The 139,380-nt window shown below is 39.8% G+C and overlaps 9 protein-coding genes across 38 annotated transcripts; 6 read left to right on the plus strand and 3 right to left on the minus strand.

Annotated features, from left to right (window-relative positions):
- Positions 1–40,591: 40,591 nt before the first annotated feature.
- On the plus strand, positions 40,592–63,454 carry LOC112561730. Of its 10 annotated transcripts, none has more exons than XM_025234367.1 (4): positions 40,592–40,729; positions 43,662–43,753; positions 59,920–59,951; positions 61,007–63,454. In XM_025234367.1, exons 3-4 carry the CDS (start codon positions 59,931–59,933, stop codon positions 62,162–62,164), a joined length of 1,179 nt encoding a protein of 392 aa, XP_025090152.1. In that variant the 5' UTR covers positions 40,592–40,729; positions 43,662–43,753; positions 59,920–59,930; the 3' UTR covers positions 62,165–63,454. The 10 variants fall into 10 exon arrangements, with proteins under 10 accessions (XP_025090152.1, XP_025090151.1, XP_025090157.1 ...); XM_025234366.1 differs by lacking the exon at positions 40,592–40,729 and adding an exon at positions 41,958–42,238; XM_025234372.1 differs by lacking the exons at positions 40,592–40,729; positions 43,662–43,753 and adding an exon at positions 44,827–44,844.
- A 1,321-nt stretch (positions 63,455–64,775) lies between these two features.
- LOC112561731 lies at positions 64,776–80,240 on the plus strand. 6 transcript variants are annotated; one of them, XM_025234378.1, is made up of 4 exons: positions 75,682–76,085; positions 76,652–76,850; positions 77,869–77,911; positions 78,341–80,240. In XM_025234378.1, the coding sequence occupies exons 3-4, from the start codon at positions 77,879–77,881 to the stop codon at positions 79,445–79,447; spliced, it is 1,140 nt and encodes a 379-aa protein (XP_025090163.1). In that variant the 5' UTR covers positions 75,682–76,085; positions 76,652–76,850; positions 77,869–77,878; the 3' UTR covers positions 79,448–80,240. The 6 variants fall into 6 exon arrangements, with proteins under 6 accessions (XP_025090160.1, XP_025090162.1, XP_025090158.1 ...); XM_025234375.1 differs by lacking the exons at positions 75,682–76,085; positions 76,652–76,850 and adding an exon at positions 64,776–65,073; XM_025234377.1 differs by lacking the exons at positions 75,682–76,085; positions 76,652–76,850 and adding an exon at positions 67,658–68,142.
- Positions 80,241–82,653: 2,413 nt separating this feature from the next.
- LOC112562213 lies at positions 82,654–88,026 on the plus strand. The gene is made up of 5 exons (XM_025235308.1): positions 82,654–82,787; positions 85,167–85,227; positions 85,503–85,646; positions 85,862–86,149; positions 86,337–88,026. The coding sequence occupies exons 2-5, from the start codon at positions 85,167–85,169 to the stop codon at positions 86,531–86,533; spliced, it is 690 nt and encodes a 229-aa protein (XP_025091093.1). The 5' UTR covers positions 82,654–82,787; the 3' UTR covers positions 86,534–88,026.
- Positions 88,027–88,163: 137 nt separating this feature from the next.
- LOC112562212 lies at positions 88,164–92,122 on the minus strand. 2 transcript variants are annotated; one of them, XM_025235307.1, is made up of 5 exons: positions 91,735–92,122; positions 91,205–91,272; positions 90,138–90,737; positions 89,380–89,532; positions 88,164–88,345 (listed from the first exon to the last, which is right to left on the minus strand). In XM_025235307.1, exons 2-4 carry the CDS (start codon positions 91,260–91,262, stop codon positions 89,405–89,407), a joined length of 786 nt encoding a protein of 261 aa, XP_025091092.1. In that variant the 5' UTR covers positions 91,263–91,272; positions 91,735–92,122; the 3' UTR covers positions 88,164–88,345; positions 89,380–89,404. The 2 variants fall into 2 exon arrangements, with proteins under 2 accessions (XP_025091092.1, XP_025091091.1); XM_025235306.1 differs by having other exon boundaries at positions 89,388–89,532; positions 91,735–92,119.
- An 861-nt stretch (positions 92,123–92,983) lies between these two features.
- On the plus strand, positions 92,984–101,333 carry LOC112561829 (general transcription factor II-I repeat domain-containing protein 1-like). Of its 8 annotated transcripts, none has more exons than XM_025234586.1 (18): positions 92,988–93,382; positions 95,321–95,402; positions 95,579–95,739; positions 95,903–96,092; positions 96,513–96,702; positions 96,920–96,958; positions 97,256–97,312; positions 97,532–97,591; positions 97,792–97,848; positions 97,999–98,055; positions 98,245–98,301; positions 98,494–98,550; positions 98,742–98,798; positions 99,044–99,075; positions 99,538–99,597; positions 99,741–99,800; positions 100,025–100,196; positions 100,644–101,333. In XM_025234586.1, the coding sequence occupies exons 1-18, from the start codon at positions 93,143–93,145 to the stop codon at positions 100,669–100,671; spliced, it is 1,656 nt and encodes a 551-aa protein (XP_025090371.1). In that variant the 5' UTR covers positions 92,988–93,142; the 3' UTR covers positions 100,672–101,333. The 8 variants fall into 8 exon arrangements, with proteins under 8 accessions (XP_025090377.1, XP_025090378.1, XP_025090376.1 ...); XM_025234587.1 differs by lacking the exon at positions 92,988–93,382 and adding an exon at positions 94,187–94,499; XM_025234589.1 differs by lacking the exon at positions 98,245–98,301 and having other exon boundaries at positions 92,986–93,382.
- A 2,066-nt stretch (positions 101,334–103,399) lies between these two features.
- Positions 103,400–108,609, plus strand: LOC112561830. 2 transcript variants are annotated; one of them, XM_025234595.1, is made up of 9 exons: positions 103,400–104,491; positions 104,753–104,830; positions 105,174–105,422; positions 105,571–105,713; positions 105,958–106,204; positions 106,486–106,665; positions 106,846–106,923; positions 107,608–107,697; positions 108,135–108,609. In XM_025234595.1, exons 1-9 carry the CDS (start codon positions 104,437–104,439, stop codon positions 108,338–108,340), a joined length of 1,326 nt encoding a protein of 441 aa, XP_025090380.1. In that variant the 5' UTR covers positions 103,400–104,436; the 3' UTR covers positions 108,341–108,609. The 2 variants fall into 2 exon arrangements, with proteins under 2 accessions (XP_025090380.1, XP_025090379.1); XM_025234594.1 differs by having other exon boundaries at positions 103,401–104,491; positions 108,102–108,609.
- A 970-nt stretch (positions 108,610–109,579) lies between these two features.
- LOC112561828 lies at positions 109,580–116,799 on the minus strand. 4 transcript variants are annotated; one of them, XM_025234583.1, is made up of 12 exons: positions 116,511–116,799; positions 116,158–116,248; positions 115,459–115,646; positions 114,980–115,109; positions 114,727–114,854; positions 114,176–114,371; positions 113,450–113,746; positions 112,927–113,093; positions 112,473–112,623; positions 111,861–112,163; positions 110,900–110,988; positions 109,580–110,561 (listed from the first exon to the last, which is right to left on the minus strand). In XM_025234583.1, exons 2-12 carry the CDS (start codon positions 116,246–116,248, stop codon positions 110,559–110,561), a joined length of 1,743 nt encoding a protein of 580 aa, XP_025090368.1. In that variant the 5' UTR covers positions 116,511–116,799; the 3' UTR covers positions 109,580–110,558. The 4 variants fall into 4 exon arrangements, with proteins under 4 accessions (XP_025090368.1, XP_025090366.1, XP_025090369.1 ...); XM_025234581.1 differs by having other exon boundaries at positions 109,580–110,571; XM_025234584.1 differs by lacking the exon at positions 111,861–112,163 and having other exon boundaries at positions 109,580–110,571.
- Positions 116,800–120,220: 3,421 nt separating this feature from the next.
- LOC112561825 lies at positions 120,221–127,525 on the minus strand. 3 transcript variants are annotated; one of them, XM_025234577.1, is made up of 11 exons: positions 126,999–127,525; positions 126,324–126,470; positions 125,893–126,060; positions 125,204–125,325; positions 124,391–124,595; positions 123,942–124,217; positions 123,399–123,680; positions 123,037–123,192; positions 122,627–122,991; positions 121,003–121,079; positions 120,221–120,744 (listed from the first exon to the last, which is right to left on the minus strand). In XM_025234577.1, exons 1-11 carry the CDS (start codon positions 127,087–127,089, stop codon positions 120,510–120,512), a joined length of 2,124 nt encoding a protein of 707 aa, XP_025090362.1. In that variant the 5' UTR covers positions 127,090–127,525; the 3' UTR covers positions 120,221–120,509. The 3 variants fall into 3 exon arrangements, with proteins under 3 accessions (XP_025090362.1, XP_025090361.1, XP_025090363.1); XM_025234576.1 differs by having other exon boundaries at positions 122,627–123,192; XM_025234578.1 differs by lacking the exon at positions 126,999–127,525 and adding an exon at positions 126,679–126,992 and having other exon boundaries at positions 122,627–123,192.
- An 89-nt stretch (positions 127,526–127,614) lies between these two features.
- On the plus strand, positions 127,615–136,590 carry LOC112561826. Of its 2 annotated transcripts, none has more exons than XM_025234579.1 (17): positions 127,615–127,869; positions 129,511–129,574; positions 130,208–130,359; positions 130,764–130,947; positions 131,262–131,324; positions 131,631–131,790; positions 132,313–132,699; positions 132,910–132,966; positions 133,164–133,223; positions 133,415–133,468; positions 133,619–133,675; positions 133,865–133,921; positions 134,186–134,217; positions 134,669–134,728; positions 134,870–134,929; positions 135,154–135,325; positions 135,773–136,590. In XM_025234579.1, exons 1-17 carry the CDS (start codon positions 127,681–127,683, stop codon positions 135,798–135,800), a joined length of 1,836 nt encoding a protein of 611 aa, XP_025090364.1. In that variant the 5' UTR covers positions 127,615–127,680; the 3' UTR covers positions 135,801–136,590. The 2 variants fall into 2 exon arrangements, with proteins under 2 accessions (XP_025090364.1, XP_025090365.1); XM_025234580.1 differs by having other exon boundaries at positions 127,665–127,869; positions 130,231–130,359.
- The last annotated feature ends 2,790 nt before the right edge of the window (positions 136,591–139,380 follow it).

Below are 139,380 nucleotides of genomic sequence, written 5' to 3' on the forward strand. Positions count from 1 at the left end.
GGGCAAACGTCGTAACTGACCAAGTTTCACGAAACTATGTAAAGGTCTCAGGGGGCGAACGTGCTGAACTTTGGAACTTCGATCAAAATACTGCACGGTGCAAATTTGTTTCCTAAGATATTTGCCAACACAATGGCACTTTAGGGCACTTCAGAGTTTTCACGCTTCGGCACTAAACGGAACTAACGCGAAGCAGTCCGCTTGATAATTGACCCTTTCAAAAGGTTCAAGAGGTATCGTGCATCTGGCCCCACTTGTCTTCCAGTCTTCTCCTTCTCAGACGAGTCATTAACACTCTGTGGACACATCGCCGATAAGGCAAAGTTGGCCATCAGTTTCAAGATGTAACATTAAACCAGATTTTTACACAACACAAATCTATAGTTTCGAAAGATACTAAGCGTGGATATGGTCAAACTCGGTTAAGACGAAAAAGCTCTGAGGAATTCAGTTGCAAAAGCTTTCTTGCATGATGTATACATTTGAACTCAAGTAACCCGTTAAATAAGTCTCTGATGGGTTAGTGTTATTTTTATTCATGCATACCATCTGGAGAGACCTACGACACCATTTAAGAAGAAAAAGCAAGAAATAAATATATTACCGTGCTACGGAGAAAGAGGAGGGGAAAACGAATAAACTGGGGAAGAACGCAGAAAAACCGACAGAGCAAAGAGAGAGAATGTATGTTGGGTTGTGGGGGACATAATCCCCCATAAAAAAAATCAAACTACATAATAAAGCGGGATCTGAAAGTAACACCAAACAATAACGCATACTACTCTCAGACGTAAATAATATTCGCACAAACGATATCAACTTTTCAAAAGTTAATTAAGAGTACACTTTAAAACTTTGATGCATTCTGTAATTTAATTAGTTCTGAGAAGTTTGAAAATAAGAACTAATGCAGTTATTTAGCGAGGTAAATAATTTACGATCTGGGGTTGAGCAGAGCTGCGCAGGTAAGGGCTGATGCAGAAAAACGATTCCAGACAGAAGAGACCTCAAAAACGACAGAGACAGAGAGGAGGCAGGTGGCGCTAGGTGTTTGGAGGTAGGAGGATGTGGGGAAACCTAAGACCTAATTTGGCCGCAGCTTTGTACGGCTTTCTTTCATATATGCAATGGCAGATTTAGCTGGCAATTTAGCGCTGGAATTAGCTGCGCGTGAGTCTGCGTTGACGCCATTTCTGTTGCGAATGCTGTGTGTGTGTGTGTGCGTGCGCGTGCGTGCGTGTATATTTTTGTATGTAAATGTTTGGATGTACGGGTGCATGCAAGACTACTCAACATCACCTCCATCTTCGTCGTTTTCATCTTAACGCAGCCATTGAAACAACCACCAGCTTTGATGTTATTTGATCGTCAGGGGGAAGACTACTCAACTTTTTTGCTTTATCTTTGCTTTGTTAATTCAGTATTTATTCTCGTTCATACAGGACTTTCTGCGTGAATTTCCTCTGGCCAGTCCCTCTTTTTCACTGAATATTAAAATATCCTAACGGCGTAAGGCCTTTGATTTTATTTCTTTATTTTGAATGAATGGAAGGTCTTGTCTTCTCCGTCATTGAGGATTAACTGGTTGAATATTTTATTTGAAAATCTCAAACAGTTGAGCTGATGCTTTAGGTTAATTTTTATTCATTTTGTATTTTCTTCTTATGATGCATATGATACAAGGAGAAAGGGAAAGTTTGTGGTCTCAACTGAAGTAAACCTTTGGACGTGCAATGAACTATGGACCGCATGTAAATCAGGAAGGATTTTTGGCAATAAACAATACTGACATTATCTACTCGAGAAAAAAGGCAATTTTGAAAATATGACAGAGCGGTCTATCCATAAATTTATAAGAAACAATTTAATTCAAAGAAAATATATTCATTTTATATCTATGCAGTTGTTACAGCTGGGATTCGAGCAGCATTGAGCAGATGTGCCAAAAACAAACGAGTTCGGACTCACACTGTAGCTTGCTGGATCACGTGATCTGAGTTACGAGATAGACATTTGTCCACGAATAAAACAGTGGCTCTGGTTTTCATCTGTCATCTACATTTGCTGCAGGTCCTTTGACAGAGGTTATTATTACACATCAATGTGAAGTATTTCAAACCTACACAGGTGAAGAATACAGGTCGGTGGGTCTGGCCAAGCAATCATTTGACCATCGGACCGTGACTTTTTGACCCTGCGACGCATGCACATAACGACATAAATAACGAAATAAAGCATTTTTTTTATTTTTCCAGGAGCTATTTCCCATAAGGTTGTCTGCTAATTAATGCCCCTCGCACGGTTTTTCTTCTCATTTTAAAGGAGGATGACGTCAGTAACGGAGGTTAAAAATGGCCGGGCTGTATGAAAAAAAAATTCAACCATGTTAAATCACACAAAAAATAAAGCTACGGACGTGAGTGAAAACTTTTAACATTATTTCTCTTACTGAAGAGGAAGGGCAGGCGGGAGCAACTAGTTACTGAACTTCCCGCTGGTTATCTCCCCCTTCTCCCGTCTGCATGTCTCTTTCTATTTGTCGGTCTGTGGCCCTAGTTATGACGTGAGAGTAATTCGTTTTCCTACACCAAAATTGGAAACTCAAGTAAAAGCATCTTATTTCCTTAGTTACAATGGGATGCCCAGACCCCGCAGAGAGAACTTCATGTTTCTTTACCCCCAGGGCATCTCTGCCACCGCTTTATAACTTCTGTTCCAGCGTGCGAGGTAGGAAGCGAGAATACGTCGTTTCTCCGGGGCAAAATGGAAAACTTAAGAAAAAGCGTCCACGATAATTATAAAGAGATGTTTAGACCCTGCAGGCGTTCCTTTATGTTTGTTTACCCCAGAGCACATTTGAAACCGCTTTTTGACAACAGATCCAGGAGTAAAACAACTACGGGGTCTGGACACCGCTTTATAACTATGGAGACAAGGCGCTTGTCTTTGAGTTCTCTGTGTTGTCCCCAGGACAACGACTTACCCTCGCTTCATAAATACAGCCCCCTGTTGACTAACTCTGGCTCAGTGATGTTATGTGAGTGAGTGAGAGAGAGAGAAGGGGGACAAAGAGAGAAAGAAATGAGAGTTAGAGAAATAGGGTATTAAAAAGAAAACCAGCAGAGCAAACATTCAACTACTGGCCATCCCCCAGAGTCCACATCTGCAAAGACTAATGAACATAAAAGCACCTTGCTGTGGGAGTGGTTTCACAATCCCTTGCAGCTGCTGTATCTGCAGATGTGTTCCTTTGAACTTAATGTTCATCCACATTACAAAATCCTTCTCCTAGCTGAATTGTGCTCTGTAGTAGCTTCATAACCTTCAGAACAGAAGGTTGGTGGTTGAATTCTCGCGTAATGACTTTGTAACGGTGCGGGTCTTCGAACTCATTCTTGGACAGACGTGATGTTTCTGTAAGACCCGGATGTCACCGAGCTGCTCGAGCCGCGTCAACAGAGACTGAGTGACTGCATCCTCGCGAGGACCTGTGAACTTGAGGATAATTCTGCTTCGATTTTTTGTTTTTTGGCGGTCTTCGTTCAGAAGTCTTCTTTTTGCCAAAGAAGAAGAAGCAGTGGTCTTTTCTGGCGATTTTAATTATTTTGTTGCTAATGGTAACTTGTGAATATTGACATTTTCATTTTTGTGAGTGTATTTCCTTTCTGAAGAACTTTCTGTCTAGCATCATCACTCGTGTTGTCCATCACTAACGGCGTAGCTTAATTTTCCTGAAGATTTCTAATTCTTTGTCACTGAAGACTTTAGATACGATTTCTGCATGTGCTTGGATCAAAATTTCTCTGTCACTATTTCTATAGAACCATTAAAGCTTCTTTTGTTTCGGAGGAACAATACGTTTCTACACAAACACATATTAGAACCAAATGTTAAGCAGATATAACATCCTAAGAAAGTTTCGTAAAAGAGCGCATATTTTAGTTTTAGCAGAAGAACCACCAACTTTTGTCACTTTTACGGACTGTGGCGTGTAGTTAAGTAAACGGAAGTTCAAAGGTCAACAATAACTCCAGGACACACATATTGCAAAGTAAAAATTATGATCACAGCCTTACCGAACAGTCGGTATTCTGCATGCCTAGCAACGAATAAAAGGTTTCGATCCCTCTGTCAATGTCCTTAGCCTCCATCTTAAAGACACGCATACATTAACAAAAGAGGTTTCGCTTCTTTGTAGAATGAACAAACGGAAATGGCCTCTCAGCTATCATTTTTTTTTTTTGCTTCCAGCCAAACGACATTACCACGATAGTGGCTTTGTTATTTTGTTGCTTTTCCCTGAAATGTTGTTTATGGCCAGCGAGAGTATGTCCTGGTTGCTAACTTTTTATTTTGCTGTCTCAGCCAGTCAACGTATTGCCCATTTTTTTCAGAATGGTAAGTCACCTTCCACTAAGAGAAATGAAATCACCCAGACAGGAACATCATAAAGGGGATGAGATTACTTCAACAAAAGAAACATCGTCATTGGTGTAGGAAAATTGTCATTCTGATGTGTGCCTTGTTCTCCTGGCCAGACTTGAAAAGAGACTCTTTTTTCCACGACTGAATCCCCAATGACATTAGCAGTCAGTCGGTGGAGGCTCGTTAGAGGCGGCAGCAGGGTGTGCTTGCACTGCCACGTGCTCTTGACATCAGCAGCCTGCTCCCAAGTGGTGGAAACTAGGCAACAGGTCTGGTCTGGCATCTAACTCTCCCTGTCAAACACGATGAAACTACGCAGACACGCAGACAGGCACACGCACACGCACATCCACACATAACACACGCACACGCACACGCACACGCACACGCTCACCTTCTCCTCTCGGCTTCATGTACTCACATCGAGATGAACCAGATTCAAAGAATCCACGCGGCGAATTGTAGACATTACTTCCACCCCGACCTCTCTTCCATCTCCGACATCTCCCAACTGGATCGATCTTCCCCAGGTATCTGATGGAGGCAACGACAGATTATGCAGAGGAAGCAAAATTATTTTGTTTACGCCGGATGCACTGAAAACAACGCAAAGAATAAAACAACAGAAGGCGGGCCATCGTCACGCTTATTACATTTTGGTTACAAACTTTTCTAAGCAAAAGTACAATGCAAATCATTGTGGAAGGAATATCTTTTTGCTTTTATTCTATCAAGTTGACTGATGAACGATACTGAAATCAAGCAGAAACAAAATACGTTTTAGAAGAAACATATAAGAAAACTCTACGCGATATATAAACAAAGTGACTAACTTAAAACGACTGACAAGTTGTATCAAGAAGTGATAAACACTAGCACGATATATCCAAAGAGTAATACTTTTAGATTTGTGCTGTTCCAGAGTGCAAATTATGTTTATGACAGATTTTTTTCATAATGTAACATCGAAATATAATAAATATAATTACTTATAGAAACAGTCAGCTTATAAAGTACATGGCAGAGAAACTGTAATAAATTAACCCATCTAATATAGTTTTTTTTCCTGTAAAGCCAGAAATACCCAGTAAAGCAGAACTGATGTAAAATAAAGTTGTCAGGCCCAAAAGCAAAAAAAGTCAAGATTGGAACCGAAAACTGATAGCTACATTGTTAACGAAGTTCTAAAGGACATTAAATACGACGGACAGACAAGACATTGAAAACTTGAGATTCCACGAAGATTCTTATTAGCCTCTCCTGAACTAGACGAATGTCAATTACTGACCAGCTGTCTCCTGGCCTCGTGCTGAGCTTCCCTTGGTAACTGGACAGAACCTGAGGTGACAAGAAATATCTACGTCCTACCTTCCGTTACCCAATCCTCAGTCCTCCAGTCCTGTCTGTTGAATTCAGTTTCATGAGCAACAGGCTGAGCATCTCTTTGGTAGGCCTGTATCTTGTCCACCCTGTATTACTTTATTACTTAAATTGTTGCTTACTCTATTGTTTACATCGCTGCTTAAATCTCTAGCTTTAAATTAATACTTAAATTGCCGAAATGCAGCCAAGGGGAGAAAGCGACAGCCGGAGGTGAAGACCTTTCGATGCTTTTTACAAACATCAATCTTACTAGAAATTCTCTAAGTAGCCTTCCGAAATATCAGTATAGTGTCTGCAAAATCAAAACAAAATCACATTCAGTTATTATTAATAACAGTGTTTAAACGCGCGTTCACATCAGGGCTGATGCCAACGGATAAACAACCATCAATGACTAACGATTCTCTGACATCAAGACGGAAGACAATGGTTTCTCATTAGTTTGAAGACAATAGCTAAGCATGTTTATAAATCGAGTCTAAAGATGATGCCTAACATGCTCTAACATCAGGCTAACATGTTATAACATCGATGCAAAAGACTACAACAACAATGTAATAATAATAACATTTATATTGCGCATTTCTCCAGCAACAGCAGGACTCCAATCGCTTTACAGTAATAATAATGCACTTGGATAGCCTGCCTCCCTATCAAAAAGACAAAAAGTACACTGCATTGGAAGATCAAATAACTTTCTAATGAAGAAATAAAACATGAAGATGAAGGCGGTGATGTGACACAGCAGCACATGATGTGGCGATAGACAGTTTCTCGTTGGAAGAAGATAGTAAGAAGGCCGAACCAGGAGGAGATCAGCGCGAATAATACGAAGTAGAAAAAATACAATCTGTAACCATTTAGTCAGATTTGCTCTAACATTAAAGTTAATGACAGCGGATAAATACATTCTAACATCGAGTCTAATGACAATGGCTAAACATGTTCTAGCTATGGAGTCGTAGTAGACCTTGTCAAGATACACAGTTTTTAGTCCCTGATTTGGCTTTAAAAATAAATGTTTTTACGAGTTTTATATAATACTTAAAATGTAACAAGAAGTAAAAATGGTTGAGAAAAAAAAAAGAGGTGTTAGTCAGCAATACAAGAAGCTGAAGCAGATGAAAGGGGGAAAAAAAGAGCGAAGGAAAGAAAGAAAGAGTCAGAAAGACACAAAACAAAAGAAATAAAGAATCCAAAACAAAGTTAGCTGTGAAGGCAATCGTTCCTCGCTTTCTAGCGACACTTAAAGCCAGCTTATTCCCCACTAACTCAGTTTCTTCATCGAGTATGGCAAGTTTTATTTCTCTGACCACCAAGGCTTGCCTCTTGCACCGTGAGGTCTTCGTGTGTAACGACGATGAACTTCAACTACGGACCTCAAACAAGGCGATTCTGATCTCAAGAAAGAAACCTGTAAAAGTTACAAGTGTTTGTTTTTTCTTCATTGACGCTAACTTATGGGTTCTAAAATTATACTGAGGCCACCATTTAGAACTATCATTTAAAAATATTTATAATTTGTGTTTCTCTTCCATGAAAGTTTTATTCAAACTTCCTTATTTCACACGAAAACCCATCAAAACACGACCAAACTGAATTATCTTCCTAAAAATAAAACGCAAATATAGTTATAAGGAGACGTTTTCCATCATTTGTTCATTCTCAGAGTTCAACCTTAAGATCACTGTATAATCTCATGGAGAAACGATTTTGTTATCGAAATTATAATATATAATACTCGGGCATCTAACATCAAGGGACAATTTCTAACATTCCAGGGTACTTTCAAGATTTCATTTTAAGAAAACCATTGAAATAGATACACACTTGAGACTAGAGGATATTCAGACTTCTATAATCAGTTGCCTTCGCGTTAAAAAAGAAGTAAGGATACTCAGGTGACAAAGCGATAAGGATACTTCATCAGATGACAACGACAAAGTACGATAAATAATCGTCAGAAAATTGTTTAAAATACTCAGTGATAACGATATGTATTGAACTTATAATCATTAGGGTTAGATACATGATCAGATACACGAGCTTTTCAAGAAAAAAACTTGATCATGCTGAGACAACATTTCTTACTAAAATTAATTTCAAATGCTTTGGTGGACAAAATTATTTTATAGAGAGGTTGGTTCTTTATGCCTAAATTGCATCGACCGAATATTGAACACTATCATTTAATCCATGCTTATAAAATACAGGTTCAAAAGGCTTTTCCCTCTAAAATTAGTTTAAAATAAATAATTTATTGCCACGACAGTATGGATCATGCTGACCCTTGTATTATCTTTGATCCCTATATTATCTCTCCCATTGTCTGCTCCCTTGCCCTCGCGTATCGTTTGAGGTCTAGAAATACTTAATTCTTCTTAACTTTTATTTTCTGCAATGATGATTGAAGCATTCTGAAATGAAATAGTATTTATCTAAAATATAATGGAATGTGTGCGTGTTGGAACCTGTTTGCTTGTCTGGATGCTGTTTCTTTTTTTCTTCCTTTTTATTTTCAGGTCTAGAAAATCAAGTTTGTTTCTGCAATCGTTTCGAGGAAATTTAATGCCAGAAATGCACTATGCATGAGAAAAAGAAACTTTAGAATGCTGCTGTTGTCAATATATTTACATAAAAAGAAAACTTTGCAAACTTCTGTCATATTCCGTTACTGTATACTTTTTTATACTTCGCTCTAAATGTAAGACGTTCGCTGTTTCTCATCATTGAGCAGCATGAGCCTGTCTTGGACCAGTCGACATATCTTTCAATATTAATAGGCAAAAAATTAAGAGTGAGATACATTTTATGTTAAAAGACAAAAGTGCGAGTGTGAGGAAATGAGATTTTGCCAGGAGAATTCTGAGTGCATGTAGTTGAGGCTGACTTTGGTGGAATTTTTTATGTGCGTGTGATATTCAAGAATACAACCTTATCCTGATTCCAGTCTAGGAACAGCTCATGTTCCATGAGTCAGTCGTAATTTTTTGCGTTATTTTTATTTTCTTGGTCAGATTTGTTTTTACAATTCTTTCTCTGTTCTCATTTCCCGTCATGTCACTCTTCTTCTTGCATCCAATTTTTCCTGTTCTGTTCTGTTCTGTTCTGTTCTGTTCTGTTCACCTGCACCTTCTCACTCTTGCTTACCAGATAGTATCGGTATATTTCATGCCGTATTTGACTATTATTATATTCTAATAAATAATGATTTTATAGCTCGCGACTAATTGATAAACCCTCTGATGCAGAAATTATCCTCTTCATAACACCCTTTGAGGATGAATACAATAAAGGAAATGTGAAGCTGCCAGTCGAGGGAATGGGTATGCCGCATCTCCTTTCTATCCTCCTGATAATATCTCTCGTCTTCAGCTTTTTTTTTTTTCTTCTTTTTTTCCCCTCCCCATCCGTCCTTAGCTCGCTTTGTTTATGGCTCGTTATCTTCCTACTCATCCCCTCTTTCCCTCATTCAGTCAAGAGCCTGTGGTTTATAACCAGCAGAGTTCAGACAACAACAACAAAAAAATCCTTTCGTTCTTAAAAAAAAGTGTTGCACTTTGTTTTTAGTTTGAGAGATTTAAAAAAATATACACATAGTGAATAAAAAACAGGCCATCACAAAAATCTGACTTTAATAAGACATTTCTCGGTTACTTTCATTGCGATGTTCCTTAGAAATCCATCACTGTAGCCTAGTCACTGACTGCACCTGTAGGACTTCTCCACCTCATTTGTCATCTGGTTTTCAAAGACAGAAATGCTCTACTTTGACTCTACTTGAATATATAGATGACGCAAGTATGTGAAATGTTATAAGTTTTTAAACGATAGTAGACACTGTAAAGTTTTATACAAACTTATTATTAAAACAAAATTATTCGTAAAGATCTGATATGCATTATTGTGAGATATTTATATTCAATCCAAAACCTTTGGAAGTCACAGTTCTCACTTGCATTTTGAAAAGATGTCAAGATGTCAACTCCCTCAACATTACGAAAATAGGTTGACTGATTGGGCAACTCTGAATAGCAAATGTTCAAAGTTCTCTTTTATTCAAAACACGTTGATATAGTCGCCTACCAGCACCAAAAAATAGATTACCAAACCACTAATAATCATCATCGTCGTCGTCGTCGTCATCGTCGTCGTCGTCATCATCGTCATCATCTTCATCTTCATCAATCATCATCGTCATCATCATCATCATCATCATCATCGAATTTATCTAGCTCGGAGGCACGGAGGCACGGAGGCACGGAGGCACGGAGGCACGATTGCAGTTTCCGTCTGTAAATGATTACTCATTACTCCGTTTTCTAATTGAAGTTCATGTCTCCTACCGTGGAGATAAAATACAACGCACTGCCTTTCAATGCCAATGATGCAGATTTTAGGTCACTGCATCGCACATAAATAATCAGCTTTACCAGATGGAGTTTGTTGTTATGAAGGTGAAGAGATAGGTCTCTTCCGTTTTGAAATAATTGAGTAATGTCAGAATATATAATGCTCTGTAAAGGTCACAACATGCAAAGCTTTATAATCCCTACGGCAGGTCTTCTGTTGCCAGAGGCAAGCAGTCACTAGATGTCATAATAATAATTATCCTGAGGTGATGGTAAGAAGAGGTGAAAAAAGTGATCTGGAGTAAAGTAACATGGAGTAGTTCCCACAGGATTTCAATATCTTTTTTAACTTAACAAGACGTTTGTTTTTCATTTTTCTCCAGGACATCAACTTACCCTTGCTTCATAACTACCGCCCCTGAACTGTGAGTCTGATTAAATAATAATAAACACAAAATGTTTATAGCGCATACTCACACTCTTAAGGACCATGCTCTTAGCGGTTAAGAACAAGAACGAGACATGGGCAACAAGCGATGGACAGAAGAACAACATGTGAAGGACAAAAGCCATGGTCGTCGGGAAACAACCGTTGATTTTTGTGTTCGTACGAAAATAGATCCGTCTCGTAAGCGAAACATGAGCGAGTATTGTCTGACTTCAGACTGACCACAGTTACTGACGTCTACCACATACCATGAAAGAGATCGAGTTTACTCTTCTGTCTGCTGTTCTTTAGAGCCGACTTTCCGTCGAAAGGAGGCCGGCTGGATACGATGGGCAACACACCTTGGAAGTGTATCAGTTCCACGAAGAGCACACACATAAATCCCACACATAAATCTCACACACACACACACACACCACAAACAAACAACACACACACACACACACACACACACACACACACACACACACACACACACACACACACAACAAACAAACAAACACACAAACACACACACACACACACCCCACAAACAAACAGGCACACAAACACACAAACACACACACACTGCTTCTTTGGGGTAAAAAAAACAAAGAACGCTTCTCCTCTCCTTCCCAGATGGTGTTGCCTCCCCGTGCCGTCAAGAACTGGGTTAGCCACGTGGTCATTAGCCACGTGATCACTGACAGGTGACTTGTAAATCATGTCGAGATAGCAACAGTGAGCCCAGCTCAATGGCTTCAAGAGACTTCTGCAAATGTCATGGGTTGGTCAAGCTCAGCTGTAGTGTCTAGAATTACCAACTAATGTTTCCTTTAGTTTAAAAAAACGAAGAATTTAAAAATATTACTTAAATACTTTTCCTTCTTTTTTCTCAACTTAAAAGTACCATTATATCTACCGAAATATGAATGAAACTCTTAGATTATTAATAAATTGTAAAATGTGATTAAGAAAAATGAAATTTTTATAAAATATTCACTGTGTAAAATGGATCAAAGGAAAAAAAATCATGGATCAAATAATTATTATCTAAACATTCATTCAACAAAACTAATATGTCTATTTTGTGTAGAACTCCATAAATACATCTACACATTTTCTGAGATACAAGCATTTCAGATGGAGTGAGATAATAAATAACAGTGCCACGTCTAAATAACATGAAATGTTTCACTTGAAGAAGTCCAGTCAGGAAAACTATTCAGTGTGAGCCGAAAAAACTATCAGACTTCTAAAGAAACTTTGTTAATTAAGATACATTTAGGGTTCTCACCACCTTGGGGAAACCGAAGCTGATTGTTAGCAGATGTCAAGGGACCAATGTTCTATAAACATTTAACAGAATAAACTATTTTTGCAAAACTCTATAAAATCACTCCAGAAATTTTCTAAACTTTTCAATTAAAAAATGTTTTAGCAGTTATTGAAGTTCCAAAAAAAGATATTCTAGAAAGTTCTAAATTTTTCAAAAGAATACGCGAAGAAAGTTTTAGTGTTTATAGATAGGTAAAGTCATTAGAAAGTTGTTGATAGACATGATTCAAGTCGTTCGCTCTCTGAAGTCCAATCATCTCTTTTTCTTTCAAAAGAAGACACACGAAGTGATCTTAGTGTGATCAAAGTACGCGAAGAAAACTTTCGTGTCTCTGTGTACTTTCTAAACACACTTCAAAGGTTTTTATGTCCAAAGCAATTCACGCCATTTCCTTGCTTTGAACAACTGTACTTTTAGTCTCTGTATCTCACGTGCAAGATATTTTACAGGACTGAAGTCAGTCTCGGATTACCTTTTCAAAGGAAAACCTAACAGACGCGCGATTTGTAAAGAAAAAAAGGAGAAAAAAAATTACAGCAGACATGAACGACAGGATTGCACTGCTGAGCATCATTTGTTTGTTCATAAGGATAGTAAATGCTTTTCTCTTTCTTTTACCAAACATCTTATTTATTGTTAATACCAGCCATCAGCTTTCCTTGACTTTGTACGCTAGCCCTTGAGTTTCTGAGCTTACCTTTGTTTTACAGACCTCGTCTCTAACATCAAAGACTTCCACTTTTTAAAAGACTATTTCAGTGTTCCTAAAGGGTTTGTAGTTCTGAAGAGAGTGCGCTGAAATTTGTACTGACCAAAGAGCAGGTGACAATCATAAAAAACATACTTATACACACAGAGATAAAATAAAGTTCTCCTGTGACAGAGCTAAGACTGGACGACCGAAATACAAGGACCACACAAATCCAGGTAAATTTATGCGTTACAGCTTCGTCTTTTTAAAGAACAAGATGAGAATAATTTTTGCGCCAAGCTCTCATTTTCCCTAGTTGTTCATCTATCCGAGAAACTAGAAACTGGTATAAAAAAATGTTTATATTGTCATCAAGTGTCAGTAACAACTCATGCATGTTCTTGTAATGTCATCTTAGCTTCTTTCTCTGACCTCATGAAGTTTTTAATGCAAACACCTGCTTTCCTGTTCCTATCTCACACTGCTTCACTGGTCACACGGTGGTCTTTGCGTAGAATATATAGAACTATACTCTCATGGAAGAGCACACACATACAGTAGAACGCGCAGATGCAGAGGACTAGATTGCCTCTAACCCTGGTTAAAAAAAATGTTTCGAAGGTTATTTGTAGACCAAACGTGGCACATCTTCTAAAATTGCAACAAAAGCGGAACCAGTTCTAGAAAATTAGATGTGGTCTAAGATAACCACACAGGACCTTACAATAAGGCAGCAAATCTCATCACGATTTGGAAAAAAACCACTAGAATTCAAACAAAAAGTTAAGCCTTATATTTTTCCCCTACTTGAATGTCCATGGGCAGTAACTCTGGTGATGGTGACGTCAGTAAGGTTTATTGTCCACAGGGTAACAGAGTTTCCAAGGCAGATTAGAGTTTTCTGTCAGTTCACAGTCATGCAGGTGTTCCTTTTCGTCTGAGACCAGACAGTCTGACAGCAACAAAGGCGGTGGCCGTGCAATGGCAGACGACAGCATCTCTTTCATGGTATTCTGGTCGCACGGAGCTTCGCAAAAGGATGGAAGAATGATCGGCCATGATTGTGAAACCCAGTTCATTTGGCTGAAGTGTTTCATTTTATTTCTTTCTCTGGTTTTTTCAGTCACGGCACGCCCATTTCTCTGTTGTCTAGTTGATTATTGCCGTGCAAAAGCCTTTGTACCCGTTTAATAGCAGCGAATCAGAGCTCGGGGACTTGCTGCTGCGCAAAGCCATGAAGTCGTTTCTTTGCAACCGATGGCAGCAAAAAAAGATGTGGAGTATAGTTACAGAAATTCTTTAAATGTAGTGGTTCCTTCTCTGAAATGTCTGGTTCCTGCCACTTTCTGTTCTAAGACCTTCTGCCTCCACCTCAACCTTCCCATCAGCTTTCACACCCTCATCTCCTTTCCCACTCCCCATCCTCGCCGTCCCTCCAGCTGCTGCGCTGGAGGGCTACGTCACCTGGTTACCATGGCATTTCATTCTACACTGAGTAGGTGCTGAAAGTTCACTCCGGTTGTCTTGATGCCACTTTACGACCAGCGCCAACGATTAGAAATTATCCAAGGCCGTTTGAAAGACTTATTAGCAGCTGAGAAACCTCATTAGAAACAGGAGATGAATAATCAAGTCTTCTGTGACTCCGAAACGAGACAAAAAGTAATCGAGCTTACACCGAGCAAAGTAAATGATCTGGTCTGACCGATAGTTTCCTCAATTCGCTCATGTCAGGGGAAAAACTATTTTTTGCCACCTGAAGACAACACGTCCATTGGTGAGCGCGCACGTGACTACCCGGGTGTTGGCTCTCTTCCAGATGTATGACGTCACGCGGCAGCCTTGTTTAAAAGTTCTGTCCACGTTATATCAACACACGGCGGCTGCTCCTTTCCAGCTTGATAAGAAACAGCGTCTTTTGAAATCTGCGCGTCTGAGCAAGGAATTATAAACGAAAGATTTTTCAGGGCCAGATGCACTGACAGCAAGGACCGAGCATTGTACGCGAGGGACAACAAGAAAAAGCGCTTAGTGCCTGAAAGAACGTTCTGGAATGGAAAATAATTCATGGGATGAGAAAAGGAAATGTCGACTAACTCGTTTTTTTCTTGACTACAAAAAGAAAATCTGGGATCCTCTCAGCCCTTACTAGGTCCAAGTGTTTCTCAAAGTCCTAGTCTTAATGTTCATCAAAGTATTCCACGAAGGGTTGTCTATGCATTAACTTCACTTTCCTTATCTGGTTTTTCTTTTTGTACCTCCTCCTCCCTCCATTCCTATGTCCCTTCCCCCAAAACTGTACTGCATTAAAATGGAGAGAGGATGCAGGACTTCCACAGAGACAGATCACAGACGCCTTTAGAGGTTCCTCCAACTTCAAATAGTTGAGCGTTGACAGCCAAGAAGCAAGTCAGTCCCGACTTTCGACCACATTTGTAAAAGATGTTACAGTTGTTGTCTGCCAATCTGTTCTCTTCTAGATCAGATGATTTTCCTCTTCCGGTATTACTTTCTTTAAATCCTTTCTTCCATGTATCATTGGTTATCTCCACTTTTATTTCCCCACTAGAGATTAAGTAATGGATGTAATAGAGCAGAGTCTCAAGAGACAGCACGTCTCCTGGATTTAGACGCTGTCATTACCCGTTAGCTAACGAATTTTTTAGAGTATGCAGGAGTGTATAAGGGAAGAGAGATGAATAAAAGAATTTATTTTCTTGTTGATTTTCAGCTTCTTTTCGTGACAGGAAAAAGTGAATTATGACAGTCTTCAAGGGGACGTAAATACTGATGTGGGGAACTTCATGACGTCTTCCGGAGATCTGATGGTTATCTCCCGACCTCACAGGTCTCAAGCCTCTGGAGAGAAAGATCCAGCTAATGGATAAGAGGGATCCCACTCTGGAGATTAAGATCCATCTTATGGAGAGGAAGAATCGTGCTCTTGAGAGCGACATCGTAAGGTTTTTCTTCCTCTTCTTCCTGGCTACCCACCTGAACTCAAGATTGTTTTGTACGAAACCTTTGCCTTATCTACCCGCTGGCGCCTATTCATGTTGTTTATATGCACTTCCCTTATTTGTCCTCACTGCTATCTTCATTAAAAATTTAAGATTTCTATAGCGTATCAATAAATAATTGTCCGTGAGGAAGTGAGATACATAGATAAAGTAAATTTCTTTTTCAAGTTGACTCAGTACGTCATGGATAGTCCTGTGTCAGGGACTTTTAAAGACATGTCTACAATTTTAAAAAAAATTAGAGGATGGTGTATTGTATCATCTGTCTTTTGATTTAATCTTGAATCTACATCCTTAAACAACAGGAACACTAACACAGATGTTTGCATTAATAAATTATAACAGCTCGCGACAAATTGCAGGTTCATTACATCTTTGTCATGTTAACGTCAATAAACAACCGTCGACATGGGGATGGTGATTCCATTGTACACTTCACGCATGCGCAATCATGTCACTTCCTTCTTCATTTAAAAATGTCCGTCATCTCCAAAATCGCGACCAACATGTTTCACTAAAACGATTCAAACTAGCAACGCTGTATTTTATAATAAATCACAATTACCCGATTTGACATTTCAAAACTACATTTTTCCTGCCTGTCCCGAAAATAATAAATAGCCCGCAACAATTTGCACTCGAGAAACCGGAAATTATTTTGAAAATGGAGATTAAACCCTTGACAACTGCTAAATATCGCAATCAAAACTAATTTGCCTTTCACTTCTCTTACACTTACAAATGAATCAATGCACTACCCTGGTCTTCCTCTTTCTAAGCACACACACACACAAACACACAAACACACAAACACACAAACACACGCAACGCACTCATTTAAACCCACCCAGTCGGCTAATTAAAGTAAATTGCATCAAGCGCAACTTTGAAAACTTTTCGATCACATGACATTTTTTTATTTTTAGTTTGAGTATCGGATGTCGGGGAAAGTGTCTTGTACATGAAGTAGCAGGCGTGCAGACAGATGCTTCAGTCATAATCTCACTCACCCTTCGATCATTTTCTCAGCTACAACATCTACCTGTAACTGCTGATGGAAACAACCTTGTTATGTTCTGTACACGTCTGCTTTCCTGCTTCAACTGAACTCACATGATGCAGCTGTGGGTTGTTTTTTTTTTTTTAATCAAGACAGATGGCGTCAGGTTTTCTTTCGTCACGTGCAAGAAGCTGTGTTCAAAGTCTCAAAAGTCTGTACCAGAAAGAGATGTTGTGACAAAATCTACCAAATAGCGACTAAAATTCGCAGTCTGTGTGATAAGACGAACGTACACTTACCTTGCATGCGCATGACGTATCACACACACAACACAACGCTCGACGAGGCACCGTAGATGACGATGAAGATGAAGAGATGTGTCGGTGAATCGAGTGGAAGAGGCACAAGTTCAGAGGAATGTCACTGAGAAAGTCATAGAGAAGATGGCGGACGAAGAAATTGTTTCCCGCTCACTCGGCCATTAGAGAGACATTGCTTTTATTATACATGACGTCTTTTTTTTCTTTTTTTTCTTGCTTCAAGTGACGTAGAACGAATGACGCACACAAGACGTCAGACACAAGACACCGTTCGTGCACGAGACAATACGAGACCTACGAGAACTCATTACAGTCTGTATCTAGCGAAGACTTTTTTTAAAAAATCACACAGACAGATTGCTAGAGAAAAAGATGGCATAGCTTCGGACTCTCTTTCAGTCATTGTTGCTGTCTTCTGAGTTATTTTCAAAAGTTTGGAATGCCATCAGAAAAATAAAAGAAATTATGAACAAAATATGAGCGAAACGAATATGAAACACGAAGAAAGAAAGAAAAAGGAAGAAAGAATAAAGATTAAAAAGACAGAACGATTATAAACCCACTTCGGTATGACGTAGGTCCCTCCACTTAATCGAAGTGTTTCTTCTTCAACTCCTTTGGAGATCGAAGAGGGTTGAATGTCTGCTAACCAGGTCCAACGCCCACAAACCTCACAACTACAACCACATCTACACCCTCATCTGTGGGGTTGTCACAAACCATTTGGTGTTTTCTCGTGAACTCTTATCACCAAGTCATCTTCCCTGTTATTAAACACAAAATGGATTTCGACGTAATGTCTGAACAATTTGTAACAATACTGGCATCCGAGAAAGCTGAAAGGTTTCCTTTAGAAGATATTTTTAGTTCACCACCTTCCCTTTGCAAGGTGAAAATAATTTATCAAGCGGTGCATCATTGGTCGGAAAAATGTATACAATAAGATGGAGAGTATCCAGCGATGTTGGAAACGATAAGCAATGGGGAAGAGAGTGAGTCGCGAGTTTAATGAAAATGTATACAGTGCCGGAATAATGTCCACAGACACTCAGGTAGCTGTACACACCTTTCAAACACAGGCATGCCAAGGAGAGGAAAATACACCTGGCTTATTTTTTTTTTTTTAAAGTTTACAAAAGTGACAAACGAGGGTGTAAACGGTTTGTCTTTAAAAATAAATGAAGATTTTAGATACTAACAAATTTATTTTGATTATACTGACATGCCTGGCAGTCTGTCTGTGTGTCTGTCCGTCCGTATACATAGCTTTCAAATTGCTTAGCGGTGTTTGTTTTTAATTGAAAGCAGAACAGAAAAAATAGTGAGTTCAATAAACCAATACATGGGAAATATATGTTATTTTGGTTGTATGTTTTTTTTTTTAATTTTTTTTTTTTTTTTTGAAAGAGAGAAGAGACTGAATCTGAATAACCACTAACACCTTGATGTCAAGTTCTCTAGTTTTCCCGTCTTTCAATATTTCTTTCTGCGCTTGCTTCAATTATCTTTCTCCCTTTCATGATCCTGGGGGTAACCAAGATGAGGCAATAGTGCCTTCAGGATAATGTATTATTGCATTGAGAGCAGCTACAGATATTTTAGAAATTTGTGCTTTGATATGGCAGCACTTTGTGGAGTACAATTACTCTCTGTGGAAAGATCAGACTGGTGACTAGGTTTATATTGTATTTTATCGTGTGATACAATGTTTCCAAAGCCCCATGGCATTTCAAATGGAAATAAAAGTCTGACATTGCAGAGATATTTTTCTGTCCAAAATTCATCTAGTTTCCACAGCAATATCCTGCTGACTGACAAACACATGATCTCTGCTGGCTTTAATGACTTTTGAATTTTTTTCTTAACGCCGGACATGAAGAGAAATATTATCTTGCTCGAAATTAATTAAAGTAGGAGCACTTAATGTAATGTGTGTGGAGGGGAGGGGAGGGTGGATAGCAAACTTTTCCTGAAAGATGCCAAGGACATTTCTTGAAGCCTTTTTATTTTCTTGTGCCGGTCTCCTAGTTGAGTGAACAGTTCTTTTGTTCATATCAAAAGAATTTTCTCTCCAAACCTATTTAAAGAGAAATTATTTTTTTATTTATTTTGTATTTCCGTTCTTCGGGAGTTTGTTTTGGCCATGAAAGATCAATGCCTTTCCCTTCCTATTAAAGAAGAAGAAGGACAAGTTGCAGAAAAGAGGAGATAATGATAACGCCTACAGTTATTCTGGGACAAGAGGACAGCACTATGTTGGATTACATCAATGATAATGTTTAGTAAAGAAAAAAAGAAATTTGTTGATATAATAATAATTGTGACAGATGCAGTATTCGATGGCACGCCATCAGCTGCTGTGACATTCAAGGGACACCATGGAAATGTTCTTAAATGTTTTGATGGTGATGATAAGGATGAGAATGATGATGATGAGGAGGAGGAGGAGGAGGAGGATGAAACGGAACCAAGAAGATAACCTAAGGACAAACAACAACATAAAGAAAACACAAGGACAAATATCGAGAAAGAAATGGAGGAATGAGTGGCTTGGGCCACCGAATATTTACAGGAGTGTCAAACGCTTAGTTGCATGGGATGGTTGGCAACGGCTTGCGTCAACAGCTCGATTGAACAAACGCAACCTCCTCCAAGATTCTAGGTCAGCCACTCACTGCTCTTAAGACCCAAGGCCAATCATCTGTTCTTTCTCTCTTTTTCTCTTTCTCTCTCTCTTCGCAACACAAAAAATAAATGAAGAAAACATCAGACATCGAAATAAAAATAGAAATAGCGGCAATATAAAAGAATGGTCATCGTTTAGAAAACAGTGATATTTAAGACAATGTTTTATATGCAAAGGAAAACGCGGAGACTTTTATTGGATGGAAAGCCCTATACTCGAATCTGCCAGCATTCAATTCAGGATTTTGTAGTAAATCCGTTCGTCTTGCCACAAGCGAAATGATGCTTGCAAGCTTGCAAGATGTCCCTCAGCCTGGCCACCCATCCTCGACTCCCAGTATCGGCTCGAGAAGTGCAGTTTATGTTCAAGTTATTCAACCTGAGTAGCAGAATGAGAATCATATTAAAATGAAATTTAATGAAAAATTAATTACAAATAGATTTTACACTTCATCGAACGCTCTGAAGTTATTTTACTTTTTTTAAACTTACAACTCTGTCCTGACTCCTTCGGCTTCTGAAACTAAATAGAAGGTTTTGTGACTGTCCGTGAAGAAGGAAGTTGCGTTAATCAGGTTTGTTGGAGGCCTGAGGGCACAGAATGTTTGCAGACACTGTCAGGATGAATACAGACTTTTCAAGGACAGTGTTGTCAACAGGAATGTCCTCGTTCAGCCCCGTGGCTTGATGGGATCAGTCCAACAGAAATCCTTCTTTGTAACATTGGTACCTTTACAATGGTGTGTGTGTGGATAGATCTTTCAAGAGAGAACTTATAACAAATAAAAAATATTGCAAGTTTTTTTTTTAATCCTTCAAAAAATTCCCAAACAAATCATGTTCACAAGAAACAGAATACAAGCTACAACCTCTGAACGATCTGAATCATTTGAAGTCATCATTGTCGTTACAACGCGAAGAAAAATCCGTAACCGATATAAAGCTTGTGTACTCAAACCTTTCTTTTGTCTTAGCTTGAATTTTGTTGATTGCGCAATGCGCATGACTGACAGATCAAAGTGTGTGCGCAAGTCCATTCCTGGTTCACTCGGTGGTTTGGCGCTGATGACGTCAGAGGTGTGTTTACGTCTGACGCGAATAAGGCGGATGGCACGTTCGACAACTCGTGAAGGTAAACAAGATGAGCGGCAGCTAGAGGGTGAATTCTTGAATTTTTCTTTCTTTCTGCATGTGTGAGTGAGAGAGAGAGAAGGGGGGAAGAGTTACTGAAAGGGAGTGAAAGACGCAATAACTGTCATGGGAGTATTCCAGTGATCATCCCCGTAAACCGTGGTTTAAAACCACCCACACGGCAGTTGACCCTGTTTAAAGGTGTGTTTTTTTCAGTCCTGACATATGCCTGCAAACAGTCAACATCATTATGAAAAAAGTTTTAGACAAGACCAGCAACTTCTAACTTTCAATGTAGCTACCGTTACACGAGCTAAAAAAAATCATTTTTCCTGGCGTTCTTTATACCCCGACTCTCATTAGAACAATTACCTCTCAAGAAAATAATGGTAGCAGTAGTCTTCCCGTTTTCAATCTCCACCGCGTCTGATGGCGTGATACATTGGATGTCTTTGTGTCTGTCTGGACGGTCAGCGGGACTCCCGAAGACCTCCAAATTACAGCCGCCATTTTCGTGTTTCGGATGACGGGGGAACAGATAGCGTCAGATCGAAACTGTCTGTCGCCTCGGCTCTTTGACAGCATTAAACCACAGGTTGACATCATTTGTGAACAGCACCTGGACAAGAGGTAGAAATTACCTACAGATTCCCCACATCCACTTCTCACACCCTGTCACGTGATACGCCGGGTCCAACTCGCTGATCCATTCTTGGAGGTCTGCTTCCTTCTTTTGTTTGATCAATTTATTTTTCATTCACTCAGTTATATGCTGACCATTCTTTTATTCGTTCGTCGCTTATTTCGTTCATTCTATCCTTCGTTTGTTTGTAACCTCCTTTTTTTTGGTCGTTCTTTTGTTTGTTTACTCGTTCCTTTTGTCCAGCCTTCCCTTCGCTGTGGGGTTGTCTTTACCTCATATATCCTCCGTTGCTACAAATAAATGCTATGTGTCTTTAATCAAAAGAAAGAAAAGAAAAAAAATCGATGTCTTCAAGTTTCGAAACACTCATCAATCATAATAAAAACCAAAGTGTCCATTTTTTAAAAATGTAGCCACGACTCCCTTGACCCACTTTGCAGGCAAGTACTTATGTCATCTGCTCTAACGGATCTTGTCTAAGTTTCAGGCTTGGAGGCATGAAAAGTAGACTCATTTTTACTTTAATTGTCTTTCCACGTGTGGGGCTTCCGCAAGTTCTTCTGCATGACAGCATGCCTCGCAGACACCGACAGATTGTCTGGCTTTCCTTTCATCTCACGAGACACATGATCTCAATCAGTGGGAGGGAACCTTGCGGTGTCTTGTTGGCGCTGACGATGCCAGAAGTTCTCAAGTAGCCGCCATTGTGGACCTTGGTGACTGACGGCAGCCGTTAAAGAGCAGACGGCTTTGATCTTTGGCAAGAGGGGGTTGGGGATGGACGTGGGGGATGTCACTGTAAGGATGGGTTAGGTGTAAGTGTGTGAGACAAAACCCTTTGAGTTGTCCCTTCCCCTCTGTTGTAGGTAACTGTCGTCTTGTCGTGCATCCATACACAAATGTTTGCTCATAGTTGTGTACCTCAGCATGATCTGCCAACCTCCCTGTCACCACTATTTATTTTTGTATAAGAAGCTGATAAACTGCCTTATAACTATCCAGCTAAGGTGAGGTGTGTGTGGATCATCGTATCAGCACTAAACATGTAAGTATAATGATGTGAAAGGCAGCAGATGTCGGGGAACGGCTGGTGTGGGAGGGAGGAGCTCACATCATCCATGTCAGGTTGTGTACGAGGAATGTCTGAAAAGTAACTCGACTGGTGTCACAAACAATTTATTTTAGTTTCAAACAACAAACTCGATGGTTTCCAGTTCAAAGTTTCCAGTTCACCCTCACCTCCCCGCCCCGAGTCCAATTCACTTTTACATCATTCTTTGTCATGCTTCTGTGCACTGCTGGAAGGATTCTTCTGGAATGCCTCTCATCTCCGTCGTTACCCCCCTCTTGATGACCTCCACGCCTTCAAAACGGGTTCACTTGATGATCCGCTCGAGCTTGGGGACAAGAAAAAAGTCACTTGGAGAAAAATCAGATGAATAGGGAGGTTGGTCAAGTACGGGGATGTTCTTCTCGACCTGATGCTCAGGACATTGTGAGTAGGTGAGTCGAGGCTGCTTCATGGCTGTGTGGAGTAGATAAATTTCATTTATCAACAGACACCACACGACTTATAATCTCTAGTCTTTCACACAAAAATAATATTATTGTGAATATTGACAGAAAGAAAGGGTTAAGGTGCGCACTGTGTGTCATTTTAATTTTGGCAAGACTAAATGGTTAATGATAAGACAGACTTAGGAGTAAAATTGAAACTTGGGAAAATTCTGTAAATTTTTTCATTCATCCACAAATAGCAACAAAATTGAATTCTTTAAAAAAAAAGTAAAAATGTACAAACGGATAAAATTTCATTTATTCCATCGTCCAAAATAAGTATTTCCATAAAATTTAGAAAGACTCCTAGATTAGGCTCGTTTCTATGATGGCTGAACGCATCTCACGGTCCTGTCAAGCTAGGTTCCCATCGCATTATTCTAATTCCAGAGCCACCCACGTATCTTCTTGGAAAAAGAAAAGAAAGCTCCCATAAACCACTTGAGTAATTGGAAGATACTGTGCCAGGCAAATCTTCCATCCATTGTTTACCACGGTATTCTGTAGCTCCCTCCATGCCGGGGGGAGTCCGTTTTTCAGAGGCAAGAAACTTTTAATTGACAGGTCTTTAACAGATTTCTTCTAACACGACCGTTGCACGAACGGCATTGTCACAGAAGGAGAGAGTGGTCAGCTATGAAGACTGTTACATTCAGGTCAACACCCCGGGTATTGACTGTTCGTGATGCATTTAAGATGGGAGCAGATTCCTTTTCGTCGTTTAGAGACTTCTCTCATTTTGTCTTCGGGAGGAGAGATCGTTAGGAGAAAATTTATTCTCTCATTTTTTATAGTTAAAGGTCCAGTGAGGTGCAGCCATTCTCTCTAATGACTGCAAAGCTCTGTGTAACTATGTTATTTCACTCTAGGTGATCATGATGCTTTTCTTCTTGAGAAAAAGACAAAAGAACCTTTATAGAAAATCTAGCCTATTAGTCAACAGAGGTAAAACAAACGAAATGAGACAGAACTCCAAGTCAACAGAGATTTACAATAATTCAGCATCAAAAATGGAGGAACTGCCTTGAATTTAACATCTGGGAAGTCTAGTAACAAGTGGAAATCCAGAGAAGGATAAGCAAACCAGACTCCAAAGCAGCTTAAACCTTTGCCATGCTTAAAGAAATATGAAAGTCTGAAGTTCTATGCAAGAATATAAAAGTAAGAATCCACAGAAACTCTATGGGAAGGAATGATAGAAAATATTAGCAAAATCTTTATACTTTTAAAAAAAAAACTAATGTCGAAAGATATATCCTTCAGATATTCTGACCATGCATAATCACCAACAAAGAGGGTCCTAAAAAGAGCCAGCTGGACCAGTATGGCAACCATAATCCCCAAAAAGAAGATGGAGAAAACTAGGACATGTTTGCAAAATTAAAAAAATGCAAAACTCTTTGCTGGACAGGTGATGGTGGGAAGAAACATGGCCGACCAAAAAAAGAAACCTGGGAAATATCAGCCTTAAAAAACTGAAAAAAGCAGAAGCTGGCCTGGAACACCAGAACTAATCTTGCTCCTGACAGACAAAAATGGAGTCTGGTGCTAAGAGGACTAGTTATTGTTGTTACGAGGACAAACATCCACATTGATCAGCCAGTAATGTAGCCAAAATGCTTTTAGCGGTGTGTGTGTGTGTGTGAACATGAACAGCAATTCTTCCTCTTCCCTCCTCCTCCTCCTCAGATGCGAATCTCTCTCTCAGAGAAGTGCGAGTGTCGGGACATGGAGTTGAGGACACGCGCTCCTTTAGGCGCAAACACTTCAAGTGTCTGCCGACCGATTAGTATCTCTTGGGGGAGAAAAAAGTCGATGAAAGCGTGAATAATTAGGCAAAGTAAGGACACAGATAATCGATTATCATCAAACTTTAGTTCGTAGTTTTAAAAAGTTGTAAAAAGCTCGGACACGTGTTAAACCAAAAATAAAAACGGAAAGTGTGATGCATATTAAGGTTGGCGGTAAACGTGAGCCTGAATGAAATGAAGCAGCTAAAATAATTGGAGGCTTAAGGTGGAAGATAGTTGTACTTAAAGGTGGATTTACAGGACTAGGAGGGCCTCAAGTATTCAACAGACCAGACAGGGAATAAGCGAGATTTGTTTCTAAGTCAGTTTTGTAGAAAGATTGACTCTGCTTCAACCATCTCAGGCACTAAATTAAATAATATTAGTAAAGATAAATATTTCATGTTTGTATTGTTTAATAAACAAAGATAAATATTTCGACTTGCCATTAAAATATATGCATTCCTGTCATTCAATCTGATCCCCCAATTATATAAATCTACCGGTCTCTCAATATTGACATACCCTCTTGGAACCTCAAGCCTTTAACTAAGACAATTATAATATTTTAGTCAATTTACTAGTAATTAACCACAAAATAAGGAAATACCACTGATGTAAAATAGTGATTGGTTCTCATGCACTGGACGTATTGGCAGAAACAGGATGCCAATGTGATGCGAATTAATTCAAATTCAGTTCATCGCACTTTTGTAGCACGCCGGTCTTGAGACTCGTGGATGTGTTGTTTATTTTTTAGCTGTCGAAGCAACCATTTCCTGTGTTTTCTCTCCTAAAATACTGCCACAGAAGTCCGCTGCACGTTGTAGAGATGCTGGGAGCAATGACCTACTCATCAGACGACCAAGAAGCAGTTGAGAACTTGGACATAAATGAAGGGTCTTGTAAAGAGAAGTAAAGATTCTTGAACACAAGGATTGTGGAACTGGTCTTCTACACTAAGCCATTCTTGTACGGAGAGCTAAGAGAGAAAATATCGAACAAGGTTCTTGTACACCACAGGGTGTGAGAGTGTAAACATTGACAATGGCTCCTAGGCCACAAAAAACCTGAACTGTGAAAAAAACCTGAAGAATCATATGCATCAGAGAACTTCAAACGAGAAAAAAAAACGAGACATTAAATATTTTAATAAAAACAAAACCTTATATACATCAGATAAATTAAGTACGAGGAGTTAAAAAAAGATGTTTATACAGAGTAAGTTGCGGGTAGTAGTGTATTACACACTGCACGTGTACAGACATCAACGAATGTTCTAAAAATAACGGAAGAGAGGGACGGATGGCGCGAGCGGGAATAGAGGGATAGGAGGATAGTGATTGATTCAGCGAAAGAGTTGCGCGGTGGACGAATAATTATGTTTCGTTAGCTCCATCTGAGAGCGGAGATCGATAGGATGATCTTTACAATGGCACTTGTTCGGCTGAACCATGAGCAGCATTGATGTCTAATCAATAGCCGCTAGATAAAAGAGTAATGGCGACTCGTTGAGAAAGAACAGCGCACCGAGAGAGAGAGAGGAAAAATGGAGGACGAGCGCTCGTAACTCGGGATTTTATTTTATTTTATACTTTTATTTTTATTTCATAATTTTTATTTTTGAATTTTTATTTTATAATTTTTATTTTTAAAATTTTATTTTTAAAATTTTATTTTTAAAATTTTATTTTTAAATTTTTATTTTATCATTTTTATTTTATTTTATTTTATTTGCTATGTTATCAGTAATAATACGAACTGTTTCTAATAACGTTGAAGAAGAAATGTATAATTTTGTCTAGAAAAAATCATCTACAAATCTGTACGTAGATACTAATTACCCACTACACGTCTGTCCGTTGATATATATGAAAAAACAGTTCTTATTTCTTCGTTCACCTAATTATATAGCATGAATGCATCCATCTAATCACCCATCGCAACACCCAGAAAGCTCGACATTTATTTCAGGCGAACAAATCTGTTGAACCCTGCAGCACTACTCATCAGCGATCACAGACAAGCTGTTGACGTGGCCGGTCCTCTGAACGCAATGCGACTGGGAGGCCGAAACGGTCGTCTGTAATTGGCGGAAAGGAGATAACGAGAACGGAAGTGACGTCAGCTGATTGGTTGCGGCTCTTGTACAGCTTCAAATAAGGGACGTCAGCACAAGGGAGATAAAAGTATGCCAGTTTGTGCGCGGATGCGATCTTTGTGCTCTGTAGGCGCCAGGAGGACGTCACCAGGTTTTGCTGTTCTCCGCAGGAAGCCATGCTCTCCTCTGGTCCTGATGCCAATAAAAATCCCGCAGCTGTCTCGTGTCGCGACAGATTCTGTCGCCAGGCTGTAATTTTTGGATAATGCATTAAACTGCATTATTATCGAACTGCAAAACTTGATTCTAGTCCCCATTTTGACACAAACACGCTAATATGTATTTAAAGTCAAATTTTTGCGATGATTATTCTACCAAAGGGAGGCTGTGTGGAGCAGAAGGACATTGCTTTGAACCCTGCTCGTGCCTGTGGCTAGAGACTTATTTTATTAATATCGAACTGCAGAACTTGATTCTGGTCCCTATTTTCATGACAAACACGCTAAAATGCAATTAACGTCGTGTTTCTGCGATAATTATTCCACCAGAGGGAGGCTCTGTGGAGCAGCAGGGCGTTGCTTCCAAGATTCTTCATGTCTGTGGCTGGAAACCCATTCTCTCTTTAGCCTCATCTCACCAGCTGAAAGAAATTTCAGAGGGACACTGATTGGTGGAAAGTGACAAGAAGAAATAACTTTCAGACGAGATGGAGTTTTTTTGTGCTTGAGGAGAGTCTGTGTGTTTGTAAGCTTGTATGTGTCCATGTGTTCGAATGTGTTTGTGAATGTGTGCGTATCGTGAATGGAATTGTCACATTAGCACACTGGTATGTATAAATAAGCATATCCAGAAAGACATCAACATCGCTATTACCCAAACTCCCTACTCCTCAAATCCTTCTCAGACTCTTCCTTACCAGAACCTGAATCTCTTGGCAGTGCCCAGCCTCCTGACATTTTCCTTTTGTTCCAGAAAGTTCCACTCTCATCACAAACCGCAAGCCATGTTTCATGATCTAATGATTAGTACTTTCAAGTTAATGTCCGACTGGGGAAACCCGAGAAAGCCCTCTGTTCCGACGACCTTTGTTACAAAAACAACTTTGATCATTTTTAGTAGCCCTGAGAGCTGACTGCTTATCTCGTCTCTCGGCCTACGCAAGCTGAATTACTTTTCTCAAGGCTAGAGGAACTTTTTTGTACACTAACGAACATGTGGTGTAGAGGTAGATAAGACAGACTTCAGACTGTTTCGTTCACACTGACGTGTTCGCCACAAAATCAATCTAGGCATTAAAGCAATACTTTAATAATTTGATGAAATTGAATCAAACGATTAATTATTTAATTTAAATTTAAGCATTTGCTTTGTTGTAAAATTATGAAAATTAATTTTTGTGTCTTCTTTGTATCGTTCAACCAGTTTCTGCAGTCCTGTACCACAAAAAAATATTTTCGACTGCTCCCTAAACCAGGAGAGAACCATTACCTTCATTTGTCGTCAGGTGTGACTCTGCGCCTCCTTCAGGTGACCTAAGAAGTGATAATCATGCCAACTCGGATTCATAACTGATATTGAAATATGCAGTCAATTGAAACACAGATATTTGTCGGTTTTCTCTACTCAATATATCAACCATATCCACATCCGCACAATGTTGATGGGTGAGCAAAGCGACCTTGGTTAGGTGCGCCTGCTTTTTACCGTTTGCCGACCATCTCATAAAACTTTTGTTAATTCATGGTGCTATGGCAACACTGAGAGGGGTGGCAGAGATGAATTTGCTCATTCCCTCTGCCACCCCACTCCACTCCTCAAGTACTCACTACGACACAAGCTCGTATCGTTGCCCACGTGACTACCACTTGACCGTCAGGTACGTCTGACGCACTTCGCTAGCTTCTGTTTGCTTATGTTATCGAGTAGTTTAAACATGGCCTCTACTTTGTGATTCTAGTATTACTGGCAACCCTGTTGTAGTCATTGTTTTCTGTCAAAAACAACCTCATACTCATTCAGTCACTCTTGAGAACATCCTGTTTTCCTCTTTCTTAGCCCTTACCTCATTCGCTAAGACATTACACGGCGCAGTCCTACTTCTTGCAGTCGTTGGTTCATGGGAGGACCGGGGTGGAGGGGCGGCTCACGTTTGGTTTACGTGATGACGTGTTGACCGTTAAAAATTGTTACTTATACGATAGAAGATAGTGTTTGTTAGCGGGCAAGGTATGGGGAAGGTGTGGGGATGTCATCAGACCTGTCTGTAGTCAGATCCTCTAGCTTAGTGTTGGTCAAACTACGATGCTTGGCGCGCTGCCAAACTGATTCTCGGTGTCTTGTCCAAATATTGTGCTGCAGTCGTTCAGTCACGAAGTCATCAAGAAGTACATCCTCAAGCACGTTTCTCTTCACGTGTTTTCCAAAGGGGAAATCACCGAAAAACCTCTTCCGGTTCTCATCTCTCGAGAAAGACGAAAACGTCTCAGTGGAGGGCGCGGCACAGTATGCACGTGCCCGCGCATGAAAGGTGTTCATCGACATCCTGAGACGCGAGTTTTTATTAGACAGACTGATGCCAGGCCATGTATCCTGTCTGCAATAAGAAACCAGCAAAGTCCAGCCATACACATTCTTTGGGCTTACACTCAGATGTGAACAAGAACTGATGCGGGTGCGTCTGTGTGAGTGTGTATGTGTACATGTGTGTGTGCATTTGTGTATGTGTGTGTGTGTCTGCGTGTGCGCAGCTTGTTTGCATGCTCGTGTTATTGTGAAACAAATTTCTGATCGACATTTTTCCATCATTGTTGTCTTTCTCATTTTTCCCTTCATTACGTTTTTCCTTCCTTTCCCTTTCTTTTACTCTCCAAATCCCGTTTGTGTTTGCACAACGATCTGCGGAACAGCGATCGCAAAAATTACGTTAATTGTTAATTAATATTATGATTAATTTTCTGTCTATTACAGAAAATTTTCAGTCTTATATTTCAACTTATGATCGGAAAGACCTGTTTGCATTAAAGAGAGGTATTTATTCGTTGTTTATGTCTATGTGTTAGTCCGCTATTACTGGTCGTTGAAGGGAACATCTTTGTTTCATGGCTCAGTAATTTCCCAAGTTTGTGAAGGAATCGTTGAAGCACGTTAAGGTTAACAAGGTCAGATGGAATGTGCAGGTGTGTCTTGAGCTGCTGAGTGGAATGTTCCAACGACTTTTCAACTCTCTTGATTCAGATACCATTCCAGCCCTCTAGAAACTTGCTTACGTTGTTCCACTTCCCAAGAAAGATAATCCCAGTCAGCCAAATGATTTTTAGCCAATAGTACTAACCTCCCTTGTAATGAAAAAACCGGAACAAAACTGTTTTTTTTTGTTTTTTTTTGGTTTTTTTTTGTCGTTCGCCTCTTTCACACTTGGAGACCAGCTCTTGATATGAAATTGGTGGTCTTCTGTAGAGACTCCACTGGCCCGTACAGCTTGTTTTGCAGGGTCTCCGACTGTGGCCACGTCTCTTTCCTCAGGGTACGGAGATTCCTACAGTCCTGTAGGATGTGTTCTACAGTCTGGTCTGCCTCTCCACAAGAGCATCTCGGGGACGGCACGAGGTGCAACTTCCTGTGTAGGTGGTGAAGCAGCCTGTTGTGCCCAGTCCTGAGGCGGAAGATAGCGACCTGGTCCGGTCTGGACAGCTGATGGTAACTGTCCAGTGGTTGCTGTGGCCTGTACAGAGACTTAATGATGGTTTTCATCTCTGACATGTTGACTGCATTGTCTTCTTGCTCGTCCTCTGCACCCAACTTAGCCATCCTGTCAGCGGAACAAAACTGTCAAAAGTTATATTCTAACATATGTATGATGCAAATTGGAACAACTGTAACAACTGTAATTTGCTTAAAAGATTATTACAGTATATTAATATAATAAACAAATGAAGGCAAACATTATGGCCTTCCAAAATTTTTTATGGAAATGACATGTAACAAATAAAATTTTAGTTCTGGCAAAAACATTATCTTTCAGTGCGAGAGAAGCGCAGATAGTACCAAGCTTGGCAAACAAACAACAAATCTGCCGTCTGCTGTAAATAAAGGTAGGGAGGAGATGTTGGGGGGCGTGAACTCCGCTCACTCGGTGTCACGGCTGGAGGCGGGTGATGGAGGGTTGTTAGTGGGGGAGGGTGGTAAGTGGAGCCGTTTCGCTGTCAAGATGCGAAAATCTGCGTCGTAGTATTTTCCATCATTTTGTTCAAAGCGCCATCACTGTATAAAATAAATAAAGCCAGCATGTAAAATAATATCTTTAATGAAGATTAACGGCAGTTAGCACACACACACACACAACACACACATGCGCGCACCTGTAGATACACGTGTTAGATCATGATGCCTGCTGTCAGCAGCAACTTAGTCTCGCGGTGTTTGCCTGGATCACGTGAATTACGTTCTCTTCACGTAATTTTTACACCGAGAGAACTGTGCGCTATTTCGCTGCTGCCTTTTGGTTTAGTTTGTGTTTGTGGGGGATGAAGCTTTCCGTGCATTGCTGAGATCGCGTGCCTGATGATAGTTCTGCTTGTCATGCATGTCACGCTCTGTGTTGTCCGCAAACCAGTGTCGGGAGTAAACTAGTGTCGGGAGTCAAAGAAAACAAGCTGTACACCTGTATTGTTGATGCCAGTGGGATCAAAGCTAGATCGGCCTTTTCTTGAAATTTAGAGAGAATCAGGTGGGCCCTTTCCACGTCTCGGGTCCAAAGTTGTTTCTAAATTCTGTGCAGAATATGGTGCCGAACGATTTCAAATTTCCATAAAGACACTCATCATCACACCTGGGAGTTAACAAGTTTACATCAAGAGGAAAATCGTACAACAAGAAAGGAAACCCGCAAAGCAAAAGTAATTTTAAAGTTAATACCGTGTTTCCCCCAAAATAAGCCATTGAGGTCTTTTTCATGAGGCTCGTGATATAAAGCCAGAAGGATTTCGATGGTCCGTCGAAACAAACATGACAGTTTAGAATAACTGCAGATTTTATAAATTTTATACATTTTGTACCTCTTTTGCGTATGTGTGTGTGTGCGTGTCACTTGGTCACATGACTTTCGAGAATCCCATTAGTTCCCAAAAATCCCGTGAAAATCAAAATATTTTCCTATAAAATAATAACATCGATTGCAATAAATACTAAAAGAAACACAAATCATATTAAATACATGTATATAGTATTTCTTATTGAGCAGGGGAGGGAAGCATCAAAGTCTTAGATCGTGGCCATTTCAACTGAATTGTCTCCCTTGTAAAACTTTTCTTCTCCCCCTAATATATATATATTTGGTATTTATAATTGTTTAATTTCTGGTTGTAAACGATTTGTAACTTGGGGTGGGGATGCATGATAACAATTTGCACGACGTTGGGGTTGTTACGAATCTTTACCCATGATGCACACGATTCCTTCTCCGCCAAGCCCTGTAAAATGGCGAGTTACCCGCCGAAACTGTCTTTAGGGGCGCCCGGTAGTGAAGTTTGGCATCAGTGCAGTGAGCGGCTAAGGGTTCACATCTCGTTTTGGGACACTCTCTGTATTAGACTACTATTTGCAGAGTTGGGCGTCGGTGGTTTTCTCCGGGTATTCCTCCCCATTAGCGCAATATCGCCGCAAGATGGTCTTTCCTACTTAAAAAAAAACAAAACAAACAAAAACCAACGAATCAGAAAACAATTGAAAATATGCTTTCTTTTTCTAAATCCTGTATTTTGAAGTTTACTTTCTAAACCTAATCCCGACGAGTTCCTATATTTGGAAGATTTAAAAACACATTTCAGAAGTTTATCAAAGATATATCCAAGAATATTTGATAACATCTTAAATCTTCCTGTTTTAGCATCCTCTAGAAATCATAAGCAAAGTATCAAACGATATAAGGTGATGGTTATTTACTTTTACGCCCGTTTAGCGTGTCTGCAGGTAGGCTGCCAGCAAGTTAAGGAGGCTGCCGCTGCCGACACCAGTTTATAGAACTTGAGACAACTTGGTGAAACACTTCGTGCGATTCATTTCGTAAATAATCTACTTCAAACATGTATGTCAGAAGGAGAAACAGTTTGTAAATACGACTGTCATTACTTACGGCCATATAATTCTAAATCTGTCAACTCGAATTCGACAATTAAAGAACATTCTCACTCCCTCCTTCCCCCTTCTACTTCTCACGCACGCACGCTACTTGTATTGCGAACACTCACATATTTGTTGGGCGCGTCACATTAGACTCAAAACTTTAACTTTCCAATAAAAACTGGCATGAGTAGATATCACAGGCACTCTCACTCACGCAGTCGTCCAGACATTTGTGCCTTCTTTACTTCTGTTGTAAACAGAACAAGTAAATCAGCAACTGCCTATACTCCGTGGCATTAGCCAGACCCAAACACTCTTGGCCCATCTCCCTGCCCTTAGACTGCACTTATTGACAGTTACAAAAAGAACAAATTACTAATTCATATCTATATAAAGAACCAAGAAAATCAGAGATGAACAAAAATCTGAAAATCGCATCTTTCTAGGAAGACGCAGACTCCTATCCCCCTACACTAGTGTCCCTCCACTTGCCATGTCTCTGTAGGAAGGGAAGCGCTGTCGACGACGGTTAATCATATCGATTACAACATCCAAGTTTACACAAAGAGATTGAAAAAGGAAAGAATGAGTGGATGATTTTGAATATATATTTAATGATAGGAATGTGAATGTATATGCATGGATATTTCCTAATTTCTCAATACCCCCTGGAGGGCGACAGAATAAAAGAATCTTGAATCTTGAATCTTGTCTTCACCTTTTCTCTTCCAGCCATCTAAACAATAAACTATTACTCATTCAGCAGATGCAGCTCGGCCATCCTCGCCTCGTTAACTTCATGTCACCCCTCTGTGACTGTGGACTGGAAATAGCATATCAGGCGAGCAACAACGACGATGTTTGTACATGAATCGTATCGGTAACAAAGAAAGTAAATTCTTTGGCTGTTTGTGAATAGCGAAAAGCTATTTGCGAAAGTCTTTTTATGAATGCGTGAAACACTTTGCTTAGAATGACTGCACACCCAGAAATCAGTTGACAGGATGGACACAACTATTGATGACAGACTACACCACAGTCAAATCATTTCCGCATCACAACAACGAGTCAGTAAATACTGTAACCACCATGTCTTTATAAAAGAGTGGGAATGCAGTACAATAAGAATCAATGAGGTACTTACACAGCTTCACAAATATTAATTATACCATTGTCAAATGTCGCGGAAGGGAAAATTTCCAGTGTTTCATAAAATTAACGAGTTGTCAAGAAAAAGTATTGGCTCCATATGGGTTTTTTTCATTTACTTAGTAAATATTTTGATAATAAGCTTTCAGAAAATGTAAAGCAAACAACAAATGAAATCCACCATCCCGACAAAAAAGAAATGAAATAATGTGTGATGAACATGCACAGCCCATCGAGTTAATGTGTAAATAATGCAAATCAACCATAGTGAGTTGGAAATTAACTTAATTATACTTTTTCCTTTGGTTTTGCGAATTTGCGAACTACATGAATACCACTTACTAATATTTAAAGTAACTAATAATGTGTACAGGAGAAAATTACCGAGGGATGTGTTATTTACTAAGGCGCGTGCTCTGAGGTAAACATACACGTGTACTATACTGCGTCAGTGTGTGCGTGGATGCCTGAATATGTGTGCATGAGTTTGTATGGGTGTGGTTGCACGTGTAGCTGTGTGTGCGTATTTGTGTTACATTTTCACAATAACATATTATTTAAGCTCTTTCCCTTTCCCTTCTTCTCTCCCTCTAAGAATTTCGAATGTTGCAGTTACTATGTGTCTAAAAGTTCTAGCCAGTTTACTGTAGCAGTCTGTCAGGAAAATCGCTTATAACAGACCCTAGGTAAGTGGATAAAAACATTGACTCTTAACAAATCTTTCAAGCGGAAATGTACACTTAATCGACGAGACAAAGAGACAAGTTGACACAGAGACAAGTGGACAAACAAACAGGCTGACACACAAATCCGAGGGAAAATAAAGATAGACCATCGAAAACGATGCAACAAATTTCTACTTAACTCACTGGAGCCGTTTAGAAGAATACAGTAAACAGATATACAAGAAGAAAACTGTATATTAATATCGATAAATATACCTCACTTAATACAGCAACGAAATTTCGTAAAAAAGGGGAATAAATAGCATATTGAATGGTCGCCGTGTTTGTTACCTCCCTTCTTGTATGTGTTAATGATGAGACTTACACGCTTAATTATATCGTAAAAATTTCTTAAAAATTTTTTTTTTTACTTCCTTATATTCTATATGGTTTGAAGAAAAACTCACAGAAAATAAAGTCATTTTAGAGACAGGTAAGACAACACAAGGCATATTGATATTGTATAAGCTAGTAAGAAACTGTACTGAAAAAGTTAGGAATATAATCACGAGGTTTTCATCGTCCATTAAACCTTATTACAACCTATTTCTTCCTCCATTGATAATCAGATGTAGCAATGAAAGGTAAGACGACACCTGATGCACACAATTTCTTCTGTTGTGTTTATACCTGTTTCCTTATGAGGCAGCCTCGTAGACTTGTTATTTTGTTTCGCGAAAAAGAATCGTACCTAGCGGACTCCTCAGATTCCAGGGGACAATTTCTCTCTTTCCCAGAACTCGTACAATCAAAGACGATATATTAAGACTTTGATGCAGTCATGAAAAGGGGACGAGATGTGAGACAATAAGAGAAAATATATGTGTGTATGTGTGTGTGTGTGTGAGAGAGAGAGATTCTTTATTCTTTTCTCCTTCAGTGATGGAAAGTCTTCAAAATCAAACAGAACCAAGCAATATCAGCAACAAATTTCCCGAAGGGTGCCTCGTGATTAACTCTACAGAAAGCAATGGGGACTGGATCAGCCGCGAGATGGAACTGGTGACCAACAAAATCCGGTCGGCCATCTTGCTGCCCATCCTGTTTTCCGTGGGGGCGCCTGCCAACGTGCTGTGCATGGTTGTGTTTCACAGGCAGGGTCTGATGGACAGAATCAACGTTTGCCTCTTCAGCCTCGCTCTCGTCGACCTCATCTACATCGTCTTTCACTTCCTTCTCCACGGTGACCAGATGTTTCAGTTCCACTCCCACCAGAAATACGGCCCCGTGGCTGCTTTCGTCATCAACAAAAAAATGTTTGGTCTTCGTGGGTTGGGTTCAGGGTCGATGTTCTTAACCGCTCTCATCTCTTGCGAGAGATGCGTTTGCGTCCTCCTACCATTGCGCAGCAAACATCTTCTCAGCACCACAACCATGATTAAAATAATCATTTCTGGAGTCTTCATTACAAGTCTACCTGAACTGATATCGATGGCCAGGTACGATATGGCCTGCTACTTCGACATCCGGACTGGACAATCGTTAATGGATTTGTACGTCAACAATTTTTATTACCAAAATAAAACATTAATTTACATCATTAATTCCTTTTTCTACGGAATCTTTATTTCTATCGGTTGCCCACTGGTTGTGGTGTGTACGACAACTGCCACTGCCGTCAGGTTACGGCAGACGGTGTCCAAGAGAAGGTTGATTACATCGTCAGACTCCGCGAAGGAGGTTGGAGTGACCCGGATGCTGTTGGCTCTGTCGGCACAATTCATTCTTTTTTCTCTACCGCAGGTGATGCTGAAGTTGGCGCCATATTTTGACTCCGAGTTTAGAGTAGGAGGAAGGCACGAGGCGACTCTGTTATTTTTGAATCTCATCTGGAATATACTTACGTGCGCTAACGCCACCGTACACTTCTTCGTTTATTTGTGTGCCGGGTCAAAGTTCAGGAAGACTTTACAATGTCTTTGCCGCTGACACACATTTTGTCAGAAAGGAGCTTTATTCAGTGTCTTGGCACGTCTGAAAATGGATATTTACGGTGATCTTTGAAGATTTGTGGACTTTGAGTATAGTAGTGCCGATGTATTTGTCTGTCTGTCAGTCTGCCTGTTGTAAGCAGTGTAAGATCAGTGTCATCTGTCACATTCTGTCTACATGCGCTTGTCTGTACGTTTGTTCTTTCTTGGCTTGATTACTGCAACTCTTTCCTTGCTGGCTGCCCTCACAAACTCCAGAAATTACAGAACTCAGCTGCAGGTCTGGTGCTTAGAGCTAGGAAACAGGACCATGCCACCGTCTCCTTCGTTTTCTACGCTGGCTTCCCAACCGTTCTGGCATCCAGTACAAACTGCCCGTGCTGTGTTTTCATTTCTTTGATTGCACCTGCCTTGATTCTTTCTCTGAACTCCTCTTCCCTTACATCCCAGCTAGACAACTCCCTAACCCTGGCTCTTCGTCTGATGACAGTCTCCTAACAGTTCCTGTCAGTAGGACAACAAATGGTTACAGGACTTTTATTTACTGGGCAGCAAAACGATGGAACTCTCTCCCTTTTCACATCCACCACCTCCCCACTATTGAATCCTGGACTGAAAACGTAGCTCTTCCTGGGCATTACTCCTAACAATAGTCCACACAATGTTAGTCCTTTCACACCTTCCCCCCTTTCCCGCTTATTGCTACTTCCCTACTTGTCTTCCTTTGCAAATAGCGATACTCACAGTTCTTGTTGCTTGATTCCGCTTTGAGTTTCTTCTGTCTTCTATTCGCAATCAGTAATGTTGTTTATCCTTCCGTCGTTCATATGTTGTTTGTTTGCTCCTCTGTCCCTGATATGTTGTCTCTGCCTTGTTCTTGCTTTTAAGCGCTACCAATATGCTCCTTAGGGGTGCGAGTATGCTCTATATAAATCTTGTGGTTATTATTATGATTATTAAACTAGATATACCAATCTACTTCTTAATATTACCAGAAAACCAAGAAAAATTTAGAGGAAATATATGGAAAGAAAATGTTATAAACAGAAGTGTCGATTGTGCCAGAGTTCCTCAAAAACTGCGCGCAGTTAGATAGCATTGGAAGAGTCTTGTTACTTTTGTTCTAATTTTTAATCAACATAAGGCTTTACATTTTTTGTTTATAATGTGATTTTAATTGTCCCTTTTCGCTTCGGGTAGGTCGTCGATGGAAGTCCGCTAAGCAGCTGAAACATCGACACCAAGTAACGTGACACATTGGCACTAAGTAACGTGACACATTGGCACTGAGTAAAGTAATACAACGGCCCTAAGTAACGTGACACATCGACACTAAGTAACGTGACACATTGACACTAAGTAACGTGACACATTGGCACTAAGTAACGTGACACATTGGCACTAAGTAACGTGACACATCGACACTAAGTAACGTGACACATCGGCACTGAGTGATATTAGGACTGACACTCTAACACCCAAAAGGCTCTCACCAAAGTGACACATACGTGACATTTTAAGGAGTAAGAACAGTGATGTACACGTTACTATGGAATTCATAAATATAATGTGTACATTGTGCTACATATGGTGCACTTGTACATAGTGACATATTACATAATTTCATTTTAAAACTTTTATAAACGAAGCTTTGGCTTGTTGACGGACTGGCGTCACACTGGCCACAGACTTTAGTCGTCATGACAGCTTTGGTCACGACCTCGAACCCAATTATGGTCAACATTACGCAGTTAGTACCCTAATAATAAAGTAAAAATATATTGCAATTACTGCAGCTGTTATACGTTTGAGAGAAAAAGTGATTTGGGGGATGTTTAAAAAAATGTGGATCATCTTTAGAACGAAAAAATTCGTGGCGGTAAAGATAATTATGTACTCTAAGGTGGGTCACAACACCAAGTATTGTGTAAACACTGTTGAGTGCGATACGCAGAGCGCCCCTAGCGGTCAACTTGAGGCCTCCATTAGGGGGAGATAATCACACAAAAGTGAAATATTGTTTGTCATCGCAGTCCACTAATGCGTGCACCATTGTTATAATATTTTCCAGTGTGTACGTGCTATCTTTGAAGTGTGTCTTGTGTATGCTATTGTTTTCCACTTGCAAATAATAGGCAGCAGGCCTGCATCAGCTGGTGTTCAGAGTGTGTTCACACTGATATGTTTATAGTCTGTATTTCTTTATTATTAATATTATCATTATTATCATTATCATCATCATCATCATCATCATCATCATCATCATCATCATCATCATCATTATTATTAAACCTCGTTCAACCTGACTGTCAAGTAAAATTACATTTCAAATGGGAACTTGATACAATCACTGCCTTTGAATATCTTGGTATTCTAATTTTCCTGATGTCATTTATTTTAAAATAAAGCATAAATTTGTCTAAGTTTGTGTGTGTGCGTGTGTGTTTGTGTTGTGTGTGTAGACAGTGCCAACAAACACAACAAAAATAAAAACAGTAGGTTTTGAGAATATTACTTTCTTTGTTTGTTTGTTTGTTTGTTTGTTTGTTTGTTTGTTTGTTTGTTTGTTTGGTTGGTTGGTTGGTTGGTTGGTTGGTTGGTTGGTTGGTTGGTTGGTTGGTTGGTTGGTTGGTTGGTTGGTTGGTTGGTTCTTCAATTACCAAAACAACTGTCATTAAAAATGTTTTGCATATATCACGAAGCTCACACAACCGACAAAATAAATCATATTTACGAGGAAATGGATCAACCGAGTCAAACGATCAAACCTATGATCATGTTTTGAAAGCGCATGCCATGTATACAATTAAGAAAACGAAGAGTAGCAGATGGCATTTTTCTTCATCAACAGGTTCGGGGTGTTGGTTGGATGGGCCAGTGAGTGGTTTGGTGAGAGTGTGTACATTTTTATGTTAGAGTACAATTTCTACAATGTGAGCGAGGCGAAACCTAGTCCCGTGACCTGTCTTTTTATCTACACTCGTGTGCGTGCCACCACACATCCTCACCTTATTTCTGCAAAGAAAAGCATGTAGCAGTGGTTACAGGAACAATCGTTAATTAGTTACACTCGAAGGAAACTTTAGCCGTTTTGTAGGACCTAAATCAGAGCAGTGAGATCAAATGACCTCATCCGGGTCTGTACACTTTACTGACTGACAATACAGAGACGTAGACAAGTGTGGGCCGCACGCATGTCACGTGGTCCGCGGCTGACACTCATCATATGACAGCAAAGAGTTGTTTATATCGCCAGAGACGATAATTAGTCCAGTATTGATTACACACGAGTTTTAATTGTATCGATGGCCAGCATAAAACGCTCGCTTCCTAGTCTTGCCCATTGAGCTCTGTTCTTGTCCTGAGTCTTTGCCCTTCTGAGTCAGGTCTCGGTCTCAGCTCGTTTTAGGAACTTATTTATTTATTTATTTATTTTTGGCAACGTTTTTCTTGGCAATGTCTCGTTGGCAACTTTCTAGCATTAGCGTCAGCAGCCTCAACAGTTACAACTGAGATAAATCCACGTACAAAAGTACAAAAGAAGAAAAAAGAAAGAAAATTACAATTTACACGACAATTTTAATAAACTAATGACAGCGATGCCTTCTGTTCATTTGCCAGACATCTTGAAGCTCATTTTACGACTGGGGATGGCCTTTAAATTATTTCTGCCTTCCAAGCCAGCGCCATCTATCGGCTTGACGTCAGCTGCTGACGTGGACGGGGTCACGACAGCTGTTCCTCTGTTGACGTGGAGTCACGTGGGTAAAGCGGGAGGTATTGCCAAGGGTGGTGACCTGTGTTTGATGTCGTGATAGTAATGAATGCTAACAGCGAGATGTAAACATTTGGCAACAGTTGCGAAGGCAGCTGCATCAACAGAAGAAGACCTACTCCAGCCTTGATGACCGTTGTATCTACATCGTCGCCGTTGCTGCAGGTATTGTGGTGCTCACAGTGATGGTGTGACAGGTGTACCCAGCACACTCTCAGTCACACGCCTCCATAAATAATAAATAACTGAATTAATTACATTAGAAGTCGCCAGAACTGCCATACATTGGTCTAAAGTTAATCAAGAGACCTCACAAATCAGTTATATTTTTGTCGACTTTCTTGATGATGGCATCGTTGATGATCTTCAAAGTTAAAAGAGAGAACTGTGTAACGGATGAGAAAAAAATGTTGGTTGTCCATTTCTAAAGATGTCAGTGGAGTGTTGTCATTTCTATATTGTTGTCCTTTTGAAAAAGTCGTTGAGATTTTTATTTGATAAAACTTCTTGCACGCACATCCATATATACAATACGTGCAACACACACACAAACAGAGTGGACAATGAGTTGTTTACACTGTCATTAATGAGACAGGTACTTACTTGACATAAAGCACAAATATTTTTATGTAAAAAATTTGATCTTTATTTTGATATGGTTTATAATAAGCAGCATCAGTTAAAAGCAGTAAAAACTACAGGATCCAAATAGAGACGCCATTATTTCAACATTAAAGCTCGATTTACCAGTTTGTGGAGCAGAACATTGCCACCTATTGTATTTTGATAGTCTTTTAACACCCGGCTGAGACAAATATTAAACTTTTATATAGCAATCGAGTAGGTGTGGATGCATAACAAAAATACAAAGGAACAATAGAACTGCTGAGGCAGACGTTTTGAATTTCATACCTCTTCCTCTCCACCCCAATAAAATACGCGTATTGAAATAAAATACAAAAAAAAAGAAACAAAATAATGGGGTAGGGGACAAACAATTCACGCATCCGTTTAGAGATTTATGAATGTGTTCTTTTTATTTCAGCAGTCGTTATAAAAAAAAATTTATAGCAATGTCTTTCATTTGCTCCTTCTCCTTCCACGACTCACTCTACCTCTCTCTCTGTCGATCTTTTTCTCTCGTCGCATCTCTCCCTTTTCTTTTCCTCCTCGGATTTCATGCATACACACTGATAAAAGGAGTGACAATAAATCTGGGGAAAGTGCTGAAGTGGCAATCAAAGAGATAAAGTCCGAAATCCAAACTGAAAATATCTTTAGCGGAGGTAATATGAAACCACGACAACATGTAGGAGTGGCGGTGGGTGTGTTGAGTATGTTGGTCACATAGGAGACAGAGAATGGAGTGAGGAGTGGAGTGTTTTACTCAGAAACAGCAATGAGTTCACGGCAACACAGCAGGCTGTCACACGAAAGAAGCAGGATATGAGGAGGAAGAAAGGGAGGAGGGTGTTGGAGGCTTAATGTTGCAATAAAACCTGTCCTGCGGCGAAAATGAGAGACGACAGAGACTGTCATTCCCGTGAAAATATAAAAAGCGACACACACACACAAGAATCTGGACAATCAGAGTTGGCGATGGTTAGTTGATACCAGCAGACATACGTGGTGTGAAACATCTGTTTGACATGGTCCGTGAGGAGCATCAGTCAGGTACGAGAATGAGTCACTTGTTTATAGTCTAGATAATGTGTACAGAGATCGGATATCACATAAACATGCACAGAATGGAGGGAGAGAAAGGACGCATAAAAATGTGAGTGCGTACAAACGGTTCTTTATTCGTCATGGTTGCTCCGCTCTTTCGACATGCTACCAGTTGGTCCTCTTGAAACCTTTTTTTTTCCCACACCTTCACCCAAGTAGTCGATGTTTTTCTGTCGGTCTAATGCGTTTCGTCAGTTTTAGACTAATTTTTTTTTTTTTTTTTTTTTTTTTTTTTTTTGTCAGCGCAAACTTTGTCAATGCCACTTAAATCCATTTAGTGACCTAAACCTACCCACACCCTCATCAAACTACCCTTTGATCACCCCTCAATCACTGCCTCTAACTGTACCTAAAAACTTGCCTCGACTCCCTCAAACCCTTCAATGGAAAATAACCAAGTCTTCTGTTGCTGTTTCTATGGCAAGCTCTCCACAATCTCAATTCTGAGTTGAATAGCATTCTGTTTGTCCTAAGACCTTCTCCTCGATGTCATTCAAAGGGAAAGGGAAAGAAGCTGCCATGCCCGACATTTCTTTAATTCTCTTTATCTACCGCCTGAACATGAAAAGTGTCAATAAGCTTGTCAATATTTATTAACTGGAGGAACAACTCGACGTGTGCAGTCATGTTGAGAGAGAGAGAGACAGACTGTTGTATAGAAATATGTTGAATGTCCTAATAACACGAGGATAAGTCTCAAATTCCACTGTACTGTCCATACACACCAACAGGTTGTAGTAGGAGGTGTTTGTCATCTGAATGAAGTCACGACTGTCAATAATATCATAAATGTGAAAATATATATATCATAAATGGGAAAAAATATATATCATAAATGTGAAAAAATATATATCATAAATGGGAAAAAATATATATCATAAATGGGAAAAAATATATATCATAAATTTGTAAAAATATATCATAAATGTGAATATATATATATATATATCATAATGTAAAAAAAATATATATGTCATAAATGTGAAAAAATATATCATAAATGTGCTTGCGTGTGTGTTGGTCTGTCTGTGTGTACCCAGCTGGTTCTGTAACTAAAATCGCCGGCAACGGTCACGCTCTGTTAGGTCTGACAATGATGCCAGTCTGATAAATATACTCCAACACTCAGTGCAGGCAGGTTGTGGAGGTAAAGGGCGCACTTCCTGCACTTACAGGGAGGGTCGTGGCGGTCCCCAGCGACTGGCCCTGCAACTTGACTTCGCCGAGATACATTGCTATCGGTCGGGGTCATTTGCTTGATATCGTGCCTGCAGATATTTTGTTACAATGTGTGTCAAAAAAAGTGTATTGCTGTTGTGAATATGCCTTGCAGCTGGATTCATGTCGTGTTGTGTGACTTCTTTTGTAGAGATCCTCGTCACGACTCACACCCACGAACAATCAGGTTCTGACTACAGACACACATCGCGGAATGTAACGACTCGACTATCGCAAAAGGATGTAAGTTTGATATTATTATTATTATTATTTATTCTACAGGTTTGGAATAGTCAAGACTTGAAACCACCTTAGTTGTGGTAACATGGAGTGTTCATCATTTAGCCGAATTTGTGTTGCTTTTTAATGTTTTGTTATATTTTGACTAACACCTAAGAAACAGGTTTAGAGTTAGAATGTAGAAGGTGTTGGTTACACACAATGTGACGAATGGGTGGGGACGACAGGGTAGACAGGCACACTCTTAAATGATTCACCTTACACCCGGATTTACTTGTCATACACCCACCCATCCGTTTCGTTCTTGAGAAATCGTCCAACTTTCCACTCGAGTGCTCAAACCAACAAACTTACAGAACTGTTGCATAGAAAAAGTCAGATGATGATGATGATGAGGAGGAGGAGGAGTAGGAGGAGGAGGAGGAGTAAGTTAGCTAAGGCTGAGCACGATATAATACAGATTTTAAAATTAAATATAAACATCTCTGGCACACATAAAAAAAACGATGGAAGTATTATTTCAAGTGTAAATATTACACTGCATCAAGTCCACGCCCCTTACTGTCAACTAGTGCACTCGTACCCGTTGAGACTGGGAAGCAGGGTGAGGCAAGTGAAGGGGTTAGTAGGGTGGGTGATGGGTGATGGGTCGTAACTGCCGTCGAATGAAAACAGTCTTCAGTAGTCAGCAGGAACGAAGTTAGAGAAACCAGTAGGACAGAAACAGCCGGGAGTTGGACAAGGCAAGGTAAGACTAGTATCTGCCTCGGGCCCTGCGTTTGTGATTAGTATGGTAGACTCCACATTAATCTGTATGCCGGGCCTGCCTTTGAAAGTATAATCATTGTTATAAAATTTTTTAACTTCCAACTAACTGTACAATGTAAGCCTTTTCGCACCTAAACCTTCGTCTGATGCTTTGCGTCTCAGAGAATCTCGCGCGCATGCGCAGTGACGGATGATGTATGTTCCAGGAGAGCAGTCTGGGTGTTTGATCATGATCGCTGGGTATCTCTGTAACAAAAGACTTCTGCTGTCATAAAACACCAAAATGCCACAAGAATATGCTGCTAGTGACTGTCCAATATGAAAAAGTAAGAAAGGGGAATGTTATATTTCCTTGTACCTATCCTTGACAATAGAAAGTAAGGAAAGGACAAAGAGTGAGTTGGGGAAGGAAAAGCTGTAGTCCATACTTTCAGTCAGCATATTTGAACGCAGCATACTGTTTCAAGGGATCTGAAAATTTCTAATTGTAGCCACCACACATGCAGGAAGATTTTGAAAGGTTTTTCCTTGTGTTGTTTTCATTGCCCATTTAACACAGTTTCTGGATGCGACATGTTCGTATGCGCTGCAATTTTTTTTTCTTGACTTTAAGACTTACTTGTGGAGTTCTTGCCGCGAATATGATTGCTATAAAGCTGCCTTAACTCAATTTTTACAAGTGAAATTGTTGCTTCTATTGAATACCTGCAAAAGGACATTTTTGTAAACTGCCAGAGGTCCCCATGATTGTAAACTTCGACTACACATTAAAATATAGTAGTTTCATCAATCCTTTTTCCCATTTTAAAGCAAAAGGATTTACTGTATAGTAGCTTACACAGCTGTACCGATTACGAATGTCATTATGATAATTAGTAGAATGCAGACCTTGTCAAGCAGTTTACAAACATCCTCTCATGACTGCTAATGCATTTATCTGGAGCTTATATCATAGGATTGGTAGCTTGCTTTCTCATAATCATTCTGCCCTGGCCTTTCTTCACATTTGCCACATTGACAGATATGATTATATCCCAAGAGTAAATAAAAAGTAAAAAGAAAAAATACTGGCAAATTCATTTGTCCTTTTTTTATCCGCCAAAACTCCCTTTATGTCTGAAAATCAAAATGCATTTGTTACATTTTTGTATGAGCTGCAGGGTTTCAAGTCTTGTTATCCTTTAATTTCGTGTTCCCACTAACCGAGAACCAATGCCCAAAATGGCAGAATAAGTAAACAGGTATTTATGGCTTATTCATTCACGGATGCATTTTTTTTTTTTTTTTTTTTTTTTTTTTGCCACACAGTTTAGTCCACATACCTGTCTATTTTTAGTAACTTTTGGGGCGTTCCGCATGTCTGAACATACACAAGTACCTCATGAAATCCAAAATAATACACCCCTCCCCCCCTTCCAGACAGACCTCCGTTCGCTTTATTTATTCATTTATTTCATCCCGTAGCTGGTACTCGAGGTACCACCTGTAGGTGAGATACGATGAAGTGCAGGTGGACCTACCCCGTACCTGAGCAAACGCAGTAGATAGAAGTTTTTGTGCCGGGTGTTGGTTTTCTTGTGGCCGGGAATTTCGTGGTTCCTTCTCCTCTTTTTTCTTTTCTTTATTTTTTTTTTTTTCAGGTCATTGAGGGATTAGGTGTTAGAGACCTCACTTTTCTCAAGGTCAGGTTTACATAAGGGCGGTGCCCATCTATATAAATTCGTGTCCTTACCTTCCCCCAACTCACAGACTCTTAACGAAAGCACGAACGAACGAACGAACTTTATTGATTAGGCCATTGACCCATTTCAAGGGGTGAGTACTTTTACAATTAATATAATTTTACAAATTAAGCTCTTAAGTCATGAATAGCCGAGAATCACAACAATAGGTATACAGACTGTATTGTATGATAATTTACAATTGTGTCAGTCCAACCAACTTTGCCAGCGACATGTGCCACTCAAGTTTTTGTTCGCGATTCGTGGAAAAGAAAGAGTATTCTTGTCTTGAACCCGGAGACGCAGTTCACCGTGTTTACCTCCGTTCAAAGGTGGCGAGGTACACAAACACCCGGTGGTGGCGCTGCTCACTGTTCACTACCTCGCCCAGTTGTCCCAGCTATCAAACGGGCTCCTAGCCCCCATAATAAGGATCAAGAAAAAAAAAGTACTGAGGAAAAAGAGATGAGAACAGCCCTAACCTTTTATATACATACAACCATGACAGGTTATGGAGTAACTCCACACTTTTTACAGCCTCATTATCATAACAACATTTTCCGGTTTCAACGACTTGTCAGATACATTTCATTTAGGTTGTAGGCATGTAAGTTCTTTTTTTTTTTTAATTATTATTATACGTATAAAATAACAATTTTTTTTTTTTACAAACGTTCTCGCTACTCACACCCGGTCCTTGGTGTACCCGCACCCACCGATGTTTCAATACTGCGGGTGTCTATGACGTCACGTGACATTTGTTTATCTTCGAAGGAGGCAAAGATAAATCTGCAAATGCGAGTCGGACATATGCAGGTCGAGGAAATAAACGAAGAAATCTTGTATCTTAAGTGCCTGTAGCCGGAAATACATACAAAACTCAGCACCCAACGCCTTTCTTTAAAAAAAAGAGGTTTTTCAAGAATTTTTTCCCTGCGATGTGTTGTAAATAACAGACCTATACTGTATATAATAACTTGCTGAAGCCATCTTACAACTGTGTCATGGATGGAACATAAACATCACCTACCTCACTAATGTTGAAATCCAAGGAAAACATTTTTTTGACAGTTTAGTAAAAATACCAAAATATCTCCCTAATACGGAGAAAGTAAAGTTTTACGGGAAGTAAGATGGAAAGTACAGAAGTCGGCTTCGAACAAAGCCAGCGAAGGTCTATTCATTAGTGTCGGGGTAATGAAACGATGTAGTAGTTGTTTTAATTGTTTGTTTGTTTGTTTGTTTGCTTGTTTGTTTGTTTGTTTGCTTGCTTGCTTGTTTGTTTGCTTGTTTGTTGATGTTTTATTGGGTTGTGGGGAGAGATTCTTGAAAGAAAGCATGTATCGATGTTGAAAAGGATGACCAAAAGACAGACAAAGCGCGTTCATAAGTTGAGAATGCACTAAATTCTGATACATTAGTGAGCCTGTACAAAATTATCGTACACCAGTGTCATTGTACAACTTGTATATCAACGCCACCACCGTTTACACGGCGATATCCGCCAGGAAGGGCAAAGCTCGCAAAAGCTTAGAAAAGCAAAGCGCGCTGGAGATACCAGAAACTGTTTAGTAACAACCTTCCTGTCGATAAACAGATGAATATCTCAGCCTGTTATTAAGCATGTGTCCAGCTGTCGTCCGACTGAAGCTGAACAAGCAGGCAACCACACGACAAACAGTTGCGAGGTTTGGACGGAGGGGCGGGGGAGGAGGTGGAATGGAGGATGGGGAGGAGGGCTGTGCCCTAATGTAGCTGCAAGCAGACGCAACAGCTTGCTCTCATTCAAGGAAAGCCATTAAACAAGGAGTGGAGAAGGGAATTGAAAGTTCGTTCTTTTCTAATCGTCCAAAAGAAGCGAGAGGCAAGGAGTTGCCGGGCAAGGGTGGTAGATGAGCGAAGTCCTTCAGAACCTTTTGGACGTTCTACATGGCTGCGCGCCACTGATCTGCTCCACTGGATTCTTCGTCTCACATCTGTGAGTAGAGTGATGAAAACTTTCAGCATTGTGTGGGGGGTGGGGAGGTGTATGTCTGTATAATTTATGCGTTCATTTTTCAAACTCTGCATGCACTCGTACACACACACACACGATGGGCAGTCAAAGGAAACGCTGCGGATGCCGCTACGTTTCATTTAACTATGTAGATATATATTTATATACATATTGTATGTGTGCGCGCTCGCTTCTAGAGAGAGCGAGTTACTACAGGCTTAAAAGAGCGGTGACCATACCTGCAGTTGTTGCAGTATTTATTGAATAATGTTGATGTAAATCATTCCTCTCTCTAGCTCTCTATGTCTCTACCTAAAACAATCTCTCACTCAATATCACGATCGACAGTTTCCCCCAGGTGTATTTATTTACTTGTCAGAATCTGTGCCCAGACTGGGGTGTCTTTGCTGTGGTCTACTCTGTAGATGGCAGCGATATCACACTTTATTAATTCGCTTAATGGTTTCGAACTTTTTTTTTCTTTTATCCGGTACAGAAAAACGTACGCATGCACGTGAAGGTTACTGGTGATGAATATTGTTATTATCATGTACATTCTTGACTGACATTGGTAATGGTGGTCTGTCACCTAGATACCTCCATGTTTGGAGTATCCTCTCTCTCTCACTCACACACACACACACAGACAGACACACTCTGAGGAACTGTCTGACAATGTACCGACTGGCTATCGAAGTTTTATCAAAATACACATCGCGCCAATCACCGCCAGGTGTGTTCGATGTTTCTTATTCAAAGACGAACCACCACTGTAGACTATACACCGCTGCAGTGGCGATAAAACAGAACTGGAACAGATGGTGTGACAAGCAACTAGCGCATTGTTGTGCTCAACAGGCTAACAGACTTTGAGAAGCAATCAAGCGTAGAGCTATACCGGTCTTATAAATGTCTTTCAGTGTCACAGCATATTGTAAAGGTGTTGGAGTCGTTAAGCAATTTGTCCCCCCCTGCACGGCCATTTTACAGGTCAAACGTTTAACCAAGTTTCACAAAGGTGTGTCCAGGCCACAGGAATCCAATGGGCAAGCTTTCAGGATACCGGAACGTTGGTAAGTTGAGACTTTGCTAAGTCCAGACTTATTCACTAATTCTCGACCAACACATTTGCCAGTGCAATGGAACTTTAGAGTTCCTCACAAGGTTTAGAGCTTTGCCCGGTTCAGAAAGGAATTACTGGCAATCTCAGGCCATGTTTGAGTAGCTGGAAACATTGAGATAAGAACTGGGTGTAGTTGTCCTTAATCCTTCTGGCTCTCTGAAGAATATCAGCAGGCAAGCTTAGGGTGTCAAGATTGTCCCAACAGCCATCTGGCAGAGAACGACTTCCTCGTTCAGCCTGTCCCAACTACACAGTTTCAAACAACACAAAGTGACCAGTCCTTCCATTAAATATTGTTGAACTGTCTTATTCACAACCCGTTTATAACAGATTTTCCAACAAAGTATCTTGTCGAAATGTTGAGGAGTCACCAATACAGTAAGAATCTGGTGATGTGGGTTCAGGTCCCGCCATGGTCTGCACGTGTCACTTGTTCACTGGCTGTCTTACCATGAGGTGGACATAATTGTTGATTATGTCTTCCAGCCGCTCGACTTGCCATTTTATAACTTCGGAAGCTTTTTGTCTTCTTGCTTCTCGATACCTGGAAAAGTCACTGCAACATAAGATAACTTATCAAGAGAAAACAAATCCAGCCTCGACTTGAATGCTTTGATGGCATTGCCCTTGACCTGTTTGAGACACTTCTTATCAGTAGTCATATGACATCCGTCTTAACAATCGGCTGGAAACGCCTTTGATTGCGAAATACTGTTGTTTTGACAATGATCAAGCGAATCTGCATCAAGCTTCACTTCAAACTCGGACACTAACACGGTAATTATCCGAATAATTTAACGAGTGAATGTGTTTGTATGCAAAGCGTTTTGAGCTTATCTTTTCTTACTGCTAATATGTATAGGTCTGTATAAATGATGTGTTTATTTAATATCACCCTATTCTCGTCAGGCTAGCTCGGCCTTTGAATAAGTAATTAAGGACTGATTGTAACATCATTAATCAATTTTGATAATAATTGTATATTTACGAATGTGGATTCAAACAATAATCAGTAAATAATTTTTCTTTTTGACATCTGCTTAAGTTCGCTGTTCTTTTGAAACAACAAGAACTATGATAATGATGATGATGAGGATAATGAGGAGGAGAGGGACGTGGTGATGTGTGTGAGAGACATATGGCGGAGGTATAATATAACATATACAAATAAGGTTTTTGTTTAATTTTCGGGTAAGTAAACAAGGACGGGGATAAGAAAGAAAGGCCAGCTCACAAATGTCTGTCAGCCAGCTGTTGATAAATAAACAGGCATGAGTAACTAATTGTCTATTGTACACACATCGTCACGTCTGTGTGTTTTAACCAAACAACGCAGTAGACGAGGGCGATGAAAAAAATATCCGACAACAAGCGCGTGCGCGTGTGTGTCCTACCTATCGATTTATTAGTACAAAGATCGATTACCTTCCTAGTAGAGCACCCCGAAAAAAAAAACCGAGAATGTCCCCTGTCGCGAACCCATCCCCACCCCACAGTCTATCGGGAATTCCCGGACAATCACGGCGCGTGGAAGTGGGTCAGGCCTGCGCCGACATGACAGGCACCGCGCAGCCAACGACCTCGACACCATTCGACATGTGAGACATGTCACCGGGCTCGCAGGGTCCGGTGACCACAAAGAAAATGGCCCACGCTTCGCCTGCAGCCATGGAGCGTAAGTTTTTGCTCGCATTTTATACAAATATTTCTCTCAAACATGCTCGTCCTTCGCGGAGTCGTACTGCGCTGTCAAAATGGCCGCGGCTGTCGTCTGGTCAGAATTATTGTCGCTACATCGGCCGGCCCCCCAGCCTCGGGGGGAGGGGATAGACGGTTGCAGGTCGCACTAGCTCCTGTGAAAGCTGCTGTGTACTCGCGTTGTCACGTAGGAGAAGGCTGCCGGAGGTATTATGTGGGTCACATCTTGCCTCAAGCTGTGAAGTGTTGTTTGGGGCTGAGGAGTGTTTTCTGTGTTTGTGTCCGGGTGCAGATGACTAATCAATGGCTAGGCATTCGTAGCAGCAGCAGCAGAATCATTAGCTTGGCAAGACTAGAAAATGGTAGTCAAAGGCTTGATTGTCATGGCTTTCGATTTTTAGAGAAACGAGTCCATGGAGATTGTAGTGTCTTGAGCTCAGGATAGTCGTAAAAAGTGGAATTGGTTATCGCGATAATATATGCATTTTTTTTCTGTCAAAGCCTTCAGAATATATAGGGACAGTACATCCACCTCCGACAGCTATTGTTAGCCCTGTGTTGAAGATGGCGAATGTCTTACTGACATATTACTCTGGGCTTTGCAAAACTATCAATATTTTGTGTCCAATTCTTTTCTGCTTTATAATATGGAAAAATATTAACCAGAAAGTGGCATATCCAACGAAAAAACCAAATGCAAAGTCTACCAAAAATTATAAAAGTGAAATGGAGAAAAACCTTTGCTGGGACATCTAGTTTCAGTAATGTGTAGGCAGTTTAGGGTTAATGTAGTATATTAGAGGATGGGGAACACCCCAGTATTAACCATACCCTGGTCGGATACAACGAGGGGACTGCGCGGCGATCTCCGAGGAAAGAGAATGACAATGACAATTCTTTATTATGACAGTGATCAACTTTATTTGTCCCGGTGGGTAATTTGAAAATGTGAAGGTGCTCTGGTTACAAGGGAAAAGTTAGAAATAAAAGTAAGAATAAAGTTCCTTGCAAGGGGCAGCGTTAAATATGTCAAAATGAAAAATATTAGCAATGAAAAAAGAAGGCAAGTGACAATTATATATAAATATAAAGCAAACAACAAACTTACATCAAGAATAACCATGTGCTCACCTACAACATCACACACACCACTAACACTCCATCGGAGGTTGAGCAGCTGGACCGCAGCTGGCGCAAACGATTGGCATGGAGCAGCGTTTACCTGAGCTTAGTGATACAAATTCTCTCGTAAGTACATGTTCAGGTATTGACAAAATGCGTGAAGGTAACTAGAAGTAAAAATATTCTTTTTCCATTTATTCTGTTTGTCAGAAGAAGAATTCCCAGAGAGGAGAAGTCATTTGGCTGTGTGTTTGGTTTTAGTAAAACCGCTTTAATTGCCCGCCTCTGAACACTTGCTAGAAGTTTCTTGGAGGGGTAGTCAAGGGTTAACTGACTGTGGGTAGCATAAAAGAGTTTTCTTGTGTGAGGGTCTAGGAAATGCTTTGACAGCTGGTAGACTTTCGTGGAAATACTTGGAGAAGGAAGGCAGGAAGCGACAGAAAGAGAATGAAGACAGCGATGTCACAGTCATACTGAGGCAACGCAACTAAACTTACAAATCTTTTAATAAACATCACAACATGGTTAACACTGACCTGCCTTTAGCACCTGGAACTGTCTCTGTCAATGGGCTTGAGCAGATCGACGGAGCGTTTTCTTTCAATTTTGTTTCTAAATGAATAACACAGTCATGCAGCGCAACACCTTGTTTATAGCTTTTCCATGATAAAGGTCTTCATGGCTTGGACTTCTAGAACTTCAACAGGGGCAGAAGAGAGACCAACAGAACTATCTGGTTTCTCTCTGTCACTCCTACTTCCTCCTCTTCTCTCCGCTCTCTTTCTGCGGTGAAGTGGGAATCATAGCTGGCTGAGCACCAGTATAGTTGAGTATCTAGTTTTTTGGGGGGTTTTTTTTAAAGAGAGATCCTAGCAACTAATAACTTTTCTTTCTCAGACTCATGCTACTCACGTATCTTTCGATTACATGTTTTAATATATAACAGGTGCATATAACTCTTACGTGAGTTTAATTTGTTGTCTCGATGACTTCAAATCGCTATTACTTTATGCATTCGAGTGGGTTGATGTCAGTACACGGTCTTATCAGGCCACCCACACCCCCGTCTTGCAACACTTTGTGGCAGTGTCACTTCCCCACTCGTTATGGATTTTAAACCTTTTTTATGTCGCCATCTTGCGGCCACATGGTCCTCGAGGAGTAACAAGGACTGAACTAAATGTCGCCACCACTTGTGTGTTGGACAGATGAAAAGCTAGACAGCAAGTCGAAATACAGACCCTTCTTACAACCGCCATGCCGATTTCAAACTTTTCTTTGTTAAGCGAATTCTGGTATATTGAACGATGTTTGTCATGACTTTAAACTTCTCTCGGTTCAGGGGAGCCACACCCAGCCTCACAACATCGCCACCAAGTAATGTGAAATAAAGACATCATGATGCACAGAAATATGTCTAGACTGTAATCACAGTGCAGGAGCCGACTATGCCCGTGTACAGTCAACATTTTCTTCCAAGTTATCCTCTGGTTGCATCCTTGATTGTAGTTGTGTAACTTTATTGAAGCTACACCGTTGTGATGTTGGTGTGGATGGAAGATGCCAGGCGAGGTGGGATTTCAGTTGAGGAGCTGGGGGAAAAGCTAAAACGAGTCTTTTTTTTTTTTTCACGCCCAGACTCGAAGATCACGTGCCTTGTGCTATAGAAAGAGGCGAGAAATTAATTCCAAAGACTGTTTTAACGCTCAGGGGAACTTACTACACCATTTTCCTCATCAGAATAATGGTGTGACCTTTGGCGCTTGTCTGTTTTTGTCTGACCCTTGCCCTGAGCCCCAAAACCACTGGATTTATCAAAGTTCAAAGGTTGTGGCTTGTGTTCGTTATGTCTGTCACACCAGCAGTTACTGTACAGTCATATTATCATCTTGTACACGTGTCCTCGCTTAGAAATGTTGATCGACCATTCGTGTTCAAACTCGACGGGTGAGATAACTTGCTCCTGACATAAGAATACTGATAACATACTTTGCGGGCCGAACAAAATTGTCAACTTAAAACTTCAACTACATTTGATAAAGCCGTAGGTTCGCCACAGATCGTTTTCCTGTTTCTTTATACATGAGTATTTAGTTTCTGTTGTATACAGCTGTACACAATTCCTACAACGTTGGTTGCCGAGAAATTTCAGCTCTACGGATCGTATACAAAAACTGGAATTTACCAACACTTGAAGATAATGTACATTTTCTTCTCACAAAGGTCAGCAAAAGTATAGTGAAACAAATGATTTGATTTTGTACTATATATAATTAGAAAGTTCTTAGACAAGACAAAGTCTTTCTCGTTTCTAAGGTACGATTTTTTATTTGTAGTTGTGTAATAAACGTATAATAATAATAATAATAATAATAATAATAATAATAATAATAATAATAATAATAATAATAATAATAATAAAAATTTAGTACGCTCATACCTTTAATTTGAGTGAAGAGTTCATGGTATTGAACGAGTGTCTACATATACTACACTCAGGCATGCATGTACGTGCAAAGATATAACTATTTACCGAAACAAATGTTTACTTCAGAACTTCTTCATTTGCTCAGCCTTTAAAAATCCATGAAAGGATGATACTAGACATTTGTGGGTGTGAACTGTACACTCGGGTACACAGCAGAGTCGATGATCATTTTATTTATTTGGTAAAATCCAACATGAGCTACACGTGTCAACAACCGACAGGAAGTGATCTACCATCGGTTTGGGTTGAAGGTCACATACAGAGCAGTAATGAACGTTGTCTTTGTCCGCATGCGCAGACCATGCAGGACGGTCATTTCGTCCCAGACATCGGGACACGTGACTTATGTGTCTGTCCTTTAAAAAACTGGTCTTCATCTTCTCTATCCCTTAACAGATGTTTGTTGCTTGTCAAATTTTCTTTATTATCATAATTTAATTAATATAAATTTGTTAATATGAACAAAATCTCCTAGACTTACTGAGTTTCTAGTCCCTCATGCGGCTCATGGGTTGGGCCAGACCAGAACAAGATTTGCGCGCCTCACCCCTGCGCTCAAAGGTAAACTCAGAAATAGAAATGTAAGTGAGGTGCAGCTTGAAGGACAAGACGATGAAAAGTAACTACAATGTCATGCTAGTTGCTAAAAATACCAGGGGATATCCTGAGATGTTCATCACTGGCATAGGATGTAGGTTTACGAGAAAGGGAGATGTTTTATCACGGGAAGGCACTCGTTAGGTACCCGGCTTTTCTCTGTACGCATGCCCAACTCTCTGGCTTGACGACGCACGTGTGCACAGTTTATTGTCCTTTTTTAAGGACCTTCCCGATTGATCCGAGTTGGGAACAGAGTCTGGTAGCGAGAGATAATATCAATGTATCCTGTACACGTCAGCGCCTAGGATTCATCAATCTTTATTTATTGTGCTCTTGACTACTGGTTAAGACGAGCGTGAATCGCTGTTCTCTAGCTTCACAGTACCACGTGACAGTCATCGTTGATGTTCATCAACTTCTGCAGGTGACCATTACAATTTATGTTTGTTTTCTTACGTATTGTTACAAAAAACCTCAAGTAAAAAAAAATTTACCAGTGGGACTGATTTGCACATTTATATGGACATGGTTATGTATTTGGTTGTTGGTGTAAACAGCAAAAAAAAAAAAAAAAAAAAAAAAAAAAAGAAAGGAGAGACTTTCACACGCACAAATTTTTTTAAAAAATGGAAAAGCAGAGATATATTTTCGCGATATCTTACTGTGTGCACCTTACTAACAACATACTGTGTCGGTGGTCACAGCTATAGTACTGTGGCTTGAAAAGTTGTATTTGAAGTATATTTATTAAGATAATTTCAGATGTTCATGCAGCTTTTCTGTGTTATTGGACGAGGAAAATCATGTTTCTGTGTAGTAGTTACGGACCCTGGAAGAAGGGGCTTTTGTGGTATTGAAAACTCTCTTGCTTATTAAGCATGAACATTACTGAGTAACATTCAGGAGTAAAGTATCGTTCGCACAGACAGAGGACCGTATGGGTGTATTGAAGTCAGGTCTACACACACATTATAATTATTAAAGTTTGATTGTTTGGATGTCATAACTGCTGGATGAAGGTTTTCTCGCACCAATAATTTTCACTTTTTATATTCTTCTGCTTATTCATTTTATTTCTCATCAAACTGATCCACCCAAGTATAAAAACGCTAGGTCCGAGGACCATCAGGATGCCAACATCTGTTGCAGGGCTGATGTTGGTTTTGACCCTGTAATATGGTCATAAGAACAGGGTCGAGCATGTTATTATGTTATGCACTCAAAGCATCCTTTATGCTCCCGGATCTCCAGGCTGCTCTTCAGCCATTTCCTGCGGAAAATTTTATTTCCCTCGCCAGCTGTGGTGAGGCTGGTGTAGAGACTCCATCATTGCTATGAGGCATAACTAGTTGATGTTGATCATTACTGAATGGGTGAGTACACTTTTAGTAGAATTAGCAAACTTTGCTCCGTTTGTGACTGTCATATCGCGCTGCGTGCATGTGTGTATGTATGTGTGTATGTGTGCGTGTGTGTATGTGTGTATGTGTGTTTTGAATTAGAGCTGAAGCCGTGCTGTCTGTGTGTGCTCTCCTAACTATTTACAACTGAAGTGTTTCCATCACGGATCTTTTCACTCGTGGCGATCGTCTGCATATTTGCATGAAGAAGCCAAGCAGCCCCGACTGCGGCCCTCCAGTCAAGCTGTCCATGAGAATTGTAAGTGGCTTCCACTTGTGTTAACGGGTCGCCGTCTGTTGCCTCAGAGGGCAGCCATGTTTGCAGGCATAAGCCATCGACAGTGTTTGTTCTCGAGGTTCAGCACTCCGTCAGCTGTCTCCCAGCCTCTCACCTCCATCCCCTCTCCCTTCTCCTGCCCACTCACAATTTTTCTTCTTTTTTTTATCTTTTTTTTTTATTCACTCCCTCACGCCAGCCTTACTCTGTCCTCGTACTCTATTGACTACTTCCTTCTTCATGTTCCTTTTTTCACCTTCTTCTCCTCTTACTTATGTCCGTGCTTGGTCTGTTGCAATGTCTGATGAGTATTTGATAGTTCACACCGCGCCATGTGCATGGCAGTGAACATGTGTTACTCGTGTAACATATCGTGTTATACAAACCTTGGGCTGTTTGCTCTTTTTGTGTTAAGCCTATGGCTCGCACTTGTTCACAATTGATTAATCTATATCTCTGGCTCTTACTTGTTTGTTAGTGTGTTGGTATGACAGTCATAGCTGTATGTACTCATCACTAGAGTCGTATAATAAACAGCTTCTGCGCACATCGAGAGGCTTTTAACCTGATGGTTATGCTCGGGACTGTAGAGCAGGTGGACTCCCCTACCTGGTTCGAGGCCCGTTAGAGCCTGTGACTGGAAAACTCTCACTGTCCATCCAGCAATGGGAACCTGATTTGTTAGGAAAATAAGAGACCGAAGGAGAACTTTAGTCTTGTCCTTGACTCGCTGAGCCACTCACGTTCACTATCCCTGGGATCACAAGAAACTTGGTTTCTTACACAGAAACTAAGCTGACCATGTTTAGTCACGCCATATCTTTCAAGAAATGTTTATCTTCTGCTGTCATCTTTGGAAGAGTTAGCAGGTGGCCAGACAGCTATCAACATGTCGATCGTTAGAACCTGTCAAATTTTAACGGCCGCCTCCTGCTGTCCCTGTAAACTAAACCACCCGATCCCAAGCAAATCGTTGCTGGTTTACAGGTTACTGAATGGAGTGTATTAAACACGGCGTGAAGTCGGGTGAGTAACGGAAGAATTCACGCATATCAAGTTCTTTCAAAGAAAAAGTCAATAGATGTTATTCTTCTCTTACAGGGGGTGTTCTTAGCAGGGACGTGGGCACCCCGGGTGGAACTGAGCGGCAGACGTTTCGGGACAATTCGGCTCAAAGGGACACACATGTGTCACCGAATGGTGGGGTTAGGGTGTGTCAACAGCTTTCACTCACACACTCAGAGGCAGGAAATGGTCTGTGAGTGTACGACCATTTAATGAACGGGTTTGAACACTTGCCCTCGCAGCCAGTTCAGTGTCGTGAGAGGCGGTCAGATGTCTAGGCTGCCGCTTCCCAACTTCGTCTGTGTTCATATATGTGTAAATATATATATATCCGATTTAGATGGGCTTTAGAAAACTGGACGGGCACACGTGCTACCCTTTTGAACTCACAATAACCCGACGCGCTTCTTTAAAGTCAGGTAGGCAGACATCATCAAACACTTGCTAGACGACTTGAAAGAGAAAGCTCTTACAGTGAGTCCAGATATACAATGGGGGGGGGGGGACACTTTCATGACTTGTCAGTCCTCATACATTCATGACTGAATTCGCCTTCAATGACTCCTTTCAGAAGACTCTTAACAGCCTCATATCCCGAGCAAGGAAGAACAGGTCATTTCTTTCTTTCATTTATTTACAGTGGAACCTCGGTTAGCGAACGCCTCGGATAGCGAATTTTTCGGTTAACGAACAAAAATTTCGTTAAAAGTTTGTCTCGGATAGCGAACAAAATTTCGGATAACGAACAAAAATTTCGTTAAAAATTTGTCTCCGATAGCGAAAAAAATTTCGGATAACGAACAGCCACGTGAACCACACGTGACCGACCAGCATGTAATCATTCGCGCTCGAGACAGTTACGATCAGTCGTTCCTTACCTGTGCGCATCCTTCTTATTTAGTGATTGTTGTGCTTTATTTTAATAAGATAATCCTCAATCATGGCTCCAAAGAAGATTAAGAGCAATTAATAGTAGTGAGGTAATGACAAGGACGCGGCCAACAAATGAATTGAAAAAGGAAATGATTTCAAAGTATGAAGGTGGCATGCGTCTGTCGGATATGTGATGTCGTATTACCGAAGAGTTTTACAAAAAAAGGCAGAAAAAGCAGACACTGGACAAGTTTTTTCCTTTAACCTCAAAGCTACAGAAAAGGGAAGTCACCCCCGATTTTATAATGTCACGTGTGCTCATGGAGAGGGGATTCAAAGCAGTAATTCCACCCCTTCCTCCCCACACCTGTTTCCAACCACGCCGTCAAAACGGCAAGTTTTCTGATGTTTTAATGCTTTCGTTAATGTTTTTATGTTTATTTAACTCCATTTATATTGCATTATAACTGTTCTCATTAAAACAAGTTCCTATACAGCCTGTAACTTTCAAATATTAGCGAGTCAATAGGGGCTGGGAACCAATTAAATCTATTTCCTTTATTTCTTATGGAAAAAATTGTTTCGGATAACGAACATTTCGGTTAACGAACAGCTTTCCAGAACGGATTAAGTTCGTTAACCGAGGTTCCACTGTACTTGACCAGTTGGCGAGGTCGAAAGAAGAAAGAAAAGTATGAAGATGAAGGAAGAAAAGACTGTGCGCGTGCACGTGACAGGTCTTTATGGGCTGCACTTCGTGGCACGTGACGTGCGTGTTTTAAAGAAACTTGCCCTGGGTGTTGTTATCAAAGATCGACGACTCGCGATTGAAAAAAAGTCATTTATTTCCAACACCTGTTTGCCTGGCAATTAGTCAGTTTGTGCACTTGTAGAGACATTAGCGAGGGCAAGTATCGAGCAGTAGGCGTCTTTCGAAACATAAACCTGAAGACTTTGTCTTTCTTTGTGCACGTGTGCACACGGTACGTGTGAGTAGAGAGAGAGACCATTAATATCTGTTTTGTCTGTTTGTTTCAGAGAATTCAGACATGGGGAAAGGTCTGAAAAAGGTGAGGATATGTGTGTGGTGTTCTTTTTATAATGTGTAAGTCAGATAATGTATGTGGTGTATAATGTATATGGTATATAATATATGTCATGTATGTGGTGTATGTATAATGTATGTGATGTTTAATGTGTATAATGTATGCGGTGTGTCATTATATGGTGGATAATGTGTACAGTGTATGTGGTGTATAATGTGTATAACTTAACTCTGTTTTTTTATTAAGCGCTCAATTTTCCTACCAAGCTCTATACAACTTTCAGCCACAATTAATTTTTTTTTTCTTGTTTGGTCTGTGAAAGCAGACTTGTACTTATTGTGCCTGCTTTACTCAGAACTGAGCTACAGCGCTTTAGAAAGGCGATGAAAAATTCCGACTACCCACCGGGAAGGAAAATTGCTTTTATTGCAGAGAGCCACCTTTAAAGTGTTTCTCAGGCTTCAATACTTCTCCCATTGCCTTCATTGACTGTTTGTAAATCGTTCATCCACTTCGCCTTTCACTGGCAGTTTGGCCTGATCGCCAATATTTGATTAAGAATTGAGGACTGCCAAAATGTTTTCGTCAGTCATGAAAGGGTTTTCATAAACAGCACTTCTATGGTCGGTGTATTGTTAGCTTTGGCGTCAAGATCAGGCCTGCAGCGGTTCGTTTCCCAGATTGCATGATATTATTCTATTCTTGTCAGCAATTTTTGAAGTGCCCTCCATTTCCGTCCTTTTTTGCCATTTTGCTTTCGGCTTGAATTCTTCTGTCGCGCTCATTTCCTTTGAAGCTTTTAGTTTTATTTTAAAGTGCATTTTACCGTTATGTGTTGCTTTTGCAAGGTATGATTCATATTGTGGGTAGCATGTTTTTTATTTCTTTCAAAGAATTACATGTATCTATTTTTTATTTATTTCTGTTAAACAAACCATCTTGATAGAATAGTCAGGGCTAGTTCTCTATTTTAAAATAAACGAGAAAAGTCAGAGGGTTAGTTTGTTGACTCAAATACAATGAAGACCAATAGGGAATGTAAGTAGTCTGTCACGTGATGATAATTCTGTGGGTTTCAGTTCAAACTTTACCTCTGCTTGCTGGCTGTGAGTGTGGTCATTCTGTGGGCTGTCCTCGCAAACGGCGTCAGCAGCTCCGTGGCCAACAAATTTTCCCATCAAGATTCGCCAGGTCTGTCCACCATCACCGGTGGAGGGCGCGACCTGGACAAGAACACAACCACGTGGGTGACGACGATGGACGTGGGTCACGAGGCAGCCGCACAGGTGTCCGATAAGGTCATCGTGTACGGCTGTTTCCAGATGGGCGACTGCGGCGGGTGGGCGGATCGTCAGAAGGGCATCGTGGGCTCCTACATCCTCTCGCTGATGCTGCGGAGGCGGTTCAAGATCCACATTCGGGAACCGTGTGAACTGACGAGTTACCTTCTGCCCAACGAGGTGGACTGGACGATGGGGCCCAACGAGCTGGAGGGCAAAGACAAGGTGTTCGTGAGAGCCATCGACATCGTGGGGTTGAGTGTATTTACAGACCTGTTAAAAAACGAGGACCTGCAGACAGCCATGCCGCACAGCTACACAGTCATTCAGACCAACATGGAGGTCGTGCAGTTCCTCGCCAAGCACCGGGCTGCTGCCGAAAACGTGCCTTGGCTGAAAGGGTTGTCCGTGCCGGACGCCTACCGCCTGGCGTTGACCAAACTCTTCAAACCCGGGCCCAAGATCGTCGAGCAGCTGGAGATGTTCAAGAAAAGTGTTCCTGCTGAGAAAAAGCTCATCTGCGCACAGGTGCGTATAGGCGATCAGTCGCACATCGCGGGTGGTTACCAGTTACACCCGGTGGAGCACTACGCGGTGGTGGAGACCTTTCTCAACAAGACCGTTGACCCGCGAAACTGTCGTCTGCTAGTGACGTCAGACACACCGGAAATCGTCGAGCGGGCCAGACGGCAGTTTTCAGAGGTGTTTGTGACCATCCCAGGGCCCATCACCCACGTGGACAAGACGCATGGACAGGTGGCGTGCGAGGGGTTCGGCAAGGCAGTCAGCGAACAACTGACTCTGGCCACCTGTGATGTGCTAGTTATCTCAGAGAGCGGCTTTGGCAAAATCGCAGCCTTCATGAGGGGGCGGGACAGTGACTTGTATCTGTTCTACTCGGACAAACTGGAGCCTTGCGCCAGGAATTCTACGTTTCCCTCTAAAGAGGGTTGGTGACGTGCACTTCTTGTACTCCAACAAGCTGTAGTCCTGCTCCAGCGATGCATCGTGTTCTTACCATGATGCTCAGAAACAATGTACGAGAGAATGAGAGAAAGAATTAGAACGCTATAGAGAGAGAGGAAAAAATTAGAGAGTGTGATATTTGAAACAAAACTAGAAAGAGAGAAAGGAAACTAGAGTGAGAGCTAGACAGAAAAGAATAGAGAGAAAGAAAGTTGAGAAAGAGGGTGGATTCGACACAAAGCTCAGAGAGCTCATTGAATTGTCTTCCCTTTGTCAGCGATTTAGTTGCAATAGCAACAAAACTGTGTTCCCCGATGTAAACTAGTAAGAGTCTGGTTGTCTGGTTGAAAGGACTCAACAATCGCTTTTTTTTGGCGGTTGTTACGTGATACGTCACTTCCGGCTGGGTCGCGTTAATGTATGCAAGGAAGTCTTTGCTGTACGCCATTGTAGGGAATTCTGTATTCAAGGCAGCTATGCACCTATCACTTATTTACTTCAGTTTAGGGGTCTTAAAGAAGGAGGTAAATTTCTGTGTGTGTGTGTGTGTAAAATCATTGCTCGTTATTTTACTAGGAGTAAGTGATGATAAAAACCTTTATATCTACAACATGAACCAGCAGTAGGATATTTTGAGGGAAAGAACTTTCTATTAAGCACAACAGGTTGTGGTTATTTCGCTCTTTTATTTCTTTATGTGCTGGTTCACTTGTTTCTTTGTTAAACCATTTATTTATTGTTTTCTTTGTCTCTCATACCGTTGATATATTTTATCCTGGAAGTAAGACGAACGTTGAACCAAGTGTTCGATGTTTTGCCTTGTGACGTTGTAACTTACGTCACTTCCCAAAGGTAAGAGCCGTTGGACCATCATCTGTTTCTGCTCTGTTGACATTCCATTCTTGTGCAGCCAAGTGAGAGACAGAAGAGTGGCTACATCGCAAGTGTGTCTCTAATACAGTGCAATGTTGTTGTTTTTTGTTTTTTGTTTTTTTAATCAAAGACGGTACCCAGCTCGCATTATCTCTCTCCGGCGAAGCACCCAGGACATATTAAAGAAAACGATGTGAAGACTTATTTACAAGGGAGACAACTATTGTGACTTTTGATCAAATTAAGTCCTCCCTGTTTTAAAATTAATTTTCACGACATTCCTTGCTGTCACATTTTTTTCAAGGTTTAACAAAAAAATATTCCACCTTTAAAAAAATCACATTCCTTTTTTCAACATGGCTTTAATTTCAGCTAAGTATTATGATTAATAAAGCATTTGAACAAGAATGAAGTGTTGGTCTGTCTGGATGGCTTTCGTTGTACAAACGACAAGGTGCAGTGTGCTGTGTACATGTGTACACAACCTAAACATCCAGTCACATTGAATGGCAACCTTCCTTGATTGGCTTCTGTTTGACGGCTAAATCATTGTCAAATATCAAGCCAAGAGCTTTATTTACACACAAGTCGGCAGCATTTACATGGCGAAAGAAGGGTGTAGGTGTATTGGAGGTATACTGCTAAAAATGGAAGATATACTGCAACATTTCAAATGTATATGTCTGGGATAGGAAGACAAAATGTTTTGTATTTTATTGTATGTTTATTGTATGACTAGGCTGTGATCAATGTCGGACAATATTTTACCTGTACAGCTCCATAACAGATCATATTTTATGAGGTGATGAGGTAGAACTTTGAACAATATATTTTCTGTGGGTTGAGCTCAGTACAAAACTATTTCTCGAGCACTTTTTTATTCGATTGGCCTCACAGGTGGACACAACAGGCCGGCGGCGAAAACCTGTATTTAAAAGAGACAAAGTCAAGATCAGTAAGACAAAAGGTAATTTTTCAACCTGAAGAACTTTTTAAACCTTTTTAACAAATGATTATCAATGATGCTTTTTAATATTTGTATACATTATCGCTTAGAGAAAATATATCATTAAGTATCCCAGTGGTATTTTATGACGACGAGGCACGAAATGTTATATGTTAATGTTTTTCTCTTAATCACACCTGTATTTGTCACCAGCGTTGTATTTTACGGGGTTTTTATTGTCACGTGTCACGTGTCGCGTGCTGGCTCAGCGCAGGTCTACGTGCAGGGGCGGCGGGAGGAAGCCGGAGGGTGGAAGTTTTATGTAATTGCCGCGTGCGGTGATGGAGGGTTTTAGTGAGGCAACAGCTGTGAACGACAGAAGGACACCTCACGAGACGCTGGGTGAGTAGAGGAATCATGAACTTGTAATACTGGACTGCTTGCAGAAAATTTTTTTTTTTAGACTAAAGCGAGGCAGGTGTATGCAAAGCTTCCGGTTTCGCCACGTTTCAGCCTTACTACTAGAACGAGGCTGGTGTATACAAAGTTTCCGGTTTAGTCAGATTAATTGTTTAGGCTCACTGAGACTAACAGCAAAGAACTTTGCAAGAGGCTAAGCGTTGGGCTCTGCAGACAGACCGTGGAAGGATACTTTCCTGTCGATGTAAACACTTTGTTTAATACTTCCGGATTTGACCATTGTTATCTGCCTCATGCACGTTGACACCGGAAGGCTTATTAACGACATCTGGTGGATCAGGTTCACAATAATCAAGTAGAAAAGAAAGCAGTCGATTCTTTGTTCTTGATTTAGCTGACTGCTCAGCGGTAAACCGTCCACATAGAGACCCCGGGTGTACTGTACACCCGACTTCACAGCACACAGCCTGTACCTGAAGACTAAATGTCTGCTTGAATTTCATCGTTTACCGCGGGGCCTGTGTTCAGTTTTCTTGACGACGAATGTTTCCACGGATCCCTTGTTTGTTTTAGCCCGAGACAAGTGTAGACAAGTTAGACAAGTGAAGACAAGTGTTGCTGTGATCATGGCTTCGTATGGAGGGAACTTATCCCACAAACTGTGAGTATTAAAGTAGATACGCATCCTGTTGTTAGCAGATGTTACGATGAAAAGGTGGAAATGTAATGTTGATGTTAAATGGCGACGATGCATATGTCCCATGCGCCTATGTCCTCGTTTGTGGGTCCTTAATCTACGGTGCCAACCTCTCCAAGAAAACTGAGTCTTTGCAGTCGAAGATATTTTCAACAACACTTTATTTACAATGTGTACAACACTCTTCACTTGCAGACACGCTGGCAAACTGTCAGCACTCACGGAAACAGAATAACTGAAACTACCCTAACATCGACTCCTGAACAAACGGCAACGACACACGAAATAATGTAATGATGTTATGAACCTTAAACTGATTGCTTCTATTCATGATCAGGCCTCGTGTGCAGCAAGCCCCGATAGGACTATCGTCACGATAGCACGTGACTATTCGGACGTAGAGGCCCCGTTGAATATTCGGACGTAGAGGCCCCGTTGCAGCGAAGTATCGTATGATAGCCGGTTAACGGGGCCCCCTGTATCCTGTACATTTAGGCGATACAAGACGTCTGTATCAGAGATTGATTACAAAAAATAAAAAAAATAAAAAAGTCAGAGTGAGTGACACAACAAGTAAATAACCTGAAGCTGTTCTGGACAGAAATCAACTCATGCGCAGACGAGAAAGATAGCGAAAAAAAAAATAGTGAAAGAATAACTGGTCAAACCACTTCAAGTCGAACACCGCGTCCTGTCGAGGTTGAAGTCTCTCTATACTAATCTATGCTAACAAACTGCAATGGACTGAAGAAAGATAATGGTGTTTGGATCACAGCAATCAGGGACCTGAGGTCTGGAAGGGCATGTGGTAAAGATAACATTTGGCAGAAATGTTGGCTAGCAAGCCATGTACTGGATTTGTTGATTAAGCTGTTCTTTTTATCTCTCTTTTTTTCTCTTTCCTTTTTCCCTCCTTTATATTGTTCTTTTCTTTTTTATGCACTTCTTCTTATTCTGTCTGTGAGCTCTTTTGCTCTCTTCCCCTGCCCCGATCTCTTTGTTTTTGTTTTTCTCTTTTCGCCTGTTTCCTCTCTTTCTCTCTCTAGACTCTCGGGTATCGATGAGACGGACTACTGCTACAAACACGCACACATTTGCACTCATGCACGCACGCACACACAGACACGCTCAAACACGCACAAACGCACACACGGACATTCTCACAGAAATTAGTCAATGTTCATCACCACTTTTGATGACTGCTTGCTGCTGGTGATAAATTGTAAATTTGTTACATATTCTGTTTGTAAAGGAGACAAGAGTTATCACTAACTCTTCGGTTATCTTCTTTTAAACGAGAAGATAATCTTTTATCACTAGGACAGTCCTTCCATGTGTCAATGCGCATGGATGTGTGTGTGCGAGCAAGAGAGATTGTGTGTGTGTCTGTCAGTGTGTCACATGTGCTTGCAGCTCTTGGAACTAGGAATGTGTATTGTTTACCGTGTCTATGTATATTATGAGTGGAAGGATGTGTATATGCGTAGATGAGTAAGCCTACTGCTTTGTGTCCGTGTGCGTGAGCGCTGAATGTTAATGTCTGCCTCACATGCTGAGCACCTGGCTGTGAAGATGAGACAACCTCGCTGTCACCAAGTTCATTGCGGGAGACGTTGGGAAGGAGGGGAAAGCGTGTTCTACGCAGGCGCACGCCGCAGGTGTGGCCACACGAAAGCTCAGCTATCCGTAACCGACAACAAAAGAAGTGAAACTACCCCGGGTACTATCTGTCAGTCGCGTAGTGAGTTTATCGATAAACTGCCTTTATTTGCGTGTACATTTTTACCTGCGATGCTCGAAATGTCAGGCAGTAGTCGATAGACAAATTTACAAAACTGTTTAAGGTCTGCATGGAGTCAGCTCCGCCATTATCGAGTGCAAACGTCTCAGCCATCGACCCCAGCGTCATGACAGCAAATATCATCTCAGATACGTGTACAGTGCCAACACCTTGACCTTCTTGGCATCTTGTACACAGAGATAAAGGGAACGAGTTAGCAGGGGCCGTGTCACTACTTTTCCTGCGAAAGAAGGGTGGATGGGTAGGTGGAAGCCAGCAACAATGGCAATGACAATTCTTTATTTACGAGAATGCCTTTTACCATTTAGCCTTCGCTCTTTACAAGGAAGAAAATTAACTACGTAAATGAAGTAATTAAGTATTATAGAATAATTTGTAATAAACATAAAGGAAGGTGGATATGTACAAACGTGTACAAAATACAACACACAGTCACATCAATGAGGAGAACTGTAGAACAGTGGTTAGGAAAGAAAGGGTGGGAAAGGACTCGATGATCACTTCATTGGTCGTAAACGACTCTAGGGACGGGACTAGAGACGTCAGAATGTAACTGATACAGGTAGACTGGCAAACAAAGAAGACAGTTAATCATATTTAACACAGGCGAGGGCCGGGACGGGTGAGTGGGTCGGGTGGTTGAGACGAGAAGTCTTGTGGCAGTTGAAAATACTGTTGACCTACATTATGATCTCTCACCAGCGCCAGTGACGTATTTTAAAATGTGTGCGTTGTCACTGAGTTATACCTAGGGATGGTGGGGAGGGGGAAAAGAAGACGGAGGGAGCCCGGTAGGTAAAAACGAAATATTCGTGTCTCGTTGACGTGGCGGACGCTCTGTCGCCAAACTTTCATTTTTCTCTGTCCTCTACCCGACTGCTAAAACTTCGAAAATCAGCATACACGTGCTAAATTGTTTGAAGTGTCAGGGCTGTGTCGATGGAAAAAAAAAGGCTTTGTCAGTAAACAGCGTTTACCAAATCACCCCACGCTCTCGGTGAATGTGCGCGCGCACACGGACGTTTGGGGTGGAGACAGAGGCAGGCCTCTTACATACTTTAAGCATCCGCACACAAAGAGTCGTGAGGGTCGACCACTAAGAGAGGACGTGGGTTTCTCCATCAGATTAGATTGTTCGTGTGCGTGTTGTCCCCCCGAAGAAGACCAGCTTGCAAAGTGCTGCTTTAACTCGGATTGCATTTCAGTGGAGGATCAGCTAATAACCGAGACAGGTAAGGTGTTTACAAAGCTAGTGTTTTCTTTACACGACTCTGTATAGAATAACAACATCCCTCCCACCTTAATTTCCACACACACACATACGCACTCTGGCTTTCGTACATCACAAGTCATCATGCGACACACATTATTGCTTGTGTGTTCTTGTGTCACCGTGTCTTGCGACAAGCATGACTTGCAATGACACTGCGATAATGTAAGTGAATGTAAACACCTGACGGAGCTTTTGCTGTGACTGATGGCCGACACCTGGCGCTGGCAGGTATTGAATACCTGTGCTGTATCGATGCTTTACCAGTTAGCTGTACTCGCACGCAGGTGGATGTGACAACCGAATAAAGTCATCGTTAGTTTCTTCATTTCGTGCTTAAAAGTTTTCTTAAAATTTAAGAGTGGTAACTGCTTCGTAAGGCTGTTTTTCAACACAAATGAAGGTATAAAAGTAACGGTATAAATTGTACAACAAATGAACACGTTCAAAGCCCCAGATGTAACATATGTAACGAACAGCCTAACCGAAACTGAAATAACTCTAGGTGTGTTACAATTCAAAGAGAAGATGATGTTGATGACAATGCATCAGTCCCAGACGCTTTTGTCATCTTTAGTGTCCTCGGAGTCCTTTTCCACCCTCGTTGTCAAACTGAGCATTTTTGTCCTCAAAACATGTCAGAACGATCTAGAACTAACTGGAGTTAGAATATTTGACTAAACCAAAGCACCGCGGCAGACGCCGGCCGCATCGAGTGTAGAGGTCAAAGGTCAAATAATCATTAAAGCATCTGTCCAGAGCAAAATTTAATTCGTAACAAAACTTTTCTAGAATAAATGTGTCTATAACATCTTCGGATGTAGTCTAGAACACATCCGGATAATTAGAAGATGTAATCAAAAACATCTCCAGATGTAGTCCCGAATATTTCTGGATAATTGCAAGGCATAGTCTATATAGCATCTCCCAATAATTACAAGACCTAGTCCAGGACTACTTAAAGCGGGATGGTGGCCGAAGTTCTGTTTATTCTAGTTGCATTCGCTGTCGTGTGTTCACTTCTCACGCCACTTACTCTTGTGTTGGAATAAATGTGCTCAGTGGAATATTTAACGACCATACTTAGGGCAACAAGTTAACACCTCTGCAAGCGGTCTTATTCAATGTACTCACATTTCTCTGATGACTTATGTGTGGAGGATCTAGGTGAGGGTGTCGCTGTACAGGGTATCACTACGTCACTAGTTGTTTGGGTAGTGTAACGTGTCGTGACGTGCTGGGTTTGTGGACTGCTACTGTTTTCTAAGAAGTGTCTGTACTAATTATTTTCTTGAGTTTGTCTTATTGCATAAGTTTTGTTGTTACTTATTTTCCGGTTCAGTGGAGAGTGTGATAATAGTTAAATATAAAAAAGTTATGATTATAATCAGCTGCATAGTCCGACTGCTCGTCTTTCAGATTTATGACATTGTCCTTCTTTGTTGTTTGTTCCCTGATTCCTTTTTGTGGCTTCTATGTTTGTCCTTTATTACTTGTCTACACAGTTGTTTCTCCTGTACTTCGTATACAGTCCATGTCTCCTACTTAAGCGCTTAGAGCATGCCCCGTCGTGAGATTAATTATACGCTATATATTAATTACACGTTTAATACTAATATTATCATCTTGGTTGTGTCCTGATAATCTTGGTAAGCATAAGTGCCTTTATACAAGAACATCGTTCTGTAACGGCGATAAACGCAAGAGTGGTCCAATTCCTGTAATTTGATAGCACCTCAGGATAGTTTTTAATATCAAATCATGCAGAGAAATGGGAAGAAGGAAACAGCTCTCAAATTGATGCTTCTTAAATTCTACAATAACATCGTATAAAATAGTTAGTTATTGTGGGTTATTAATTGTTGACATCGCGAAAATATTTCTATTTACTTTTTTGTCTGTGGCAACCCTTTTACTAGGCTCTTTCACTTTTTTTATGTAGCTACTCACTTCAACCTTCCTGTGTAGATCTGCCATTCACGAGATAACAATGTAGCATATGTTGCCTGAGTCAGCGTCTGTTTATTTTATTATAATATATATATAAAGCGCCAAGAGCCTGTCCATAGGCCTGGGATATGATGCTGTAAAGTAATAATAATAAATTATTATTATAGATCAAACCATCACAAAACCACTGAATGCTCATACAAGGTCTTTGTGTTTTTTCCGCTGCTTTTTCTAATCTACGCGAATCATGCGTGTCTTAGCTAAAATTTCGCAGATGTAGACTTTTTAAACTTCACACAGCTTTATGCACTTACACAAAAGGTCAAGGAACAAAATCAAACGCAGAGATTGTTAACGACAACGAACGTGATGATCGACAATGAGATGCGTGATGTCTGCTAAAAGCTTTGTTTTCATTCTTCCTGCTGCACTCACCTATGAACGGTAGGGGGGAGGAATAGTCCAATTCAGTATAATGGATAGTGAACAAACACCTCTTTCTTCCTTTATTTCGCTTTTTGACAGATTTGTCCAGCAGAGCATTTCAGACCAGCCATTGCTTGGGAATCTCGGGAGATCTCGCGCGACGAGACAACGCGTGAAAACTGTCGTCTGCTCGCGTTTAGATCTGTTCAGTCGGGGATAGGGCAAAGTAGGTGATTGTAAATAAGCAGAGAGATGGCTATAAATTGTGCAAAACGACTGGTGTGGTGCTGGAGCCCTAAATCCACGTGTCACAGTGTTTACAAGCGATTTGAAACGAGTGGTTCATTGGAAACAAATCATCGTAGTCGGTGTCGTCTTAAGGTGTCATCTCGAGGAGAAGCAGATGTGAAATTCATCAATCACTTGTACAACTCACTTCCAAGAGCTATTCTGGCTTGCATCCGAAATAAAGGGCGTATAACAAAGTGTTGAGGTTAGTGCAGTCATCTTCTAATATTTTATTTTGACTCTTTTCTTGTCGACAAGAGTTCTTTGTTCAAACTTTTTCATCTCCGCAACAATAAATGAAAAGTGTTATTGGTTCCGTTTTGCGCTTTAAAATATATTCTAGGTAAGAAAATGAAACAAAAATCCTGTGCAGAGTTCTAGGAATTTTCTGATCATAACAAATCTCCCAAGAACGTTGGCCAAAATTATCTTCAAGCCGAGTAATAAAATGGAAAAGCCTCCATTTTCTATTGAAGATATCGCGAAAATCGACCTTCCGTTTTTAACCATGATTGGTTATCGCAATTAATACGAAAGCCATTGTCTTATAATTTTTGTTGTTGTTGTTGTTGTTGGGGTTTTTTTTTGTTTTTGTTTTTTGTTTTTTGTTTTTTTTGGAGTGAGCTCTTCTGATGTGAAGACATGAAATTGTGGGGGAAAGGGCGATAACGCTTGTTAGGGGCGCCACCACACAAGGACAAGCGAAGCTCCAGTAAACTGCTAGCCTTTCTTCCTCCGTTGTGTTAGGCGACGTCTTCGCAATTTTAGGCGCACCATGGCCCTAGAATTCGGGAAACGGTTGCTTTGCCAACTGAGGACAGAACTGAGTAGCAGTTATGTTCGATTTCCCGGCCGAAAGATCGATTGGTGCTGGAGGTAGGCGGTTTCACGATTGGTGATGTTTGACCGTCATCTGCCCCATGTTTATGTCTTGGTGTCTTGCTTTTTTTTCTTTTTTTTTTTTTCTTTTTTTTTTTTTTAAGAATATTGGAAGTATTATTTTTCCAAAGGAATATTTTTTATGCGATTGCGACTTAATGAGACAAAGGAAATGTGGATGTGAAATGTGATGTCCCGTTGCCTACCTGGCTGGAAGGACCAGCTCTGTCGTTTTGTCTTGTCCATGGATCTACGTCGATTTAGTGTCTGTGATGTTTGTTGCGCCATTCGCCTCTGTTGTGGATTTTGTTCTTCGCTGCTTGTGATACGTCGTTTCTTCCCATCGACACCTTCATGTGTTTCGGTTTGCCATCTTTCTTTGGGTTTTGTTTCAATAGGATTGCGAGCTTTCTTCGCTGAAACTTTAACTTTTCCAGCGTTGCTTTCTTTTTTTGTGATTTACGAAGCACGCATGTTCTGTAAATTAGATTTTGGGTCGATGGGCTTCAGAGATGTCGTCTGGGGATAGATGCTTTGGTGTGAGCCTGCATCTTGCTCTGTGTGTTACAGGACTGCTGTCGTGTTCGCTTTCTCAGTGCTAGGATTGTGCTGTCTTCTCAACTGTGTTGCCCGAACACATTTTACTGGGCTGAATTTGCGAGGGTCACCTGCCTTGTTTATTTCTGTTCCTGTCACCAAAACAACAACAACAACAACAACAACAACAACAACAACAACAACAACAACAACATATAGTTACAGGAGTTTTAGTTATTGTGCAGGGAAACAATGGAACTCTCTCCCTTTCCATATCCGCCACCTACCCACTATTGAATCCTTTAAAGGTGCACTGAAAACACACCTCTTCCGTAAACATTACTCCTAGCACCCTTTCCCATAATGCGGTAGTCCTTTGTCACACCCTTCCTTTTGCAATGCCATGTTACTCTCTGCTCTTGTTCTTGTTATTTGGTTCCTCTTTGTGTTTTCTGTATTTTATTCTATTCTTCGTTTAGTAGGTTGTTTATTTTTTTTATAACTCGTATGTTATTTGTTTGTTTTCCTGTCCCTCGTATGCTGTCCATGTTTCATTCTTGTTCTTAAGCGCTGAGAGCTTGCTCTTTAGGAGTGTGAGTATGCGCTTTACAAATTTCACATCATTATTATTATTAGAGATATCCCTATGACCCCCTTTATCAGCCTTCTGGTCCAGAGACTGTTATTTCTGGAACCGCCTCTGGTATTGTACAGACGGTTCAACAAAATGTACACTCCTGTCATTGTGCATGCTTTTCTTATCTATATATATGGATGAACGCTTCATCACATTTAGCAAAGATCTTCTAGAGGCTATAATTTGATTTCATGTTTGTATATTCATGAAGACGCCGCCCTACAAAGTGTGCTCACATGCCTACATATAAAACGTCTTCAGTATGAGTGATGCCTTCTGTAAATGTGCTAATTATTATTAGATTCTTTTAGTGTCTTCAGATTCATAAGATTTGTGATACGTGGTCGAAGTGACAAGAACACAGGCTCTGAGCCGGTGTTGGAGTGGATGTTAAGCTCTGGATCATCATCTGTCAATACTAGAGAGTTGTCAAGACTATTCTTCTCTCAGTCAATTGTCCCTTGACCTGTCGTTTGGAGAGCACATGGGTAGATGTAGTAGCTGATAGTGCCCGCCACTCTTGCCTATTTTGCTCGATAGTGAGCAGGTCTAGACAATTCTTAAAGCCACTTGAAGACGTCTGTGGTATTTTTAATGTCTATAACATGATTAAGACAACATAAAACACACACACACACACACACACACACACACACACACACACCACACACACACACACACACACACACACACACACACACAAAAAATCTGACTTGCACCTGCTGGAATACAGTGAAATTTTGAAAAAAAAAAAGCTTAAAAGTTCTGGTAACACTTGTTTTATTAATGCATATCATTGAACCCTTTCATATCTTCTCAAAAGAAAACTCACGACGTTTTAAAATTATTTGTTGATACACTGATCTGTCCTTCACAAGCTAGGGCCCCATTTTTTTTAAGGCTGATGTTCATCTCACATTCTGACAATTTTTTTATGCCATAGGTCCTTTCATGTAGTGCTAAATTATAAGCAGTCGTCAAGACAAACATTTAGAGTCCACAATGCTGTTTGCTGTCCGTTATAACTGTTTTCCCCTTCGCGCTGTATCGGTTGCCCTAGCAGTTGTCGATCAACTAGATAACGATGAGCACTGGGAATGTTTGAATGTGTTTTCACCACACGTACACAACATTTGGTCTGTTTTTTTTAAACTCACATCACGCACCGATAGACTGAGTGCAGTGGAAAACTTGTATTGCTCGAGTGCTGGCAGACGATTTTTCCCCAGTTAACTGCTAAAACGAGGCAGGTGTGTAACAAGCTTCCGGTTTATTCACGCTTCTGATTAACTACTAAAACGAGGCAGGCTTGTACATAACTTCCGGTTCAGTCACATTATTGTTTAGGCTCGCCGAGACTAACAGCGGAGAACTTCGCAAGAAGCTAACCATTGGTCTTGGCTGACAGACTGCAATCCACCTATACATGTACACGCCCGTGGTATAACCAAGTACACGTGCTAAATAAAAACAAATCTCTTCCTGAACTTTTTATCCTTGGTATCCTACTGTTTCGTAATCGTATCTTCGGTCGTCAATTAATTAAGTACCACTTAACCCTTCTTTTGCCATTTATCATCTCGTGTTCATATCAAATGTGTCGCAACACTTACTGGTCCTACCCACCTCTCACGCCTGGGTCCCCCAGCCCGCTGTGTCACACTGCGTGGTGAAAAGTCGCGGGGCTTGTCTCAAACCTTAAGTCGGATCCTAAAGTGTCGATGGTTCAAGGGCTTCCCGGTTTCGGTACAGCCTTGTGAGAAACAATGATTAATAAAAAGTAAGTATTGCAAACTATAATATCAAATGGTATCAAATAATAACATTACAAGTTCCTCATTCTAGCAGGTTCTATGTGGTTTACAAAATGTATGTACAGGTACATACAGACATACAAACGCAGGGTAATACACGATAAGGTTATACAAAGCGCATGGTGCGATATGCCGTCATTACACGTCCTCTCTACCACGTGTTGGACTACAACGAAGGGTCAAAGTGCTTAGTCTCTCAAGTGTCTTATCAGTAAACACGTACGCGCAGACGTGTGTGTGTAGGACTATAGTTCCCTTCTTTTTCCTTCATGTAAAGAGCAAATCGACAGGTCAAGCTGGCGGGACTTTCTGACAGGTGTTTCCAGGTAAATACCATACTCTCGTTACTTTGTCCCCCTTCCGCTCTTCATTGCCAATACCAACCCACCTGTTAGAGCGGTGGAAGGAGAGAGAGAGAGAATTAGATAACTGTTTATTTGATAGTCCAAATTTCAAATTAAGAGAAAATACAAAGTTGAAGGGGAATAGTCGAAGATAGAAAGTCAAAAAAGGGTGCAGGTAAGATAAATATATTCATTCATATCATTTCTATCACTTGAAAGGTTGAGACATATATGCTCGTCACACACTCACACGCGCTTTCTCTCACACACTTTCTTTCTCTCTCTCGCACACTCATGTACATTTATATTGCACGGGCGAATGGCATTTTTGAAAACATTTCAACAGAGCGTGAAGCCTGTGGGTCTTACAATTACCCCTGTAATGGATATTTCCAATACTCCAGGTCGGCTGGGAACAGGTTTGTGACTCACCTTCACGGCGCATGAACACGTGACATATATATCTGGCGTCAGTTTGCCTATTCATATACTTCCTCAACGACGACGCCATCCGCCTGGTGTCACCCGCCACGTGATGCAGCCCCCGACCCCTGTGGTGTGTGCGTACTCGGATGTGTTAGTTTGTGTGTGTAAAAATGACCCCCGAGGCTCGCCCCGGTGGCCGCTTTGTTTGCTTTCATTTCATTCGTAACTTCGCGATCCTCCTGCCTTGCACACCGCGTCTGGCTTCGACCGACGACAGTTGGAGTCGCAGCCGGCGTTTAGACATTTTGTTCTTCGGTTTCACTGAGTTAGGTGCTGCTCCTCGTACTTCAGTCTCACTGGGTGAAGTGTTGCTCCTCGTACTTCAGTCTCACTGGGTGAGGTGTTGCTCCTCGTACTTCAGTCTCACTGGGTGAAGTGTTGCTACCCAGCCCAGGGCGCACGCCATTGAGGTCAGCAGTTGTAAAAATTTGATTGAGAGGATGGATGCTGTGATGATGGCGGATGCTGCCACGGAGGAAGATGTCGTGTTGTAGAATTCCCTGTCGCTGACTCACGTGATATCATACCTCGTCTCGTAACTCAGGTGAGGTGGTTTTGTCGTCTGAAACAACATCTTGTGTCGGGTGTCTTCATCTTTCACCAGTTTGATGTACTCTTAATGATTAAGTAAGTCGCTGCTCGGTTATCAACAACGTAAGTACGGAAGCAAAATCTACACCGTCAGCTGTAGCTTCCCTTAGTAATTAACGAAGCTGTATTGTTTAGATTATTTATAAACACGTGTGTAGCTGTGTATGCTCTTGAGACTCAAGACTACACGAAACTTTATTGACGCCGGTCCAAACAGACAGCGTGTTATCCTCGATATGATCTATTAATAAGTGTGTCAGTAGTGCGTTCATGTAACAGTCGGTGGTCGATGATGTGTCACATCGATACCTCAGTATTACACGGCGTGTCTGGTTTGAATTGATACCTCAATTAGTGTTATCAGTTTCTTATCGACGCACCGACTCGCCAACTGTGTTGGCAGCTTGATAGATGTGTCTTTACATACATCGCTATCCTTAGTAAAATACTTCCGCGTTTTGTGGAAAAAATGATTCATTGAAATAGATGTGTATGTCTACGTGTGTGTGTGTTATCTAGCGGAGTCACAGTTTTACTTCTCTACACTGTTGTGTTATGTCATCGTGACCTTGTGTGACGCGTACTGACTGACCTTTAGTGACCCCTCAGTGTTGCTCAACACGCCTGAGTGTGTGTTCTCCCCTCTACGACCGGTACGAGTCGCAGGACGAATCAATGAGGGAATCATTATCATTAATGATTAACAATTCCTCGCTGGGTGAGTATTGTTTTCCTATGGATTGTTCCAGGCTTCTGTTTAAAGATTCTTCTTCTCTCTATGCCGTGCATTCGGTAGCAGAGTGTCTGATTTTCGACTATCCCTCCATCCCTCCAACAATCTCGGGGTCCTAGTTTGTTTTTGGTTTTGTTTGTTGTTGTTGTTTGTGTGTGTGTGTGTGTGTGTGTGTGTGTGTGTGCGTTGTTTGTTTTTTTTTTTTAATTTTGTGGGGTGTTTTTTTGTTTTGTTGTCGTTTTTTGTTTGTTTGTTTTTTGTTTGTTTGTTTTTTTGTTTTGGGTTTTTTTTATAGACAAGCCGATGGCAAAGAATTAACGTTAACGGCTACTTTTGAGCACAATGGTGACTTGAACTGACTCCCGTTATCACCACTGTTGTTTATTGTTTCTATATATACTGGCTATCGGTAACAAAAGCAAAGAGAGTTGGGTCACAGTTTCTTTCATTTTCTAGTTTCACAACCTTTCCATACTAAAATAGAAACAGTCTAGTTCCTTCTGTTAACATCTGTTCAATGTCGATGAAACCAACCGGAAATTATTAACAGCAGATCCTCAGAAAGGCACTCCACATCTTTACAGTTCCCGATTCTGCGTTGGCATATGTTCTCTCTCTTTCTTTCTCTCTCTCTCTCTCACACAATCTCTCCGTCTACCTGTCTTACTCTAGCGGTCTGGCGGAAGGTACGCCAGTATTTTCTATCAGTCGTCAACACGACTTTCCCCGTTCACGTTTGCTCAAATTATCCTAATGAAGTGTAGATGATGTTATCATATTCGTTGTTTTTCTATAGATAATCAGCGAGCCACATATTGCCCGAATCTTGTGGTGCAGGAAAAGGAATAGAGATTGGGAAATGCATGTGAGCAGAGAAGTGTACTTAAGGATGTTAAAGGAAGATACAACTTTGTGAACGGGAATGTTACAGCTGAGTGACTGTGAGCTACATGTGTAAGCAGTTTACCTACCACTCATAGTGTGATTGTCTTCTTTGTTCCAGATCTTCCAGAATGCTCGGCTTCAAGTTCTTGACTTTACAGAAGGTTCGTAACATAATTCTTGGTATTAGTAACGATAAAGAATAGAACTGATCGTTGTTTTCGTTATGATAATTTCATCGGTATAAGAGTACTGAACAAGCTCTCTGACACTATTATATTAAAGTGTATTTTCTAGACACAAGTATATTATAATCTATAATACGTGTGTATCTGCTATAAGAGGAGTCGTTTTCCTGTACACATGGGTGTCCTCTCGCCTGCTTGACCAAGTCTTTGTTTATGAATATAAATAACAGATGGTACTTAAGCTTGTTTTCTATTCGAAATTCATCATTATAATAACCGATTATCTGTTCAAGTAGAATATCAGCTGGCAGTAAGTTATAGATGAACTACTTGAACTATGGGTACTTTCCAAATCAAATGTACATTGTACGCTAAAAAAAAATAATTTAATAACCTTTGTTGCAGAGAAAGTTTCTTCTGGTGATTGTCGTTGTAGCCAGCGTCAATGTGATTGCATTCTTTGCCATCGGCTTAAAAATCACGTTACAAAAGGCTAACAAAGGCAGTATAGAGTACAGACAGCTGCACCCCGATGAACAGAAAGTCTTGGTTTATCACTGCCCTTGGGATGTCAAGTGCGGAGGCCTGGGTGACCGACAGAAGGGAATCGTGGGCGGCTTCGTGCTCTCCGCCATGTTGAACCGCACGTTCAAGATCCACATGCCCTTGCACCCAGAATGCAATTTGGATTTCTTCCTGACCCCAAGCGAGCTGGACTGGCGGGTACGCAGCACGGAACTGGCCCACCCGGATCAGCAGAGTTTGCTGGCGATGGACGGGGACAACATCGATGTCATTCAGAGTCTCCTGAAGAAGGACAACCTGCAGGCGGAGCTCCCCAGCACGTACGTCCTCTTCCGCAGCAATATGGAGATCGTGCAGTACCTCCTACAACACCCGGCGGCCAAGAAGGTGGAGTGGCTGCAGGGGAAATCAGTACCAGACATCTACAAGGAGGTGATAACCAGGCTGTTCACGCCGTCCGAGCGGATTCAGAAAAAGCTGCAGAAGCTGCAATCAGACTTTCGTGCCGGAAATGCGTCTCTCATCTGCGCACAGGTGCGACTAGGCCAGAGCGAGACGTTTGAGGACACGGAGCAGTTCTTGAATGTCCAAGTGTTTCCCGTCTTGGCGGACTTTCTAGCGCCGTACAGCACGGCTGCCACGTCTCGGATTTTCATCTCCTCCGACTCCAAGAAGATCGTCGAGCTCGCCACCGCTCGTTTCCCGACCGTCGCCGTCACCGTCCCAGGCCCGATCACTCACGTCGACAGGAGCAAGGGAGGCGACACCTGCGAGGGGACGGAGAAGGCGGTGGTGGAGCAGTTCCTCTTGGCGTCGTGCGACATGTTGGTGATCTCCGAGAGCGGCTTTGCCAAGATCGCCGCCTTCCTACGAGGACGAGATGATGGCTTGTATATCGTGTATAACAAGGCGACTTTTTTTTCGCATAAGATCGTGGTGGAATCTTACAGGAGAGACGAACCGGCCTTTCCCAACAGACGCTGGTGAGATCTGCGGTTACGGATTTCTTTTTATATGGGTTTTCCCACCATTTTTACCTCCATTTGTACTTAAAAGTTTCTGATCGACTCAAATCCCAGTTGGCTTGAATTCCAGTTACTAGCAGTGAGACAGATCGCCATTTTTTAAGTCGTACTATTATGAAGCCACCGGAGGGTTGTTTGTACACAAATGTGTGTGTATGAGTGAGTGATATAACATGTATACACTGATTTATTTTGACGATGATTGATGATTGTTGATATTGATATCTCTATATAGATGGATTTATATTTGCACTTTCATACACTTTCCTCTCCACATAATTATTTTCGGACATAAAGATGTGTGAAAGTTTTAATCTTTATGACTAGCAGGTCTAAATATGTAAGTCAGTGCCTCGGGTATAAAAGTATAAAATCATTTTGTGAAAGAATGTGCATATGTGCGCGTGTTCCCTGTTTAATGTGCAATAACAGTTGTCGATATTTTTTGTAAACCATCAGAATCATATCTCATGCACTTTATGATAATTATGCCCAACATCTTCTCATGGCAGCTCTCACACTTGGGTACATTCATTTGACATATCTTCTACCTTCCATCATTCTCTGTCTCTCTCCTTTGTTCTTTTTCTCTCACATCACGCACATTACAGGCTACATCTGTTTTGAGATTGACGATATTTGTATACAGCATCTGAAAATAGCCGTTTTCTAGTTTGTATATACATGTTTATATATATATATTACTATGTGTAAATGTAAATAACTAAAGATATCAATAAAGTGATAAAAAGTAATGAAGTGAACAGGATTTATATACGACTGAAGGATCACCAGCACATAACAGAGAAACAGTGATAAATTAATTTGGCCGCCTCTTTTAAATGTATCTGCAACAAGGACAGCTAGTCGATGTCTACATCTCTTCTCACTCTGTCACTCGCACTTACCACTTCTTTCTTGTCATTGGCTGTTTGTTATAACAGTTTGAAGAAAAACAGTTGTGCATAAAAAAACTTTCAACACAGCACACCCAGGGTATTCACATTACCCTAATTGCTAGTCTGATTGCTGTTGTGTCCATGATTAGAGGCAAGTGTCGCAGGACACGGAGCCAGTGATGTAGAGGTCTGTTTTATAACGTCCTCAAAGTGCAATTACAAACAAGTATTTTTATTTTTCCTGGAAATTGGTTTGTCTGCCAACAGTAACATGAGAACATGTCACATAAAACAAAACACAATTTATGAAAGAAAACCATTCGACTTCATCGAATTCACAATCGAACATCAAGGGATCTATGAAAAAACTCCAGTTACTGAAGGTTCGAGTTAAGAAGTTTGTCGAAAAAAGAACATTTTGTTCACTGTGGACGTTTAATTTTAACCAAGTTTTTATTTCTTGCCATACTTTAAAGACACTCCGGCACCCTGCAGAGACGGAGAACTTTGGCTTACGGAAGGTCGACTAATAGAAGTTCGATTGTACATAAAAATATATATATAGGTAGTAGATAAAACCATTCATGTCTCTTCCATTCCTGTGTTCAGCAACAATTAGGTAGATGATGAGCAATGAAGGAGAAGATACATTATTGTAAAAAAGCAGAAAAAAGAGGGGGAAAGTAGAAGTTTTGTTTACTTGATATCCGTGTAAGGTTTTTTTCTTTTTATCAAAATTTAAAATGAAATGGCGCCCTTTCTAGTAAAGCGTATATTTCTAGTATATGTCGAGTATATGTCTGACCACAAAATTGCATACACGTCCGTGGTCTGATCGAAAATGGCGCTCGTGTCGGCATCTTTGAGCAGCTAATTACATGATCTCAGTCTAATTAAAAGCCTTGGCCTGTGCATAATTCGTCTTTTCTTTGCGGGGAAGCAATCGAGGGAGGAAACCTCCTCAATCCTGAGGATTGCTTCAGCTACCTCCCTTGATCTGTTGTCGCCACAAATCAACATTACACACCTACTGAGAAGTTTTGTTTTTTTTAATGAGCCTAAATCAGCTATAAAATCATTTCTATTTCTGACATTTCATACAGTAAATTTGAATGAGTGATTTAAAAAAGTTTTAGAAAGAACTACAGGTAAAAATAGTACAGATTTTAAATGACACAAAAAAATCTGGAGATGAGCACAGCTCGTACAATAACATGGGGTCTAATGACTGCATCATGTCATGATACAGTATTATAGTCAGTATCATAGAGCATATATTTTTATTTATACTAGATTACCATTTGAAGCAGCAAACATGAGTCACTAGATACATTCATTTTAAATCCATACAAACTTCCTTGCGACGTTTAAAACAATAATGAAGATATTTAGCAAGGTTGTTCAGGTGAGAAACATCTTCAAAACAGAGTGGAGTATGATGGCTGGGATCTTTTGACTATGTAGAAATTCGAGTCGCAGATCTTCTAGATGGCGGCACTGGAATCATCGTCATCATTTCACGCGCTCCTTCATCAGGACTGTCGTCTTTCTCTCATCTTCTTCAACCTGTTCCTCCGAAACTTCTTGCGTGAATCATGAGTCATGACAAAATATGCTGTCATCCAAATAGGTGGCAGCATCTACAACAACGTGCACTTCGCTTGTGACATCCAGACGATTAAGCACAAGACTGGCAGCTAAATAGATATGTATCCCGTCCCGATGGGCCACTCGTCGCTGAAGTCCAAAGGATCCAGTTTCATTCTGTCCAACAGTCTTGTCAGCAAAGTATGGGGGAGGGAAGCAGAAGGAGCTGCTAGAAACGTTAGAGAGTGGAACCATCTTAGAGACCTCGACCCTTCCCGTAACCATAGCAAATAAATAAAACTAACAATGAAGTTTTTGTCTCCCCCACCCTCCTACACACATCCTTACAACCATTAAGTCAAAAAGACCAGGTGTCGTTGACATGACAAACACACACAAGCGAAAGAAAGAATGAGAAAGAAAGGAAAAGGAATGTTGGTATGCAGGGTAGAGAGTGGATATTATTTAGATTTTGTGTTTTCTTTGAAAAACTTGAGACAAGCACAGTTCCGTTTCAAGTGACATACATCTCTTCCTAAACCAAGGCCCTCCGTTTCCCTATCCCCCCTATTCCATCCTCAGATGTCGTGAAGGGAGGTGGGTGGGTGAGAGGTGGGTGGGAGGGTTTGTGCTGAGAAACAAGATGACGGTGGCGTTGCTGTCACAGGGGGAGACAAATGAGAAGTTTTTGCATAAGAGACAGACGCGGAAAGGACTCATTTGGCGACGTGGACAGGACGACCACTCACCTGCTGAGAGGCGTTTGGCGAGGTCTCTACCTGTACTCCTCAGTCAGTCCGTGCAACTTCTTTAGAGGTAAGGTCGTTTTGACGTTCTTCCCTTCTTTAAAACATCTCTTTACAAAGTTTAGAACATTGTATACTTCATTTAATCTTTGTTTCCACAATCAAAGAATGGGTGTTCAAAGCCTTGTAGGATTTAATTAATTCAAAGGTCATTTTTTTTAATCCTGAATACATAGTGGTGTGAGCAATGAGCTAAGGATGTTAATGTGTATATGTTGCTGTCTTTTAGAGCATTTTTCAGCATCGCAGCACTTTTATAATTCTTGGCAAAATATCATGACATACATTTCAGATCTTATGAGAAATATTAGGGAGGGCTTTGGTAGAAGGTAGAGTGAATGCGCGCGCAAGTTTTTGGCAGAGCGCTATTACAAGGTAACAGCTCGATCCTCTTGAATAGAAGGAAGAGAGGGTCGGGTACGATAAAGTCTTCAGGTTTTGTCATTTATTTTAGCTGCAGTCTGTCAACGCATGCGCGTAGAAATGTCTCGTTGATGGCATCCTGCTACATTTTTTTATCCTTCTTCACGTCGTCAGCCTGGATTCCTTTAACATTCTTTGGCGCCCTTGTTCTTTGCTTTGTGTAAGTGGGACCAAGGCCTGGCTGTTGGTTGTAACTACATTTTTTTTATTTAGGTCCAACTGCGTTTTTGTATGAACGCTAATGTCAGTCGTCTTCCTTGCGCTTCAATGCAAACAAATGCTAATAATAATTTAATAATAATAAAAAAATTAAAAGGAAAGGTTCACAGCAAACTTTTCTAGTCAGTGGGGAGCTGCAGCTAAAAACTTGATGGGCGTTGACCTTCTTTGTCAGTCAAGTTCTCACAAATTTCCTGTTTGTCCCACCTTTCCCCGTGCGCAGCGATAATTCGTAAACAAAAAGAAGTACAAACAAGTCTTTGAGTGACATGCACGGCAGGTGGGCATTGTGTTTACCTGAGACGACAAAGACGTTGTTGACTTGATAAAATAAAAACAAACGTAAGAAGGTTTAAAATGTTAGGATTCACGATCATTATTCCCAGTCACACCTTTGTAGAACATCGCACAATTGTTCTTGGCTGCGATCTGTCAACTCACAACGCAACGTGACATCTAGTTAAGCATGAACTTTGACCTTCCTTATAAATAATGACTCGTCTCTCGCGGAAAAAGAAAAATGAAGAGAAAGCATTCTTGTTCTCTTGATTGAGTGGTCACGACGTGTGACGTAGATGTAAGTTAACGAATGTAAGCGGTGCGTCACGTGGATCTCGCTCGCACGCGCTCGTCCTGTGGTCGCTCGTATGTCACGCTGCGTGACGTGACTCGTCCTGTGAGGGGATGGGAAGATGGATGATGGCAAGGATAAGGTTGACATCGCAAGGGTCTGCCACTGAGGTCAGGTTCTGAAGCGGACCACTTGTAGACAAGAAGGAAGACTTGTAAGGAAGAAGGATCCTCTCGAGAAAATCAAAACTGAGGCCGAGTCGCATTTTTTTTTTTAACGGATGGCTTGCTGACAACGGAGAGCAGGAAAGAGAAAACTACATTTTTTTGTCTTCACGCTAAGTTCTCTCTCCGTGTGTCTGTGTGTGTGAATAAAAAAGCTTAGCTGTTGAATGATGTGTACATATTCATCTTATTTTGTGTATCACACACGTCTTTGTTTTTACTTCAATCGCTGATAATAAAATACATTTTATTTTGAAAAGGACGTTGAACCATCAAATAAACAGTTCAGATTTTTTTTCTCTCTCTCTCTCCCAACTCTTTCTCTCTTTCCTCACTCACACTTTGCCATCTCTACGTCAAACCCGGACATTCGAAATTTTTCCTTTCTTTAAAAAAAATAATCATGTCAAGGGCGGCGGGCCTCACCTCGTGAAGGATTCTCGGCATTGTTTGTGTTATTGTTGTTGTCGTTGTTAACTCAGGTGTTGTAATGTTGTTTTAAAAGACTTAAATGTTCGAGTGCCCGTACATTTTTAGATCACCGCGACTATTAGAAAAGCAGATAAACATCACCACCCGCACTTACACATACATGCATGTATATCCATCTCCTCCATAAAGACACACACGCACACACACTTTTGATCGTGTCTTTAAAAGACATTCCCATAAAACAACGCGCTATCTAATAAGAAAAAATATCCTAAACATTACAGATAATTTTAAATTATTAAATATAAAAGTAATAAAATTCACCTCAGTATTGTTTTATTCGTTCTTTACACCTTTCTTCATGTGTAGTCTTCAGCACACCTCAATGCTCAATCGCCCCTAATATTAATTCAAAAAATAAAGCATTGATTATTAGCAGAGATTATGAGTCTTCGAAAATGAAATTTATGGTAGAAGTACACTATCATTATGTTTCTTTATGTTTTCTTTCCGTCTGAAGATGGCATTTCTTGTTCTTTTGGCTGTCATTGCGGGATTGGCTGCCTCTTCAAGTGCTAGAGGTAAGTGTTACAACAAGGCAACGCTGACCACAATAAAAACATGTTAAAATATATTGTTATAGTTTGAAACATCCAGCTGGAAATTGAATGAAATTTATTTATTTTTAATCACAGCATTTCTGATGTCGTTGAACTGATTATTTATTATTATTAATTATTTATTTATTTTTAATCACAGGGTATCTGATGTCGTTGAGCTGAACGTGAAGTGTATTAGTGCAGAAAAGAGAGAGAGTATTGACATACTGTATATGCAATCTGTTTACATATTTCAGAGTACAGTTGTACTGTGGACGATAACCTGTGTACTAGTAATGGTGTACAGACCATAATCATACAGAACGTGCGCATGTGCTGTCCGCACGGGGCTACCTTCCAGCTCAACAACTCACAGTGCATCTGTGTAGAGGACACCCGGGGTGCGTCTATCCTTTTTTTTCTGTTTTTCTACCCATTCTTTTTTCTTTCTTTTACCCCCTACTACCAGTTGTCTATCAGTCGATCCCTCCAGCCAGATTCAGTATTTCCTTTTTTTCATGAATGTGTTGAGATGCCTTATAAACAACAACAACAACAACAGGCTAGAGTTTCGTCATGGCTGACTCGTTTGCTCCCTGTTTCCGGCCATGCGCAGAAGAGCCGTGCCGGGAAGGGATACAGAGCTGTCGAGACGCCAACAGCTTTTCCACCAACTCACGCGGCATCGTGCGCTGCTGCATGCCGGGATACGCCATCAACAGCGTCAGCAGCAGCTTCGTCAACGGTCACCTCGTTGACATCTGCACGTGCACACGCACGGGTAGTGGCGGCTTCCTGTCCTCCTTCATGGGATTGGACAACACCGGTCAGGTGATGATCAGTTCCGGTAACGGCGGGGCTCAAGTCTATCCTTCCGCCAGGGGCTCCACCGTCAACATGACAGGTATGATCAGCGGGTTTGAGAGATCTGGTCTTTGCTTTCTCCTTTTCGTCTAAAAATTAAATTTGAAAATAATTCAAATCTTTACAGACACATGAAAAGGAGATAGAACGTCTTTCTCGAGACAGCAGTTTAGAGGTCCATATCGTTACGTCTCCCTACGTCTCATTACGTCTTCTTACGTCTGCAGAAGTCCGCGAGAAGTGGCGCCAGATGGGGGAAGGGTGGAAGCAGTGGGGCCAGCAGTTCGGGAACAACTTCCGCACGTGGGGGCAGAACTTCGCCAGAAGCATGCACCACACCGGGCGAGAATTGGCCCGCAGCCTGACGGGAACGTTGCACAATACACTGCAGCGGACTCTGGGCTCTCTCTTCAAATCCTTCTAGGGACAGCGACACTGTCTACAGTCTACAATCCTGTCTACAAACTAGAGACAATAGTGTAATTTACAGTCTATAAATTGAAGACAACATTCAAATATATGCCAACAGTCTACAGCCTACATCTTATCTCTTTCTCTCTCACACACACACACAAAGCAGAAAAGAGGACATCCTCAGCGATGAGACACATGGACACATTCTATCATCAGAAAGAGTAACACAAGAAACTTTCTATCTGTCAACACTCTGATAAAACATATTGTAAATCATACATGTAAATGATGCTTCTAGTCTGCACAATCTGTTGGTGCTTTTTATTATTAGTGTTGTAGCTGCTGTTATTGCCATTATTGGAGGGAATGAAGCAAGAATAATAATCTTATTTTTTAAAATACGTTCGTGACAATGTGGGATCTGCTAAAGTTTGATGTATCACTTTGAAGACCTAATCTCTGAGTCTGCTTAAAGATGTGGTTGTCAGCTTTAGGGAAATGTAAATAATTATATACCTCTTTAATTATTCATTACACTTATTTTTTTAATTGTTTCTCTCATCTTCTCTTTGTAACCAAGTTGTCGGGGGGTGTGGTTAAATGATAAGATTTTATCCCACACGCTCAACCAGATGCAGGAAGAGAGCAGTCCGATGTCTTGTCCTTTATTGAAAGGGTTTGGCTGCATCCCTCTACAGCAAGTTTCAGCATCCAGTCGTGAGCGGAAGCTGTCTGTCCCTCATTCTGTCGTGTCGCTGATCGAATCTCCAGCACGTCTGTCATCCGTTGGTTGGTTTATTTAGTTGGAAAGTGGAATTTTGCACTACGAGGAAGGGGAGGAAACCTTGAGATGATTTTTGCACTGTGGAGGAAAGAGAGAAGGAGAAAACCAAAGAAAACTGCTGACACCCAGCCCTCGGATATAGGTACAGAGAGTTGTGACGAGCGAATGTTTTAACCACTACACTACCGGGCATCTTAGCGTTTGTCGTCCCATCATAGCTCTGCCCTTGTATACCCCGGGTAGTCCCTTCAATCAGCACCTTTAGCCCTACCACCCAACACACTTTGTGGGGGCAATTGAGCATCTCCCGCCTAAATATAATCCACCGCCGACCCTCCACATCTCCACACGAAGTGAACAAGGAGCTCTGACTTGCACTAAGATCTTAAACTTTTTTGTCTTTCTTCTCTGGCATCTCACATGGTTAGTTTGTTTGTCCACACCCACCTCTAACAACGACATTTCTAAGATAGGGTAAAGAAGGTTAATTCGTTTGTAATGATCGCTGTACATATTCTCTGCCTGTAGCAACCCTTTGCTTTATGCAGACTATACCAGTCTTCATGGAATTTCGACCAAGACTTGCACTGATAAAGCTTCTCTATGATGGACCCACCCACGCACGTTGGGACCAAATCACTTACATTTAAGTTGTAAATGAATAATGTACAGAGATTGCACATGTTTACGTTGAATAAAAAATAAATTTTAATGTGTGAGATTTTTGTTTTGTTTTGTTTGGGGTTTTTTGTTGAAGGGCTTGTATTTTAACTTCACACGCACCTGTTCATAGTCTTAATCTGTCACTGATCATTGTCTTAGTAGTCTGGTGGTGCCAAGACAACAGAAGACTGTGTGGATAGGAGCAAATAGTTTAATCATTGTTGTTGTTGTCAGATATCAGCAGTGTGAATCTTGCTCACGTTGAATACACATCGAGCGTCGCGTCAAGCTAGAGTTCAATGCTTGGGTCCCTCGCTCCTTTTTATTTTTGCTCAGAAGAACTGTGTCGGGAAGAGATTCTCTCCTCGTCGCACACTGTTGCATGCCAACAAACAGGAAGCATAAGAAAGCCAGGGACATGGGGGAACGTGGGAAACATGGTCAATTTGGTCGACATAACATAGCAAAATATGAAAATCCATCAATAGTATGGCTAAAATCCCACAAGCAGGTAACAAGCACACACACACACACAGACATGATGACATGATGACATCTTTAATACCAATGACTCATGGTCATTAGGAGGGGAGATACAAACATATTTACTATACAAAACAGCCTGTTCAACAGCAGTCTCTAGGTAAATTACATTTTTCATATGATTTGAACCTAAGTATAATATATTATGGTCATCCGGCATATTTTCTTTCCTAAGGGGCATGACTGTTATATATATATTTAGATATTTCATTATTGTTTCATTTACCTATATAGTAGTTAAAACATTACCTATTGAATAGCACGGTATTTACAGGTGCTTCTAAGTATACCCAAGCAATTCACTTATTCCAAAAATATACAATAAATCAATACACAAAATTCCCACATACATATACAAGTCTACCCACTAACCCTCTCAGGTAGGTAATACTCACAGATATCTGCACAGAGAGAGGAGGAGAGAAAGGAAGAGAAATCCACTTACGTTGTTAATGAAAGGGAGATGATGCGAGAGAGAAAGAGAAAGAGAAAGAGAGAGAAAAAAACGCGTTTGAAATGTTTGTTTATATTTAAGCACAGCTTGCATCGACAGGTCAGGACCGTTATCAAACCGTTTTGAAGTGACGTACAAACTTAAAAAAAAAAAAAAGTCTGAACAGTCTCGCCTATCATTTTTCACATCCTGTTGACGACTTGAAAGAGGGAGACAAGTGTAAAATGGCGGTGTACATAAGCTGAAAGACGAATCCCTCCCATTACCATGAAAACATAAAAATTTCTGAAACGCCTTTAGAAACGCACTAGGATTACAGACGATAAAAGATTTCTGTCGACTGTGAACAGTCTATTGTATAGAAATGTTCTGTCCTGTGTTGTCTGTAATGGATATGTGTGTATTATCTTTCACAATTACCGACGTGAATGCGTGAGTCATTTCCCTTTCACTTTGAGGTCGACTTTTTGATCGAGGCGCTTCTTCCAATCCTCCATCTTTCCTTTAAACTGCCGACCCCACTGCATCCATCGGTCCGCAATCTGGGCCCAGTAATCATTAGTGCCTGTGAACGAAATGGAAAGACATATCACACGTGTCATCAGACCACCAATCAGGAATGTTAAACACAGGATTATCTTGTGCAATTTGCTTTATACACAACAGGTTTATCATGGGTAGTTTATACCTCAAAGAAGGAGGTTTATTGCAATTTATTGAGGATATAAAAAAGAGATGTCGTATGCTTGATAATGACTACTTTTACATATTAAGCAAAAAAAATTTACTTTTTTAGTTCGGATTATTTTGTTTTTGTTTTGGTTGGGGTTTTTTTGGGTTTTTTTTTGTTGTTTTGTTGTTTTTTTGTTTGTTTTTTTTTTTTTTTGCTGTTGTTTTTTTTTTTTGGGGGGGTTTGGTTTTTTGTTTCTTGTTTTTTGTTTTGTTTGTTTGGTTTTTTTTTTTTTTGTTTGTTTTTTGTTGACTTAGAAATTGTGGCTTTTTGACTATGCATGTTCCATCAAACCATAAAGAGTTCAGAACACAGAAGAATGCCGCAGAGAGAATTGAATACGAAGACCCATGTAATGTTGAAAAAAAAGAGGTGAAGAACAATCAGAAATAAGGAAAGGTGCAGAGAGAAAGGAAGAAAAGTAGGCGCTTGCTGAATACCCGTCGGGTTCTGGTTGCCGTTGTTGATAACTACGTTGCTGCCGTAATGTCTGCACGCGTCATTCACGTTGGTGATCCTGTTGACGTCGTCCGTGTAATCCACGTTACCAATGAAGTCCTTTCTGGCCAGGTTGCCCCTGTTGTCTGTGAAGACTACGTTGCCCATGTGGTCACTGTTGATTGTGTTGCCCTCGTTGTCCCGGAAGTTCACGTTGCCCATGAAGTCACTGTTGATCGTATTGCCATGGTTGTCCTTGTAGACCACGTTGCCAAGCATGCTCTTGGTGACCTCGTTGCCTTCGTTGTCCCTGTAGTTAAAGTTGCCCATGAAGTCTTTTGTGATTTCTCTGTTGTTCCTGGCCATTGTGACTATGCGACTGAGGTTGGTCGTGTCGATCCTCCCTGTGAAGGAAACCGCGAAGTCGCCGCTGCCCCCATTGGTACACTTGCAGGTGTTGACAACGTTTTGGCCGTTGATGACGCTGTAACCGATCCTGTACATGACAAATCCCCTCATACAACAGTAGACACCTCCGAGAGAATTTGTGCAGGTCCTGTAGGCTTCCTGGCAGCTCACCCTCCCTTCCTTGCATGGCTCATCTGCTCAAGGTCGGAAAAGACGAAAAGAGAACGGGACGCATACGAGTAAGCTATCGTTGAACTCTAGCTTTGTGTTACGACTAATATATTTCTTTGAAAGTCTTAATTCAGACCATTGCCAGCTGATTAAAACCCACTCTCCCAATCAACATTTTATCCAATAATTCTGCTAATTTGCGGCTTCACTGCTTAAATTTTGCAGTTTTATTTTTCTTATTATTTGCACTTGAATAACAAGAGCCGCATATAAAGTGATAGTCAAGTACTTACATGTATTATATATAAATATAACAGCTGACGCATGACATTTTTTTAAGATTGGAGCCTTGTCAGATCTTTTACTTTCACTCGGTAAGGGTTTTAAAATACGGAAAACGAACAAAAAGAAAGATAAGATTGGATGTCCAAAGGAAAGAAGAGACAAGAGAAAGAGGTTTAAATAGATAAAAACAAGCCACAGGCCTTACCTCGAGCAGACGCAGAAGCTACCAGAACCACAATGACACACAGAAGACAAGGAACCATGTTCAGACAGCTAGAGAAACAATGCAAAACAAAAGTAACCCAATCATAGTTTTCTTTCAAGTATTTGTTTGGGTTTTTTAATTTTATTTTAAAAAATCCTTGCAAGGTCATCGTTAGTTCCTATTTCATGACCTGCACTTTAGAAAGTTTTCTTTCTACACCAGGCTTTTTTTTTTCTTTTTTGCCTCTTGGTTCCTTTCATCCCACAATGTCAGCCTTTCTCGTGCCACATTTTTCACGCCGTGACTAAATGTAAACTATCAATCAAAATAAATAAAACTAAATGTAGGACTAAATATGCAGCAAGTAATTTTTACTAATAAAATTTGATAGCTCTCAGAAAGGATAAGGACCGTTTAATGAAAACACGCTTTAAGGTATATGAAGTTGGGGCAGAAGAATGTAGTTGTTAACATCTCTCTCCCTAACTACTGGAAAGTAACGGTACTATCGTTACCCTTGTCTTTCTTACCTTAAGAACAGCAGAACAAACTGGATCAAGAATACAGGTGGTTTCCTCGGTAAACGTCTCTCAACAGGTGAGCTGTCGTTCTCTCCAGGTAGATGAAAAATATCGTGCAACGAGATCGTTTCTTTTATTTAGAATAGGCTGTTAATTTTTTTTCCCCTTTGTGACTGCAAAACAATCGTCTTGCGTAACAAACTGATCGAGTTGTGATGTTAAATCGATAGTTGTTTGTCTTTCAATCTTATGTAGTCTTCCGTTTTATACCTGTCTCACTCGCCCAAGTCGTAAACAGGATGTGAAAATGTGAGGTGAGACTGAGTTCAGATTATATTTTAAAGCTTGTTTTTTTCTGGTCTGTCTATGCCAGCTGCGCAAACATTTCAAACATGTTCTCTCTTTGTGACCGTAGTTTGTTGAGGGTTTTTTCCCACGCAACAAATTACAAAAGGGCGGATTGGGGTGACTCAGAGGAAAGCAGAGCCAGGCATGCTGGGACTGCACACGTTGCGAAAGAGTTAACACACTGTGACGACACTACGTTGACAAAATACAGCAGGCTACATTTTAAGTAGATCATTGTGTACGGTCGACGAATGATTTCATAAATATCAAAATAGCCCTTGAAAATGAAAATGTTCCCCAACCTGTTGTAGATCAATATGACTATGTTGTAATTTGAGATATTGTGTTTTTGCAAAAAAAGAACGGCAGGGAGGATTACAGGGGGCAGAGGGAGGGAGCGACTGGGTCTTGATGTTTGGACACCTCCCACTTCACTCCAAACGTGCCTTTCCTACGACACATGAACAGTCAACCAGTCAAGTATGGAAATGCACATCAAACGTGCAAGTGTTTTACTGCTCTGCTACACTCAATCCGAACAATTAGCGAGATTCTGAGATAAACAACGGATCGAAAGTTGATATCAAATGGCAGCTGGAAGAGTTAGAGGATGATCTCAACTCCATAGAAGCGGGGAAACTTGGCTGATGAAACATTCCTTTCTCACGATAACGAAAATCCCACTATACAATCACGAACTTTTATTTCTGGACTGCTGGCAGACGATTTTTTCCAGTTAACTACTAAAACGAGGCAAGTTACTACAAAGCTTCCGGTTTATTCACATTTCAGATTAACTACTAAAACAAGGCATGCTTCTACAAAGCTTCCGGTTTATTCACATTTCAGATTAACTACTGAAACGAGGCATGCTTCTACAAAGCTTCCGGTTTAGTCACATTCTTTGTTTAGGCTCATTGAGACTAAGAGCAGAAGCTAAGCGTTGGTCTTGGCAGAAAGACAGCAATCCACCTATACACATCCGTGATACAATTATAAGATTATTCTGTACACACTTGAGTAAACAACTGCATGCATTTCAGAAAATGCCTTAAGTAATAAATGCCTAATGTTGACTGCGTTAACAGTGTTCAGAAAGAACTTTGTTCTTGACCCGTGTGCTCCACTTTACTTTCTCGCCCTTCTTCCAGAAATATTGACAAAGGTCACACAGGACAACAGCACCAAGGATGGTGCAAAGTGCTATGCTGCAGGCTACTCCCATCACTGCAGCGGATGGGTGTTGGTCGGACACGTTGCATCTCTTCCGGATCTGCTGGCTCAAGCCGGAAGGCCACACTTTCAGCAGGTCTGCCTTGCTCTTTGTTTACGGATCTCAGATGTGAATCGCTGAGGAAGAAAACAAAATAGAAAAATCTCAGTTATTTCAGCATACACACTGCTTGAACACCACTTCAAACAAATATGCTGCATAATACTGTATGTGCACAAGCATGCTAACATGAATATTTTAGGCAAATAGAGCTTACTTGTATATCACACCATTAAGTACAAATGTGTAGTAATAATAGGAAATGAATCCCAATATCCGATTAAAAAAAAAACAAACTTTATTTTACGTTGTCTCTGATGTCTAGCAAACAATTAATTCAAAGACTGCGATCGAGGAGATAGCACTGCATCTTAATATTGAATGCACCTTACATATGAAGATTAGAAAAATTCACTCACTCTTCTTTCGGTATTTTTGAACCGAGTGCAGTGCTGTCTCTCTCTCCTTGCTGAATTAAGCAATCAAGGATCAATCACACTTTTTATGATTGAGTTTATTTCACAAGAATCAACGAATGAACTACATGGATGTTATCGTAATTAGATGTTTGATATACTTTCTGCGTTTGTTATTTGTCTTCATATATTTATAGAGCCGTCCATAATTAAAAACAAAAAAAAAATAATTATTATTCCACAGCGTTTATTATACGAGTTAACAGATAATAGGCAAAGGTGGAGGTTAACCCGAATAGCTTAAACGCACAGCAAAAGTAATCATTATGATTGTAGCGGTAGCACCGAAGTGAGCTCTCAGTAACAGCGAGGAAGCACTCGGAGGCTAGCTGTCTTCTACACACGTTTTGATGACGTCATGCAAAAAAAAAGTTCATCGCTCAAGGGAAACTACTCTTCAAAAGTTAGGGAGGGGTCAAGAATAGTTTGTGACTTACTTCCCCTACACACGTTCAACTTTGTTATTATCACACTAAATTGCAAAGATGTCACAGAAATTTCATCGCGTGCGTAATGGCATGGCTGATAAAGAGACGCTGGAAGTGTGTTTTGCGGTCGACTCAGACGAGGATCGTGATATTGTAGCTGAAGATGACAATACTGAAGGGAGAACTTTCGAGGAAGAAGTCCCGCCACAAGTTTGTAAAAACGCGTGTTCAGTAAGAAAACCCCACATGGTAAGTCAGCACATGATGAGTCTCAAGTTTTTAGATGATTTCTATGACTGATGAGTTATAGGCTATGTCCCTTCAGTAAAGTAAAAAGCTTTTATCCACCTTATTGTCCTGGATGTAACCTAACTGACTGAGGAGGAAATGGTGGCATTACAGTGTCCGTCGTAGTATACCGTCTGTAGTTTAATATCATCATACTCGAAGCTCCGACCAACCTAAATCCACCGCCAAACTAAGATCATATCCAGTATGGCGTGTTGTTTTGTAAGGTTTTATGAATGAATCGATACTGCATAGACATCTCCAATTTTACTTTGCGTAGTAATTCAAACCGCCGGTGTTATCATGAATGCATGTTGGTTTTTAAAAAAGTCAAGGACGTGATATTAGTTCGTGAAATAAATCGAGAGAAAAGGTCCTCATAACTATATGCCTACTTTACAAGAAATTGAGAGGAGATATCTTAATAAAATCCCTTTCCAAAAAATGCAAAATGCGATTGTCTTATGAGAATGCAATTTTTTCACGATTAGCTGGAATTCACTAGCATTCTACTAACGCCCCATAGGATTATGTTGCAAACACACAATTTTAACTTTTTGGTCGGCTTAATACCAAGGACTGTAGAATCTTTTGGCACCAGAATTTTGTATATCGAGTGTGGACAAAATAGAATCAAAGAGAGGAAATGTACATAAATATAAATTGGTTTCACTTTATGCATAACACCCCTTACTCTTACAGACAAATGTGTTATTTTAATTCTGACTTGTGTGATAATGAGAAAAGTGAAAGAATATTAAAATATTTTATATAATATTTAGTTTCAGAAAGCTGTCTGGGGCTTCAAAAGAAGCACAGCATTGACAGTGTTTCTAAAGCGCCAAAAGCGAAAGGAGGGTGAAAGTAAGTATCCTATTTTAGCAAGAGCACAAAAATATCCCTGTAACCTTTAACCTACACTGATTGTTGAAAACCAGGCACTTTCCCTAAGCCATCACCCATCCCAAAATCAAAACAGTCTAATGGTTTGGATTACGGATATGTAATTTTTTCAAATGACTATTTGTATTTATTTACAGGTAATGTAGCATTTCTTGCAAGAGGCAGGGCAGAATATGCAGCTCTGTCACCTCTTGAGAAAAAAAAACTGGCGACAGAAGCTGCATCCAATACTCTTCCAGAAACTCTGGAAGAAAAAAAAGAATATCTTAAGCAGCTCATGCGCCAACTACACAAAGTGGTGAGTGTTCACCACATCACTTAGACACTGGTATGAAATGTACATGATTCCTTTTCTCCTTTGTTTAACTTTACACTGATATATATATTAGATGTATACAGGTGCACTTTACATTTATTTGCAATCTAATAATAAAAGTACAATTGAATCTTCTACTTTGCAGGAAAATGTTCTTGCACACATTGGTGCAACATACTACATTGAAATAAATTTTGACGACACGAATCATACTTTCGCACATGATAGCATTCCTAGACATGTGCTACAAGAGACTCGATATCCATTGCAGGCACCTTTATCAAACGTCGCATATCTGCGCAAGTGTGTGCAGAAAATTTTTAATGATGCATATGGTGAGAAACTGTCGATATTGTATCCCTTCGAAAATATGTAAAATACTTGCCATCAGAAAAAGGACTTTTATATTTTTCTTAAAGGTGTCATGCTATAGAGGAAATGCAATCAGCTTACAGGCATAGATTTTGTTTTTATGACCAACAAAGTCAGTATAGAAGATGCTGGGAAAACCTGCTTTTTCCATTACTAGTAGATGCAGGATGAGCTAAGAAACTGCTATAGCAAGTATGAGCACAGCAGTTAAGCTTTCTGCTGTCTTGGGGCATGAGTTACACAGTATTAGAGCATCTCAGTGTTCTGAGGAACTGAGTTGCTTTCGAACATTCTAGAAGAATTATAAGTAGGTAATATGTATTTATTGTATTGTGCAGATAATTTTATACCATCTTATCTGACCTGTGAATGTTTGATTTCAGCCAAAGCATTGGGAAAGGAGGAGTGCAACACCAACTTCCCCTACAAGAGACACTCTCTTTCACCTGTAGTCAAAATTACAGGAATGCCAGAAGGTGTTAAATTTAAACACCCTTCCAATTATGGAGCAGGAACATTAAAACAAATAGTTGCCATCAAGGCAAATATCAAGATGGAGCTCATAGCCCCAAGGTACATTTTTATAGTTTTATAGTTACTCGTACAGCAGAATCAGAATGTAAACAAAAGAAGCTGCATATACTGTATATTTTTGTATGCTATATAATGTGCTGTTGTATAAAAAATAATGTACCTGGACAGATGTGGTCCACGGCCCATTAAGTTTTTTGTCAAACACAAGGAAGAATTATTGTATTGTATACCTGATTAAAATATCATTGGTGTGCAGTGCCCCAGAAGTCATACAAACCGGTGTGGTGGAACATATGTGAGTATATTGTACTGTGAGACACTCGAGTCGCTATAAGGTTATGGTACAATGATGTCACAGTGCAGTGTGGCAGAAGACTCAAGTCTGTGTGCTGCAGAAGTGGTACACTGGTGGTGGTGGATATATGAGTATATTACTGTGAGACACTGGAAAATAAATACAACGTATGTGAAAACAGCAGTAGTGGATTTTATTTTCAATATTTTTTACAGAAACAGATCATTTCTGACTATGTTCATTCTGAATAGTACAGTACAGTGTGAGATCTCATGCTTAACTCGTTGGTTTCTTCAGTTTCGTGGCAGGAGAATCAGCTTCAGAAGTGGTACAAACTACCTTGGTGCAGGATATGTGAGTATGTTTTACTGTTTTCCAATGATTTGTACAGAAACAGATCAGTTCTCACCAACTGATCAATATATAAACAGCAATACAGGATTCCAATGGGTCTGTTCATTCTGAAAAGTACAAAACAATGTGCGAATTTACACAAAATCTTTGGTTTCGTCAGTTTTGTGATAAGTTTATGGCACAATTATGTATTCCATCTACACAAATGTCATTGTGCAGTGTGGCAGAAGACCCGAGTCAGTGTGCTGCAGAAGTACAAACACCGGTAGTGGCGGCTATGTGAGTATATTACTGTGAGACACTGGAGAATAAATACAATGTATGTGGAAATAGCAGCAGTGGATTTTACTTTCAATATTTTTTACAGAAACAAATCAACTCTAACCATATATACATTATGTAGGATTCCCATAGGTCTGTTCATTATAATTAGTACAGTACCGTGTGAGATCTCATACTTACCACTTTGGTTTCTTCAGTTTCACGGCAGAAGAGCCAGATACAGAAGTGGTACAAACCACCTTGGTGCAGGACATGTGAGTATATTTTACTATTTACATGATTGTTTTCCAATAATTTGTACAGAAACAGATCAGTTCTAAAAATATAAGATTCCAATGGGTCTATTCACTCTAAAAAGTGCAGTACAATGTTAGATTTCATGCTTACCTCTTTTATTTCTTCAGTTTCATAGTAGAAGACCCAGCTTTAGAAGTGATACAAACACCAGTGGTGGCGGATATGTGAGTATATTACTGTGAGACACTAGAGAATTAATATAATGTATATAGAAATAGCAGCAATGGATTTTATTTTCAATATTTTTTACAGAAACAAATCAGTTCTAACAATATGGGATTCCATTGTGTCTGTTCATTCTAAATATTACATTACAGTGTCAGACATCATACTTATCTCTTTGGTTTCTTTAGTTTCATGGCAGAAGACCCAGCTTCAGAAGTGGTACAAAGACCGGTGGTGGCAGATATGTGAGTATATTACTGTGAGACACTCTAGAATAAATACATTGTATGTGGAAATAGCAGCAGTGGACTTTAATTTCAATTTTTTTTTTTACGGAAACAAATCAGCTCTAACAATATGGGATTCCATTGTGTCTGTTCATTCTAAATATTACATTACAGTGTCAGACATCATACTTACCTCTTTGGTTTCTTTAGTTTCATGGCAGAAGACCCAGCTTCAGAAATGGTACAAAGACCAGTGGTGGCAGATATGTGAGTATATTACTGTGAGACACTCTAGAATAAATACATTGTATGTGGAAATAGCAGCAGTGGATTTTAATTTCAATTTTTTTTTTACGGAAACAAATCAGCTCTAACAATATGGGAGTCCATTGTGTCTGTTCATTCTAAATATTACATTACAGTGTCAGACATCATACTTACCTCTTTGGTTTCTTTAGCTTTGTGGCAGAAGACCCAGCTTCACAAGTGGTACAGACCACCTTGGTGCAGGATATGTGAGTATATTTTGCTATATTACACTGTAAAATATGGTGAATAGTATAGAATAGTATGAAAATATGTAAGTCTAATGTAACTGTCATTATTGTGCAATGCAGAAAAAGAATGTAGCAACTGAAGTGCTGCATTATTACCCGAGAATGTTGGATTTATCAGAATCATTCACAGAGCTTTTGATAAACAATTTTGTATGATTATTTACATTGATTAATTTGCTGTGTTTTCTTTTTATTCTGACCAGGCAAGAGGGGCCCACAAGCAGTTCGCAAATTAGTAAGGCAACTGATTTTCTCATTAATGCATGCAAAGGAAGCAAAAATTAAATATATCTGTGATATGCAGTATGTCAATGCAAACATGTATTTGCTCCTTGTCTGATATTATGTAAACATCAAAAACCCCATTTAGATTCTGTTAAAGCAGAGACATAATTGCAGGATGCAGTGTCTGAGATAGCTGAACAGATGACTGTTTTGCTGCCCGTCATCCGTCCCAAATTCTGTGACAACACCAAATGTACACAAGAAACACCTTGTTTGTAGTCATTACAGTATCCTGCCTATGTAAATCAACACCAATTTTTGTTAACACAATGCTAAGGCTACTGTTTGTTCCCTCATGAAGGCAAATTTTGAAAGGTCTTAGTCAAACAAAACAGATGGGTCATAGTGAGAGCAGGCATTGATAAAATCATTTATTTCTTATTTTTTACTTTGTCTATTTATTTGTGTACAGGTACAGTACAGGATTCTGCAAAGCAGCAGCAGGAATCAGGGAGAAAAAAGAAAAGAACAGGTGATAATTCTTCATGTTCCCTGATAAAAGAAAAATTTTGAAAGATCTCAGCTAAATGAAACAGATGGGTCGTATTGAGAAGCAGACATTCATAAAATCATTTATTTCTTACTTTTTTACTTTTTCCATTCATTTGTGTACAGGTACAAGAAAGGATTCCGCAAAGCAACAGCAGGAATCAGGGGAGACGAAGCAAAGAACAGGTGATAATTCTTCGTTGATAGGTTTTATAGGACAAAGTTTCCAGCTGTTCCACTTTTCTGGTTGACTGTATTGTTAACTGCAGTGATGTATATGTCTGTAGACATTGTCCTGTGTTTGAGAAGTCACAGCCTTCAGGCATGCTTATCAACAAATATATCTTTCTGATGCCAGCAATATTTGTATTGATGCTGAGTCACAACTCTTATTTCATGTTATTGTGCAGGACTCAGAACTCTGTGGACAGCAGCAGAAGTACTTCTTGTTCAGCAACACTTCGGTGAGGAGTTGGCCGGGCTGAAGCCAGTGTCACGCAGCAGCATTGACAGTTTTCTGGAGCAACAAACAGTGGTCAAAAGGACTTCTACTGCATTGGGAAATTATCTGTTAAGGAACAGGTAACTGCAACACTTACACAATTAAGGATACCTGTCAGCATGAGCCTCTATAGCTAGAAGAAAACAATTATATCTTCATTGTCTTCAGTATCAGTCTGTTAGGGTGGGTGGGTACCACTAAAATCCCACTAGGCAAGACATCAAACAAAGTAACTAGGGTTGGATAAGACACACCCTGCACAACCCTGCTGAAACCAGTGCCAGGCAGGCGTTCGAATGCAACCCTCAGGGGAAGAGGATAGTTGGGAGGCCAAAGCAGACTTGGAAAAGATCAGTAGAGAGCAAGGCAATGGATGCCGAAGCCACATGAGCCCCATTAAACTAAATAAATGGTGGTGGTGTCAGCTGCACTTAGAATTTGTAATAATGGCATATGATATTCATTTCTTCTTGTGCAGCTTGAAACAGATAATTTTTATTAATCTCACCTGTAACTTCATGTTTCAGGAAGAAAAGCAGACCTGATGATCAGTAGTGAATCGCAGCACCTTATCACCAAGACTGATGACGCTTGAGATATTGGATTGAGTCTTAAGGGCATTCTGTACTTTCAAGACGCATTTTCACTGCCATGTGCTATCTGCTTCACAGAGCTGACTGATGTGTGGGTTCTTTCTGGGTACTCCACCTTCTTATCACCAACCACCTGTGTGATAATGTTCCATGATGCAGCCCACCAAATTCAAGACATTAAAAAATTGCAATTTTTCCTTTTTGGTAGCTGTCAGTTACATTGAATTATATGTATTCTTCATTGCTTTGATGTCTTTGCAGAAATAAAGCATTTGCCCAGTGATGGGATTTGATCCCAGTACAGAAAAAAATACGACTTGTATGATTAGTTGTGACACTTGCCTCATAAGGTATATGTTTCTATCCATGTGATTATGACATGGTAGGGTGTTGTGGTTGTGTGGCTGTTACGTAGGTTCGGATGTTATGAACTAATTATTTGATCTACACTGTTGGTGTTGCTATTGGTTGTGTTGTAACTGAATATATAAAAATGTAAAGAAGTTATGAATGTGGAAGATTGTAAGTTTTTTAATTGGTCTGTATGGTTAAATTTGTTGCTGGCATGTGTTTGTGCGACGGTGCTTCTCAGGATTCATCATTAAAAAAAAAATGTTATTGTTATTTTGGTGTTTTTGATACAATGAAAAATTATTGTCTCAAGTATTGGTTCATTATCATATCTTGTCTATCCAACTTAAGAATGAAGGATGACCAATGTCATTCCTTGTCAAATAAAACCAAACATACTGTATCATATAATCTATCATTTCTTGGCTTCATTCCTTGGCTGTTCTTTGTGCTGAACTGTTTTGTCATAGAATAAGAAGTTCTTATCTGGTCCTTGCACGACCGCCTAGAAGTTTTGGGGACATATCATTGGGTTGTTACTGTGTCTGGACCTGATTCTGGTTGAGGAAAGAATGTGCTTTAGTGTCTGATCTTCAAAGCAGCACCGAGTGTTTTGACTGTCCTCTTCGCTAGCTACTTTCAATTTTTGGTTCTTTTTCGCCTGAGAAATCGAGTGGGTTGTAGCCTGAGTTCTTTTACAGGTTCATGACAGAGTAACCAAACATGTATGTAATATAATAAAGTACCTGAACAAACCTGTGAGCACAAGATACACATAAACATGTAGTAGGTTTATATAACATGTACGTAAATAGAATACACAAAATGTGAAATTGGACTATGTCCTGCTATCCAGTATTGGGTCCTCCCAATTCGTATAAGGGTTCAAATGTCTTGGGAAGGCGTCATGTTCACTCATCTGATACAATGGCAACTTCAACAGAAAAGGTAATTCTTTATCTGCATCCATCAACATGCCCAGGATTGTTCCAGCCATCGTATGTCTAGAAACAGCTGTTGGTGGGGTTCCTGTAAAAAAAAGAATATACCTATACCGTCTGTCACGCAGAAGCACAGTTATGGAGATCCTCAACTGTCACATCCTTATAAAGAAGCATCTTCAGCGGGAATTCTATCCAAACTTCATCACCCTGGTGGTGCCGATCCTCACCTACGGGTGTGACAAAGGACTGTGCTCGCCGAAACGAAAAGGAGAATCCAGGCATTCGAGAACAAGTGCCTGAGGAAGGTGGCCGATGCTGTGGTGGCCAAAGGAAGAACTGGCTTACGAACCTCAAAGACTGGAATGGTTGTCCTGTGCTCAACTGTTTCACCATCTGTCAGGCCTATCCAGCTGCTGTTAGTAGGCCATAATCTAGTTGTAGAAATTTATCTGTAGCTTTATATGCTGGCCTAAATGGTACCACTGGACTGATGCTAACAAGAAAATGAGTCACTGCCTTTGTGAATACCTTTGTGGCTTTTTTATGGTGTTTTCGCATTTATTCATTGTTTTTTTTTATATTTCTATAAATGTTTTTGCAGTGTTAGACTGTTAGCACAATGGCTTTTTATGTAGCATTGTTACTTCCTGTTGCTGCTGTTGGGGTGATGCACTTTTTTTTAAAATGACCCTTCATTCTGAGTGACCATGGTTCATTTGATACGTAAAAGAAATCTGGTCCTATCTGTAGATGTTACCTGACATGCTATCGTGTGACCAATCTTGTGGAAAATAGGCAAGAGAATTGTACTCGTGATGCCAGCTCTCCTCTGCTGCTTTTCTGCAACAAAACTATTTGATACAACTCAACTATTAGTTTAACTTGCACCACAAAGACCTTTACATCAAATGATAATTAAAATAAATCACTGAGAAACCAGTGGTATCATAGACTCCTCAATTTTTAAAAAATGTTGCAGCCAGCTGTCAGTCGTAGTCTGTGACAATAATGAGTACAAAAAACACCCTGTTGTGTGTATATAGGTGTGCTTGTGTGTTATTATTATTAAAGTATTAATAATAATACAAAATTTGTAAAGCGCATACTCAAACTCCTAAGGAGCATGCTCTTAGCGCTTAAGAACAAGATCGAAAAATGGACAGCATACGAGGGACACGAAAACAAACAAATAACACATGCACTAAGAAAGAATAAACAACAGTACTAAAAATGAATAAAATCAAATACAGAAAACACAAAGAGGAACCAAATGACAAGAACAAGAGCTGAGAGTAACATGATATTGCAAAAGGAAGGGTGTGACAAAGGACTATAGCATTATGGGAAAGGTTGTTAGGAGTAATGTTTACCGAAGAGGTGTGTTTTCAGTGCACGTGTAAAGGATTCAATAGTGGGTAGGTGGTGGACATGGACAGGGAGCGAGTTCCATTGTTTCGCTTCACAAGAACCAAAAGTCCTGTGACGATATGTTGTTGATGTTCTGATGACAAGAACGACCTGTCGGTGTGCTGTGGAGTATAAGCCAGTCGAAGGAATTTTCTAAGGAATCGGAACTTTCCAAACTGATTAATATGTGGAACTTTGTTTTTGTTACTTTGTGTTTATGGGTTATGTAAATGTGTCGTCACTAACTTCCTTCAAGAAAACAGGCCTAAGCTTCTCTAGAGTCTAGTATCCATGACATGTTTCTAGATGACGCAAGATTTTTAACTGTTATTTAAAAGACGTTTTTTCAGAATCCAACATTCCTGTTCCTTCTTGCGTAAACAAGGTTACTTCATTGTTAGGTCTTCCATATGGCCTTGCCCTGACTTACTCGTTTGAATGTTAGCAGTAAAACAGAGGTCAGGTGCAAACAACTTTCCCCAACTGTAGATGTTGAGAGAGAAGCTTAAACTAAAGAGTCAACTAAAAAGCTAATAATCGTTTTACCAGTTGGTTGGCTTGCTTGAACTTATTCCTCTTCTGCTTATTATTGTTGTTGATGCTGATGGATGATGCTGATGATGATGCTGCTGATGCTGATGCTGAGGAGGAGGAGGACGACGATGACGACGACATCCAAAAAAAAGAATCCAGACTGTGTTTTTAAACTGTCGAAACTGCTATCCTTTGAATATAATCCACAAATATCCACTCTATCAGATATAAATACTTATTTACTTTCTTACTCCTTAAAATGTAGATAAGAAAGGGAAAATTGTTTGGAAATTTAGGTTTGGTCAAAGTCATTTCAATAAGGAGAATTTAACACACACTCTCTCTCTCTCTCTCCCATATCCCAGTGTTAGCTTCGATTAAATATAGTGTCGTTTCATCTTACATAGGATTTTACAGGAACAGATATAACAAGGAAGTTAATTAAAGTCTACGAATAGTCTAGTAGGTCTGTGCCAAACATATACACAGCTATGGCTGTGAGCAGAGCTGTGTTAGTTTACTTGTGCATACTGCTTAAATACGTTTGTAAGTATTTTTTCTCTTTTCACAATCATCATCATCATCATCATCACAACAATAATAATCATAATAATAATCATAATATCATCATCATCTTTATGCGGCGTTTAACCGAAGAATAACTTCACATCACATCAGTTATACTAAGAACCATTAACCAACAGAAGAGAGTTGAAAGCTCATTAAAGAATTATAAGGTAGTTCCTATGTTGCTGACTGTATTTTATCTGTTTTACAAACTATTTTCCGGTCTGTTCTGTATTTTAGCGACATTTCTTATTCTTGATTGTGGATGGTCCAACGTGTCTACGGTCGAAGGAAAGGCAGCTCAGCTAAGATGCACCGGTAAACAAACGTATCTCCATCTTCAATTCTCATTTAAAACTACTGTACTCCTAATTAATTTTGACTGGATTTAAAATTCCCGTGTCTTTGGACATGGCTGAAATTTATTTACTGCACTCGTCAATTGAGGTTTGTCTTTTTACCACAAAATTTCAGATGAACACTTATTACTATATTATTCATCATCGTCGTCATCATCATCATCATGACAGGGTGTGGGGATGCACATTTTCTGACCAGCAATTTTAAAATTTATTGTTCTCCTATTCTCGGAAGGACACGTTGCATACGTGCCTTACTCTGCGTGCTTCTATGCTATATCTAGACTCTACTCACCTGACAGGTATAAATGCAGCTGAAGCGGTAGAATGGCGGCACATCATCCCAGGTGGAACAGCCAACGAAATCATTGTTTCCACATGCCAGGATCAAAACGTGTGCACGGACAACAGCCCCAGCAGGTACCGAGCCACTCGCCCCGCCAGCAACACCTCGGTGTTGACCATCGTCAGCGTCTCACGGGACGACACCGCCAGGTGGACCTGTCAGGCCGGAGGCGACCAAGACACCTGTTCTATGCCTGTTACCATCTGTAATTTGTCTGGGTTTTTTTTAAAGATATAAATTACAATTTTACATACAGGTAGGAAGGTTGAATGTATATTCAAATGTTTTATATGTGGAAATTTCCATTTAGATGGGACTATTCCTTTATTTAGAAAGTATTTTTCTGGCAACAGACCCTGCTGATGTGACGGAAAATTGCACGGTGACTGTAAAAGAGGAGAGTGTTGAGGTGTCATGCACCATCTACAAAGCTTATCCATCGCCTACCTGTACCTGGTCTGAATATTTCTACCCTGCAGACAGACTCAGTTTGCTGGTAAATAAAGTTTATAGTAAAACATTGATTAGCACTCTGTAGGTTTATTCTTTTGAACGTGTGCTACCGCAGCTGTGGTAAGGTCAGGCCTTAACCCTTTAGTTGTTTGCCTATTTCAATGTTAATAATAAAGACCTACTAAAGATTATTGAGAATAATTATGCTATAATTATAATAAAGATGGGCGTGGGGATGAAGGTGTGATAAAAAAAATGTGCTAATGTTCTTCGGTGTTATATTACAGAACGACACATATATGGAACCTCCAAAAACCTTTATTGAAAACGGAAATTTGTACTACAACACTTCCTGTCGGGTGTTCAGAAACGTCACCAAGCAGGTGGGAACTTTTAATTACACCGTCGTTATCTACCCCGGGGCTGTGGTGCGGTCCTCGGTCGTGGCAGTGGGGTCAGGATCACGGTCGTCTGCTATACAGACCACACCATCTTCTGCTACAACCTCTGAAGCTACTACACCATCAACTACAAGTAACTGGACGTTTTCTAGTACTGCTTGCTTCTTTAGCAAATTATATATTTCTATCTTTGTGGTTTGTGTATAATGGTTACTGTAGACCTGTGTCATTTAATGGGGTAATTCACTCTGACTTTTGATAAATATTTTTCTTAGCCCAGCCCAGGTCTCAGTTCGGGACCTCAAAATGAACAGTAGTAATCACACTGGTTCAGGTTTGATTTTTTTTTAAGATTCTTTCTTTTTACCAAGGCAACACGTTGTCCTTATTGAACTCTGATGTTCTTGTGGCCAGAATCAGAGGACACCACCAGCGAGGTACCGTCAGCTCCAGCAGCTGCATCCGTTGCCGTGTCGGCGCTCGTACCTCATGGAGTCATTGGCATCGGGGTTGGAGCAGTGGTTCTTGTTGCTATAGTAATCGCAGTTACCTGCATTATTTACAAACGGCGGTTGAAAAGGATTCAGAGAAACGGTTGGTGCACAGCGAGGTTAATAATTCATAAGAAAATAATTAAATAGCATGCGAAATATTTTTTGCAATTGTGTGTGTGTGTGTGTATACTCGCATGTACGTATGAATGTGACTGTCGTTTCATGACTAGAATCGTGGTGTCAGGAGACAAAGTTATGCTACATACGTCCGTTTTTGTAGGTTTGTCTGTTGGTTACAATCAAGACAGTGGACAAAGTGAGGGACCAAAAGACATTATTCAAAATGCTACCCACATTGGTAAGGCCAATTTCGTCCCTTCTCTCTCTCTCTCCCCCCCCCCCCCCTATAAAAATTTAAAATATACGCACGACGATAAAAAAAAAGGTGTAGTGGGTGCAAACATTTAAAAAATAGTTCAAAATAGTGATTGGCGAATGCTTAGCAAAAGGAGAGCAGTATTCATAAGTTAATTAGGCGTCTCTGCTTACAAAGTGGTCATTATTTTTACCTCTTTCTGTGCCTCTTTCTGTTCTAAAAATGAAAGACAAGTACTCTTTCAGAGTTAGAGAAATAGTATTTTGTACTGTATTTTAATTAGTCTTTAGAAACAAATTGCAACCCCACTAGACTTTTAAGTATTTTAGAATAAAAAGATTATATATATAATACTAAGAAAAATTAGCTTTGAGGCCAGTGCTGGTCTTATCATCTACAGAAAATGGAAGGTTCCAATCAAGGATCTTAGTTTTTTTCTTGATTTATTGATATGTGCCTTCTTTCTTTCTTCTTTTCTTCCTGCCTTTCTTCATTTCTATTTCTTTCCTTCAAGTCCTTTGCGTGCTGCCATCAAATCTGTACATGTACTTGTGTTTTTCTTTAACTAGTTCTATGAACAGATTCTGATCCAAATTCATCTAGCTAAGCATCAGTTTGTCATTCTAAATTATCTGTAAATAATATTTCTTATTTATTTCAATAAAGAGTCGTTGGATGATGGCAGACCGACGACAAACTCAGCCCGCTTTGTAAACACCGAAGGCGTCTATGATGAGATCCTGGAGCCTGACACAGGTATGGGTGTGATTGTTTGTTGTAAGATCGAGATAGTTCTTGTTTGAGGTCTCAGCTCAGATTTCCATGGTTTCCAGCTGTGGACATCTGCAGCCCCCTTATTAAAGAGCAGAGACATGTTGAGATAACTTTGACATTTACCAGGAAACCTACAGATTGATTTGAGAGCCTTTCACAATTATGATAACTGGAATTTCACCACTTACCAGAAAAACAGATAGCTGTATTTTTCATAAATATGTACAAAATGATGATTGTGAACTAGTTTACACACACTGCATCTGTTTGTGTGTAAACTAGTTCAAAATTGAATTTTCCAACTATATTCCAACAATATGTCACTAAACATTAACTTTAGGCTTTTTTTGAATCTTTAAGTTTTTCAATGTTTGATATGTTGACAGATTTCCATCAATATACATCTCTTTCGCGGCCAGATTCTCTGCCGACATCAGCAGCTGTTGACGAAGACGACCAATATTTAACACCTGTAAACGCCTGTGTTACCTTTGGAGACGGTTATGTGTGTATGACAAATCCCACAACAGAGGACAGAGAACCATCTACTCTTCCTTCACCTCCAGCACTAGACTATATGTTAGACAATGACAATGGCTACTTGCTTCCTGCACTCAGACTCTAGAAATGCTCCCATTATATCGAAAAATGCAATTTTCCTATATCCATGGTGATGGAGGAATTATCTCACCTATAACTCCAACGGAAGGCTTCAGTCTCGCTCAGACAGTGAGACTTGTTGGTATAAAGAGAAGTCCACAAACCAGTGTCACGACACCGCCGGTGCCTCTCGTTTTTCGCTCTCTCCAACTCACCAGCGGGTCGGACAATTGCGCGTTCTTTCGTTCCAATTGAAGAATGATTCGCCTGTACGAGTCTGTCTGTTTACTGATCAAAATTACCAACCAAAAAAAATAGATCCTAACTATAAAAGCAAAACGGTCTCTAACACCACAGTTTTTCCTTCAATCTCCACTTCTACAAAGTACAAGGAACACCTCACACGCTATAAACTCACTGTCTTGGCAGTCGTTTCTCCTTTCACATTAGTACATTCGATCTCTGATTAGCAAATCGCATTGTCTTGGCAAATGCTTTCACCTCTCCCTTTCCGCTCTCTAACTTTCTTCTTCTTCCACTCGCTAACGCTCTTCCTCTTCTATCTACTCTCTAACGTCCTCTTCTTCTCTCTATTCTCCAGCGTCCTTCTTCTTCTAAATCCCCTCTAACGTCCTTCTGCTTCCATATTCCTTCTAACGTCTCTCCCGCTTACCTCACTATTTCTTTTTGACGTCACTATACGTCATTTGTCACGTTTTATTTAGAGAACGTCCATCATTAGCACGCTTTCATCTACACACGCGCCCAGTCCTAGCACTCTGACTAGATCCATGACAACCAGCCAATGTGTATTTCTCAGTTATCTCAGACTCGATGACTTGAAAGTCTATATTAGACACAATATATATGCTACCTGTCATTTCTAGTGCAGTTACTCATTTGGACAATGTGTATCTTCAACCATGTCAAAGCAGACTGTCAAAAGCTTTGTTTTACTAAAAAACATTTATGTGAAAATTGGCTTTAGTCTTTAAACTGCTTCTGTATTTTTTCTCCCCTCTTTCTCTCTCCCCTTTAAAACAGTCAAATCACATGGCAAGTCATTGCTTTATCTATTTATCTTTCTATCTAGCTAATCTAATCTTTGTATTGATATATGCACAAATAAATATACGAAACCAGTTCTGTCCATTTTTTCTGGTCATTGAATGCGTAGCTAAAGATAAAGGATAAGAGATAGTCAGACAGCGAGTGAGAGACAATGTACAGAGCCATCACAAAAATTTCCTGTGCAAGACAAATGTGACCTTTAACATTTTATTCCTCAACCACAATAAGTTCATGAGACAATCTCCACTTTTAATTTGAACAAAAGAGTGGTCATCATTCTTCTCTACTGATGGAAATGATTTAATATCACATTTGTTGAAAACTTCAGAACTCTAGGATCAGGCCCGTTCTTAGCCCCCGCGGGGCCCGAGGCAAAAGTCATGTGCGGGGCCCTCACGCCACGATCACACGGTTTTAGTTGGGATGTGACTGTGGGTGGAATTTGTTGTCATTACAGTCACTGGCCACTGGCCACTAAACCAAAACAGGGCCAACATATAGTGCCTGTGTCTGGACTCTAGATTGTGGGTGTCAAGAAAAGAAGCAGTTTAATATCAGCTGGCTTCGATTCTTAGCACCAGCAGGTCTGTACCACTGACCACTGTACACACATATTTATCAACAAAATTAACATGAAAATGGTGATTTTATATATAGAGAGAGAAAACTCTCCTCCCCAGACCTACGAAATCTTGGTGTTATAGTGGACACGTCACTGTCTTCTGAATCTCACATTATATACAGTCTGCAAATCCATCTTTCATGACCTTTGCAGGATCAGTCACATCTGACCCTTCCTGCCAGTTGCCGCTATCAAAAAGTTTCTATCTTCATTCGCATGTCATTTGGATTATTGCAACTCTCCACTCGTCATTGTCCCAAACCACTTACAGGACACTAGTACAGGACTCAAGAAAATATCGGCGAAAAGCAGACCATGCTGCACCCCTCCTCCGCCAACTAAACTGTCTAACTGGTTGAGCTCCATCTTTTAAGAAAATAAAATAAAAAAAAGAAAAGAAATCATTCACAATTCAGAGAACTCTTCCATTCACTCCTTCATTGCCACTTCTTCGTCCAGGCCATCTAACAAATTCTGTTTTTATCAGTCGTTCATCAGCTTTCTTTTTCTTTGTTGTATAGTCAACCATCGGTGTCGTTTTTCAACAACTTCACTGTAATGTGCTATACAAAATTCAAATAATGGCTATATTTGGTATTATTATATAAACAAGAAGATACAGCAATACATAAACAAGTAATCTCACATCTCTTGAAAGTTGTATAAAAAGAACAGCACAAGTCTATAACTATAGCTACTTTACCATGGACAAATTAAAATTAAAAAACATCTTCAGCAACAGATAGTTATAAAATATTGTCATAGTTGACACAACTTCACAGGGGTTTGTTTTTTGGTGGGTTTTTTTGACAATTTTTGCTTTTGTAAGGTTTTCCTGATTTAAGAGGTGAATGACAAAGTCAAGAGCTAAACATTGATCTCATCACTTACCAAAATGATTTTGGGAAAAAGACATAAAATGAGTAGAATAATGGATGGTCGAGTCGTACTGCAAGACTGGACTGAGCCTTGGGGTGTGCCTGTTAAAAGAAAAACACTTTTGTCAGTAAGAAGAACAAGCATGCATTCACTGCCAATGTGAAAGATGTGATTGCCTACTTAAACTGTCATCAGTCTAATGTAATAACACTAGTTAAAGTAACTGTATATTGCATAGTCACATGATGGCACATCATGTTACTAAACTAAAGTTCCTAGTTCTCCAAGCAATCTGTCAATTACAACATTCTCCAACAGGTAAACTATTTTTATTAAATATCTATTTTTATTATTTTATTATTTCACAAGCTGCACGGACTGTAAAAACAAGTTGAATGGATTTCTAGTCAAAGACCTTGCTGATGAGTTACTTTCATTATAGCACCTTCAGTTATAAAAAAATGTTTCCTTTACCCTCGGTACATGCGCATATGTAAAACATAACACTCTAGGTCTCAGTATGAAGTAACATAAATATACGACACAAAAATTATTTCTACCTCCATCGGCACATTCTTTTGTTTCTGTGATATCAACTCCCTAAACCTTGAAACTCAAATCTGACAGGAACTAAAGTAGCTCAGTGAAAATTTTTTAAGTCCAAAGCGTTAGCAAACCGCTATAGAACAGATTAACAAACATGAGAGATTATACTGAACCCAGGTTATGAGACCTGAACGGAATATTACCCTGATGTTTTCATTTTTCCCAGGCAGAAACCTCATTTCTCGGTAGTTTAGAAATAAATTACTTCATAGGATTGAAAAAAAATTGCAGAAAACTCTATTAACTAAATATATTAGTCAATATTTAAACACATGTACATTACTGCATGGAGGAACAAGCACGAGGGGAGGCAGCAAATAACAGAAGAATAAAATGAGAGAAAAGGGAACTAATAAGGTTGTCTCACCATCTTTCACGTCCAGAACAATTGTTTTTGTGAGGCTGTAGGTGTCGGTCAAGTGGGTTGCCGAACACTGGCACTGCAGCCCGTGGTCTTCGTTGGTCAGTTCAAGGGTTAAGGTCTGGCTGACGCTGGTGGGGTGTCTAGAGTTCGAACCTTTGTTGGGGATTTCTCGCTCACCACACCCAAAGTTTACACGATCAACGAGAGGGTTGCCGCCGTTTACCGTGCAGGTCATAATTAGCTTATCGCCAGCATAGTAGGCCTTTTTGTTGTTGTAATCAATTTCCGGAGGTCCTTGAGGTGCGACTGTAAATATCAAAGCATATAGATGTGTAAACATTTTGGGGGCAAACTGCTATTAAGAATTCTCACGCCTCGCTCACATGTTATTATGTCAAAGTTTTCATATTTTAATATTACTGTCACATCTTTGTAAGTTAATGATAAAGCGTTTAACACTAGAAGACAAAATAAAACCAAATCATAACATACTGTGAAATAGATGTCCAAAAAATGTAGAAAAATCAACATCAGAAAAACAGAACTACATGTATAGTCAAGCCAAGACGCTCAGCAGAGCAATGTTATAACATCATAGAAAAACCTAATGCTTACACTGGATGTACAGTTTTGTGGAAACCACTTCCTTTGGGACTGAAGAAGCAGAAGGGTTCACCACGGTACAGTTGATTACTCGTCCGTTGTCTTCTGGTTTTGGAATAATAGTAAATATTTTCTGGAAGTTAAACATTCCTGAGGGCTCCAGCTGTAATGAAGTAAAACAGAAACTATTCTATATTTTTTTCTAAAGGATGCTTCGTTTGATTTGTATACTTTGTTCGCATGATGAACCTTAATAAGACGCGGAGTTCTACGGGAATTTAAGTGAGTATCTTCGATATTAAATGTCTTTTGATTCTGCCTTGACAGCAATCAAAGTATACACAATGTGTCCACGCACAATTTTTTTCCCGGAACAGTTTAAAAACAATTTCTAAGGTTTTCAAAACACTGGGGAGGCACTTTGTGTGGTATTGCCTTTAATACCTATAAATTACAATCAACTCGCCTTAGTTTCTACTGTTGCTGATGGTTTGCCATCACAAGTTATGATAGGGATCGGATTAACTCCCTTGACTTGCAAATGAAGTTGATACTCCTGATCTCGATTATACACAAACGGCGTGGTCTCTTTATGACTTGCATAGTCGGGAAATGCCACAAACCGAGGTCCAACTGGAGACAGAAACAAGTTTCATTAATTCGTCCTTTTTTTTGCAATAGGTGACTATTGTTGGACACTGCTATTCTCTGGCCCCCCAAAATTCCCTAAACCATCAGAATTAATTTTTAAAAAATCGTATTAAACTTTAGTTTAAGATACTAAGTAATGAGCAGGACAGATTTTTAGGCTGACATTTTAAGCAGTACATAAATTTGTGGCAAACTCGTCGCCTGAATACCGCGGATTAAACCCTTGCTAGAAACATCAAAAAGATGGAACTGCAAAAGTTATTAGGTGGGGAGAAAATTAACAAAGATAATGCAGAACATAGATATGATTTATCCTGAGGGGAAAGAGAGAGACCTACAGGCAATCTTTGGCTGATACGTCTCTGTAACGTCGCCCGTGTGATGGTGAACGATGCACGTGTAGTCTTGCTCCGTAGTATTCCACGGGACAAACGAGGCTTTCAGAGTGCTGGAGTTCTTGGACGTCTGCGGAATAGGCAGGACCTTGCCATCGGGGCTCAGAAACTTCACATCGCCAGGTGGCGCTCCGGGGTCGCTTACGACGCACGTGCACAGGTCAGCATCCTTCTTTTGTGCATCCTGGAAGTCTATGAAGGTGCTGATACAGTTTTGTAGAGTGGGTTTGGCTGGTTTCCCTGTTACATGGGAAAAACTTCTTTTAAATATTATACTACGAAATGGAAAATTAATCTTTAATACTTATCTTTATCTAACGAATACTGCCTCTGCTTCTTCACAATGGGTGTGGCATGAGACTAGCAACATCAACGGTACATACACCTGTTTATCATAAATTCTCACCCTGACAATGTGAAGGCATCTGTGTACAATAGTGATTTTAGTTTGAAAATATTGTTTTAAACTCTTTCTGTGGATTTTGAAGTTTGTAGAATGAAAGGAGAGTTCTCTGCTTAGACTTAGGTAAGCGGTGCCTTGTAGTTCACTTTTCAGAAACCCTCTTGTATTCTACAAGACAGAAAATACAGTTTCGACAAGGTTGATGGTGTACCAAAAGATTGACTGTCGTAAGTTTTCTGTTCCTGACTTTCTACCAAAAAACTTACTAATTTGAAAAGTTCCGTTCACTTCAATCTCCCTCGTTAGTGGAGAAACAGAAACTTTGTATTTATAGGATCCCTCTTCTTCTGGAAGTAACTTTGAAAGCACACATCTAAAACTGTAGTAGTCTCTCATGTTACTGGTGTAGACATTTTGTGTCACACTGACGTAGGCAGACGAGATTTCAACATACTTCCGATCCTGAAGAACATTAACAAAACTGGTTAGTTCAAATTAATGCACATCCTTGGGGGCTTATAAAAGCCGAATGGAAACGAGAGTAAGAAAATGTTTGACGACTGTTTATATGCTTTAAAGACACCAAAGGCAACCTCAAAATTAAAGATCATTAATAAACTTGCATTGATTAATAGATGTTTTTCATCAATCAGTTATTAAGCAATATATTTGGAACATGGTTTCCCACTAGAAAAGTTCTTCCTCATAATATATGTTTCAAATTACTTTGTTCGCATGATGAACCTTAACCTTTTCAAATCTTCAGTACCATAAGCCTCGCCATTATTCTTTAATAAATTTGATTGATAGCCAGTACCTGGATTTTCTCATAGAATTCACATTTGAAAGCGGTTTCTGGGTACACCTTTGATACCAGCAGGGTTCCGTTGATGAACTTTTTGTACTCATCGAAGACAACGCTCACGAATTGCACATCTGGTGGATCTGAAAAAGTAATGCTTGGTCAGAGGATATATGCGTAGAAAGATCTACCTGAATTGATATATGACAGCAAATATACATGTACACACATTAAAATGTATGGAAGTAAGTAATAAAAGTCCACGTACAGACAACGGCATTTACTCTGCACTCAGCGCTGTCTGACCCCACGGTGAACCTCCAGGTCCCGACTATATTGGTGCCATCCCTCTCCACCTTCACAACGACCATCTGTGACGTGGCATTGGGTCTAGACAGCTATCAAACAGACAATTGTTTGCTTGTATCAGTATTCTATGGTGACTAAAGTGCCATGCCCATAGTTTACTGGATAAGATCATACATGTTACACAGACATGTGCTCTGTAGTCAGGTCTCCAACATGGCCGGCTTGCAAGATCTCATAGTTTCACTAAAGTCTGTTATATAGCAAAGCTCCATGAAGCTATCACAGTGTCTTTAGGTCAGATTGTTGACAGAAACATTCCATTAACATTCGTTTATCATTTTTATACATTAAAAAGTTCATAAACTGAAAAGGTCACCAACGGGCATTTTACGTTTGTCGCGGGATATCCGAATGTAATCCTGATATGTAAAAGCTCACCTGGAAAATATTCCTAGCTGGAAAGCAGGAACCCGTTGCATCACAGAAGCCTATGTCAGTCACGTGATTTGTGATAACAAATCGCACAGTTACCGTTGAATTTGGCGGGAAATCAAAGACCCAAATGGCATGGTTTGTATCTTCAATCGCGTTTCCTTCCCTGCCGCAGTCGGCTTTGAGGGTTAGACCTGTTTGTCCAGCAGAGACAGGTATCAAGATTAATTTTGTCAGGATTATGTAAGACTTTGTAAAATTCATTCCCTAGAGGCGTGACCAGAGGTATAGGCGTGCAATAAATACGCGCATTGGTATATAAAACATATAAAACACATATAAAAGCTGAGAGTACTTATTTCGATATTTGCTTTTTTAGTCCAGAATATCAAACATGGGTATTCGTCGGAGACTAGTTGACAGTGACATTTAAAGATGCAAACAAGAACTAACTCATTTTGTAACGCCAAAATATAACCAAACAGCCCATAACAATTTAATTGTTAATATTTTAAATGCTGTTATTATAATTTTGAATTTTGCATTGTACACATGAAAGAGACATGTTATAGAAATATAACTGATATATAACAGATATCGAGGCATATTATTATGTTTTGTATAATCATCTACAGACAGACGCTGAACTGTTGAAATATAAAACTATTCAAGCAGTTAGGAACTTGGTATGTTATTGTATTTTACCTATTTCTAGAAACAAAAGGAGAAAAACCACTTGTGCGAGGAGCAACATTTTGGACTTGTGGCAATCAGCTTTCCTTACGACAGACAGCATCTGCGAGTAAATCGTAAAACTTAATGAACTTCAAGAACTTGAATTCAAGGGCAAAAAATATATATATATTTCTCAATCATGCTACCCAGAAAGCTTGCAAGAGTAGTGAAAAATAATTTCAGGAAATATGATGTAAAGACAATCTTTACGAAACTCGTTTGAGTAGTGCACTAACTTCTAGCTCAAACGTAAAAATAAAATCACGAATATAATTTGAAAAATAATAAGAATTATTATTATTATTATTATTATTATTACCTACCGCTTGGTATCTCCAAAATCAGATCCATAGAAAGACGACATGAACTGTATAACCGTAACTCAGCAAAGAGCTGTCCCAATAGGCAAGAATACATAGGCAAGATTCGTTCCCATAAGCTTGTAAGCAAAATTCCGACGAGTCTATTAAAAGAACACTGAAAGCAACCGCTCTGGCAATGAGTCCGAAACTGCCTCACATAAAAGCAGCAATATTTAGAGACATGTACTTATTTAGTAAACTCTAAACGTGTAACGAAGGGAAACTTAAGCCTGTTTTAAGGGATGAAAAAATAACACAAAATAAAAGTCTATCAACAATCTAATAATGTGGAAAGTCCGATTTCTAGAAAATATGATTAGTCTATCTGGTCTACTAAGCCTAAAGCCTAAGCCGGTTTTATGTGATCCAATATATATATAATTCAGGGCTTCTGCTTACGCAAAAAAAAAATGCGTAGAGTACGCATTAAAAGTTCGGAGGACCCCTTCAAATTTGGGCGAAGAACACATACAAAATTGGGTAAGTGTGGTGTCTGACAACGTAGCTCAATCTATTGTTGTCGTCTGCTACAGGGTGATAGTAACTTCCCTTGCACTGAGTTTATTTTCCCTTACCAAGAAGAGTTCCATTAAAGGCCGATATCTTCCCACCGGGGGGAAGTGAGTGGTATCGCCCGTGCAAGGGAAGGTAGGAGTACACGAGGTGCGGACTGCCATCGGCCAGTCGTCTTCAATTACTACCCGGACAAAAGGCGGGGTGGACATCACAGGCACTGCCGACTAGCATGGCAATAAATCGTCTCCCTCACCCAGTACTTGCGTAGGGTCTGAGCGTTGATGCGAAACGACTTCTGTCTGAACATTCTGTCGGGGTTAGGACTGACTGTATTCTCCACAAACAAACAAAACTAGAATGTATAAAGGAGAGAAGAATGAACAGCGCAAATGACACAAACATAAAAACAACTGAATTGATCGCATAATGGTCGGGTTAGATAAGCAAAGAAAGACACAGTGGGGGCGCTATGTTGCAGTCGTGAATTGTTGGCAATTTGTAAAAGTTCAAAGATTGGACTCAAACCGAGGTGTACTTTAGGTCAGTCATCAGGAGGAATGAACTGAAAGTATTAAATATTATTATCCCCTCTTATGAGTAAAGAAAGATGTAAGGAAAGACAGTATGTTCAGATAGAAGCCGTTTCGCCTCACTTTTCTTAGACCCTACAGCAAGTACTAGTCGGCTGAGAAAGGCGTTTTATTGCTAAATATAGTTTGCAACTGAAACTCGTTTAATTTATTTGTACAGTTTCAAACACCTTCGATCCCCCTTCATCTCATGATTTACGTAACATTCAGAATCCACTGAATGTCACTGAGCTGTGGGAGTCACGTCTTGCAGAGGTTCGCTTTTCTACCTTGCGCCAGGTTTTTTTTTTATCCCAACTTTTATACTTTTAGCAACGTGCCACCTCTCGTTGATGTTTCTTACAACTCTAGTTCTCACTAACTTATTAATTGCCAGGTTATGGTTGAGAACTTCCTCTTGAATGATGGCATCTGAGGCATTCATACTTTCATACATCCTCTCCCATCCACCACCAGGTGCAGCTTATTTAACTTATTTCAAAGATGTCGTTGACAGCGTGGTTAGAATCATCGTCTTAGAAACGTAAAGAAAGTGAGCACCCCAAGTACAATGAGCATACGCTCATCACAGATGCTTGCACAGACATCATGGCACAGAAATCTCGCCATTTCTGACTTGACATTACAGTGCTTTGTGTGCCTGAAAGGCAGTTGAACAAAGTATGTTGATTTGTTGATTTTTTTTCACATTGTAAAGGGACCCCTTAGAGTTAGCCTGGGACCCCTTAGAAATCTGAGGAAGGGGTCCCTGGGACCCCAAAGAATTTAGCCTTAGCAGAAGCCCTGAATATATATCACTTAAAATATAAAAGTGTGAAAGTCATCCATCAAACACGAAAGTATGGAACACTCTCTACTTCGCCAGCTTGTAATTTAGGCTACAGTATATTATTTTTAAGACCGTATATCTTCATATCCGTATAACACATCTTTTTCTCATAGTATGCAGGCATTTGTCCGATCAGTGCCATTATAGTTTTGGGCAACTAAAATACTGGAAGGAGATTTTTCGGGTTTGGGTAGACTAGCACTTGCCCCTTCTCACTCAGGTGACAACGACAAGAAACCCATAAACCAGTAGGACATACACAAATGACAGTCAAGTATTCATGACATACTGACACAATGGAGATCCTCTAGTTAGAAACGGAGAGGTTGACTGGCGATGTGGTGGTCTGTAAACAAAGGGCAGATGATAGGTTCAACTTTTCTGTTAAACAGCAGTCAGGAAGAATAATAGAGTTTTACAGTAACCTAGTCTGGACATAATGCAGTAACTTTCGGTCCATCTATCTTTCAATATATGTATGTGCGTTTGTGTATCCGTGACCCTGCTTATGAAGAAATAAATTCTTCTTCTTGTTCCTAATCAACCCCAGTGGAGCATAGGGCCACAACTACACCAAGGGAAGAAATAAATGTTAAAATTTAAATAACACGCCCAATCTCATGACAGTAAGTATCCTTATGTGCTGCTGGATTTCTCAAAAGATAAGAAGTGTGAGTCACGAGGTCTGGACAGCATGCACTTGTGTGGGTGTAAACAGTCTACAAAGAAAATTCCTGAAATGATTTGTGTGTCAGCACAAAGGTGTCAGCAAGTGTTTACAAGAAATCAGTCTTTCTGTGGGTCGTGAAAACAGGTTTTTCGAAAAACAAATTATTAATAGCAACTGATTGTGCTTGATCACTGAGATACATCGGGGTAGGCGTTGGCGTCGGTTACGATTATATTTTTGCAATTATATTTTTATTGAATGCTCGAAGGAACACCTCACATTTTAGTAGACTCAAGTATGTCAATAAGGGGTAGCTGAGGTCTGTTGTTAATTCTGACACTGTCATGAGGAGTAATTCAAGTCCTTGCTCGCGCCATCTTCTATCAGACCAGGAGGCCATGACATCCTCTTGTAACCTTGTATCTTGGGTTATATCATAGCCTCTATCTATCTTCCGATTTCTTTTATATTACACGTATTATGCTGTTGAAATGTTAAACTTGATATTAAACTTTGATATTACTGTATTGTACATGACTGAGGCAACAGTTCTGAAATTAGAAAGAAATAAAAAAGGTTCGCGAAAATGTGCTCTTTCTCTGTGTATATATCTGAAACATGACAAACATGTTTCTAGGGCTGATCTACATGATGTCCTGCTCAAGTCCTCAAGTCCTTTGTCATATCATCTACCATCAGACCTGAAAGCCATGATTTTCTCTTTTCTTTGGTAAGGTGGACTAAGCAATGCCTTTGTCTTCTGTCTCCCAACATCATCAACACCCATATCTGTTATTGTTAGGAGTCTATCGTTAAAGTCATCTTTATTTTGGTTTGCAGAAAGGCGAGCTAGCGAACTGCCCTGATGGTTCATTTAGACAAGAAATTATGACATAATATTTTCACGATTTTTGTATATTTGCAATATACTTGCAAATTCATTTTATTTCCTTAATACGACAGTTTCTCCAATCCAAATGTTCCATTCAAAAGAAACTCGTCACACAACGGTAGTCCATATACACTTCATTCAATATCGTTTCTTTCATGACAAAGCAATTAGAAGTTTTTCTATATATATTTATTTTTAAAATGTGCAATGTCTCACACAAACAAAACTTAACAACAAAACATGGCTTCTAACGACAAGCGAAAAGCACTGGGCAGGTCATCGCTGCCACACCTTCAGAATCTCTTACTAATGATATTATAAATATATAGTTCGTTTAAAATACACAACAATTTATGCAAGTGGTAAAAGCATATTTGAAAAGGACTCTAAGGATAATATCACAATTTGTGTATTAAAATTTATTAACCAGCGGGAAAAATATTGACAGATTAGCTTTGATAATTTAGATGTGAGATGATGCTGCTGACGTCTGGAATTCACCTGCCTCCAGTGATACTTCAACTAGGGGTGTGACTGATGTTGGAGCTGGTGTCCCGACTGACATTGCAGTTGATGTCGTGACTGATGGAGTTGGTGTCCCGACTGACATTGCAGTTGATGTCGTGACTGACGTTGTCATGGTATCGTCACTGATACTTCCATCATCGATGCTGCTGAGGCTGTCACACATACCCCTCCTATTTTCACAAAAGAAAAACTGATTTTTTGGGGCGACATTCTTAACATGTCGAAAACTTCTTAGATATGTATTCTTAAAATCACATTTTCAGCTCCGACTGAAATCTCGAGAACAACTTTTTTCTACTATTTACTTTGGGGAAAGAGCTCGCGGATTTTCTTTTTCTTAAATAGAACGCTTGCTTTTAAACATACGAGAAAACCTTGGGAATGGTTTAAACTGCATATATTCTTTTCTGTTCTTTTCAGTATCATACCTCTGTTCGGTCGAACTTAGGCCTTGAGCTAAGACTTGGTCAGAAGAGCGCTGCTCCATTTCGAATTGGCCAGGAGCCTGGTGTGGAAAACACGAAAATATCGTGCAAATGTAAACTGCATTCTACAAATCATGACTGACAGGTATGTATAAGTGAGAAGGTCAAGACAGGCATGCATTTTAGGCTAAACAAGACGTTTGGGGAAAAAAATTTATTTGGGGAATTTTATATATACAGTGGAACCTCGGTTAGCGAACGCCTCGGATAGCGAATATTTCGGTTAACGAACAAAAATTTTGCTAAAAGTTTGTCTCGGATAGCGAACAAAATTTCGGATAACGAACAGCCACGTGAACCACACGTGACCGACCAGCATGTAATCATTCGCGCTCGAGACACAGTTACGATCAGTCGTTCCTTATCTGTGAGCATCCTTCTTATTTAGTGATTGTTGTGCTTTATTTTAATAAGATAATCATCAGTCATGGCTCCAAAGAAGATTAAGAGCAATTAATAGTAGTGAGGTAATGACAAGGAAGCGGCCAACAAATGAATTGAAAAAGGAAATGATTTCAAAGTATGAAGGTGGCATGCGTCTGAGGATATGTGATGTCGTATTACCGAAGAGTTTTACAAAAAAGGCAGAGGGAACTGCTAGACATATTGGACAAGTGTTTTCCTTTAACCTCAAAGCTACAGAAAAGGAAGTCAGCCCCGATTTTATAATATCACGTGTGCTCATGGAGGGGGAATCCAAGCAGTCATTCCACCCCTTCCTCCCCACACTTGCTTCCAACCACGCCGTCAAAACGGCAAGTTTTCTGATGTTTAAATGCTTTCGTTAATGTTTTTATGTTTAACTCCATTTATATTGTGTTATAACTGTTCTCATTACAAATACCTATATATATATAGCCTGTAACTTTCAAATATTGGCGAGTCAACAGGGGCTGGGAACCCATTAAATCTATTTCCTTTATTTCTTGTGGAAAAAATTGTTTCGGATAACGAACATTTCGGATAACGAACAGCTTTCCAGAACGGATTAAGTTCGTTAACCGAGGTTCCACTGTATATACTTGCCAAGATCGTATTGAGTGTTGTTGTAACAGACGATGGCCTCATGACTACAGTCTATTTTATTGGAGAGAGAGGTTATTCTTTCTTTTGGTGGTGCATACTTTAAATTTCTGTGCTATCTGGTATTTTACTTTTTATTTACTGCTGATTCCATTGTTAATATTTTCATTGTTGTTTTATGTGATAATATTTTTTCATGGTCTAGAATCGTCTTCCTTTCAACTGAGATGGACACGTGGAGTTTCAAATAAGAATATTTAGGCACTGGCAAAACCTGTGACGCTGGAGCTTAAATTAAACTTGTAAGAATGGAACTCCCAGTTAAACAGTAAAAGGATGCTTCCATAAGAATAAGAAGTTTAAAGTAAGAATTTGTTATGTTCTTCTGTCTGTCTTTTTTATTCTACTAACTTTACAGGCTGCCAAGAGTTTGTTTAAACTTCTGGCATTCAAAGACTTGGTCACTTTTAGAAACTTCACAATTGTCACTTAGTTTTTGTTTTTGTCTTTACTTCCTGTTGCCTTGTTTTCGAAGTCCCCTTACCTCAGAAGGAGTTCCTTGTTCTTTGCGCCTTGAGCTGTCACTGTGCTTCGACTTTTGTGGAGCACGGCCAGTCTGATCTCCAAGTTTACCTGAAGAACCTGGACGTGATGGGATTGGTCGATCGCGCTTCCGGTCTGATTTCTTGAGTTCTTCCTCCCTTGTTTGGAGATCACTCTGCGTTGAGTTTTCTGGAGTACGACTCATCTGCTCTTTACTGGCAACTACTTTCCTATTATCATAGATCACACCTCTGTTGTTTGGACGGGGATTCGTGTCATCGCCGCTGAAGTCGTTGTTAGGATCATTTCTGACATCAGAACTGCTGACAGGGTTTGGGGGTTGCTCGCCGTTACTTTCGTTTGCTTGTCCAGGCTCAGACATTGTACTCGAACCTCTAACCAGACCGGTTAGCGACAAAGAGTCGTAAGGAGTATTGTCACAAAGACTTTTCCGTTTTAAGTAGATGCCAAAGATTACAGCAAGTGTGATAACACCAGCAACACCGACAACAACGCCTACGATGATGTTGACTGTGTTGTCGTTTTTTGCAGGACTGTTGTCTGTACCTGTTAGATAAAATAAAGCAAAATATTAAATGGAAAAAGTCTTGTGTTTTAAGATGCTGAAATTGGATAACAAACTGAATCCTTAAATCGAAGCACATATGTTAATTCCTCCTCACAAAACACCGCCTGATGATTTTATTGTTTCACTGCTTTCATTTTCTTACCGAGATTCACCTGCAAGGTGAGAATAAAGTAGCACACTGTACCTGCCATTTTGAGAGTGATCGTGATGTTTTTAGTCGTGTACACTCCATTGTCAGCAAAACAGACGCAAAGCGCGTCTCGGTAAGAGTCACTCATACGGAAAGTCAAAAGACTGGTCACCAGCTCTCCACTGCGCATGTCCGTCATATCAGACTGCCCCGCGCATGCGAAGTAGACTCTTTGGATGGGAGGGATGCCTCCGCGGGAGCTGCATGTCATGTTCAGTTCGTCGTTGACCTTGTAGTCGTTGAAAAATCCATCAATGAAAGGAGAACCTGGAGATTCTGGAGTTTCAGAAATGAAATATTTTAGGAATATTGAATAATGTTCTCGAGGATGTGTCGTAGCCTGGTGGCTAGTAAGGTTGTGAGGCCGTTAGAGTCTGTGATTTAAAAGCTACCCCTATCCACTTATTGAATAATTGTAGATGAGTAATAAATTAGACAAATACCATGATTTTTATAATGACTGGTAACATGTATATTTTAGTAAACATTTAACATCTGTTTCTTGCTAATAAATCGATCCCGTAAAAGGTTTCTAACCTGCAATCCTGGGTGTGAACTCTACGTCTTTGCTCTGTGTGTAGTGATTGACTGTACATCTGTATGGCCTGCCATTGTACTGTGGAGCCACATCGGTGAAACGGAGGGTTAATGTCGTGTCCAGAACCTCCACAAACGTGGTTCCCTCCGGGTTACGCCAGCTCAGAGAACCCCGCGGGCTTCCGAGGTCAGACGTATTGCACGTGCATGAGGCTACGTCAGTAGAAACGACGTATGTGATTGGACAGTTGAGCAGCTGAGGCTGTCCGGGGGCTCCTTAAAGACGAAGTATTAGAGAAGATATAGTCATGAGCACACACATATATATATATTCCAGACTTAATCAGACAGTATCACACAACTCACTGTCACTCAGTCGCACACAATCACACATCACACCCAGGCAATATTACAATTACTACAACGAGACTTTCAATCTATGAACTCACTGACGATATTTGTCGATGTGAATGTCAAGTTATGCGTCTGGTAACCAGGGGTTATCTGCAATAAATAGAAGTATACTCCTTCTCTGGTCGGTAGAGGGAGTTCCATGTCACAGCTGGACCGGAAGTACGTCAGACCGGCGGAGTTCACGTATGGCGTGACTGTCGTTGGCGTCATTGTGCTTGGAACACTCGTTTTGTTACTTCCCTTTAACATGGCGATATATCATATAGAGATATCATATTAAAAATGTAACAGCTCATTGAATTTCCTTTCCTTACACTATTCTAGGACGTTTTTAGTAATCTTTTTTTTCGTAGTGTAATCCAGCTGTAAGTTAGCGTGAATAAAAAGAACCTTCCGACGAGCTTTCGTCTCGGACAAACCTGGCATTGCTACCAACTTCAGATTTTCTAATGTATCGGTCTTTACAATAACACACTACAAGTAGAATTTGTTCTAAAAGAAATTCAGACCATATTTTTCCGGCCTGTTGTTCAGCAAGTCATCTCTAAATATTACGCAATTGTATTTTTAAAGTTGTATTGTTCATTTGTCAATAGCTTTCACGATTTCTTCAAAAAACTACCTTTAAAGTTAGGAACCACAAATAATATTGCTAGTCTGTTTACAAGTGTCTCCTGGTCACCATCAAGCCCCCTATTTTATTCTCCCTTCTTTCTCTCCATCCTTCTTCTGTATCATCTTCCCTTCAATCGCTTACATACATTGGCTAAAGAAACTCTAGACTACATTTAAATACCATTTTTTAAAGTGTCTAATGCCTTAATGCCAACTTCACATTTGGAACTCACCAGTATTTGTTGAAACCAGTCACATACAGGCTTTGGAAATATTTTATGAATTTCGCATTCTCCGATCACCTTCTGTTTGGTGTTGTCAAACCTAACCTGACATTGACCTAGGTCGGGTGGATCTATGAAAAACGAAAAACGAAAAAAGATGTGGTGTTCTTATCGAAAATTCCGAGGGAAAAATCAGGTATCATATTAACCAGACATGGAAGGGTATGTCATATAAAAGATCCCTGTAATCCTGTTATTGCACTGTGGGGCTTAGCTAATGGTTAGTGAGGTGTCAATGGTGTCCACAAACGTGCCCAGACATGGTGGGGTACTTCTTTTAAAAGGTTACTTTTTACCCCGATAATCTTCTAATATTTCTGTTTTGGATAAGCAGAAAGGAAGTAATTGCAAAAACAAAATCCTTTGCCAAAGGAAAAGAAAACCAGAAACCAGGTCAAGCAGTCATCTAAAGATGACTCTTCATTGTATATATTTGTGTTTCATATTTTTATGCACAATAGGTGTTAAATAGTTTAATCTTTGATATTCACTGGGTATTATACATTCGTAGCTCTCATCTGAAGTACTATGAATTGATACTGTGAGTATGTCTTTGAATCTACTTCTATGTATAACATAATAAATTACACATCTTTCATTAATAAGGAAAATAATTTTTAAAATTATCAACAACTTACACACAGTCTTGATGCTGCAGTGGCTCTCTTCTGTGGTGGTATAGCACATCCACACGCCCTCAACAAAAGTGTTATCGCGAACCACACGTGAGATTTGAAGCTGTGAAGTCTCGTTTACACGTGTCACCTCGTACTTGTCTTGATATTTGTTGAGACATGTTGTATCACCTGCAGCAGAAAGCTGTATTAACTGGGTGGGTCTGTGCTTGAAGGAAATGCCGCTGAAAAGTGTCACTGCCAAATATCCACCGCAGACAAGAGCAGGTGAGCTGTCTGTATTTTTACTACTACTTTATATATTTCAAGTTTATTTAAATGAAGATATCCTTCCCCTTCCTTATACAGCAGTGAAACTACTTGTGAAATGGTCAGCCATCGATAGAAATACACACCCTATGAATAATGAATTTCAAATAAAATATTTTGCTCACCTGTGCAGTTAGCGATGGATATGTTACCGTGGACGTCTGATAATTTAATCCACCAAACCGTATCGCCAGTTCTAAGTCCTTGGCAGGTGAGAAGGTGACCTGCCCCTTCTATGGCCTCTCCATAGGATCCACAGTCTAGCCTTAGAGCTGTAATAAGTTACAATGGCTCACCACAAAGGTCAGATTTGCTTGTCAGATTTATATAATAAGTATATTTCGTATTGCACAATATGCATCATGTTTTGACTTGGTGAGTTCTTAAATCTTCAAAAACGGACCTACATGAATAAATACATTGTAACTATTCTCGTCATTGTGCGCGTGTGTGTGTGTGCGCGCTTTCTTGCTTGCTTACCTTTGAGTGTGAAGAGCGATGAGCTCGTCAATATGCAAAAAGAATGATGGTTTTTGGACAACTAATGGTTGAACAGTAACATTGACAGATAGAGGAGTGAATGGTTAGATGGTCTAGTAAATGATTCCTTCATTCATTCAAAATTTACAAAGGCTGCTAACATATTTTCTTGATTTTCAATAAAAATGAATAAATAGTTGTGTAATATATTGCTTCTTAAGTTCAGTTAGGGAATGAAAGAAAGAGAGAAAGAAAAAGAAAGGAGTGAAATGAACCCTAAAAAGACAAATAACAACTGCGAAGGAAGAAACTGTACCTACATGAGCAAGAAATGAAGAGCATCGAGAGAACTCCAGACAGAAGGCAGATGCGGTGGGGCATATCTTTAGTGGTCAGTTGACCCTGCAACATTTCACCCGTGAAAGGTTTATTCTAGGCTGCCATCCTTTGTCGACTCAAGAGGAAAGCAGGCCTTACACTGAGGTGAAGTACGTTTCTAGAACATCGGGGATTTCCGCATGTCTAGTCAGGAAATAAATAGTAGACTGGTTTTCCGTAAGGCTTAGTCTTCGGTGCGGCATTTTTTTGTTAAAATCAGCATTTGGTGCTTAAAAACAGCACATTCTTTCATACATTCTGTCCCTGTGTGTGTGTGCGTACGCTTGTGTGTTTGAATTGTGTGTGTGCATCGCCCACAAGAACCTTCCTATGAGTCAGCGACTAATTTAAGAATATGTATTTACGATTGCGTATAATAAATCTTTATGGACAGACAGAACAACGTCAAACTAAAGTAATCATTATGACAGTAGCGGTAGAACTGAAGTGGCCTTTCAGTAACAGCGACTGAGCGATCGGAGGATATCTGTCCTCCACATGTGTTGATGACGTCACGAGAAACGGCTCTTCGGCCAAGGGAAGCTACTCTTTACAATACAAAGAGCTAACTTGTGACTTACTTCCCCTTGGCGCGTTCAATTTTCTCATTACCTCCTAAGTTAGATGATGGCACAGAAATTTCATGGTGTGCATAGAAGTATGGCTGATAAAGAGATGCTAGAAGTGTGTTCAGCGATCGACTCAGACGAAGATCGTGATGTTGTAGCTGAAGTTGACTACACTGAAGGGAGAACTTCGGAGGACGAAGTCCCGCCACAAGTTTGTAAAAAGACAGCAAAGAAAAGCCACATGGTGAGTCAGCACATGATCAGTCTCATATGTGATATGCCTTTCCAGTTTCTAGAAAATCTCTATGATTGATCAGTGATATGTCCCTTCGCTACAGCGGCAGTATCAAAACTTTCTTTTTTATGAGGTGAGGAGCATCACGGAATACACCTAGTTCGTGCTATACTGAATATGTGCCAGGCATCCACAATTTAGTAAGGTTTGCATCATGTTCCCGTGTCATCCGGTCCGACCCTGGCTCACTCTTTGCAATATTCCCGCCACAGACGCTACAGGGCTTTGTGCCGAGCTACACACAGATTCAGGCGGACTATATCAGGAACAACTACAGTATTTTGTAGTCAGTAATCGTACCATTCTCTCAGCTTCCCACTTCTGATCTCAGCTTTAAAAAACGAATGACAACTAATTGCCTAGTCTTCTGAAGACTTGTGATTTTTCCTCTGGTACAAAGTTAGCAAGTATTTTAACTGGTTATTGGAGGGGGGAGTAATTTTAATGTTCTCCCCTCAGGAAAAAACACCACCACCCCACCCAACCCAAAAAAACCCACCAAACTGTGCAAACACTTTAAGGGAAATGGTTATTTTGAAAAGTAAAATTCAAAATGCATAATTACAATATTAAAAAATGAAATGATATAAATAGTCTTTATAATAACAAAAAGAAGAATTAATGTCAAAGCTGATAAAAACCAGAACCCCACTAATTCATGCCTCCCTATTATATGCTCTTCTGCCAGTCACTGCCTCCATGTGAGCATACTCCACAATCAAAATCATTAACAAGCTGTTATTTTCTTTCTTACTTTGTAAGTAATTATCTTTTGAATGTATATTATCAGAGAGCGGTTTCGATTTCAGGAATGGTAGACACCTTAATGGAAATGGTGTTTGTTCTCAGAAGTTGTCATAAAGATTGCATATTCCTATATGTAGATAGAAGCGTTAAGAAACTCTTTAATGAGCGTCATACATTAAATAGAAATAGTAATCGTTTATTTGAATTTACGTCACTATGTTTAGGTTTCTAAGTAATCATATACCCACTTATATTCTGCTCAGTCACTCTACCCCTCTTTTTCCTATTTAGAGGGTCAAATGCGATCACCAGTGCTAGCTACACAAAGAATACTAGTAAAGTACTGTTAAAAAGTAATTTTGTGGCATTTTTTTTGAGAAGATTATTTTTTTCTAAAATTACCACATATACTGTACATGTATATCTATACGAAAGTGGTCAGATTTGTTAATGAGGTATTGCCTATATAGTATGTCAGATTAGGAAAAATAATTTAATTGACATAAAAAGTTGATAGTCACATTACCAATCAAAATACAAAACCAAAATCTTCGATTCATAGTAAACTGTGGAACAGTCATAACTGGTTGATATCTTGGACTTAGCTAGACTATACAGTGTTATTGTAGTGAATGTCATGATAGTCTTATCCTACATTCGTGAAAAATATATCGTAATGTGTGGCTGCCAAGCAATAAGCAGTGTTTTATATTAATGAGGTATAATTATAAGCTATCAACATATCAGGTCTAACTCATTCATTCGAATAAAACAAAAATGACAGTACCTTGCAATATATATATAGGCATAAAAAATTAGACACTTATTTGCTTTTTTGTGTAGACGATGGAGCCAGTTATTAGAAGAACAACGGCTTTTAATGTGTTCTGCAGTGAAAGGCTGAAAGGTATGTTTATTTTATCTTAGGTATGGTATTGTACAGCAACTATTATACTACAATAATTGCATTTACTGATGCACTGTTCTATTCTGTTTATCATAGTCTTTGAAGTTTTTCATGTAGAAATGACAAAAAAAAATCTATATTAATATATATATATATTGCTTATAGAAAGGACGCATTATCACTGATTGAAGAAAAAGAATGACAATATGCTAACAAAGACATTAAAAAATGAGAAAGAGAATAATTTGTTTGTAAAGTCTTTTTGGCAGCTCCTCATTCATAGCAAATTATGCCTTCATTGCTTTCAAATTTACTGAGATTATGAGAAACTTTGGGGATTGATACAATAATCTCAGATTACCCTGTGTCAGTGATACCAGAGTGTTTTTTGATTTGCTAGACAAAACTGTGGTAGTGTATAAATTCTACTAAGCTCTCCTAGTTGAATATTTTTTCTCTGCATTTTGTCTGCTTGACTGAAGCAGTTATGTCCAGTATTTAGCTATTAATTTTTTTTCCTAGCAGCTGACATTTTACGTAGAAGTGTTTAATTTCAGAACTGCGTCTAAGTGTATAATTTCTGTCTGGCAATGTCCACTTAGTGTAGGGTGTATGTGTTTTTGGTGTTCCCAGCTAACCCAAATACTGGCTTTCAGCCGGAAGAATGGGGCTTCGAATGGAGGACACTGACAGATGCCTCAAAAAAGGAATACGAGGCTAAAGCTTATGCCTTGAGACGTAAAAATATTGATGTCAGAGCAATATTGAGAAATATCAATAATATGGTATGTCATCAATATTAATACATTTTGTGCTCTATTTCATTTCAGCATGCATAGATTACTTGTTGTTTTTTGCATGACACTGGACAAATTTAGACGCATTTTAGTTTGATTCAAAACGGATGACATTTTATTTGGATTGTTCAATTTAGATATGTTGTTGCTTTGGACAGGGTGTATTAAAGCTGATAAATATCATGCATCACAATACTTTAACCACTGCATAATCCTGTGGAAGTTATTTTGTTTGAGTATAGATTATTGGAGAAAAAACTCTTTTTCTATTAAAACTAAGATTTAATGCTGATTATCTCATTAGAAAAATGCCTCAGTGACTGTATATGGGAAATAATAATGATTATGTTGGTTGTGGTGAATATTATAGCAATACAGATTTTATTTTACAGACAAACCTCCTGAAGAAAAATGAGGAGGAGGCTAAATCCAGTGAAATAGAGGGCGTGTGTACCATTGTATACAAGAACAATGTCCTCCATTTCACTGAATTTGGTAATCTCACTGGTGTCAGTAAAAACCCCACCATCTCCAACCTGATCTGGGGGCATGCATATGGAAGAAAGGCAGACAATGGTGCGGGTTTAACATCACCTTGCATGTTCCACTGTTACTGTTTTGCATTTCACCTAAACTATCTGTATAATGTTGAATGTTAAGATGTACACTCGTTTTTTTTTCAAAAGAAAAGAATGTTGCATAAACACAATGCTTTGAAAGGATATTTATGCTGTAAAGTTTAGTTTCTTCGCTAACTAAATATGAGAGTACTGATATAGTCTCTTCATTTCAAGTTTCATATCTTTAAGGTGTTGAACAAAAATAAGTATGCATTGAAGTAACTAATCACTTGCTATGTTTAAACCTCTTACCGCATGTTTGTCTTGCAGTGAAGGGTAGAAGCATTCAGGAGTTGCGAGGCAAAGCCATGGCAAAAATGTCAAAAATTGCAAGTATGTGAAATATCTTGTTTTAAGACAGCATGAGCTATGATGCTTACAGTCTCTGGTACAGCTTTTACCTCTGTGAATGATGAAAACGATCACAAACTTTGTAGAAGTTTTGCACATTGTGCAAGGATGGGAAGCTAATACAAGCAGTAAAGTAATTGGATCTATGTAATGTTTACTATCACAAGCTATGACTCTATCTCAGTAGCTGTACATTTGTTTTGTGTTGGTTTCTTTCACCAGATATTTTTATTTTAGGTGCAATAGAAATATTGCATGACTCTATTGACAAGGACTTTATATTAACAGAATCACAGCTTGGCCTGAATCAATTTCCCTATGAGAGGGTCAGAAAGGGAGAATTTATTTTAACTGGAATTCCCCCATCCTTAATGCCCTTGCAGCCTCCTGGAAGGATGACCACAAAGGAACTTCTAGCAATCCTTGACTGTAAAGTTACAGTCACCAGGTACCGAACACCTTGGGCATGCTTTATAGGTTAAACTAGATTCAAAAACTCATCTGTACCCCACTGTACCTCTTTTCTTCTGTTAGAGAAGTTTTGCTGACAATGCTTTGTTGCATCTTTCCTACATGTACTTTAAACTTTTTGGAAGTGTATTGGTTGTTTAATTCTGATGATTTGTATTATTATGAAACCTATATCTTTAATGGGCTTTTGTAATATTTATTAACTTTTTCTTTATCAGTAACCTTTGTGTCTGGGTTAGGAATTTCTACTGACTTTATGTACATATGTAGCGTGCATCTGACATAATATTAAAAGTTTATTTTGAATGATAAAAGTATATGTGTAATATAAAAGACAACCTACTTCAAATAGTGAAACATTTTCCTTCTCATCTTGCTCTTTCTACGGTTGATTGCATTTTTCTTTGTTTTGACAAAAGCCATGTAGTAAGCCCCTTTGTGGACAGTTAGTCCATTATAACCAGCTGTATCTAATATGACTCCTCTGTTTTGCTTGCAGAGCACCTGCAGTGAGAAATTCCACCGACACATCACAGACAAATGAAATTGCAGAAAATACATTGCAACAGACACACACACGACTTGTACATGAAACATCAACATCACCTTCCGTAAATAAAGCAACAGAAAGCACTTTACAACAGCCACAAACACGACCTGTACATGAATCATCGTCATCCAAAGATAATGAAGCAACAGGAAACATATTACAGCAGAAACAAACACAACTTCTACCTAACACATCAACACATACAAACAGCTCATTAGATACAAATAGACAGACTGTACTTCTAGAATACAATTTCCAAATGTCACACCACGTCAACACTGCAGAAACATGTGATGGAAGAATCCCGGGTCATGCCACAGAGGGGCAGTCCTTGAGGTAATTGTTAAAAGCCATTTGGGATTTTGCTGGTTATATGATTACCTGAACAATTTATCTTGTTACTAATGTTTGCGCCACCATTTCCTCATCAAAGACATTTTCTTTCCTTATTATTTTTCTGTCATGGTTTTGCTTTCTTACCTTATGTTCATTCTGAATAGTACAGTACAGTGTGAGATCTCATGCTCAACTCGTTGGTTTCTTCAGTTTCATGGCAGGAGAATCAGCTTCAGAAGTGGTACAAACTACCTTGGTGCAGGATATGTGAGTATATTTTACTGTTTTCCAATAATTTGTACAGAAACAGATCAGTTCTAGCAATGCAGGATTCCAATGGGTCTGTTCATTCTAAAAAGTACGAAACAGTGTGCAATCTTACACTTAAATCTTTGGTTTCTTCAGTTTTGTGATAAGGTTATGGTACAATTATGTATTCCATCTACACAAATGTCATTGTGCAGTGTGGCAGAAGACCCGAGTCAGTGTGCTGCAGAAGTACAAACACCGGTAGTGGCGGCTATGTGAGTATATTACTGTGAGATACTGGAGAATAAATACAATGTATGTGGAAATAGCAGCAGTGGATTTTACTTTCAATATTTTTTACAGAAACAAATCAGTTCTAACCATATATAGGATTCCAGTAGGTCTGTTCATTCTAATTAGTACAGTACAGTGTGAGATCTCATACTTACCACTTTGGTTTCTTCAGTTTTACAGCAGAAGACACGGCTTCAGTAGTAGAAACCACCTTGGTGCAGAATACGTGAGTATATTTTTCTATTTACATGATTGTTTTCCAATAATTTGCACCCAAACAGATCAGTTCTAAAAATATAAGATTCCAATGGGTCTATTCACTCTAAAAAGTGCAGTACAATGTTGGATCTCATGCTTACCTCTTTTGTTTCTTCAGTTTCATAGTAGAAGACCCAGCTTTAGAAGTGATTCAAACACCAGTGGTGGCGGATATGTGAGTATATTACTGTGAGACACTCTAGAATAAATACATTGTATGTGGAAATAGCAGCAGTGGATTTTATTTTCAATATTTTTTACATAAACAAATCAGTTCTAACAATATGGGATTCCATTGTGTCTGTTCATTCTAAATATTACATTACAGTGTCAGACATCATACTTACCTCTTTGGTTTCTTTAGTTTTGTGGCAGAAGACCCAGCTTCAGAAGTGGTACAAACCACCTTGGGGCAGGATATGTGAGTATATTTTGCTATATTACACTGTAAAATATGGTGAATAGTATAGAATAGTATGAAAATATGTAAGTCTAATGTAACTGTCATTATTGTGCAATGCAGCAAAAGAATGTAGCAACTGAAGTGCTGTATTATTACCCGAGAATGTTGGATTTATCAGAATCATTCACAGAGCTTTTGATAGACAATTTTTGTATGATTATTGGCATTGATTAATTGACTGTTTCGTTTTTGTTTGTTTGGTTTGTTTTTTTTTCTAACCAGGCAAGAAGCACCGACAAGCAGTTTGCAAATTAGTAAGGCAACTGATTTTCTCATTAATGCATGCAAAGAAAGCAAAAGTTAAATATATCTGTGATATGCAGTATGTCAATGCTAACGTATCTGCTCTTTGTCTGATATTATGTAAACATCAAAAACCCCATTTAGATTCTGTTAAAGCAGAGACATATTTGCAGGATGCAGTGTCAGAGATAGCTGAACAGATGACTGCTGCCCATCATCAGTCCCAAATTCTGTGACAACACCAAATGTACACAAGAAACACCCTGTAGTCATTAAAGTATCATGCCTATGTAAATCAACACCAATTTTTGTTAACACAATGCTAAGGCTACTGTTTGTTCCCTCATGAAGGCAAATTTTGAAAGGTCTTAGTCAAACAAAACAGATGGGTCATAGTGAGAGCTGACATTGATAAAATCATTTATTTCTTATTTTTTACTTTGCCTGTTCATTTGTGTACAGGTACAGTAAAGGATTCTGCAAAACAACAGCAGGAATCAGGGAGAAAAAAGAAAAGAACAGGTAATAATTCTTCATGTTCCCTGATAAAGACAAATTTTGAAAGGTCTCAGTTAAATGAAACAGATGGGTCGTATTGAGAAGCAGACATTAATAAAATCATTTATTTCTTATTTTTTACTTTGTCTATTCATTTGTGTACAGGTACAGTAAAGGATTCTGCAAAGCAGCAGCAGGAATCAGGGGAGACGAAGCAAAGAACAGGTGATAATTCTTCGTTGACGGGTTTTATAGGACAAAGTTTCCAGCTGTTCCATTTTTCTGGTTGACTGTATTGTTAACTTCAGTGATGTATATGTCTGTAGACATTGTCCTGTGTAAGAGAAATCACAGCCTTCAGGCATGCCTATCAACAAATATATCTTTCTGATGCCAGCAATATTTGTATTGATGCTGAGTCACAACTCTTATTTCATGTTATTGTGCAGGACTCAGAACTCTGTGGACAGCAGCAGAAGTACTTCTTGTTCAGCAACACTTCAGTGAGGAGTTGGCTGGGCTGAAGCCAGTGACACGCAGCAGCATTGACAGTTTTCTGGAGCAACAAACAGTGGTCAAAAGGACTTCTACTGCATTGGGAAATTATCTGTTAAGGAACAGGTAACTGCAACACTTACACAATTAAGGATACCTATCAGCATGAGCCTCTATAGCTAGAAGAAAAAAACTATATCTTTGTTGTCTTCTATATCATTCTGTTAGGGTGAGGGGGGTACCACTAAAATCTCACTAGGCAAGACGTCAAACAAAGTAACTAGGGTTGGATAAGACACACCCTGCACAAACCAGCTGAAACCATTGCCAAGCAGGCGTTCGACTTGAACCCTCAGGGGAAGAGGATAGTTGGGAGGCCAAAGATACTTGGAAGAGATCAGTAGAGAGCAAAGCAATGGACGCCGAAACCACATGAGCCCCATTAAACTAAATAAATGGTGGTGGTGTCAGCTGCACTTAGAATTTGTAATAATGCCATATGATATTCATTTCTTCTAGTACAGCTTGAAACAGATAATTTTTATTAATCTTACCTGTAACTTCATGTTTCAGGAAGAAAAGCAGACCTGATGATCAGTAGTGAATCACAGCACCTTATCACCAAGACTGATGACGCTTGAGATATTGGATTGAGTCTGCTTAAGGGCATTCTGTACTTTCAAGATGCATTTTCACTGCCATGTGCTATCTGTTTTACAGAGCTGACTGTACTCCAACTTCTTTATCACCAACCACCTGTGTGATAATGTTCCATGATGCTTCCCACCAAATTCAAGACATTAAAAATTGCAATTTTTCCTTTTTGGTAGCTGTTAATTACATTGAACTATATGTATTCTTCATTGCGTTGATGTCTTTGCAGGAATAAAGCATTTGCCCAATGATGTGATTTGATTCCAGTACAGAAAAAAATACGACTCTTATGATTATGTTAAATGTGCAATAGGAAAGTTGTGACACTTGCCTCATAAGGTATATGTTTCTATCCATGTGATTATGACATGGTAGGGTGTTGTGGTTGTGTGGCTGTTACGTAGGTTCGGATGTTATGGACTAATTATTTTATCTACACTGTTGGTGTTGCTATTGGTTGTGTTGTAATTGAATATATAAAAATGTAAAGAAGTTATGAATGTGGAAGATTATAAGTTTTTAATTGGTCTGTATGATTAAATTTGTTGCTGGCATGTGTTTGTGCGACGGTGCTTCTCAGGATTCATAAATTTAAAAAACTTATTGTTATTATGGTGCTTTTGATATAATGTAAAATTATTGTCTCAAGCATTAGTTTATATCTTGTCTATCCAACTTAAGAATGAAGGATGACCAATGTCATGCCTTGTCAAATAAAACCAAGCATACTGAATCATTTCATCTGTCATTTCTTGGCTTTATTCCACGGTTGTTCTTTGTGTTCAACTGTTTTGTCATAGAATAAGTTCTTATCAGGTTTTCCATGACTGCCTAAAAGTTTGGGGGACATATTGGCTATAGCTGATGCTGGTTGAAGAAAGAATGCGTTTTAGTGTCTGATCTTCAAAGCAGCACCGAGTGTTTTGACTGTCCTCTTCACTAGCTACTTTCAGGCAGCAATGTTTGATTCTTGTTCGCCTGAGAAATCGAGTGGGTTGTACCCTGAGTTCTTTTACAGGTTCATGACAGTTTAACCAAACATACATGTAATATAATAAATCTTCAATAAAGTATCTGAACAAACCTGTGAGCACAAGATACACATAAACATGTAGTAGGTTTATATAACATGTACGTAAATAGAATACACAAAATGTCAATTGGGCAATGTACTGCTATCCAGTACTGGGTCATCCCAATTCGTACAAGGGTACAAATGTCTTGGAAAGGCGTCATGTTCACTCATTTGGAAATTTTTAATGTATCTCCAAGCATGAAAGCAAGTAAATGTGTTACAAAAAAGTATGGATGGTAGAAAGAGATTTACCCTTCAAACTGTTTCCCTCTTCTTCCTCATTTGGCTTGTTAATTTCTTTTTAACCAACTGATCTTGCTGTCAGATCTTTGTGTGCGATTTAAAAAAAAAAAAAAAGACCATACAGGGTTACCCATCCAACAGCGCTGACAACCAGGTTTTCAACCTCGAGGCAATGGAAAACCGGATGGACTGGCAACACCATGCTTCCTCTTAGTCCTATTTACCCCCAGTAATAGTATAGGAAGTAACCATACCAAATCAATGTTCAAGTCCTTTCCCTATCCCTCCTACCTGTCGTCTCGCCCTCGTTAATTGTGTGAGTGGATTTGTGTGTGTAGCAGGCACCTGTTGCCTACCTGTGGGTTTCAGGCTATATTACTCAGGCTTTTATGCTGCCGTGTTAGTCATATCAATCATATTGACTATAGGTTGACTATATTCCCCAAATTTTCCATGTCCCTAGCATTCTTATGTCCCTATGTGTTGGCTGTCGATGGCATCACTGCAGACGCTGGACCTAAAGTATCCCGGCATGCAGTGGTTTACGAAAATGAGAAAGTTTCTTCTCGGCACAGCTTTTTTGCACAAGGCCGTAAATGACAAAAGAAGCACATGGCGCAAATGAGTCAGTATGAAGCACTAGCTTGATGTTATGCTCGATGTGGGTCTAAAAAATCAACATTTATTTTCAAACTACTGCTACCTGATAAAACACACCCACTCTCTCACGCAGTTTCTCAGTTAACAATGGCTCCACTAATCATTCATCAATTTTAAAAATGTCTCACAGTTTCCCTAACCCATCTTTGCCGTGATCTTTGTTGCTTTAGACTCCAACAACTTACTGATCAGCCATCAGGACATTTGTACTAATGGGATGGATGTTTGGGTATGAACAGGTCTACAGGGACGATTAGACAGTAGGTAACTGAAAAGATCGAAGGAGCAAGGAAGATATGGATGGATAGAGAGGAGGAGCATGCCAGTTACAGAGGCACTAACAGTGCAGCTGTACTCTAAATACACAGACAAAATATTTGGGGCATATTTGAACTCTGATTTTCTTTCCTCAGCAGTTTTATTTATTTTCTTATTCTGAAACGTTCATTTATTCTCTTTTATGTGTGCACATTCTTAACACACAGTAAATGGCCAGACGTGCGTCTTTTTTTGTATATTTGTCGGGGTTTACTAAACCGCCAAGTGACAGTGTCATAATCTACGATGATTATTATTTCGTTTTATTCCATAATGAACAGATACACCTAAATATACAAAACACATAGTAAAAACACAATAATTATTTAACATTACAGCAAGAACATCTTTAATCTAGAAATCTTGCAAGCTTTTCATACTTTGTCTTCCAAAAAATATGACACAAATGAAGATGATACTAATGCTTCAAAAATAGCATGTTGTACTACTTGTATATGTTGTATCCAAAGCAGATCAGTCGGCGGGCTGAGGGCATTTCCGACCTAGGCAAACCTCAAACCATCAACCAGAGCAGACGAGTGCTGTCGAATGAATGAGACAACAATATTATACTCTGTCTTTAACTTGAAACAATCAGATTTTCACTAAAACAAAATTTTTTTTTTTACTTTTTTTCACTTTTATTAACATTTTACCTTAACCTTAACTCAAATGCTACAACTTTATATTCATTACTTGTTTTGGCTCGCTCTCATGCATCTTCTGCACTATCAGTTTGAGCAAGTTGCAAAGCGCACACGACACATAAATGACAAGCTCGTATATCTAATTTCCGCTTGTAAGTAAGAACATAATTTCCACGAATTTTTGACTCGTATCTCGATTTCTCGATTTACTTGTAGATTAGTTCACTGTAGTATGTGGAAGTCTTACTGTATAGTGTATATAATCAGTATTTATCATCAGTCAACAAAACAGTGTACCCAGGCGACGAGAGGTAATTTTTGTCTCTATTTAAAACTTTAATTTTAATGAAAATATAATGATAGGTGTTTTCAAACGTCAAACTGGCAACAGCTGATCGAGTTTGCTCCGTTCCCCAAAACATTTTATAAACATTTACAAAGGGTTCTCTACCATTTGTAAATCTTTATAAAATGTTTAAATGCCATCTGGATCGTCTGCAACAGTTGAATCAAATATGGTTTTGATTCTGGATACAAGACTAGTACATTAAAGGCAATGGGTGAATGGTAAACCCACATTTCTT

This window comes from Pomacea canaliculata, linkage group LG4, assembly GCF_003073045.1.
Source record: "Pomacea canaliculata isolate SZHN2017 linkage group LG4, ASM307304v1, whole genome shotgun sequence".
NCBI lineage: Eukaryota > Metazoa > Mollusca > Gastropoda > Architaenioglossa > Ampullariidae > Pomacea > Pomacea canaliculata.

Excerpts from the sequence above, each read along its gene's own strand:
- LOC112561730 (XM_025234362.1), top strand. The coding sequence starts at position 50,964 with ATGTCACCGGGCTCGCAGGGTCCGGTGACCACAAAGAAAATGGCCCAC. Across the intron at positions 51,034-59,919 it reads TTCGCCTGCAGCCATGGAGC|AGAATTCAGACATGGGGAAA; the intron begins GTAAGTTTTTGC and ends TGTTTGTTTCAG. Across the intron at positions 59,952-61,006 it reads TGGGGAAAGGTCTGAAAAAG|TTCAAACTTTACCTCTGCTT; the intron begins GTGAGGATATGT and ends TGTGGGTTTCAG.
- LOC112561731 (XM_025234373.1), top strand. The coding sequence starts at position 71,620 with ATGGCCCTAGAATTCGGGAAACGGTTGCTTTGCCAACTGAGGACAGAA. Across the intron at positions 71,721-77,868 it reads AAGATCGATTGGTGCTGGAG|ATCTTCCAGAATGCTCGGCT; the intron begins GTAGGCGGTTTC and ends TCTTTGTTCCAG. Across the intron at positions 77,912-78,340 it reads AGTTCTTGACTTTACAGAAG|AGAAAGTTTCTTCTGGTGAT; the intron begins GTTCGTAACATA and ends CCTTTGTTGCAG.
- LOC112562213 (XM_025235308.1), top strand. The coding sequence starts at position 85,167 with ATGGCATTTCTTGTTCTTTTGGCTGTCATTGCGGGATTGGCTGCCTCT. Across the intron at positions 85,647-85,861 it reads CTGTGTAGAGGACACCCGGG|AAGAGCCGTGCCGGGAAGGG; the intron begins GTGCGTCTATCC and ends GGCCATGCGCAG. Across the intron at positions 86,150-86,336 it reads CTCCACCGTCAACATGACAG|AAGTCCGCGAGAAGTGGCGC; the intron begins GTATGATCAGCG and ends TTACGTCTGCAG.
- LOC112562212 (XM_025235307.1), bottom strand. The coding sequence starts at position 91,262 with ATGGTTCCTTGTCTTCTGTGTGTCATTGTGGTTCTGGTAGCTTCTGCG. Across the intron at positions 90,738-91,204 it reads AGCTTCTGCGTCTGCTCGAG|ATGAGCCATGCAAGGAAGGG; the intron begins GTAAGGCCTGTG and ends GACCTTGAGCAG. Across the intron at positions 89,533-90,137 it reads CGGCAACCAGAACCCGACGG|GCACTAATGATTACTGGGCC; the intron begins GTATTCAGCAAG and ends TTTCGTTCACAG.
- LOC112561829 (XM_025234586.1), top strand. The coding sequence starts at position 93,143 with ATGTTGACTGCGTTAACAGTGTTCAGAAAGAACTTTGTTCTTGACCCG. Across the intron at positions 95,740-95,902 it reads TGCGCCAACTACACAAAGTG|GAAAATGTTCTTGCACACAT; the intron begins GTGAGTGTTCAC and ends TCTACTTTGCAG. Across the intron at positions 96,703-96,919 it reads ATGGAGCTCATAGCCCCAAG|TGCCCCAGAAGTCATACAAA; the intron begins GTACATTTTTAT and ends ATTGGTGTGCAG.
- LOC112561830 (XM_025234594.1), top strand. The coding sequence starts at position 104,437 with ATGGCTGTGAGCAGAGCTGTGTTAGTTTACTTGTGCATACTGCTTAAA. Across the intron at positions 104,831-105,173 it reads AGCTCAGCTAAGATGCACCG|GTATAAATGCAGCTGAAGCG; the intron begins GTAAACAAACGT and ends CTCACCTGACAG. Across the intron at positions 106,666-106,845 it reads GAAAAGGATTCAGAGAAACG|GTTTGTCTGTTGGTTACAAT; the intron begins GTTGGTGCACAG and ends CCGTTTTTGTAG.
- LOC112561828 (XM_025234581.1), bottom strand. The coding sequence starts at position 116,248 with ATGCTGTCTGTCGTAAGGAAAGCTGATTGCCACAAGTCCAAAATGTTG. Across the intron at positions 113,094-113,449 it reads GTATCAGCCAAAGATTGCCT|TTGGACCTCGGTTTGTGGCA; the intron begins GTAGGTCTCTCT and ends TTCTGTCTCCAG. Across the intron at positions 110,989-111,860 it reads TGTTCTGGACGTGAAAGATG|GCACACCCCAAGGCTCAGTC; the intron begins GTGAGACAACCT and ends TTCTTTTAACAG.
- LOC112561825 (XM_025234576.1), bottom strand. The coding sequence starts at position 127,089 with ATGTTGCAGGGTCAACTGACCACTAAAGATATGCCCCACCGCATCTGC. Across the intron at positions 123,681-123,941 it reads GTTCACACCCAGGATTGCAG|AATCTCCAGGTTCTCCTTTC; the intron begins GTTAGAAACCTT and ends CTGAAACTCCAG. Across the intron at positions 120,745-121,002 it reads CTAAGTTCGACCGAACAGAG|GAGGGGTATGTGTGACAGCC; the intron begins GTATGATACTGA and ends TTGTGAAAATAG.
- LOC112561826 (XM_025234579.1), top strand. The coding sequence starts at position 127,681 with ATGATGGCACAGAAATTTCATGGTGTGCATAGAAGTATGGCTGATAAA. Across the intron at positions 129,575-130,207 it reads CTGCAGTGAAAGGCTGAAAG|CTAACCCAAATACTGGCTTT; the intron begins GTATGTTTATTT and ends TGGTGTTCCCAG. Across the intron at positions 134,729-134,869 it reads GAGAAAAAAGAAAAGAACAG|GTACAGTAAAGGATTCTGCA; the intron begins GTAATAATTCTT and ends ATTTGTGTACAG.